The sequence below is a fragment of the Malus sylvestris genome, chromosome 3 (genome assembly GCF_916048215.2).
Source record: "Malus sylvestris chromosome 3, drMalSylv7.2, whole genome shotgun sequence".
Taxonomy (NCBI): Eukaryota; Viridiplantae; Streptophyta; class Magnoliopsida; order Rosales; family Rosaceae; genus Malus; species Malus sylvestris.
Window position 1 is genome coordinate 4,814,917 of NC_062262.1, and position 128,438 is coordinate 4,943,354.

At 36.6% G+C, this 128,438-nt stretch overlaps 13 protein-coding genes and 2 pseudogenes across 18 annotated transcripts; 6 read left to right on the plus strand and 9 right to left on the minus strand.

Annotated features, from left to right (window-relative positions):
• Nucleotides 1-7,042: 7,042 nt before the first annotated feature.
• LOC126615471 (putative tRNA pseudouridine synthase) lies at nt 7,043-9,604 on the minus strand (annotated as a pseudogene).
• A 3,671-nt stretch (nt 9,605-13,275) lies between these two features.
• LOC126615448 (protein TIC110, chloroplastic-like) lies at nt 13,276-19,918 on the plus strand. Its single transcript, XM_050283272.1, has 14 exons — nt 13,276-13,900; nt 13,992-14,175; nt 14,266-14,331; nt 14,429-14,527; nt 14,726-14,792; nt 15,201-15,265; nt 15,349-15,443; nt 15,698-15,825; nt 15,914-16,014; nt 16,132-16,348; nt 16,564-16,718; nt 18,023-18,148; nt 18,250-19,221; nt 19,358-19,918. Exons 1-14 carry the CDS (start codon nt 13,404-13,406, stop codon nt 19,598-19,600), a joined length of 3,015 nt encoding a protein of 1,004 aa, XP_050139229.1. The 5' UTR covers nt 13,276-13,403; the 3' UTR covers nt 19,601-19,918.
• On the minus strand, nt 16,784-17,387 carry LOC126615450 (uncharacterized). The gene is made up of 2 exons (XM_050283275.1): nt 17,171-17,387; nt 16,784-17,067 (listed from the first exon to the last, which is right to left on the minus strand). The coding sequence occupies exons 1-2, from the start codon at nt 17,385-17,387 to the stop codon at nt 16,952-16,954; spliced, it is 333 nt and encodes a 110-aa protein (XP_050139232.1). The 3' UTR covers nt 16,784-16,951.
• Nucleotides 19,919-21,500: 1,582 nt separating the features above from the next.
• Nucleotides 21,501-23,292, plus strand: LOC126615449 (cationic peroxidase 1-like). Its single transcript, XM_050283274.1, has 4 exons — nt 21,501-21,823; nt 22,048-22,239; nt 22,313-22,478; nt 22,595-23,292. The coding sequence occupies exons 1-4, from the start codon at nt 21,611-21,613 to the stop codon at nt 22,981-22,983; spliced, it is 960 nt and encodes a 319-aa protein (XP_050139231.1). The 5' UTR covers nt 21,501-21,610; the 3' UTR covers nt 22,984-23,292.
• A 1,353-nt stretch (nt 23,293-24,645) lies between these two features.
• On the minus strand, nt 24,646-26,207 carry LOC126616425 (cationic peroxidase 1-like). Its single transcript, XM_050284475.1, has 3 exons — nt 25,963-26,207; nt 25,606-25,800; nt 24,646-25,366 (listed from the first exon to the last, which is right to left on the minus strand). The coding sequence occupies exons 1-3, from the start codon at nt 26,197-26,199 to the stop codon at nt 24,806-24,808; spliced, it is 993 nt and encodes a 330-aa protein (XP_050140432.1). The 5' UTR covers nt 26,200-26,207; the 3' UTR covers nt 24,646-24,805.
• An 8,538-nt stretch (nt 26,208-34,745) lies between these two features.
• On the minus strand, nt 34,746-35,644 carry LOC126614595 (biogenesis of lysosome-related organelles complex 1 subunit 1-like; annotated as a pseudogene).
• Nucleotides 35,645-49,117: 13,473 nt separating this feature from the next.
• On the plus strand, nt 49,118-51,583 carry LOC126617355 (peroxidase 4-like). Its single transcript, XM_050285403.1, has 4 exons — nt 49,118-49,429; nt 49,987-50,178; nt 50,281-50,449; nt 51,013-51,583. Exons 1-4 carry the CDS (start codon nt 49,133-49,135, stop codon nt 51,402-51,404), a joined length of 1,050 nt encoding a protein of 349 aa, XP_050141360.1. The 5' UTR covers nt 49,118-49,132; the 3' UTR covers nt 51,405-51,583.
• A 4,222-nt stretch (nt 51,584-55,805) lies between these two features.
• LOC126614653 (LOB domain-containing protein 15-like) lies at nt 55,806-57,121 on the minus strand. The gene is made up of 3 exons (XM_050282301.1): nt 56,949-57,121; nt 56,535-56,853; nt 55,806-56,346 (listed from the first exon to the last, which is right to left on the minus strand). Exons 1-3 carry the CDS (start codon nt 56,960-56,962, stop codon nt 55,897-55,899), a joined length of 783 nt encoding a protein of 260 aa, XP_050138258.1. The 5' UTR covers nt 56,963-57,121; the 3' UTR covers nt 55,806-55,896.
• An 11,026-nt stretch (nt 57,122-68,147) lies between these two features.
• On the plus strand, nt 68,148-71,865 carry LOC126617340 (uncharacterized). Of its 3 annotated transcripts, none has more exons than XM_050285375.1 (2): nt 68,148-69,956; nt 70,175-71,865. In XM_050285375.1, the coding sequence occupies exon 2, from the start codon at nt 70,899-70,901 to the stop codon at nt 71,571-71,573; it is 675 nt and encodes a 224-aa protein (XP_050141332.1). In that variant the 5' UTR covers nt 68,148-69,956; nt 70,175-70,898; the 3' UTR covers nt 71,574-71,865. The 3 variants fall into 3 exon arrangements, with proteins under 3 accessions (XP_050141332.1, XP_050141334.1, XP_050141333.1); XM_050285377.1 differs by having other exon boundaries at nt 68,148-69,780; nt 70,217-71,865; XM_050285376.1 differs by having other exon boundaries at nt 68,148-69,738.
• Nucleotides 71,866-72,517: 652 nt separating this feature from the next.
• LOC126617342 (uncharacterized) lies at nt 72,518-75,165 on the minus strand. Of its 3 annotated transcripts, none has more exons than XM_050285378.1 (2): nt 74,765-74,996; nt 72,518-73,624 (listed from the first exon to the last, which is right to left on the minus strand). In XM_050285378.1, the coding sequence occupies exons 1-2, from the start codon at nt 74,784-74,786 to the stop codon at nt 73,200-73,202; spliced, it is 447 nt and encodes a 148-aa protein (XP_050141335.1). In that variant the 5' UTR covers nt 74,787-74,996; the 3' UTR covers nt 72,518-73,199. The 3 variants fall into 3 exon arrangements, 2 of the variants coding, with proteins under 2 accessions (XP_050141335.1, XP_050141336.1); XR_007621336.1 differs by having other exon boundaries at nt 73,390-74,596; nt 74,765-75,165; XM_050285379.1 differs by having other exon boundaries at nt 73,390-73,850; nt 74,765-75,026.
• Nucleotides 75,166-84,243: 9,078 nt separating this feature from the next.
• On the plus strand, nt 84,244-86,861 carry LOC126615679 (CBL-interacting serine/threonine-protein kinase 10-like). Its single transcript, XM_050283548.1, has 2 exons — nt 84,244-84,405; nt 84,813-86,861. The coding sequence occupies exon 2, from the start codon at nt 85,242-85,244 to the stop codon at nt 86,646-86,648; it is 1,407 nt and encodes a 468-aa protein (XP_050139505.1). The 5' UTR covers nt 84,244-84,405; nt 84,813-85,241; the 3' UTR covers nt 86,649-86,861.
• A 3,669-nt stretch (nt 86,862-90,530) lies between these two features.
• Nucleotides 90,531-99,431, minus strand: LOC126617290 (UDP-glycosyltransferase 87A1-like). The gene is made up of 2 exons (XM_050285317.1): nt 98,785-99,431; nt 90,531-91,496 (listed from the first exon to the last, which is right to left on the minus strand). The coding sequence occupies exons 1-2, from the start codon at nt 99,278-99,280 to the stop codon at nt 90,619-90,621; spliced, it is 1,374 nt and encodes a 457-aa protein (XP_050141274.1). The 5' UTR covers nt 99,281-99,431; the 3' UTR covers nt 90,531-90,618.
• On the plus strand, nt 92,332-98,362 carry LOC126617291 (uncharacterized). The gene is made up of 3 exons (XM_050285318.1): nt 92,332-92,505; nt 93,366-94,049; nt 98,010-98,362. Exons 1-3 carry the CDS (start codon nt 92,478-92,480, stop codon nt 98,018-98,020), a joined length of 723 nt encoding a protein of 240 aa, XP_050141275.1. The 5' UTR covers nt 92,332-92,477; the 3' UTR covers nt 98,021-98,362.
• An 8,526-nt stretch (nt 99,432-107,957) lies between the features above and the next one.
• On the minus strand, nt 107,958-109,805 carry LOC126614387 (zinc finger protein CONSTANS-LIKE 7-like). Of its 2 annotated transcripts, none has more exons than XM_050282044.1 (3): nt 109,185-109,805; nt 108,509-108,612; nt 107,958-108,352 (listed from the first exon to the last, which is right to left on the minus strand). In XM_050282044.1, the coding sequence occupies exons 1-3, from the start codon at nt 109,713-109,715 to the stop codon at nt 108,340-108,342; spliced, it is 648 nt and encodes a 215-aa protein (XP_050138001.1). In that variant the 5' UTR covers nt 109,716-109,805; the 3' UTR covers nt 107,958-108,339. The 2 variants fall into 2 exon arrangements, with proteins under 2 accessions (XP_050138001.1, XP_050138000.1); XM_050282043.1 differs by having other exon boundaries at nt 108,463-108,612; nt 109,185-109,802.
• Nucleotides 109,806-117,900: 8,095 nt separating this feature from the next.
• LOC126614388 (LOB domain-containing protein 12-like) lies at nt 117,901-119,332 on the minus strand. Its single transcript, XM_050282045.1, has 2 exons — nt 119,049-119,332; nt 117,901-118,641 (listed from the first exon to the last, which is right to left on the minus strand). Exons 1-2 carry the CDS (start codon nt 119,205-119,207, stop codon nt 118,276-118,278), a joined length of 525 nt encoding a protein of 174 aa, XP_050138002.1. The 5' UTR covers nt 119,208-119,332; the 3' UTR covers nt 117,901-118,275.
• Nucleotides 119,333-128,438: the final 9,106 nt, after the last annotated feature.

Consider the following 128,438-nt stretch of genomic DNA (forward strand, 5'->3'; position numbering starts at 1 on the left):
GGAAATTTACCCTTTTGCGGTTAGAGTTATAATTGAAAATTTTGTTAAACGTACGATAAGCATTGCAATTTTGGTCGATCATCAAAGCAAAGAGATGTCTACTTGGTGAATTCTAATGTTTAGAGATGGGACTGTATTGCAGTGGTGGAAAGCAATAATGCCTATGCACCTTGACGCGGGTTCAATCTTCACCGATGTCCCTCCCCCTAACGACCATAAATTTAACCTACTAACGCTATCGTTTGTCAAAAAAACAAAAAAAAGAAGAATTATGATAAAAGTATGAACAAATCCTCTGAATTTACAGAAATGAAAAGCAAGAAACTATGAAGAGAGAGAGAGAGAGAGAGAGAGAGAGAGAGAGAGAGAGAGAGAGAGAGAGAGAGAGAGAGAGAGAGAAGAGCTCATAAATCCGGGTTGTTTGTTATATCTTTTCTTATACATATTTGGTAATTACCTTGCTTAACAACTAAGCTACCTTACACCTTCTAATCTATTGACACTTCTCAATCTAAGATCTTTACATTTGTCATTACAGTAATACTGTTATTACCCCCCTCTTAATCTTAACTCGGGGTTCCAAGGTTAAGATTGTAACAATGATGAACAAAGGAAGGACCATGAAGACTTTTTTTGTCAAGATATTTACAACCTGCTCCTTTGTAGAGATATGTTGAACCAAGAAATCACCCTTTTGCACATTTTCCAGACAAAATAAAAGTGTGTGTCAAGATGCTTGATATGTGAGTGGAACACAAGATTGTAACTAAGAGTAATGGTGGATAAGTTGTCATAGTGAAGCACTGGAGGAAAGGGTAGGAATACATGAAGATCTTTAAGCAGGGACCTGAGCCAACAAACATCTACAGTATTATGAGCCAAGGCTTTGTATTCTACTTTAGTGGAGCTACGAGACACTGAAGACTGTTTCTTGGACTATCAAGAGACTAGATTACAACCAAAGAAAACTACATATCATGTCATAGATCTTCGAGTATTAATATATCAGTAACCCAATTAGAATCAGAATAAGTTGTAATAGTTGTTTCTGGTGAAGACTTGTAAGTTAAACCACAATTCAAAGTACCCTGAAGACATCGTAATATCCGTTTAACCAAAAAGAAATGAGCTTCAGTTGGATGCTGCATATATTGACAAACAACACTTACAGAATGAGCTATATCAGAGCGAGTGAATGTCAGGTATTCAAGAGCTCCAACAAGACTACGATATAAAGTTGGATTTGAAATAGGTGTGCCTTCCTCAACAAGCAATTAAATGTGTGGCTTGGTTGGAGTTGGTAAGGGCTTACAATGTTCCATACCAGCTTTAACTAGAAGCTCATTGGCATATTTTGTTTGATTAACAAACAAATCCTTATTAGGCTTATACTGAACTTGTAATCCAAGGAAATAAGTGAGAGAACCCATATCCTTAACATCAAAAAATTATGCAAGTCCATTGATAACTTCTTGAATAAGAGAATCAATGGATCCTGTGAGAATAATGTCATCAACATACAAGAGCATAATAACCACAACACCTTTATGTTGTTTCACAAATAAACTAATATCAGATTGTGAGGCAACAAATCCTAATAATGGAAGTACTTCAGTGAACTTAGAATTAATGCCATGCCTTTGGTGCTTGCTTAAGCCCATATAAGGATTTAACAAGTCTACAAACATAAGAAGGATTGGTAGAATCAACAAAGCCCTGAGGTTGATGCATATAAACCCCTTCATGCAAATCCCATGAAGGAAAGCATTTTTTTTATGTCCAATTTCCTTAATTTCCAATAACAATTAGTAGCTAGAGCAAGTATAAGCCTTACTGTGGAATGCCGTACAACTAGACTAAAAGTTTTAGAGTAATCAATCCCATGTTCTTGAGTAAACCCTTGAGCGACTAAACGAGCCTTATACCTAGCAATGCTACCATTAGGGTTCTTTTTAACTTTGTAAACCCTTTTACAACCAACAATAGACCGATATGTGGGAAGAGGAACCAAAACCCAAGTACCCTGAGTTTGTAAGGCATCATACTCCTTTTGCATAGCTTTCTACCAATGAGAAATAGATGAAGCTTTTAAAAAACTTTTAGGTTCAGCCCCATCAGTTATATCAACAACATAAATATAACTAGAAACATCATAATCATGTTCATCAAGTTGAAGAGATTGTAACTGAGGTAAAAAGGCAATGTATGCAGAATAATCATGTCTGGTAATAGCACTAGTTTGTAGCCCTTGAATAGTAGAATTAGGAGGACAAAGAAGACATGCCTGAATTTGTGTAGGATTATGGACAGTTAACAAACTTGAGTGATCCTGAGAGATAGAGCTAAAATGAGTATTTGATGAAGAAGTTGTAGATTCTAGTGTTGAAGTTGAACTGTGAACATTATCTGATAACGATGTGAACTGGAGAAATATAACTCATGTTGAGAATTAACTGTGGAAGATACTGAAATACTAAAACCAATGTTGGAAAGAGGTACTGGTAAAGTGACAACAATTGGTGATCTCAGAGTAGAATCATACTTGGAATCAGTCTTGACAGAGGAAGTACTATGTGTTAACTTGGTAGGAAAACTTGCCTCATTATGTATCACATGCCTACATAAAAATTGCTTATTTGATGGCAAATGATAACATATTGTCCCTTTATAACCAACATCATAACCCAGAAAAATGTTGAAGCTTATGCTGATTATAAGGTCTAATGTAGGGAAAAATAGATGATCCAAATACCTTCACATGAGTAATATCTGGATGTTTGTGATAGAGACTAAAAAATGGAAAATCCATTCCCAGAGATTGAGAAGACATTCTATTAATAAGAAATACTGTATGTGCACATGCATGAAACCAAAAAGACTAAGATAATCCTGCAGTGTGTAACAAAGTGATAGTTGTCTCTACTATGTGCCGATATCTTCTTTTACCAAATCCGTTTTGTTGAGGTATATGTGGACAAGAGATCTTATGCACCATTCCTTTAGAAACCAAGAAATTCTCAAATTGCTTATCACCACCACCATCAAATTGAAAACATTTCATACTAATGCCAAATTGCATTGAAACAAAAGTATGAAATCTCATAAAGATTTGAAACACATCTGATTTATTGCAAAGTGGAAAGATCTCTACAAACTTAGTACAATCACTACAAATGTAACATAATACTTGTAGCCTTCAATAGATCTAATTGAAGAATGACCCCATATATCGAATGTATCTTATCAAAAGGAAACAAACTTCCACAAGTTTTCTCGAAAAAAAAAGCCTTAACATTTTTCCATGTATACAAGTAAAACACATTGTACAAGACTCATCGACTGCAGAAGAAACATTAGACTTGTGTAACATAGAAGATAAAACTGCATTGGTAGGATGCCCCAACCTCTGGTGCCAAATAGTTAACTTGATCACTTGTCCAAGATGTGCTGAAAAAATGAGGCTGCACTGATGAAGAAATACCCTTGTATACTGGAATCCGAAACAACTCATTAGCCCTACTCTTTCCTTAATATATGATCGTCTTTGTTAGTTTGTCCTGCGCAAAAAACCAGATATCGTCACAAATAAACTAGCATCGATTGTCCTTACATAACTGTTTTATAGATAATAGGTCTTCTGTAATCTGACGAACATGTAAAACTTTGTTCATTTTCAAAGAAGGTGAATGTGTAATAAATGTTGTGGAACCAATATGCTCAATGGGCAAACCTTGACCATTGCCCACTTTAATCTTATCTGAACATTCGAAAGAAGATTCTTGAGTGAGATTCTGCACATCTAAGGTCATGTGATGACTTGAATCCATTGTCTATAACCCCCAAGTGTCACCGGTTGGATAATGAGAGATATATTGTGCAGCTAAAACATCTTAAAAAGTACTGGGATGTGAAGATGATGGTTGGAATAATGGAGAAATAGGTTGTTGATATGCAAAGTCTGGCTGCACTTGAAAAGATGCTGGAAGATGAGCACCTTGATAGGCAACATTACCTTTATGGTAACACTCAAGTGCTATATGTCCACGTTTACCACATATTTGGCATTCTGAAAGATTATGAGTGGAATTTGGATGTTTATAGAAACAATTAAGTGCAGTGTGTCCCCTTCGTTGGCAAATCTGACATTTAGGTTGTATAGTAAAACGAGTATCAGTGTTGCCAGACCATGGTTGCCATCCTCTTTGCCTTTGATTAGAATTGGAACCCCTACCCCTATTATAAAACTTCTTAAAACCACATTTCTGAGACCTTTCATATGAGTTTTTGTAAGTTGAAGACCTTGGACCATTTGTATTGAAATTAGATGATGCACTGCCAGTGAAACCAAAACCAGACCCCTAAGGCATAGTTTGAGAATAAGGGAATTGCTAAGGCATATAAGGAGGCATAAACTGTGATGAAGGAAACTACTGATGCATCTGGGGAGCAAATATGACATTAGAATGAGACAAAGATGATTTGCCTAAGTTAAGATAAAATGACCCTGGTGATATAGTACCAACTACAGCAAAAGACACATCTTCTTGTGAACTAGATTGAGATGATGATGACTTTGATCCAGTAGGGTTAGAGGAAAAAGGGCATTGCATATACATGGCTGCCATAGAGTGACAAAGAGTATTTTCCATTCCCTCAATGTCTCTTTCTATGTTTAACAATTGGGCTTGAAACTCTTTAAGAGAAATTGATGATTCTCTAGCCAAAATAATGGTTCTGATAATAGCATATTCATGAGGAAGCCCAGTAAGAGCAGCAATGATTAAGTCATTTTCAGAGATGCTTTCCCCTGCAACAATCAATTGATCTCGAATAAATTTGAGTCGAGACAAATACTTATCAATAGAATCAGCACCTTTTTGGAAAGTGTGAAATTCGGTCTTAAGCATGTTAATCTTAGACTTTGAAACAAACATATCGATCCTCAAGAATAAACCAGGCCTCATTCGCAGTTCGACATCCTAGAACATGTTCAATTGCATCATCAGATAAAGTGGCAAGAAGAAGACTAAGTAATGCCAAATCAACAATTTCCTATTCTTGAAATGCAGAAGTAACCTCTTTAGTAACACTAGTTTTAGTACTGATAACAAATTTAGGAGAACATACAGAGGTGCCATCAAAGTGATCAAGTAACTTGTAACACTTTAGAACCGAAAAAGCCCATTTGGTTGTACGAATTGTTAACATCCCTACAACACTTTCAATCTTAACAGATGAAGAAGCCATAATGTAATACTCAATCGACAAAGAACTTTCAAGAAATCAGAAATAATCTTCGACCAACAAATTATGATATCAACTAATCACTAGCATTGGCCTTAAAAAATTTGTTTGTACCATACTTGACCAATCCCGAAACTACCGAGCACCGGTTAACGTTGTACCGTCAAGGACCTAGAAGAGTTTCCCTCAAACCAGGAGGCCAATCACAGCGCGACCCATGTAGACATCAGAAGCCAATCATAGCGCGACACATGTCAACATCGGAAGCCAATCACAACACGACACGTTTCAATGTCAGAACAAAGCTAAAAACTCTCTTCTATAAAAGGATATAATTCTCCCATAATATTTCCTAATGCTATTTGTACTAAATCGTTCACTAGTACTCACAAAAGGAGAGCTTGAGCCTATGTACTTGTGTAAACCTTTCACAATTAATGAGAACTCCTCTACTCCGTAGACGTAGCCAATCTGGGTGAACCACGTATATCTTGTATTTGCTTCCTTGTCTCTATCTATTTACATACTTATCTACACTAGTGACCGGAGCAATCTAGCGAAGGTCACAAACTTAACACTTTCTGTTGTACCAAAGTCCCCACTGATTTTGTGCATCAACAAAATTAATCATCTGAAATTGCTTATTCAACAACAATTCTATGGCATCGGTCTTCAATTATCAAGAAATTGTCTACTACTTTCATTATTTTATGGCATTAGCCTTCAATTCAAGAAACACAATTCAATAAACGCAATTAACAAGTAAAATCTCATAAAGAAACGATCTGATAGTCGACAATCTGAATCATCGCAATTGAACAAACTCTTCAAGATCTCAGAAAATAGAAGCAAAATTGAAGAAATCTAGAAATCTGAATAACATACATGCTTTCAACTCAAGATTCCAATGATATGAAATGAAATCTTGAAAAAAAACCCCAAATTCTTAATGCACCAACACTAAGAATCTTGACACACCAACACCAAATCGTCGCAGCAACTCGAACGCTAGGTTTCGTTATCTTAAATCAAGCAACTAGCAACGCCACAAGAGAATCGCCAGCTCTGGATACCATGATAAAAGTAAGAACAAATCCTCTGAATTTGCAAAGATGAAAAACAAGAAACTAAGAAAAAGATAGAGAGAGAGAGAGAGAGAGAGAGAGAGAGAGAGAGAGAGAGAGAAGAAGAAGAAGAGAAAGCTCAGAAATCTGGGTTGTTTGTTATATCTTTTCTTAACCTCTAACCAATCCACTTTTGGCTATTTATAGCTTTACATATTTGGTAACTACCTTGCTTAACAACTAAACTACCTTACACCTTTTAATCTATTGACACTTGGCAATCTAAGATCTTTACATTTGTCATTACAGTAATACTATTATTAAATTCTAATATTTGTGAAGTCGAGGCAAACTTGAAAAAGAAAATATCGATAAAGAACTAGTTGATCTCCACCGAGTCAGCATCGTCAATGAATAACCAGTGCTGTTTTGGATGAAATCCACAGTCTGTTACACTTGCATACAACACCAAAGTCCTTGTAAATATTAACTTTATGAAATATTCCTGCAACTTTGCATAGATAAAGCATCTTATCAAGCCCTTATTCTAAAGAGAAGAAAGCTCCCCATATTATGCTTTCAAAGACATTCAAGCCTACGAAAGCACGTTATTTTGTTAATATAAAGAAAGTTGTATCACCTTTTGCATTTGAGCTTGTATGATCTCGAAGTATTTCAAAGGGAACATAAAACAGTGATCTGGTTAGATCCCAATCAACCATGCATGAGAAACTTTATCTAGTGCAATCATCGGCATCTACCTTGTCTCTTTGGTTTGAGACTGATGTAAAACCGGCAAACTTTTCCTTCCATAATTTCCAAGCATTCATGACTTCATCCAAACTCTATATCTGGAATGCCTGTGTTTATATCTAATTTCTCAACCCATTTAGTCCAAGGAGATCCTGAAGGATCTAAGAACTTTGTGACTTGAGGCAACATAATAGATATAAAGAACTCAATCGTCAACCGCCTTATTTATTTCTTCTGATTCAACCATTGTCGTCATTTCAGGCCTTGTTACTTTTTTTTTACTCTAATTGAAAACCTGTTCCCTCTTAAAAACAAAACTTCAGATGGGGCAAGTGGTAGGACTACCCGGGAAAACTTGGCCACGACAATGTCAAAATATTTATAGGGAGTAACTTATACTTTAGGGCCACAACAATTCCAACCATTTTGCAGATTTGGTGAGCATACAAAGATTATTGTTAGTGGACTAATTCTCCCAGTAAGAAGTAGACAAACGGCAGTAAGAAAATATCTTAGTTATTAGGGTGAAATCTAAAATATAGATGTGATGAACTAAAGTACTATTATGTGTGTGTGTGTGTGTGTCAAAGAACTTTCAAGGTCATCCAAAAATGACTTACTTTGATGTAAAATGAAAGACTCTCCCCATATGGAAACTTCAACATAATTATGTCCGAGTGATTTCTCTACATTCCCACAAGAAAGTTGAAAAATCTTTCTGAAATGAGAATCACCTATTCGATCTCTTTCATCAGGTTCATATAACCATCTTACATGGAGCACCGAACCAGCACTTTGATCCTTTAGAACATCTCACTGCTTCTTACAAGCATTGAGTAAGCTGTCATTAGTATTGCTAGAAAATGAAGAATTTTGGTTCAGTACCTCGGCATTTGATCTTGACGCATTTCTTCAATCAAAGTATTCTTCCCCATCACTTTCCTCAGACACAGAGTCGGAGGCTATTGCCTTTCTAGTTGATCGGCTTGGTATCGACACTTTTCCATGTTTAGGTGATTGTTTTTTGGAAAGCTTCGACGTGTATTTAGATCGTATAGTATAATTATGAAAAGGATGTTCTCTCTGCAGAATGAATTCACAGATAAACTAATCAATTCAAGATCTCAAAGCATCAACTAGATTAGGCGCTAAAATGATCGTAACGGCATTAAAGAAATGAATGAAAACAAAAACACCACACCAAGGAACATATTAACTACCGTAAGATAAACTTGTATAGTAAGAATATGCATGCCATCCCAAGGAACATATCAAGAAAATCTAGATTTGATTAATATCTACAAATTGGCACAATTACATTAAATGGGAAATGCATGTCAAAATGCTGAAAACTTTGATAGGAAATCATACCTCTGCGCAGGCAAAATGTTGAAAACTTTGATATTACCATGCAGTTAAGAGTTAATGTGATTCACAAGATCCATGCCAAAAGGGTCTCCGACCCATGCATTCTTCAGGATTTCCATTTTCAATGATATCATCATAGCAATTGTGTGAACCTACAATATCAATTCCACCATTCTCCGACTCACGCGTTCACAAGATCTATGCCAAAACTATCAGTTTGCCCACGTGTTCCATGTGGTCGGGCAACTCTTCTTTTGTCTCGGTTGGCTTGAATGCTCGAGGACAACACTCTCTAAACCCCTTGGGTCTTGGGCTCCTTGGTTATTCCTTGGCTTACACCATTGGGTGGGCCTAAAAGCAACCAGCTTAATAAGCATGATGGCCCTATTGTTAAATGGAGAGAACAATCTTTTCCAGAAATTTCAAAACAAACAATTTCAATGAAATCTTTCCAACTCTGTATTCTTGGGTCTCCGATATGAATATGGACCGTATGAGTTTGATTCAATTTTTTTTTACCATAAGGGATCATATTAGAACAATGAGTAACTAGTAAATGAAATATGTATGAAGGGTCAAAACATTTCAACCCAATTTCATAAAGATTGATGCCCAACAATTGGTGTTAAATGAAGATGCAGATTATTAGCTCAATGATCATTAATTAGCTCCGTGATATTCTAATCTAGTAGATTAGGAAGTTTGTATTCTGTAGGCATATTCCAACAACTTGTAACAAAGCTGCACTTATTTAGGGGTGCCCTATGTTTGTCATCAAACCGGTGTTTTCCCTCGAGGATGTTTCCATATTTCCATTTCCATTTCGATGACAACTGAGAAAAAATAGAAGAATAGTGGAAAAGCGTAAACATATTCAATGAAAAATAGTTAATAAATGAGCTTTATTGATTGCCATTTTTACCCAAACCCAATTGGATCAGACCAATCAAACCCAACCTGACCAGATTTAGCCGACTAGAAAGGCAGTCTGGGCTAGGTCAAAACTAGGGCGGACCGGACCAAAATAATCAACCCATGAGTAGAATCTTAATTAGCCATCATATAGTGTCGGATTGAACTGAAATTAATCAGCCATATAAACTGGATCGGGTCAGTTGAACCAGATCGAAACTGATCAGGCGCTTGAACCTGGTTAGTCCGATTGAACCAGACATGATTTAATCAAGCGCCTAAATCGGATAGGGTTGCTCAAATCGGACCAAAATTATCAGCGTTTGAACCAGGTCGGCTCGCCTGAACCAGGTCGGAATGTCAAATCGGGTTAGACAGGAATATGCATTCGAAAAAAAGTCTATGGAGAGTGTAAAATCGAATCTAGAAGGGCACCAATAACTTTGTAATACCAAAATACATTCTTCGGACAAATAACATTGTAAGATTCATAAACAGAAAAGGACAGAAGAATTCCACTTTGACGCATTGCAAAGAAACGGTTGCCAAAGTTGAACGATCGTTCAAAGTTTGCAAAAAAAATAAAAACAAAGGGAAGCAAACATTAGTTTCAAAATCATCAAGTCGTCGTATTTATGCAACAAAACAACAAGATGAGCTCATCGTGTTTGCAATATTGTTGGAGAGCCAGTTGAGACCCTCATAGACCCCTTACTATGGATGTACCTGAAAGAACATAACATAATGTGCCCAAATTGATCGACAATTCCATTACTACGGTTTGTGTAAAGAGCAGGGTTTATTGCATTTGGATTTGAAATCAAATTACATGAATTTTACTAAAGATCTAAAATTTCATCCAAACCCAAATGTATCAAAACTCAAATCCTTGGACTGACCTAAAACTCTCATAAATATCTGAAATTTCACGATCTCTTTGAAATTTCATCATTTTTGTCTACCCTAATTTGCGGATCCATGGCCCCTAATACAGATAACAACATGCACAAGACAAATTCCACCAATTTGTCCCTAACCTTAATGTTGCAGACAAAGTGAAAAAGAAAGGGAGGACTGGAATTTACCTTTATGCGTTGGAGGCTCGAGATGGTTGAGAGGCAATGGCGGAGGAGTGTCGAACTGATGCACGACGGTTATGTGGTTTTGTTTTGGGGAAGGTTGCAGTAGAGAGAAATGAATAAAGGAAGAGAGATGAGGCGTGACTCTGGGTTGTATTTGGAAGATGAGCAGTTAGGGTTTCAGAGAAATAAGAGAGAGGTTGAAGAAATGTAACGATTATTCCCCAAATATTACAGTTTTTATAATTTTAAAATGTGAAACTACAAAAATTCCCTTCGAGGTAAAAACGTTGACTTTTGTTGACCACCTTGTCGTGTCACATAAGATCCATTTTCTTGGTGTATTCTTATAGTACTCGTCGCTAAGAACGTGTGAGCGTGAGTGGAATTGAATTTGGAGTTATAACGAAAGAGTTATTAACGAACGAAGTTAAGGGCAAAATGGTCATTCAGCTTCAAATTTTGTTGAAGCATTAATCTAATGTCACATGTGTGGCTATGATGGAAAGAACATGAGAGAAAGGAGATGGGTGCTGCCCAATTGAAAAAGAGGGAATCCAGACCCCATTTTTAACCCGTAACCTGACCTGACGGCCTCCATGGTTTCCAACTCCTTTCACCATGGATTTCCAGCGATTTGTAGCCATTCACCACCTGAGAAACACTCCATGACTTTCCCTCTACCAATTCCACCCCAAAATCGAAGAAGTTTGACCCTAGTTTCATGAAGAATGGAACCTGTCGGTGTTAATGGGTGCACAGTGACGATCCACCTTTATGGAAACCCTTACCGTTGAATACCACCACCAATCTACTCATCCTAACCTCAAGAACGAAGCCCATGCATTTCTTGGGGCGTCGAAGTTCGTTTTGGCGTCGAATCAAGAACACCCATTTCAAGGGTTTGCGATGGATCGAGGGTGATTTGAGATGTTTTCCGGCCGAATTGGACTTCGACCCAGGTAAGAAAGTTGTTTATCTCATTGAGATATTCATTCTTGTAAAATTTGGAAATTTTTGGAGTTGTTGAATTTTTTGGCCAGTCGGGGCTGCCGACCGCCGCGTGCGGCAGCGGGTGGCCTTCCAGGCTGCCGCCTCGTGGCGGCTTGTGTGGTGGTGTGTGGGGGGAAACCGAAGGTCCCTCCTTAGGTTTTTCGACGTGCTGAATTCGAATTCGCCGTCCGTTTTTCCATATTCTATCGTTTGGGTATAGTTTTACTAAATGGTCCATAATTGTGTTTTTAAGGGGAAGTGACACCATTCTCGCTAGTTCGAGCGGCTCCCGGGCAATGAAAAACTTTTGAGTGGACCAAACTTACATGGTTTTATAAAAATATTAGGTTTACATGCATTGCATATTTCATGAACGGAGCATGTTTTGTAATAAGTTTTTATAGATTCTATATTTAGGATCTACGGAGAGATTATGATTTATTTAAATTGCTTTCACAAGATATTTATGATTTATCGAATTTACGTTTTACGAAAGGTTATAAATTATTTGACTTTCGTATAGGAATTTCTATGGATTATGAATACGATTTATTTGATGGATTTATGAATATGTGGTATCATGGATTTACGAGATGAGGCTTTGAGTTTTTGAGCTTCGGATTTGAGATGAGATATGTTTAGCGGGTTATCATACAACACATCCACACAACATGGGTATGTACACGTATATGGCCATATGACACATTTGAGGGTATTTATGTATATACCTCTTATCCAGCGTAACCCGGAGTCGTACAACTTCACCTTCGAGTGATGGACCATGGCTTCTTCACTGGTGTAACCCAGTGTCGTACAGCTTCACCTTCGGGTGATGGACAGGTACTGCCTTCGGGCGAATGAGGAATTGATGATATTGATGACATAACCCCAGCTTCACTGGCAAAACCAATGTCGGACAACTTCACTAGCCACGACTAGTGTTGGTTTGTGATGTTCTATATCCTCTTTTCCGGCGTAACCCGGAGTCGTATAGCTTCATGTTCGGGTGATGGACCATGGTTTCTTCACTGGCGTAACCCAGTGTCATACAACTTCACTTTTGGATGATGGATAGGTACTGCCTTTGGGCAACTAAGATACCCCTAGATAGTACAATATTGATGAGATTTACTGATTTACCTTCGGGCGGCGATATATTCAGTATTGAGCATGGTTTTACATTATGCATGTTTTACGAACGTTTTCATGGCATGCTAGAGTTTTCAGAAAACTTACTATATAGTATATATGTGTTTTCAAAATAGGAGGTTAGTATGTTCAGAAAGAAATCAGTTTCCGTATTATTAGTACTATTATAAACTTTGGTCCACTCACATTTTTTGTTTTTGCGCCCCCTCAGGAGAGGAGTTAGAATCGAGGCACACAATTATGGCGTCAAGACATTTCTGCGTAGGGATATTTGAGTCTCCTTTGTTTATGACTCATTCCTTAGTTCATTCCTTTCTATCGTAATTCTTTCACTTTATTCTTGATTAGTTGTATGCTCTGAACACGATTCTACATTAGTGTGTCCCTTTCTAATTACATATTTTATCAGCATGCATGTTTTTAATGGCTTCATCATCCTCGGATATCGGCCAGCACGTGTCTACCTTGATATTTGAAGATATCGGGATTGAGACGTGTCAAGAAAGATTCTAGAGAGAGGAGAACCAAACGGCTCCTTAAGCTTGGTTTAAATAGGAAGCTGCTAGGGTTTCATCGCAAGTGGGGACTCACACGGGTAAAGAAAAATAAATATTTAGGCCCAATAGCATTTGTGACCATGCCCATATCCTTTAGGCCCAAGTAGCCTAACGTTGTAGTTCACTTTCACTCGGTTATCTTCTCCAATCCTCAGTGTTCTTTTCCGTCAAACCTTATAAAAGTGTCCGATTCCAAACCGTGCAAAATCCCTTTTACTCCCTCCACCCTTCCCCCCCCCTCCCCTAACGACGTCGTCTCCCCTTATCCCGCTACAGTGGGACCCATGAATCCCTCCACTCTCACTCCCCACCGCTCCGCTCTCCGCTCGCCCTTCCTCAACCCCATCTCTCTCCCCGCCGCAACCTCCGTACACTCCCGACGACGCCGTTTCAGGGTCTCATTTCCCCGGAATTCTGCCGCCTCCTCGGAACAACCAACAGATGCGTCACCGCCGCCTCCCGATGTCTTCGGCGGCAAGAGAGAGCTCACCGGTATCCAGCCCGTTGTGGAGAAGCTTTCGCCGCCGCTCCGGATAGTGACGTCGGCAATTGTGTTCGCTGGAGCTGTGGCTGCGGGTTATGGGTTGGGTCTCCGATTGGGGAAGTCCCAAAATGCAGCTTATGGCGGTGCAGCGGTGCTCGGAGCCGCCGGTGGGGCCGCCTTATACGCTATGAACTCTTGTGCTCCCGAGGTCGCCGCGGTTGACTTGCACAATTACGTTGCCGGGTTCGACGACCCGAAAGCTGTTAAGAAGGAGGACATTGAAGGCATTGCGAGAAAGTGAGAATTAAGTAACAAAATTCTCAGCTGGGTCGTGCAAATTACAGTGAATTTGATTGAATTTGCATTTAAAGTTTGTTAATTTTTGCAGATATGGTGTGAGCAAGCAAGACGAGGCGTTTAATGCCGAGCTCTGTGATTTGTACTGTCGTTTTGTCACTTCTGTTCTTCCTCCTGGAGCTCAAGAACTCAAAGGCGACGAAGTCGACACAATCGTCAGCTTCAAGAATTCTCTGGGAATCGATGACCCCGAAGCAGCTTCAATGCATATGGAGGTGGGTTTTTATTTGCTTCTCGGTTTGTGAAAGCAAATGAATTTACTCTTTGTTTCACCTTTAAATATGTTGGTGGTTTTTGGGTTTCAGATTGGAAGGCGAATTTTCAGACAGCGACTTGAGACTGACCGTGAGGGTGATCTAGAGCAGCGTCGGGTAGGTCTTTGCTGCCAGAAACTTTGAGATTGTTGTTACCCTATTTGAATAGTTGAGGTACAGGGCTTTGACCATTGTTAGTGAGTCTCCAGTGCAGGCGTTTCAGAAGCTGATTTATGTTTCGACTCTTGTGTTTGGGGATGCTTCATCTTTCCTCTTACCTTGGAAGCGTGTTTTTAAAGTTACTGATTCCCAGGTATCATAACTAGTATATTATTTGACCCATGAAATTGTTGTTCTTTGTGCTGTATGCCCGGAGTCAATGTTCTTGCCATCTTTCTAGTTGTTTTATGGTCGTAGAAACTTAATTGGGTCAGACTCATATGATTTTGTAATTTGCTATTCATTTTTTTTTTTCTCTTGCTGCATGATTCATCATTCCTTTTTCTGACAGGTTGAGCTGGCTATCCGTGATAATGCCCAGCGTTTATACGCTTCCAAGTTAAAATCCGTTGGCAGAGGTAACCGCATCATTCATTAAGGCTTTTATCATTCACTACCGATTTAGAAGTAGAATATACACACTGAGTAATTGAAATTTGTTTTTAAATTTGACCTCTTGTAGAGAATGGTTCATAGGATACAAGGAACAATTTGTTTGATTTTTTGTTACATTTATATTTGATGGTACAATTTCATTACTTTGATGGTCCAATTTGAGACACCATATGAGGTAAAAATTGTTAGTTATCTCAAAGAGACTGCCAGTGTTAGACATATGATCTTACTTTCTCCAAATCCCTTTTTAAGTAACTTTTTTTTATAAAGATTTTTATTAGACGAGTTCAACATTTTGTTTATGCAAGCTTGTAATGCTCTTACACCTTTTATGCGCCAAATCCTGACAAATTTAACTATCTTGTTCTCAGATATTGGAGTAGAGCAGCTTGTTAAGCTTAAAGAAGCACAACGCATGTATCGGCTCTCTGACGAGGTATCTTCTTTGCAATGTATTTGCTAGACCTGCACTATCTTGTCTTTAGTTGTTTCTTAATGTGGATAATTCTGTTGATGCAGCACGCAGAGGACTTGTTCAAGGAACATGCAAGAAAACTAGTTGAGGCAAATATTTCAGCAGCACTTCGTATACTCAAGTCCAGAACCAGATCAGCGTAAGTTCACTACTTCCATACATAAGTGCAGCTTAGTCCTATGTTATTTGTATAAATACTTAAGTCCACTACCATCCAAGTTTAGCCCAGGGATTGGTTATTATTTTTTATTTTTGTATGAAAGAGTCCGAGATCAAAATATGAATCTAGAAAGATGTTATTTTGTTTAATTTCTGTTAAGAACTTTTGCTTCCGATGACATTAATGATTTTCAAACTTAACACTAGTAGGTCCTAATAGACTTAGTTTTTCAGTGCTGGAATCACAGAAGTTGTGGAAGAGCTCGATAAAATGCTAGAACTCAATAGTTTGCTCATCTCACTAAAGAACCAGCCAGATGCAGCTTGCTTTGCACCTGGGGTTGGGCCAGTTTCTTTACTTGGTAAGAATCTGTGCTGGTCTCTTGGTTGTTCTTCTCTAAGGCTGAATTTTGGACACCCCAGCTCTACTTACTTGTGTCTCTGACTTAGGTGGCGACTACGATGCTGATAGAAAGATGGACGACTTGAAGCTCCTCTTCAGAGCATATGTTACGGATTCTTTATCCACAGGTCGCTTGGAAGAGAGTAAGGTAAACAAAGGCTGGCATGCATATTTTTTTTGCTTATAAACTGCTTTAAAAACTGCTACCATTGCTGCTTCTGCCGTTTCTACTATTCTTATTTATGATTGATTTTTGCCTGTGTAGCTTTCGGCCTTGAATCAGTTAAGGAATATATTTGGTTTGGGCAAACGAGAGGCAGAATCCATTGTGCTTGATGTTACTTCGAAGGTATACCGTAAATGTCTTTCACAATCTGTTGCATCGGGTGAGTTAGAAGCTGCAGACAGCAAAGCAGCCTTCCTTCAAAATATCTGTGAGGAGCTGCATTTTGATCCACAAAGAGCCAGCCAGATTCATGAAGGTAATGGAAGTTGCAATGCTTGTCCTTTGCACAAATTTTTTTAATACATTAATTTTCAACACTCACCGAGGACATTCCTTTTTTATTTCGTGGATCAAACAGTTAATGTGCATTTAGGAATATCTGTTCCCTTGGTTCATAACCAAACACTACCTTGGTGTTATAATTAATATTCTGTTTTGTCCCTCTCAGAATCTGACTTGTTCTTCTTTTAGAAATTTACCGGCAAAAGCTTCAGCAGTGTGTTGCTGATGGAGAGCTGAATGAGGATGATGTTGCTGCATTGTTAAGGCTACGGGTCATGCTTTGTATACCTCAGCAGACGGTTGAGGCTGCCCATTCAGATATCTGTGGCAGTTTGTTTGAAAAGGTAACTACGATTTTTCTTTTAAGCTCCTTTGTTTGGTATCTGAGATATTTGGTTGGCATGGACCGTTAGGGGGCGTTTGTTTCACCTCCTTAGGAGGGACTGGACTGGACTGGACTACAGTCCCATGTTTGATAGGTGATGGGACTAAGTTAAGTGGGACTAAAGGGGACTCGTGTGGACTAGAGGCCTCCTTAAAGGTTCTTAGCGAGGCACTCCCCAAACCATGGGACTTGCTAAGACCGGCTTCTTCCTCCTCCCTGAGAGCCCTTCTGTGAGTTCTGGGCATCTTCCTCCTCCCTGCGAGGGTTCTTCCACCACCAAAAAATGGCCAAATTTGTTCTATCGCAAACTACAGCAAGCACATAACAAACGCAAAAATTCAATCTTTTCTCAATTTTCCTACCAACCAAACAAAATTAAACCCAAAACCACATGAAATGAAAGAAATTAACCTCCAGAACTCCTCGACAGTAATGAAGGTGTAGATCGGGCCGATGGAGCTGCCCCAATCCTCCTGCTTGGACTTGGCGGACTTTGCGGCAGGGCTATTGAACCAGAAGGTCCAGGAGTGCTCCAGGGCGTGAGACTGCGGCGCAATTCCCTTCGAAGGCTTCGACGACGCCGAGTCTTGGTTGCCGACGATCTCTCCTTCTTCGGGCTCGTTGTCATCCTCCCTCGGCTTAGCGTTCTCCTCGGTCTTTAGAGGAATCACAACAGCAAAGAAAAGGAAAGGGAAAAAAAAAAGAGAACAAAAGGGGGTGATGAATGACGCTGTTTTGAGGGAGGAGAGAGTGGAAAGGAAAAGAAAAAGACGAAGAGAGGGAGAGGGTCGGAGCAAAATTAGGAAGAAATGGAGATGGGTGGTTTCAGAATGAAAAAGCAAATAGACAGTGGAAGTAATAAAATATTACTAAATATGTATTAAATAATATAAAATATTAATAAAATATAAATGAAAAAATATAATATTAGAATTTGTTGTTATCCTGTTGTTTAGTCCGACACTGCATCAAACGCTTCACTAAGACAGTCCAGCTTAGTCTAGTCTAACCCAGTCCAACTTAGTCCCTAAAGCTAGTCCAGTCCGAGATAGTCCGGTGCAACAAACGCACCCTTATAGTGGTTTTCCATAAGACCCATCATCTGCATGTGCACATGTACCATAATTTTTTTCTTAGTTTAAGTTGCTCCTTAATTTAGCTTTCCTATTAGAGCCTCCACTATAAACATGCGTAAATATGTTAAGAAAAGTCTGCTATTTTGGAATAGGCTTTATACTGATTCTTGCGGTGGTTTCTGTCCAGGTTGTGAAGGACGCAATTGCATCTGGTGTTGATGGTTACGACGCTGATGTAAAACAAGCCGTGAGAAAGGCAGCTCATGGTCTGCGATTGTCTAGGGAGGCTGCCATGTCTATTGCTGGCAAGGCAGTGAGTATCCATTTGATCGCTTTATTTATTTATATTTTAATGTAGAGTTTGTGAATTCAAATTTAACATGCTCTCTTCTTTGTTTACTTCAATCTATGCAGGTAAGAAAGATTTTTATTAACTATGTAAAACGAGCACGGTCAGTTGGTAGCCGTACTGAGTCTGCAAAAGAACTTAAAAAGATGATAGCTTTCAACACATTGGTTGTGACTGAATTGGTGGCAGACATAAAAGGGGAATCATCTGATTCCGCCACAGAAGAGCCAATAAAGGAGCCAGAGACAGAAGTCCTGGAGGATGAGGAATGGGAATCTATTCAGACACTTCGAAAGATTAGACCCGACAAGGAGCTTGCTGCAAAGTTGGGGAAGCCTGGCCAGACTGAGATAACTCTTAAAGATGATCTGGAAGAAAGAGAGAGGACTGACCTATACAAAACATACTTGCTGTTTTGTATAACTGGGGAAGTGAAGAAGATTCCCTTTGGTGCTCAGATCACTACAAAGAAGGATGATTCAGAATATGTGCTACTAAATCAGCTTGGGGCGATATTGGGTTTAAGCACTACGGAGATAGTTGAAGTACACAGGAGCCTGGCCGAGCAAGCTTTCAGGCAACAGGCAGAGGTGATTTTAGCTGATGGACAATTGACAAAAGCCAGGGTAGAGCAACTTAATGAATTGCAGAAGCAAGTTGGCTTGCCTCCACAGTACGTGGAAAAGATAATAAAGAATATAACTACTACAAAAATGGCAGCTGCGATTGAAACCGCTATTGGTCAGGGGAGGCTCAATATTAAGCAGATAAGAGAACTTAAAGAATCAAGTGTTAATTTAGACAGCATGATATCTGAGAGCTTGCGAGAAAGTCTGTTCAAAAAGACCGTGGATGAGATATTCTCATCAGGCACCGGAGAGTTTGATGAGGAAGAAGTCTATGAGAAAATCCCAGCAGATCTCAATATTAATGCTGAGAAGACCAAGAATGTTGTTCGAGAGCTTGCACAGACCAGATTATCAAACTCACTGATTCAGGCTGTGTCACTTCTGAGGCAGAGAAATCGTCAAGGAGTGGTATGGATTTGTTGTATCTTTTATTATTTTAGTCCTGTAACTACTACGTGCTAATTTTGATTAGTGAATCAGTGGAGATAGGCCGTTAAATGTGATTGAATGGCAGAGTTTGATGATTTGTTTGTGCTTTTTGCAGGTTTCCTCTCTTAATGACTTGCTAGCTTGCGACAAAGCTGTGCCTGCCAAGCCACTTTCATGGGAAGTTCCAGAGGAGCTGGCCGATCTCTTTGGCATATACATGAAAAGCGACGCGGCACCAGAGAAATTATCGCGCTTGCAGTATCTCTTGGGCATTAGTGACAGCATGGCCACTGCTCTCCTGGAGATGGGAGATAGATTACAAACCATCGGTGCGGAGGAGGAAAAGTTTGTATTCTGATCGTCTCTGAGGCTTAGAAGGCGCACCGGGGAGTAGGCCTCTGCCTGCTTGGCTGATTTTTGTTCATCATCCATGTTTCCTTGACAAAGAGAGCTAGTGAGAGAGAATTTATAATGTGATTATTATAGACAAGTTGTCAATGCAATTGTGAAAATTCTGGATAGCCGTAGAATAAGTTTGTTGCATCGTTTAATTTTTGTTATACGACGAGATTTTCGACTTCTGGTTTAGAATGTTTTAAATCAAATGTATCAGGGAAGACCACTTCTGGTTTGGAATTTGATAGTTGCTCCTGCTCTGCCTGGGCTTCAGACAAAATGTTGAACTATGCTTGTTTCAGTCATTAACATGCACAACTGTTGGAATTACAGTTAATTTTCAGGTCAATTTATGGTTTAGCTCACGCGGCGAGTCAAATTTTGGAGAAGTTGTTCTTTTGTGATCAAAAGGTCACGGGTTCGAGTCGTGAAAACAACCTCCTTGCTTTGCAAGGATAACAGATGTTCCTCTCCCGGACCTCGCAAAGCGGGGAGTCTTGTTGGCTTGGGGTCATTCTTTTTATGTCATTTCAGTGTCCACTCATTAATTGGTAATATCGTGTCCGCTTGATGTTGGCATCCAAGAAATTCCTACCCTCTTTGTTGATGTTTGGAATGGTCAGTTGTTCATGACGATACGCGGCTCATTTGCGTCTGTGCTGGAATCACCATCCCTGGATATTGTGGCAGTGGCAGTTAACAATATCCTTCTGTCAAATAGAAAACCCAAGCTAACGACCGTCGTCAATACTCTGAAGAATTACATAGCCCGTGTCAATAATTGGCAAAACATTCTTCTGACATTGATGACCCTATCAACTTGGGGGAGTAAGGGTAATCATGAGCTAAGAAAAATGGATTATAAAAGGCATTTATCATAGGTGCACTAAGTCCATATTATCTCATTCGTAATCTTTCCCTTCATGATTTTACTTTGGCTGATCATATGGATTTGTCAAATACAAACCAGCCATATTCAAAGGAAACCGAAAACTTTTGAATTTAATCCTCTAGAGACCACTAACACCGGTAAAACAAGACTTCTATGAAGCATGCTTTGCCACATTCGGAGGAGAACAACTTGAGCGTAATCGAAGATACATGATAGAGTAATCTGTATATCCGCGTTCAAAGTAAGAATATCTACTTATGAAGTTTGTGCCTATACCTACAAGGTGTTGGAAGATTCTGAAGTTTGGGGAAATCGCAAAAACTTTTATTCAACCATGTGAAAAACATGTGAGTGGCATCAACCCTTTGTTCGATTAACAAATTAGATACCTTCATGAAAAAAATGTTGTCAAATTAACCAGTATTTTGTTTCCTCCCTCTTTGATCAATTGAAAACTATTTGGAAAAGTAGAGTGACCACAGGCTAACAAGGCTCCTCGTGCGGCCCGACGGGGGATGTCTATCATACGTAGCCTTACCCTTGCTTTGCAAAGAGGCTATTTCCACGACCCGAACCCTTAAACAAAGGAGTAACATTTCCGTTGCATCACAATAATTTGTAGGCCATTAGACACTTTTCCTATGAAGTGGAGTTTGGGTTGAAGGGTTAGATACTAATTAAAGAATAATAAAATTGATGAAATTTCTAATGTTTGATGTTTGCGTAGTGACTTCGGAACTCCCAATTTCTCCTTCTAATTTAACTCATTTCTTTGCTTTTGTCCCTTATTTTTTCTTTGATTTATTCAATCTTGACGCTAGAAAAAAATCGTGTGAGACTAAAAGCGAAGTGCAAAAATCAATTTCCTCAATGTTTTACTGGTTCAGATAATAATTGAAATCAGACAACTTTGGTCGTTTGGCTAAACCTTAGGACCTTTGACCTAGAACAACTAGTAGTAAATCGGCAAACAGTTAATAGTCCACTAAAGTAATCCTCTATTTATACAATTTTAAGCTCCATTCTACTGGAGAAAGTAAAGAGGAAAAGAAGTACAGTGTCCCCTCTCTTTTTCCGGCTATGGCTTTTATCTCATACACTATCAGATTCTGCTTCTTTGTGCTTTTATTCCTGTTTAGAATATCGTCTGCTCAATTGTCCTCCAATCACTACGCGACAACGTGCCCTCGAGCCCTTTCCATTGTTCGGAATGCAGTTATTAATGCAGTGGTGAAGGAGCAGCGCATGGGGGCATCCTTGCTCCGACTCCATTTCCACGATTGCTTTGTCAATGTATGCCCCTTTATACCCTTCGTCCTCTCTCACATTCGCGAGCACACACATCCATAAAATAGTTCTTGTTGTAGAATTAAAGAAAATAGGAACCTTGCATCCATGTGTGTGCTTTACAGGAATAATTTTCTTGTGCAATATCCGAGTTCAGTCAAAGACAACTATATAATCCTTCTCCATGGCCATTATTAGTATTAACGAATTTTTCGTGTGATTTCAAACAGGGATGTGACGCATCTGTTCTATTAGATGACACTGCAAATTTTACTGGGGAAAAGACGGCGTTACCAAATACAAACTCATTGAGGGGATTTGAAGTGATTGATACTATAAAATCTGAGCTAGAAAGTGCCTGCCCTGGGGTTGTTTCCTGTGCAGATATCCTTGCCATTGCATCTCGCGATTCAGTTCTTTCGGTAAGTAACATTTAATGCATAAGTTAGAGTAAAATTATGAAAATTGATTTTTAATGTATAAATAGTCATGCAGTTGGGAGGGCCTTCATGGACAGTTCAATTGGGCAGAAGAGACTCCACCACAGCAAGTTTAAGTGCTGCAAATGCTGAAATCCCATCTCCAAGTCTAGATCTTAATAACCTCATCTCTTTTTTCTCAACTAAAGGATTTACTACCAAAGAATTGGTAGCTCTCTCTGGTAAGTACAAATATAACGAAAAAAGCAACAATATGTTTGGGAAATTCTTGAATTTCAGTTACTTGACTTCCAAGCAATAATATTTGATTTACGTATTATCAAAATTTTGTGACTAGGATCTCATACAATGGGTCAAGCAAGGTGTCTAGTGTTTCGAACTCGGATACATAATGAGACCAACATCGATTCATCGTTTGCTACATCTTTGAAATCAAACTGTACTGCGAGCTCCGGGACTGATGACAACCTTTCTTCACTAGATGTTACAAGCCCTTTCATATTCGACAACGCTTATTTTAAGAACCTGGTGAATAGAAAGGGTCTATTGCATTCTGATCAGCAGCTTTTCAGTGGTGGATCAACAGATTCTCTGGTTACAACTTATAGCACCACTGCCGGAACTTTTTATACAGATTTTGCAAATGCCATGGTGAAAATGGGGAGCCTTAGCCCGCTTACTGGAACGACTGGTCAAGTTCGTACCAACTGCCGCAAAATAAACTGATCCGAGCCATTTAAAATGATCTAGTTCCGTAAAACCAAGTAATGTCAGATTCTCTGTTCTAATAACAAAATGATCAAAAAAGAAAAAAGAAAAAAAAAAGAAAGAGGCAGGCCAATTTAATTAAAATATCAAAGTCAAATCCTTTTTATATAATACATAGTTGAATAATTTATCCTTTGCAATGGTTGTCAGTTCTATTGTTAAGTAATATTCCTCTTCGATACTCTTGGAAATAGCGAGTTTGATACTAATTATAAAAGATGGCCAATGGCTTAGTCAGTCCATTCTTTAGTATAAACATATATCGTTGTATTAATATATATATATATATATACACACACACACATATATATAATATGTATTTAATGGTTCAACATCAATAATATGTAATTTTTTTTTTGTCGAATCAATAATATGTAATTTTTTTTTTATCAAATCAATAATATGTAATTAGTTGTTGAATAAGATCGGTTCATAAGGTTAGAATATTTACTCGGAAAATTTCAAACTCTGTAGAACAATCATGTCATAGTCTCTAGACAAATCGGAAATATAGTCATTATTATACTCATAGGGATGTAGCCTAGAAATTGAGATATTATACGTGCAATAAGATTAAAAAATAAAAGGGCGATCCATTAAGAAAAATGATCTATATTATGTGATAATGGTTGAACATCAACAGTTAATTGGAAAATTTTAAACTTTTGAGAACAATCATTTCATAGTTTTTATAAAAGTCTGAAATAAAGCCATTTGCTCATGTGAAGTGTTGTAGCCTTTACATGCAAATGCAATAAAATTAAAAGAAATGACAATCAATTAAGAAAAATAATTGGAGAATTGGCAATTCACAAATATTCTGGACTTCTCAGAGGTTGTTGAAATTAACGTAACTTTGGTAATTGGCATGTTAGTTTAAACCCAAAATATATGAATTCGAAGGGGACGATAAGATATGCAAGACTCGTTGCTTTTAAACGAGCCTAGTGGAAATTCGTTTAAATTCTATTGTTTACTAGCGCAGAATGAGATTTTTATATTCTTGGGTTATGAGGCACTATATAAGCAACCTTTAGGATGCAACAGTTTCTAATCTTTGATTATATTAATAAAATGTTAGAGAATTCTCTGGTTTTTCTGGGCTCCAAATGATTTAGGATTTGAAAATAATCGATCTTATATATCTTGTTTCTCGCTAGGTCATGAAGGTACTCTATAGTCTTACAAATTATGTTCCGTTTCTTTTATGGGTTTATTTTTGTGCAAAACTGGAACCACATAACTTGTTCCGACATTAGCATCTATTTGAAGAAATTTGACATTTCACCATAAAACTCATTTGTAAATATGACGAGTAACTCAACTTATTTATAAACACATGTAAGATTCATCTTCTAATCAATATGAGATTCATTCTTAATAATATTTTGGTCAATCTTTATTTGTTCAAATGTAGGCTTACAAACATAAGTTCTTTATTAGAGAATAGACAGAAAATACAACGTTGACATTGGTAGATACCATGTGCACTGAAAAATATTTATGTGATATTGATACAGTTTTGACATTATGATAGTGACATCATTCGTAAAAAACCCGTCCTTTTTAACAAAGAATTTCGAATACCATGTATACCATTTACCAACTCAATAACCAAGATTAGATTACTAGTAGGGAGGAGAAAAAAAATTAATAACTAATACAAGACACATTTAATAAAAGAGTTCAGCAATTATTCAAAATAAACTTCTAATGCAGTGGATATTTGAACTGTCCAATGAGCTTCACTCTGTTGCTTTTAGCATACACCTATTAAGTCCTAGTTGATTTTCCTGCAATTGAGTCTTATCTCACCATCAGAACCAGTGAGAGGCTTAATGTTACCCATCTTGATCAAGGAAGCCCCGAAATCTGTTTTGAAATCCTGGGGGTTGTTAGCGTAAAACTGCACCAGATTATCACTGTCACTACCATCACCTTTAAAGAGCTCCTGATCAGAATGGAAGAGACCCTTTTTCTGCAGTAAGGCCTTGAAGTACACGGTATCAAAGTTTGCTGCAGTCGAATCGATCGGTGCTAAGTTGTTGTCACCACCATTTGAAGGACAGCCCTTTTGCAACGAGGCTGCAAAGTCGGGGTCTATGTTGGTCTCATTGTAAATTCTGGTCCTGAAGGTGGTGCACCTAGCCTGGCCAATGGTGTGCCCCCCTGAGAGGAGAATCAGATCTTTCAGGTCTAGTCCTTGAAATTGAAAATTGGAGAGAAGCTGAGAGAAGTTGAAAATAGGAGGCGGAAGATCTCTGTTTGCATCATTCAAGACTGCAGTTTTTGCATCTCTTCTACCCAATTGTACTTCATAGGAACAGGAAGGACCTCCCAACTAAAAACAAGCACAAGACTTTGCATTAATTTATCTTCTAATTAAGATAATTTGGTATATGTTATGTTAGTAGACTATGAATCTGGACCAGATGGTTACGATGATAAGTTAATTATTAATTAAACGTATAGTCCAAACTCCAGATTATTCTAACAACATTACTTGCCAAAATTAACTGGTGAGAAAACATTACTGAATGAAACCTTACTCATTAAGGCTGAAGACTTTTTAACACTTACAATCTCAACGGAGTCACGAGCTGCCACGGCTAAGATGTCTGCGCATGAGACCACATTTCCCTTGCAATCTCTGTTGAGAGTCGCCTTAATGTCATCGACCACGTCAAAACCTCTAATTGAGTTCAGATTTGGGTTCGCAGTCTTCTCACCGCTGAAGTTAGCTGTGTCATCCAGCAAAACTGATCCATCACACCCCTGCCATTGCATCAACCTCCAAGATGAAAATTTACATGCTATAATAAACGGGGCACTAAATGCTTAAACTATTAGAGAATGAGCAACGGCATGTATCAAGCTAAAATCAATAACGAGAAAGAGAAAAAAGAGATCAATGAGATATAACAACTTGAAACCTACATTGACAAAGCAGTCATGGAAGTGCAAACGTAGTAGCGATGCTCCCATGCGCTTTTCACGATTAATCGCTTGCTTGACAACTGATCTGATAATTTGCAGCGCCTGAGGGCAGGATTGCTTATAGAAATTAGAAGTGAGTTGTGCAGTGCATGAAGTAGGGATCATCACAATAGCAGCTGCAAGTAAAATAGTAGTGACAAAAACGAAGACAGATGGATGACAACTAGCTGAAGCCATTGTATATATTTTAGTTTAGATAACTTCAGAAATTGCATGCAACAAGTTGAAGAGGTAAAGTGTTCTTATATAGAGGTGGTGGAATGTTGTTAGCTTCATATGATGCCATCATTATTCTCATATTATATTAGTGCATCTGATCTCATTGGCAGCTAATGCAGAACTAAATGTTAATCTTTCATTTCATGCATAGACTAATTAATCAAGAGGTTAATTAGTTCAATAACTTAGCAATAAAACATTATTAATGATTTTGCACCATGTACACGCTATTGATCGTGGACTCGGTCTAACCTCCAATGGTCCAATATGCAGAATAAAATAATTGGGATTGTATACTTCGTACATTTTGGTTAAATTTGTTTGTTTACCACGATTTCTAAAGGATAATCCTTGTGTTTCCACTTATGATTAACGTATTTTCATCGTATAAATATATTATAATTGGAACCTTTTATCATTATCTAAATATCATCTCTGCAAAAGATCATTCAATCTGGAGATCCTTGAACCATTTATATGTATCAAACAAATGTACGGTGCATCATGAGAATGCTACTTTACATTAAAACCGTCGATTTGGTTGACACGCATAGATGACTAAACAAGTCTAATCTAATCCTAAAAGGCGGTAGCCCAACACTTCCCTCCTCTTCCATCGCACCTATTGCTGCCCGCCATCAAACTTCTCTACTAGTCACACATAAAGAAAGTTGAGGTTCTACTCTATAGAACTAATTGCTAATATGAGAAGTAGTTCAACCTCTTATAAGCTCCTACAAAGTTTCTCCTTTCACCGATGTGAGACTCTTATACCTTCACATGCTCACACTCACTTGTGGAAAAATTTCAAGCCTAACACATGTGGGAGATACCATGAAGAAAATTGAGACTTTACCATAAAACTAATTGATAATATGAGGAGTAGCCCAACATCTTTAAACCCTTGCAAGATTTATCCTTTCAACACATGCATGCACTTTTTGTTTTTAATCTTTGATTCAATGTATTCTATAGATTTTGAGCTTGTGAAGTATGTTAGTTCATTCGTTGGTTATGCCACTACATTTCCAATATGATCGAATTGAGCTATAAGCCTGTAACACAATCACAACACTTGGTCTGAGTCTTCCAACATACAATTGAATAAGCTTATATAAGATATTCGTTACAAAATCATCCACAAAACTTTGATATTTTTCTTGATTAATCCAATGTTATTGTTTTTTTCTTATGAAATTATACATATAATAGCATGCGGCTCATAAGCTAAACCACAGGGAAGTGTCCACACAAATGTAATCCAACAACTCTAGTAGTTATTATGCAATTTATGCTCCTAGCCTCCTAAATTAGGTTAATTAACCTCTAAAAGCTCATAAAAATGAGATAGAAAGAAGTTCTAGACTAATGTCTAAAGGATTGTATTTTACAACCAGAGTCCAGACCTTTATCTTTTGAATTTATTAATAGTCATAAAAAATTTATAAGTAGTTTAGGGTTCGTTGGTAGACAAAAACTGTTTTAGAGTCACAAATCTTGAATTCTGGTTTGGTAGACCATTTCTAAAAATTGGACTTAATACTATGTTTGGATGAGAGAAATAAATTTGGAATTTGGATAAAAGTCAGAATTTATAAATTAACATGCACAAATTCTTTTGTTTGGATTCATAAACATAGAAATTTAGAATTTTCGTGTGAAAAAAAAACTTGGAATTTGTGACCTCCAATTCCCAAGTTTAAATTCCATGTAAATAGGTGTCATTTCTCAATTTCTATGAATGAGAGTTTAAAAATAATAAATTTTGTATTTAATTCCATTGTTCTTTTAGGTTAATCAAACAAGAAAATTCACAAATTTTAGAAAATAAAATCCCGTCATTTCAATTACTATCATTTTAAAATTCTTTAGTAATCTTAAATTTTTTCATCCAAACATAGGGTAAGAGTAAAGAAAAACTCAAAAACCATGCCTAAGTCCTGAAAACACAAAAGTACGTTTTAAATTTTTTTTTTTTCTGTCTCGATCTCTTCTTTGCGAGTCGAGTTAGTCACGTTGAGTCCAGCAGTAGAAGAAGAGTAAAGAACCACTGATCGCCGACTGTGAGATTTCCGTCTACTAAGAAATATCACCTCCCAGTGGTGGCCGGCGCTAGCACCACCACTTCACACCCAGCGACCCATCGGGCCATCCTTCACTGGGCTCTCTTCCTCCCTCCTTCCCTAATAATGTCGTCGTCATCGGCCACCAAAACAATACAATTTAATTCAAAGTTTATTTGACGCTAGTGATGCACAAATTACTAAAATCATGTGTGTTGGCTGTTAAGCTTGGTTCTATCTAAATTCCTTTTTTCTCTAAAAAATTGTTTTTAAAAATTTAATGGAAAATTCTATTCTAATCCTTGTCTAAAAGCAAGATTAAAAACTAATTCTAATCCTTGGCATTTAATTGTAATTTTTAATATTAAATAGGTTGTAATAATTATTGAGTTTTTTGTTTGTAGGTTATATATTGATTCCCATAAATAATAAAAATGTTATTTATCATTGATAGTTATTATTAAGTTCCCATAATAAGAAAAGTCATATATTATCATATATTTTTCATTGTGCGTGAATGGAGTAATATATATGTATATGCATATTACGTACATATGTATGTTTAGATACTATAGTTACGTACCGATACATTTGTACTGATATATTCGTACCAATATATTCGTACCGAAAGTTATGTACCGATATATTCTTACCGAAACTTACAAACCGATACTTCTGTACCTATAAGTAATATAAGGTACCTAAAGTTACGTACCGATACTTCCGTACCTATGAATAAAATAAGGTACCGAATGTTATGTATAAATTGATTTTGTTTTGTTGTTGAATTTTTTTAATAATGAGAATTTGAATTTTGAATAAATTTTTATTTATTAATATGATTAGAGCACAATTAAAAACATAATTATGGATGGGTAAAGAATTTTGAATGGTAAGAAAAATTACAATTAAATGCCAAGGATTAGAATTGCCAAACAAGTTCTTGAATTCTAAAATATAAATTCAAAACCCTTGTTTTTAAGAAAAATTAATTATTTTTAGTCGAATCCTTAAGTAAAATACGGATCGGGCCTTTATTGTTTTAGCTGTGCTGCTTTGCTCTGCTCTAGTTTTTTATTTTTGGTTGATAAAATGGTTAATTGTGCAGAAACCAAACTTGTTCCTCCAACGCACAATCTGCAGAAAAATTAGGGTTATGACCATATCCAAGTTGCAGAACTAATTTAAAAACAAATGAATGGAATTTGGTGATCAACTATACTCTTAATATTAAGTTTTTAATGAAATCAAGGTTAACATCACCGTCTAGATCGACCAAGTCGTACCGATTAGTAAATCGTTAAATAGAGAATTAGCACTATATTACTATCCTAATCCCCTATGATTAAATCCTTATTTTCAGAATTAGCTGATGTAGGCAGCTTCTGCCAGTGGTTGGTCTTTTTAGCATAAAAACTAATTCACATTTGACATTTCCTTAGGTTTAGGTTTCAAGATGTTGACATTCAAATTTCAATCAGAAGCAGCGAAAAGTCAAGAGTCCAATGATATACCTGATAGAGTTTCTGATACAATTTTATAGGATTTTTTACATTTGACATTTTCCCTCCTTCTCTTCATGCGACCTCTTCAAAACCAATTCACATTTGATCTCTAGTTCAATTTTGGAAAAGACCATTCCAATTCCAACTTAAAAAATAATAATAAAATAATAATAATATTATTATTATTATTATTATTATTATTATTTTATTATTATTATTATTAAGGGGAGATATGACATTCATGCTGTGCTTTTCGTACCATGTCATTTTCGTGGCATACTCGATACATTAACGAGTCGTGTCGTGTAACACCGTTCGGTAATATGACCCAACCTGAAATCGACTCATTAATATTAGTAAGTAATATAATCCAATCTATTACTCGTTAAAGAAAATAGATTTCAGATTAAAAATAATCAAATGAAAAACATAGTAGTGTGAAAAAGAAAATATACAAACGCTCGTAATGACAAGCTTAGGGCCGGTCCTAAGGGTAGTCGAGGTAGGCGGTAGCCTAGGGCCCCCAAGTTCGGGGGGGGGGCCCAAATTTTTTTATACATCCTATATATAAAAATAAATAAATAAAACGTAAGAAACATCACAATTATTTCGTTGGTGCAGTGGAAACGGTTCCACTTCATTTTCATTGGGGTGGGCAGTTCGAAACACCTTGTAGGCATTAGTTTTTGCTTTTTTCAAATCTATGAAATTAAAGATTAAAATTAAAGATAAATTGCTCTTTAAAAATTTTAAAATTACAAGAATCAAAAGGAGTTAAAATAATTCAACAAATATTAATTTTGAATGAATTTAAAATTTTCAACTTTAGAAAAAAATAACAAAACCTCATGTTAGTGGGTGGTTTATGTTTAAATTCTTATTTATTTTCAAAAATATTTTAAATAAAAATTGTATAAATAGAAAAAACTTGAGTTTCTTAAATAAAAAACATACAAATGCCAATTATCATACGCCTACACGTGTGACAAGAAGCTAGTGAAATTAATGGCCTCAATTTGTCCAAATGCATTTTTTTTCTTTTGCTTTTGAAAATAACCTAAAAAAATAACAAAAACCAGAATAATCATAACTTTGTAATCCTTTTTCTTTCAACTTCCCAGTCTTTCTATTTCTATTGAATGTTTAAGCAACTATCACTTGGCCCTAAAAATTGTAATTTGAGGTAACCAAAACTTTGAATTAAATTTTTTTTTTCAGTAATTTATTGTTAAACTAGGTTATTCTAAAATTTGATTTGCTAGTGTGTGTTGATTTTAGAAAGAACACAAGAGAACCACTTGGCGTTGTTGAATTATTATATTCGTCAATCAAGTTTTATTATTTTTTACTCTCTTGATCATCAAGTTTTATTGCTCTTCACTCTCAATCTTAGTGCATTTGCATCTAAAGACATGTGACATGGAATATTAAGTAATGTTAGTATATCTTTTTTCTTTTGATATTAATTTTTAATGATATTCGATGAAGAAATATATTTTTTATATAATTAGCGAGTTCTTCTTACTACATACAAAAAGTCGGAGGTCCAAGAACTTTAGGGCCCCACTTTGAAGATTCGCCTAGGGCCCCCAAATTCTCAGGGCCGGCCCTGGACAAGCTTAACAACTTTTGCAAAGAGGACAACTCCAAAATTCACCCCCATAATCCCATAAATTTAAATTTAACAGTTGATTGTCATTTACGTTTATACTCTATTTTTCTCAATGAATTTCGTTTTTTCAGATTTTCTTTTTTGAAAACATGATCTTTTAGCTGATGCAAAAAGATGAACGATTCGGATCATTGATATCACGTTATATTTGTATGGTTAGGGAAAATATTGCTCGGAGTATATAAAGTCTCTAGAAACTGTTGGACCCGTTTTTCAACTGTCAAGTATGAACCTGCACAGGCCAAAAACGAGCGAAAGCACCAGGGGTGGTTCTCGGCATGGAGGCTTCGATGCTTAATCTAGCAAGACAGAGGATGAAATAGGTATGATGAATTTCTGCGATTCTGAGTGTCTAACCTTTGATGAGGAGTCACCGTATGTATTTATAGGCCTTACGGAGTTTGTTTATGTCATCCGACATTCTCTGAGTCGTCTAGGACATTGGAGGCCGACAAGGGGACCATTTTGACATACATATGCCACATCAGGGAAAGACAATTTGTCTCTTCCTCATCGTGGGCGTAAGGTGCAACCACACCAGTAGGAGTAGTCTGACACTTCATTTGGGCGCCAAGGTATTGGGCAGTCTAGGCAGGAAGGCCTAGTACCCGAGTAGTGAGCTGGCTAAGTCCGTACTTCGAACTGGATCAACCCGCCTAAAGTGAAGATTGGTTGCTTCGATCACACCGGGAACCACCTGATTAGATCAATTCCCCATGGGGGAGGCTTGGCCTTCGCTTCACTCCGAGTCTAGTCCTAGGGAGTGAGTGTGCACTATCATTATTCCGAGGATCCGAGGTGATATTTTGGGCCTTACAGGAACTATATCACATCGAAAATATTTCAATTAACCATAAACATCGGAACGTGATATCAACGAGCCGAACCATTCATTTTTTGTATCCACTAAAAGATCTTGGGTTTCAAAAAATAAAATTTGAAAAACAAAATCCTGTAAGAAGAATAGAGCATAAACAACAATCGACGGTTAAATATACATCTAGGGTTTATAAACTATGATGTCAAATTTCAGATGACCTCTTCAAGAAAGTTGTAAAGCTTGCCATTAGGAGTGAGTATATTTTTTTTTTTATATATATACGTTTTTCACACTTCTACATTAATTATTATGAATTTGTATTAATTTGCACTCAAACTAAAAACATTATTTGTGAGGATTTGGAAGGTTTTAAAAATCTAAACAACGATGTAACCATGGTCTAAGCGTAGAGGATGCAATCACAAGCGTTTGTATGTTCTTTCACATTTTTCACTTGTACATTAATTACGAATTTTTATTAATTTTAAACTCCCCTAATATACTATTCATGAGGGTTTGTAGGGTTTTAAAAACCCAAACATCAATGTGCCTATCGTCAAAGCATAGAGGATGCAATCATGGGTGTTTGCATATTTTTTTTCATATTTTTCACACTTGTAAATTAATTATTATGACTTTTTAATGTGCTTTAGTATATTTAATGTGTTTTGGATTTTTTTTTTATTGTAGTAAAAAAAAATTAGGAGTTTAAAAGTATCAAACTAACTTTTTCATTAACAGATTGAAATGGATTATCTGTAGGTAAACCTATTAAAAACCCATTGTTAACAGATTCTTAACTTGTGACCCAATAATGACTCAATTAATTAACGTGTTGACCCGAAACCCGTTATTTTCATATTGTTTTGGGTTGGATTAACTGGTTGTGTAAGGAATTGTCAGGATAAGGAATGAGAGAGTTCGAAACTATTATAATAAATTAAGGGAGGAGGAGAGTTTCGAACCAAAGACGCATAGGTGGAGACGCACTACCCTATCAACTAGGATATTGGACCACATGCAAAATTCCAATGCAACTACTACAAAACACTTTGTCATGTGTGCATATTATAGAGAAAATTATAAAAGTAGTCCCTCAACTTTAATGCAATTGGAGTAATAGTCCCTCAATAAAAGTTTGTGGCCATTGGTTTTTTAACTCATCAAAACATGTATCTACGGTCATTTTCGTCAATTCATTCAAAACTTCAGTCAAAATAAGTCACGTGTCACGCATGTGAGACTGAATTAAGGGGCAAATATAGAAAACCGAATGAGATAATTGTAGCAATTGTCCCTTAATTTTAACCCGATTATAGCAATGACCCTCAACTTTAACCCAATTGAAGGAATGGTATTTCCACCATGACTCTTTTTTATGGAAGTTATGACAGAGTTGACGAAAAAGATCATAGCTACACGTTGAAAAAATCTTATTTAAACCCATGTAACATCTTTCTACACCAACTTAAATTTTAAATGTTAATTGTTTAATTGATCGTTTAAATGGCTGAAGAAGTTAATTGTAAATTCTGATGAGAAGCTGCAACCATTAGAAGCTGCAAAACCAAGTGCTTAAAGATGCAAGTTTAATAAGAGCCATAAGACCAACCAAACCAGCACGACAACAAATTGACAAACAAGCATGGGAACAAATCGAGTCATACCTTAGTTAGAGAAATCATAACTTCAAAAGCACCATCCATTGATAAAAAAAAAACTTATTTTTCTCTATAAGAGCTATTAGGACTTTAGTCATAATGAACGTAGGATAAACAAAGAGTGATGTACGATTTAATTATAGTGGGTGGGTTTATTGATAAATTTTATTTTTATTTTTAATTCATCTTGTACTTGATGGTAATTATGCAATAGGGTAAAAATGACAATTAACATTTAAAATTTAAGTTGGTGTAGAAAGATGTTACATGGATTTAAATAAAATTTCCCCAACATGTTTTGATAAGTTAAGGACCAATTGTCGCTGATTTTTAATTGTGGGATCATTGCTCTAATTTGGTCAAAGTTGAGAAACCACTTCTAAATTATTTTTTTTCTATCGTTCATGCAATTTGAATACAAAATTGAGGAACAATTACTACAGTTTTCTTTTGTTTTCTGATTCATGAAATTTGAACTCAGAACATATGTTCCATCTGAGACTAATTGTCGCGTTGTTCATATGTATATACTTGAATATGCAAGTAATCTTTGCACATCTCAATATTTTCTTCTCCAAAAACTAAGATTGGAGCCAAATGCATACAATGAGTGGCTCCCTCAAACCAAATTTGCGTATGGGACAACCCAAAGAAAAAAAAAAGTTTTAATGAAATCCTCGGTACTATTCACTTTTATCGAAAAATCATATTTTTACCTTTCTCTGATATTTTTCACTACACTTTTATTTGTTATTTTTCATTAAAACTAAAAAAAAAATTAGGTTTTACGTTAGTTTTCCTAAGAAAAAAAAATTATCATCCCACAATTCAGAGGTTTACAAATTACAGAGAAGAAAGTAAACAGATATTATATGGAAATTGGTGAAACAAATAATCTGTTGCTGAGCTTGGTCATGCTTGGTGAATATTGTGGATGGCTGCAGTGATGCTTTTACAATCAAATTCCATGATCTTCATCCAGTTCTCAAAATCTCCAATTTCCTACCTCACCAAAAACCAAAAATTTGAAATTTAAAATAACCCATGTTTAAAAATTCAACATTTATTAATTAATTTACTGGATTGACAAAAAAAAAAAATTACTGGAAAATTGAGGAACACAAAATAAAAATGGAACCTTGATGGCAGTGTTCATAGAGTGAGTGACAGAAAGCGACTGATCGGTCTGTTTGCTGAATCGTGCAATGGTGGCAGCCAAAGCCCTAATTTCATACTCGATTCGCTTCTCGTTTACGAACGCCTCTTGCACGCGCCGCCGTTCACCGCCTCCACCATCAGGTCCGCCGCACGCGCTGCCTTCTTGATCGCGTCCTTCTTCGCCTTCTCTGCCAAAATCAATCACGACTAATCACTCAAGTAATCCGCAACTAATTCAATTTCAATAATCCAGCGTCTTTTCTTCAAACCCTAAAATCGGATTCGAAATTGGATTTGGGGGAACCGAGTCAACTCACCGGTGGCGTCGCGGAGTCTGAGGGAGGCGTGGTGGTGATCCTGGACGAGCTGGAGCAGAGCTTCTTCTACACCTCCCGGCTCTGGCTCCGACGAGAACGAGAAGGTTGACGGCGATGCGACGGCGCCATGGGCCAGTGGAAGAGACGTTTGTGAGTGCATGCTGTGGTCGTTTGAAATGTACAAATAAAACGGTAACTCGCATAAATTAAGACAACCCAATCTTTTGTGTTGGCCCTAAATTTTCATGGGCTCACCTCTGTATGGAAGCCCATTTGTTTGGGTTGGGTTCAGCGCAATAGGCACTAATATTGTTATACGCCACTGCCATCACTAAAGTTCAGTTGTCTCTTCACTTCTAAGTAAAAAGATTCGAATTTAACTCTTATGAGTGACAAGTTTAATACGTAATTATGGTTAGTTATGACCTAAATTACACCTCTCCAAAATCGTTGTATCAAAAAATAAAATTGCAAGACTGTCACAATTTTATAAAGTCCAACTTTTTAATTGGTTACCACTTTTAGTCATCTTTTATTTTCAATCAATCCCCTGATTTTACATATCCGCTTATTTTCTCTACGATTTAACTTCTAATACATGCATAAAATGTTGAATATTTCTAATACTAATAAATAAAACTGAAAATTTAACTTTCCCCCTCCAAACTCATTTTTTCTAGCCTCTAGCCCATCATATAATATTTATCCGAATAAAACCCAATGATTAGGATCCAACTAAGCAACTTACCAAATTAAGTTTGTGTGTCTGTTTTTATAATTTTTGGATCCCTAATATACCCCATCTAAGCAAGTATGGAAAGTTCTTGTAATTTTGTTTTAATTGATCACGTGCATTGAATTTGGCGAGGTCTTGTAGCCATGAAATATGGTTCTAGATGGAGGAATTAATTTGGAAATTTTTTTAGTTTTGACAATAAATTTCAATTTGAATATACCTAATTTAGTGTTTATTTTCAACAATATCTATTGTTTAATTTTATGAAAATAATCGCCTACTATGAAAATTAATTTTATGAAAACAATATCTATTGTTTAATTTTATACCTACAGTATAATTACATGAAAATAGTTTACCTACTATGAAAATTAATTTTTTGAAAACAATATCTATTGTTTAATTTTATGAAAATAATTTACCTATTGTATAATTACATGAAAATTAATGTGCCTACTTTTTAAATTTGTAACAAAATTAATTTACCTACTTCTTATCATGGTATTAGTATACATAAATGTAGAATATATGTCCGTATATATTTGATCTAATTAGGTTTTGGATTGGAGGAGTTCACACAAAATTAAAAATATATTAAACAAATTAAATGTCTAAAAGAAACGTATAAGAGATTTGGTGGCATGATTTTGTAAATAAACACAAATTTATGGACATCTTTTATCCAACATGACATCATATTTAAAATTTGGGTTTTATTTAGAAGTTATAATATATGTGGGTTTTTGTCTAGAGTTTAAGAGTTGCAAGGATTTAAATCTAAAGAACCCTAAATAAAACACGTATTATATTTGATGGCACACAAATTGGCCAAGTTGGTCTTAGTTTCTAATTTTAATTTTTGTTAGTTTTGAAAAGCTTCCAGATTTAATCTTGAATGCTCTCTTTGAAGATTGCATGCTTTCTTAAAGTATTCGAATAATATTAACTTTGAACGCATGCATGCATAACATGTTGCTATAAGAATAATTTGACCTAATATAGAATCCGGTGAAAAAGCCATAAAGCCATAATCTACAAAGATTACCTTCTCCTCTTTATAAGATTCTCAATGCTCAACTAACAATAGGTTTCAGCTCAATAATGTGCATATTTTAGTTTGGGTGGTGCTATCCACACACCTATTTTTACTTTCCACACACCATCTCAATTTCAGTTGTCGAATGGAATGAATTGAAGATCAAAGGATAAAAATCAACAATGAGTGTGTAGAAAGTAAAATGGGTGTTGTGGATAGAACCAACCTTTAGTTTAGTGGATAAAACACGCACTATAATTTGAGTAAATAGTAACACTAAGTGACAATATGATAGTTACCGACAGATTTCTTGTTATGACCAGGGTTCAATAAAGAAGTTAGAACTTTGACTTGTTTATTAGTGTTTGATAAATAATTGAAGCTAGCTTTTGATTGTAAGAAACTGAATATGAAGGGCTTGTCTGCTAGGCTTAGGAAAGGAGGCTGCACATAAAAGTCAAGCTCACTATGCTTTGCTTTTTAAGTAGGTTGATTAGATAGAGTTTAGCCCCACCCAAACAGTCTTATAGTTCAATCATATTTTGGATTCACTCTAGTTGATGTATATATGAAAAATCCTATTCTATCAACTAGGATACTCTTATGGTTCTCTTTTTTGATTGCTTTTTATGGGGTGGTGACTTTTGTGTAACCATTATTTTAAGGGAAATAAATATGCAGGTTAACTTCACTAAGACAAGAAAACTCACTAGACGAAATTAGTCTTTTATAGCGCACGATGCATGTAGTAATAATTAAAATGTATTCCCATTGTGGAATAAATTGCCAGCTCAAGAAAACAAGTCACATTTATCCATGGCTCCCTGTCTAATCATGGTTTATGGTTATGTGATTTAAAATTGTTTATTTTTCAGAGCTTTTGAAGGTCTATATATGATATAATATAGGGGTGAACAATTGTTATTTTGAGGTACGGAATTGGGTTTGTGAATTATCAACCATTTATGGTTTCCGGGCAGTTGCGACGAGTCATCTCTCACCTAGGCTTCTAGGGTTTTCTCTACTAGTACTAGCATGAGTGACTTCATCTTTCTGTATGTTGTTCCTTCTTAGGGCTACGCACTTTGTACGTTTAAGACTTTCTTTTATGAATGTTTCACAGCCTTTAACCAAAAAAAGGTTTAACACCAAACATTTGCAAAACTTTCATACTTTGTAGGTTTAAGACTTTCTTTTATGAATGTTTCGCTGCCCTTGACCAAAAAAAAAGTTAACACCAAACATCGTAGCAAAACTTTACTTTAGAACCACTCCATGTTTTGCAACACATTTTTCCAAAAGAGAGAGAGGTATCCTCTTCATATAATAAAAGTTTGAGCAGCAGCATGCTTAACACATTACATTTACTGAAAGTAAAAATTAAAAAAATAAGAGAGAATATATGGTGTCCGGAGGGTAAGTGCTCAAGGTTGCATCGCCATTTGTCATGGGTTCAGATTCTCTTTGGCTCTTACTGCTTAAGAGTCTAATAACTAAGAAATCTAGATTGTTTAAAAGGGAGGATTCTAAGTTTTTAGTTTGTGTGAAGCGAACCAATAAAATAAGTTAGTATGGATGGTCAAATTCCATTTGAGTGAATTGAACTCTTTGATCCTCAAACTCCAAACAATGAAAGAGGATCTCAACTCATTTGCCCATGGGCCATGAGTGAAGAGACAGCATATAATGATATAATACGTTTAGGGTAGTTTGAGATCTGTTTTACAGTTTTACCACTTTTACTCTTTACTACTATGTATATACATATATAGACACACAATTTTCAAATCGCCGTATCATAAAACAATGACATGGTAGAACAACTATGTATTACATTCATAAGACTGTATCTGCATGAAAGAAAATCCATCAACCAGTATTTTTTTATATGTAATCTTTAAATTTTTTAGGTCTGCATGCTGCCTAACTTTGAAAATTTGGTCCCTTAAATTTTGTTAAAATTGAAATAAAATTCGGAAGTGAAGAAAATATACCTTGAAGGCATGAGTCCACATGCCAATTATCTTGTCTAATCGAACCTAATGCTAACGGGTTTTTTAAAATGACATCTAATCGAACCTAATACCATCTGGTATTGTCCAGAATACTACCAGATAAGAAAAATAAAGGTTGGGGTATGGCCCAATATTCCTCTTAAATAATTCAAGAGTCGTATTAGCTACAATGGTGTCTGCTTAATTAGCTATACATACAACTGGCATTGTCACTGTCACACTCAAAATTCAAATGTCACTTCCAAACCCTACCTATGATAGCTCTCTACCAACGGATAAGATTTATTTCCAATGAATTTGCCACTGTAGCAGTATTCAAAACAATAACACGATGTTATCATATGAAATAGGCTTATTTTCAAACATCGTTGTGGGTCATACTGAAGAACTATAGTTTCCTACACACATTGGCAATAGAGGTAGATCCATTACTCTAGCTTCGTGGTGTCCCAATGTAAGACATTCAGACGTGTCCAACGCGCAAAATTTTTTCTCATACATTTAGTCGAGCACATGTGGATATGTCATCTACCTATACTTGTTGAAAGCTTCCCAAGCATGCTACTTGGATATGTCGAAAACTTTCAGGGGGCGTTTGTTGCGCCGGACTATCTCGGACTGGACTAGCTTCAAGGACTAAGTTGGACTGACTTAGACTAGACTAAGCTGGATTAACTTAGTGAAGCGTTTGATGCAATGTTGGACTAAGAAGTTGGATAATAACAAATTCTAATATTATATTATTTAATATATAAATTATTAATATTTTATTATGATCTAGGTGACCGGAGATGACGAGGAGTCTATCGGGAGTGGTTGTTGAGCATGACGAGGACGAGAGATGATAGTCTTAGCTAGTCCCATGGTTATTGGGGGGTCTCGCTAAGACCTCTTAGTAAAGGGTTTTGTCCATGCTAGTCCCCTTTAGTCTCATTAATGTTAGTCCCAGCATGGAACAAACACAATATTGGACTAACAGCTAGTCCAGTCCAGTCCAGTTCTACTTAGTGAGGCCAAACAAACGCCCCATCAACATCTGATGTGGAGCATCACTTGCCAAGGCCCAATAGTTTATAAGCATTCTCAGTTTGCATCTGCAAACCCACCCCGGCGCGCGGGGGCGGGCGCGCACACACTCAAAACACAAATTTCCCGACTTTCCTAGTGTCTTGAAGTTGAGACCGATAGAACCCATCAATCCATAGAGTCATTTCGCGACCTTGCCCTCTTTTACCCCTAATTTTTGACTTTCGTAGGATCCCAATATTAAGGATAGTTTTGTAAGAGACAAGAGTTAACAGTGTCAATTTTGTAACTACTTGATTTTTCTGATATAGGTGGTTATAGGATAGTTAGATTTGTTATGGTAAGCTGTCAAGTGCACATCTATTGTTTAAATACCAACTGATGTAATTTTATCATTTCATTCAATGGAATACATTTCCTAATATGGTATCCTTCGCCTCTGTCTTACAACCGACTTCAATCCTTTTCTTCTTTGCGACTTCTCTATCACGCTTCCTTCTTTCTCCTCTCTGAAACCCTAACTTGCAGCAATGGTGATTGCTGCTTCTCTTTCCTATAAATCCGCGTCACCAGTTCATCCTACTCTGAAGGTCAATTAGTGCCCTAATTCCTCTGAAACCTCTTTAATTGCTTCGATTACGATTCAGAATATCAGTTCAATGGTTTCGATCAAGCTCACTACCACTAACGACCTCACATTGAGTGCATTGTTTGCTCCAATTTTTCGAATATACAATCTCACCGAGATTGTTGACGGCTCGATTGAAGCTCCGCCTAAAGTTCATCGGGATTCATCTGGTAACCTAATCTTGAATCCTGAGTACATCGCTTGGTTTGAGAATGATCAGAATATTCTTATCTGGATCAACTCAACTCTCTCTAAATCTTTGATTCCATATACTATTGGTGTAAATTCATCTTGAGAGCTATAGTCCAAGCTTGAATCATGCCTTGCAGCGGCCTCACAATCTCACATTTATAAACTCAAATCTGGACTTCGTAACATCTCCAAAGGCAAATCCGCTACTGCTGCCTATCTTCAACAAATTGAGAAGATCGTTAATGCTCTTGCCAGCACTGAAGCTCTGGTTGAGGACTCTGAACTTATCTCTATCACACTTCATGGCTTGCCATCTGAATATGATTCCTTTGTTGATACGATTCAGTTCCGTCTAGGATTTACAACCATTGATGAACTTCATGGCTTGCTTCTTAACAAATAGATTCAACTTGCAAATCGCAAGAATGCTACTACTTCTTCTAACGTTTTTCAAGCTTTCAATTCAAATCTTGGATCATCTACTGGAATTCTACCTACACCGACCTCAAATTCTAGTTCCCAAGTCTTTCTTGCTCAGAATTCATCCCACTTCAAGCAATATCAAGGTCGTAACCAAGACCGAAATCAATCAAACCCTAGGTCTTTTTAGAATAAGGGAAATTTCTCTGGTTATCGTGGCAATAATCAGCGTCAAAATTACAATCGCTATAATCAAAGGAATAATCGTGGAGGTCATTCAGGCTACAATTTTTCTGGAATAATCGTGGAATTACTACTTGGAAAAAAAATTACTTGACAAAAGTTAACAGTGTCAATTTTGTAATTACTTTGATTTTCTGATATAAGTGGTTATAGGACAGTTAGATTCATTATGGTAAGTTGTCAAGTGCACATCTATTGTATAAATACGATGTAATCTTATCATTTCATTCAATGGAATACATTTCCTAATACCCAAGACTCATAGAACCCAGTGAATCCACCTCTGACTATCAATGTATATCAAAACGTAGCATATTTACTCTTATTAATGAAAATAAAAGGTGAGGAAGAGGTAGCACGTACTGTTCTTTTTGTCAAATTTTTAAATATAAAATTGTAAAGAAGCAAAACGAAATGTCTCACATTATAGATTAAAAAAATAGGAAGTCTTAATGAAACACTCATGGTACTATTCACTTTTAACGTTAAAATATTTTTAGTATGAAAAGTCACTCCTTGTACTATTAACTTACAACACTATTTTATCATTTTGATTAAAACTAAAGTTTTTGAGAACTTTTGGTTAGTTTTCCTTAAAAAATAATGCAAGACTTATAAGTAGCTAGGCCCTCCTCCCATTAATTACCAATTAATTAATTCGAAAATGAAGCCTCAACTAATACTCCATTATATCATATATAGCAGATTTTGCTCACGTGGGGTCATTGCATATGTTAAGTCTGGCAAACGAGTTGTGTTTGTCGTGTTCGTGTCCTTTTCGTGTAACACATGTTATCTTAATGGGTCCTTAACAGGTTCGGTAAAGTGACCCGACCCATTATGACCCGTTAAGAAATATATATATATTTTTATTAAATTTGCACATACCACACATTGCCACATAAATATTACTTCAAAACATTAAAACACATTTGTCGTTTATGTACTACATCTACACTCGAAAATAAGAGCCTAATAAACAAACATCCATACACTACTAGTCTATTACAAAATATTAAATGTGTAAGGATATGCAAAATGAAAGAGTTTTTGTTTTCAAGGTTGTGAAGCCTTTCTCAAAAGCTTAAACCTTGCCAATGGAACACAAAGCTTGCATGTTATTCTTTTTACAAAATCCTCAATTTTCATCGATCATCATGACATAAGATTTTGTGGTATCCACTAGTGTAAATATTTTAAATCGAAGATCGAATTCATTCATTGTATTCATATAGGGTTAAGGAGTGTAGCTGTAAAAAATTATCAAAATTGAAGTTCAAATAATCATTAAATCGTGATTTTTCGTTGACAACTATCGAAAAGTTTTGTCCCGTTACTTGATCTCTGAATTTTTTTTTGCCATTTTTGGCATATGCGATCTTGAAGTATATACAAACAAGTTTGACGGTTGGATTGTTGAAATTAGTTTCGTAGAATGCGTATCCCATCAAAACGATAAATTCACTAACACGAGTTTATTTATACTTTCATTAAGTATAACGTAAGATTTTGTGGTATCCACTAGTGTAAATATTTTAAATTGAAGATCGAATTCATTCATTGTATTCATATAGGGTCAAGGAGTATAGCTGTAAAAAATCATCAAAATCGGAATTAAAATAACCATTAAATCGTGATTTTTCGTTTATAACCGTCGAAAAGTTTTGTTTTGTTACTTGATCTATGAATGTTTGTTTTTTGCAATTTTTGGCGTATGCGATCTCGAAGTATATACAGACATGTTTGATGGTTGGATCGTTGAAACTAGTTTTGTAGAATGTGTATCCCATCAAAACAATAGATTCACTAACATTTAGAGTTTATTTATATTTTCATTAAGTATAACATAAGATTTGGTGGTATCCACTAGTGTAACTATTTTAAATTGAAGATCGAATTCATTCATTGTATTCATATAGGGTCAAGGAGTGTAGCTGTAAAAAATCATCAAAATCGAAGTTAAAATAACTGTTAAATCATGATTTTTCATTTATAACTGTCGAAAAGTTTTGTCTCGTTACTTATCTCTGAATGTTTATTTTTTGCAATTTTTGGCGTATGCAATCTCGAAGTATATACAAACATGTTTGACGGTTGGATCATTGAAACTAGTTTTGTAGAATGTGTATCCCATCAAAACAATATATTTACTAATACTTAAGAGTTTATTCATACTTTCATTAAATATAACATAAGATTTTGTGGTATCCACTAGTGTAAATATTTTAAATTGAAGATCGAGTTCATTCATTGTATTCATATAGGGTCAAGGAGTGTAGCTGTAAAAAATCATAAAAAACGGAGTTAAAATAACCGTTGAATCGTGATTTTTCATTGATTACCGTCGAAAAGTTTTGTCCCGTTACTTGATTTTTGAATGTTTGTTTTTTGCAATTTTTGGCGTATGCGATATCGAAGTATATAGAAACATGTTTGACGGTTGGATCGTTGAAACTAGTTTCGTAAAATGCTTATCCTATCAAAACAATAGATTCACTAACACTTAAGAGTTTATTCATACTTTTTCATTAAGTATAACATAAGATTTTGTGGTATTCACTAGTGTAAAGAAGGAGTGTAGCTGTAAAAAATCATTAAAATCGGAGTTAAAATAACCGTTAAATCGTGATTTTCTGTTGATAACCGTCGAAAAGTTTTGTCCTGTTACTTAATCTCTGAATGTTTGTTTTTTTTTTTTTGATTTTTGGCGTATGCGATCTTGAAGCATATACAAACAAGTTTGATGGTTGGATCGTTGAAATTAGCTTCGTAGAATGCGTATCTCATCAAAACAATAGATTCACTAACACATCGAGTTTATTCATACTTTCATTAAGTATAACATAAGATTTTGTGGTATCCACTAGTGTAATTATTTTAAATTGAAGATTGAGTTCATTCATGGTATTCATATAGGGTCAATGAGTGTAGTTGTAAAAAAATCATCAAAAGCGAAGTTAACATAACCATTAAATCGTGATTTTTAGTTTATAACCGTCAAAAAGTTTTGTCCTGTTACTTGATCTCTGAATGTTTGTTTTTTGCAATTTTTGGCGTATGCAATCTCGAAGTATATACAAATATGTTTGACGGTTGGATCGTTGAAACTAGTTTCGTAGAATGCGTATCCCATCAAAACAATAGATTCACTAGCACTTAAGAGTTTATTCATACTTTCATTAATTATAACATAAGATTTTGTGATATCCAGTATTGTAAATATTTTAAATTGAGGATCAAATTCATTCATTATATTCATATAGAGTCAAGGAGTGTAGCTGTAAAAAATCATCAAAATTGGAGTTATAATAGCCGTTAAATCTTGATTTTTCGTTGATAACTGTCGAAAAGTTTTGTCCTGTTACTTGATCTTTGACAGTTGGATCATTGAAATTAATTTTGTAGAATTCGTATCCCATCAAGTTCAATGGTAAATATATATTTATTAAGTAGATTTATATTTATTTATTTTGTGCATATAACACTTAAGAAATTGAATGGTATGTATATTTAAACCGATCCAATGGTCACCAATTTTTAATATTTAATTTAATATATATATAATTATAGTTTTTAGGGGTATAAAATTGTTAAATTAATATATATAATTATTATAGTATTTTTTTAGGGTTATAAAATTATAAAATTAATATTTTGCTTATCATGTATCGTGTTACCCACGTGTATAACCGAGCCAACCCATTATCTTAATAAGTGCTTATTGGGTTACCCAATAAAGACCCATTTCATTATCGTGTCGACCCAAACACCTGTTAATTTTGTATCAGGTCGTGTCGGGTTATTGGGTCATGTCAGGAATTGCCAGGCCTAGTATATGTAACATATACAAAATAGGGTAAATATTAGTTTACTACCCACCAGTTTTGTGGTTTTCAACATTTAGTACATGAAGTTTTTTTTGTCCCAGAGTTATACTTAAAGTGTTAATTTTGAGACAATTTCATGCATCTGTTAGTCAAACGGTTAATTCTCCTGGTAAGTGATGACGTGGTGCCCATGTGGACAATGACTGGGCACCACGTGTCATTAAAAATATTAAAAAAATTAATTAAATAAAAGTAAAAAAACAAAAAAAACCCAGAACCCTATCGTCTTCCCCACTCTGACCCCTCATTCCGTCTTCCCTGATCCCCCTCTTTTGATCCCTCCCACTCCTCCCTCTTCACCTCTCTCTCTCTCCAAGCACAGTCGATTAAACCCTAATTTCTCATTTTCACCAAAGCTCACCGCGATTCCTTAACCTTTCTGGTTCTCCATGTCCTCCGAATTGGGAGCTTCGACCTCCGGCAGCGAAGCCTTCAAGCCAAACCCTAACTATGACCATACTCCCAAACCCCAGAAGACCAATTGGTCGCCCTCGCATTGTCGGAGGTTGATAGCCACGGGAATGGTGTCGCATATGGATCGGTCGTGGAGAACAATCACCAGGATTCCAACTTGATCCCGAGTGAAGAACACTCACTGTCAACACATCTAGTATGGTCGCAAAGAGAGAAAGTAGAAGAGAAGAAAGAGAGCTCTGAGCGTCGAACTCGACAAAATGCAAGATCCGGCCAACCTGAAATCGGATCCGAGCTCCAGCTTTTAGGACTCTCACCACCCACGCATGGCGTCGCCGTTTCCAAACATGACTTCAAGCGCCCCATTCCGAGGCTCCTACCACTGTTGAACCCATTCCGAGGCTCCTACCACTGTTGAACCCAATCCGAGGTCCATTTCCTGATCCCGACGACCTGGATTTGCTCCAGGACTTGTTTGAAGCCCGTCTCGCAGCTTCGAGAAGCTGGGTGGCTCTGAGGACATCATCTTCGGCACCTACTGGACATGGAGAAGCTCAAATCCAAACTTGATGACGAACCCTCCAATCGACTGTGCTTGGAGAGAGAGAAAGAGATAGGTGAAGAAGGAGGAATGAGAGGGATTGGGGAAGAGGGACAGGGGGTAGGGTTGGGTTGGGGTGCATGATAAGGAGGAGGAAGACGGGGTGGGGTTAGGAGAGGAATGGTGGAGGAGGAGGTGGTTGTGGAGAAGGGAGGATAAAAATGGAGGAGAAAAAAAGCGGATCCGAAGAAGGTGTTGCAGAAGGAAGAAGGAAGGGAGCTGGAAGACGGGTGAGTGGGCAAGGGTGGGGATTTGGTTTTTATTTTTATTTATTATTTTTTACTTTTATTTAATTAATTATTTTAATATTTTAGCGCCCAATCATTGTCCACATGGGCACCACGTCATCACTTAACGGGATAATTAACAGTTTGACTAACGGATGTATGAGACTGTCCCAAAATTAACACATTAGGTATAACTCTGGGACGAAAAAAAACTTCATGTACTAAATGTTGAAAACCACGAAATTTAAGGGTAGTAAACTGATATTTACCCTACAAAATAATATCAAAATGTTGATTTGTCTGATTTCTAGAACTGGCATTTTTTAATTAGCTAGAAAAAATCATACAGGTTTCTTCTTATCAAAGTAGCAGGATACCTTTTGGTTTTGATATTGCTTTGTTAATTATTCAAGTTTCTACTAGAAACCTGTTTGATATACTGTTCCACAGTTTTAGTCGATTCTAGGTAGTGATCTGTACTCTCTTGTAGTGTTGTATCTGGTCAAAATGGGCAGAGAATCTTATAAAAGCAACGCGGAGTTCTCCAGTACTGTTTTAATTAGGATTATGGTTTATTGTATAAGAATTAGGATTGGAATTGGACACGAATTCTTCCATGGAATATGGTATCTTTTTTTTTTTTGTTCGAAATCTTGCATTGTACCTTCACCAAATCCCAAAAGGTTTAATGACAAAATGTATAGTGTGTTGAGAGTTGTCCCACATTAGTGAGAGACAAGGTTTATTATGTGCTTATGTGATCTTGGGCTACTTTCTATATTGTCAATTGGTTTTATGGTGAAACCTCAATTTCATCATGGTATCATAGTAAGGTTGTCCATGTGTGAAGCCCAATGGCCACACGCACTCCACGTCACCCAGTTGTTGTCCACGTCTAGGCTTAAAAATCCACCACACGTGCATGGGTGTGTTGAGAGCTGTCCCACATTGGTGAGGGACAATGTTTGCTATGTGCTTATATGAAAAAGGGATATCACACATGCGTGGGAGCATTTACATCGTTGTCCTGGTCAGTGGTGAGTACATAAATCCTCGTAAATTGTAGTTTCAATTTAGACGCATGTACTGTTTTTGAACAGATATCGGTTTCGTTGGATTTATGATATGAAAAATCACTGTTTGTTTATATGTAGGAGTTTGGTTTCGTTGGACTTATGATATGAAAAATCACTGTTTGTTTATATGTAGGAGTTTGAATTTGTTTCTAAGCGACAATTTGAAGAGGATGTTGAAAGTCACCGTCAAAGTCACGGATCTCTAGAATGGTAAAGCTTCGCCATGCTACCATGGCTATTCCAATGGGCAAAGACCCAGGTTTCTCTTGCTAGGGTCGAGAGCAGCCGACTGAGGGTGGTGGAGAGAGCCGGAGAGAACTTGGAAAATGAGATACCTGAAGATAGTAGATGAACAACATGTCGTTTAAGAACAAAAAAATAAAGGAAAAATGAAAAATGGAGATGCAAGTTATAGATCGAACCCCATACTTGCTTATGTTCCAATGGGTGTCAAACACTCGCATATTTATTTTTATTAATGCAAAAAAAATAGTCCAATTGGACTCCAAATAGAAAAATTGAGTAGTGTAAGTATACACAACCAACACATCAAATTTAAAATTCAGTTAGAAGTTAGGACCACATCCATCAATTTAAATTGCTTCCCTCCAACGGAGACGCGTGATTTTTCCTAAAGTTTATCCACATTGTTGCCCTCCCTGTTCAGTACTACCTTCTTAACAGCAACTGTATGACCCGTCCTTAACAGCAACTGTATGACCCGTCGGCAAGAGTGCTTTGTACACGGTCCCACAAGCTTCTCTTCCAATTGCAAAGCTCTTATCAATATTTTCAGCTAAGGTTTGCTATGTGTTTATATGATCTTGAACTACTTTTTATATTGTCAATTGGTTTTATGGTAGAATTTTAATTTCATCATAGTGGACCCCCAAAAGTTATGAAGAATTGATCCATTCCCCCATCGACTCTCTCTGGTTCATTTCACGTAACGTGCATTTGGAGGTTTAGTACCTTTCTCCATCCAAATCATTCAATCAATCGCATTCTTTGCTGTTGTGGTTGTACTAGTTGATCCCTTTAACTAAAAGCAAACACCTTTTAATTAAATTATGGACGTAGAAATTACCATGCCATGCACTGCTCAAGTGCTTAATTAGTCTTTCAGATTAGGTAACCTGTCATCCCCAAAATCTCCCTCGTTCTTCCTCTATATATATATCTCTAATATTTTCCATGCAACAGCATATTCTCAAACCCTTGTTCATTCAAATATTCAATTACCTTTTGAAATTTGAAACAATGGCTTCCAATAATACTTTTTCTTTGTGTTCCATGTTGGTGATTGTCACACTCGGTGTTCTTGTGGGTTTCACGGGGAACTCTTCTGCTCAACTTTCTACGAATTTTTATTCTAAGAGTTGTCCTCAAGTCTTTGATGCAGTCAAGTCTGTTGTCAAGTCTGCTGTGTCTAAAGAAAAGCGCATGGGCGCTTCTCTTCTTCGCCTCCACTTTCATGACTGTTTCGTCAACGTAATTTCTTCTTAATCATTTAATTATTCAAAAACCTAAAAGTATAATTAGTTTCCGTATGTGCACGTCCTCACTTTCCTTATAATTACTTAATGTAGTTTTGTTTTTATTTTTTATACAACAATATTAGAGAGAGGAGTTGAATTAAGTCTTACAATGAACTACCAATAATTTAGTATCAAATTCGGGAAGTTGAACTTAAAATCTCACAATTTCGTAACAATAATTCATATAGAATAATGCTTACATTCTCTCACTTCATTCCTTGACTTGCAAATAACATATCTAGCTTGAAGACATGCATATATCGAAAGGATCAAGGGGCCACTCAAAATTGTGACCGTCATGTGGGCATGAACTTACCTGGCTAATGTCAAAATCTAAAGTACTCAATTATACTCAAATTATCTTAGTGCAGGGTTTTTTTTTTACTAAAAGTTATTACCTTTCAAAACAAATGGTAAAAGTCAATATATAATGACCTGTTGGTGGTTATTGTTAATTACTACTACTACTACTAATCCGATGTTGTTGAATTTATGCATCGTACGTACTAGGGTTGTGATGGATCGCTATTACTGGACGACACTTCTTCCTTCACCGGTGAGAAGACTGCACTCCCGAATAACAACTCCGTAAGAGGATTTGAGGTTGTGGACAAGATCAAGTCCCAAGTGGAAAAAGCATGCCCCGGCGTCGTTTCCTGTGCTGATATCTTAGCCATTGCTTCTCGAGACTCCGTCCAAATTGTGAGTAACAAAAACACATGATTTTTGTATCAAATAAGGAAAACACATGATTTTAGTAAGTAGGGTTTATAATAAACACTATAAATTTAATTATTTCTGCAGCTTGGAGGACCAAGTTGGGAGGTTAAACTTGGAAGAAGGGATTCAAAGACAGCAAGCCTATCGGCTGCCAATAGTGGAGTCCTCCCTCCGCCCACTGCTACCCTCAACGAGCTCACCACTAGATTCCGAGCCGTAGGTCTCTCTCAAAGGGACTTGGTAGCCTTATCTGGTAACTATCAGCTTCCTTTTAACTATGCACATCTTTGGATGGCTATTTTTATTTGATAAACAGGGGGGCAAATTCGAACGTAAATTCATTCCAACATTATTAAGAAGAGAATACCTCTCGAATATATAAGAGCTACTTGGTAGGCTGACTCTTAATTGTACGAAATAAAAGTGGACAAGAAAACCTCATACCAAAGCCTTCTGGTTTTGGCCGGTTAATTTCGATTGTGGATTTGAAGCCCCTGGCTAGTTTAACGGGGATTTTGGTTTTGAAATGAGAAAAGAGCCTTAAAAAACTGAATGGTCTTCGTTTTGATTCATATGCAAGCTAGGTAAAAACAAAGGGAACAACGACTTAATGAAATGTTATCTCGCTTATGTTGTCATATGACTTGATGACACGTTAGATACTCACTTTTGAGATATTGAGGGAATGAACTCTTATTTGAATGTGCGGTACTAGATTGAGAACACAATTAACAGCATGTAAACCCAACAATATTGGTTATAGATGAATTCCCTTGATTTCTCAACTAAATGTGTTTGTTTGACATGATATGGCAGGAGCTCACACAATTGGGCAAGCAAGGTGTACAACTTTCAGAGCTCGCATATATAACGAGACGAACATTGATGCTTCATTTGCCAGGACCAGGCAAAACACATGTCCAAGAACAGCTGGCTCCGGAGACGACAACCTTGCACCTTTTGACATCACTACTCCTAACACTTTCGACACTGCCTACTTCAAGAACCTTGTCAACCAAAAGGGTCTCCTCCACAGTGACCAAATTTTGTTTAATGGTGGACCAACCGATTCATTGGTTAAATCGTACAGTGGCAGTGCTAACACCTTCAATGCTGACTTTGCCAAGGCAATGATCAAGATGGGAGATAACAAGCCACTCACTGGATCCAAGGGTGAGATTAGATTGAACTGCAGGAAGCCTAATTAGTCGACAAAAGTAGGTCCTTCCTCTATGATAGAATAAACCAAAAACCCCAGAAGTTGGGAGAATTTACTTGGGAACATTTTGTTTGTTGAGTGACAGTTTATTAGGTATTGTTTGTTATTATATCAACGAATAAAGTATGTTTTAGTCTCAAAGAATTCAAATTATAGGCATTTACCTGATATTAATTGTTGATGGATTGTTTACTTCAATTAAACAAAGTGAATGGTGATGAACAATCCAATTTCCCGGTGCTTTGTAATAATGTGAAATTCTTAATCGAACATCTTAAATATAACAAGCATCGTTGCACTAACTTTTTAATGATATTTTTCTTCACTTATAAATAGTAAGTTTCAAGTTTCACTCCCATAAGTCAAGTTTGATGTGAGTTAGCTCAAATTTCGAGCCCTAATAATATGTACTTAATTAGTTATTAAATACATTCAAATAAAATTACGCTAATTTGGCCCAACTCCGTTCGGCCTCGTTTCATTATTGCTTTGATTTGTCAAAGCCCACTACAGAAGTCGTGATCTGGTTTGTTAGCAATGTCGTACCTACCATTAAAAATTTTCAGCTACACGAAACAAGGAATTTTCAGAATTACACATCTACATAAGAGCGGTTAGATCATGTGCAATAGAAAAAGTCTCAAAAATATTGTCACGTAGTATTATTATTTCATTTAAATTATATTAATATGTAGCTTAACCTTTGAAGAGAAGTGTTGGAATCTAAAGGTCTTCGCCTAAGCCGATCAAAGACAGAATATATGGAATGCAAGTTCAATGCAAATGGAGACCAAAATGAGTTAGGGGTGAGGATCCAAAATCAGGAAGTACCAAAGAACGACCGCTTTCGCTACCCAGGATCTATCTTGCAAAAGAACAGAAAATTAGATGGAGACCTTAACCATAGAATACAAGTTGGATGGATGAAGTGGAAGAGTACATCCGGCGTGTTGTGTGACCGCCGTATGCCACTAAAGCTCTAGGGAAAATTTTATAGGACGGCAATAAGGCCGGCAATGCTATATGGCACGAAATGTTGGGCGACGAAGCATCAACATGTACATAAAATGGGTGTAGCGGAGATGAGGATGCTTCGTTGGATTGGATGTGTGGGTACACGAGAAAGGATAAGATTAGAAATGAGGATATCCAAGATAAAGTAGGAGTAGCTGAAATTGAAGGAAATATGAGAGAAAATCGGTTACGGTGGTTTGGATATGTGCAAAGAAGGCCTACTGACGTTCTGGTTAAAAGATACGACTACGAGATAGAGGTCCAGGGCCGAAGGGGTAGATGAAGATCTAGGAAAACTTTGGAAGAGACTCTAAGAAAAGACTTAGAGTACTTGGATCTAACGGAGGACATGACACAGAACCGAGCGCAATGACGTTCTAGGATTCATATAACCGACCACACTTAATGGGAAAATGCTTTGTTGTTGTTGTTGTTGATGTGTATATATATACACTTTTTACTAATATATTATAAAAGTGGGACACGTAATTTCAATACAATACATATGTATGTTTATTAAATATTTTAGAATTTGAGTTTATTTTGAAGGCTGCTATTTAAGCTCCAACAAAAAGTTTCCACAATGTCTTATGTGATTCACATACTTGATCACTGGAGCTATTTCTTTTCATGTTCGTTGTCATGCAAACAGTGTAGTTCATCGCGTTACTAGACTGGCTGTTGACTCTCGTGGAGTTCATACTTGGAACCTGCTAATTAATGTCATTAGTAAGATTTGATGTTGGAGAAGTTTCTTTGTTGTAATTTGTTTCCTTTTTTGGCTTTGAAATGAAATTATGCCACATTTGATCTAAAATAAAAAAATAAAATAAGGATATTTCTGATTTTTTTTTAAAATTTTGTTTTGTATTTATTTGTTGATTATATTAGTAGAATAGCCCATGTGAAAGCTTTGTTAGCATAAACTGCATGTTTCAAATTGCTCACATGTCTTGAGAAATAAATTGGGAATGCATGTGAGCTGAATAAATTTTGCAACATGGTTTCTTATCAAATCTTGTGTGATTAAAGTATTTAGTAGCTCCTGATCTCATGTTCAATTTATTGTATGTAGGAACCTCATAAAAGATTGACGTTCGCATCCAACTAATTAGAAGTAGTCAAAGCTATAATGCAGCATGTTAATCAGCACAATTATTTATTCTGTCACTGTTGAAGGAAATGTGAATGTGATTATACTATTAATTAAATTTGTGATGGTACTGTAGTAGCTTAAATTAATTAGCTTGAATATATCTAGTTGCCCTCTTGTTGGAACAAAAAGAAGTAAATTGGAGTCATATGGTGAACACTTTTTCTGTGGAGAGACAATTTGGTCATGACCATAATTTCATTTTGATCATATAACTCTGTTTAAATTTGGTTTGTTTAATTTTATTTTGAGCTTAAGCTATTTTTGAATTGCTTTTTAATTATATGAGTCGAGCTTGAGTGAGCTTAAAATGTATAAGCTTGATAGAGAACTCGAGTCGTTTTGAGCATACAATAAATTATGTCAGCCGCTCTTAAAACAAAACTTTGCAAGTAGATTTCATACCAGAATATATTCAACATAAAGTATATAACTCAAAATCTTCAAACATAATACTTTAAGACAGGCACATAAACGTCTCTTTTATGATTGGAACGCTATGGGAGTTTATGCATCACGCATGAAGGTTATTTAGAACAAAAGAAAATAGGGAACATAATATCATTCTCCATATGTAGTAAAAAAACATTAAATGTGAAGATAGTCACTCTAAATTTAGGAAAAAAAGTAAACATGATTCTTTAAAAGCAAAATCTCAAGCATAATGATCTGCCTAAGAAAAAAGATGAGCTGCTATATACCAAACTTTACGAGCCGAATATACCAATGTTTAAACTTGACTTGTTACTTATCGGGATTGAACATCAACTTGACTTATTCACAAACCAAGTTTAGACAAATCAAATTAACACGACCCAAATTGCTACAAACTCAATCTATTTTGGGCCGATTTACTGTCCTAGCAATGCAACCTATAAATTAATGAGGATCCAATTCCATCAAAACGCTCTTGATTTCTGCCAATTTTGTTGATCTCTAATGTGTCTTTTCCAATATTTAATTTTTAATTTGTTTGCATATTATAATACATATACTGACGCCTCTCCCAGATCAGTTTGAGTAACACACGCCAAGGAAACTCTAATTCAATATATGTACTAGGCGTCATTATCACAATTTTATCGGCATGGATCACCCAAATCTTATTTAAGGGAAAGGGACATTAAATACCCCTCTTCTGTTTTCGTATTTTATGAGGCTGACCAGAACACTCCAAGGCATGTCAATACATCGATATAACGTCACAAAATTGGTCTGCAGCACGCCACCAATGGGTCAAAAATATAAGAGTCCCATATAACACCTGTGTAATTGTTCACTATATTAATTGCCCTCCACCATCAAACATACAGTTATCTGTAGAAGAGAAATGTGAAAGAATTCCTGCTCTAATTAAAAATAAAAGAATGCTCGATAAAAGTAATATCGTTAAATGAGTTTAAATTTGTGTAGTAAAGAGCAATCGAAAGCTATACCAATATAAAGGAAGAAAAGATAAGGGTATACTATAACATGTTAGAGTTTTGGTCGATCAAGTATAAAAACCCTAACACCTTTTGTCTCCCTCGAATAACATGTGGTACTCTTTAATGAGGTTTCAGGTTCATCTTTCACTGGCACAGACTAACATGCATGTGTACTGTGAAGACATAGCTAGCTAATTAAAGTTAAAGTCAGAGCCCGCTTATTCCCACACGTGCAATTAACAACTTTTTCCAGATTGTCTGCACCTGTGGCAACCCTACTGGAAAATGCATACCTACCAAAACCCATTAGGTTGCACATGCAGTACGATTCTAAGACTTCTCTTTGTCTAGTTTCAGATCACTACTGCATTTTAGATTTCAAAATCTGGTGTGCTTTTAACTTCTTCCAAAAGATCATGAGAAAGCATATTGGTCAAGTCTGGCAGGGAGCCTTTCCAAAAACCCTAATGCATCTTTGGTCAAAAACCCTTTTGTAAATTGGCCAGCTTCAGACGGAGTAAAAATTACAACAGAATATATATATATATATATATATATATATGAGAGATTGAAATGTGGTTAATATTTAGAGGCCAAAAAACCATGTGAAAAACAAACCTTGTTAATTAAGGCATAGAGGTAACTTGAAAAACTTGGAGTACTACTCACAACAGGTTGGGGATTGGAGTAATTGTTGTAATTAGTCTCCAAGTTTATGTTTTTAACTTCTTATGTAATCTTAATGTGTGACTTCTCAATCATAAGTAAAGGGAAACTATATCAACCCCCATACATATAGATAAAACTAATTCTGTTGATCTATCAAACATGATAAGCAATAGAAATCAAACAAAGAAAAAGGGTCTAATAAAACACTATATATCATTTTAATCAAAATACGGAACATTTTTGCTTGAGATGGAGCTATAGCCTGTCGTGTTTGTGGACGGATTGTATAAAGAAGAAGCTGAAGAGGAAGACGATGAAGAAAAAACAACTGAAGACGGAGCTGATGCTGGTGGTAGTGGCGGTGGCGGTGGCGGTGGTGGAGAAATCGCTTGTGGTTGCGCAGCAATGGACACCATCCCAGAATTAGAAACCAAAGCAGCATGGTGAATAATACCCCTAGGAGAAACGATACTGGGACTAGTGGCCTCTTTGAATTTGTATCTCAATATCTGAGTCCTTACTGCATTGAGTTCAGCTTGTAGAGATTGAATTTGTTGCTGCAAGGCTGAAATTACACCCATGCACCCATACACTGGGTCTCTCAGCCTCAGATTTGCTTCATAAACTAGACTATTGGCTGCATCAGCTCTTTGATTCTCAGCCACTTCCTATTAAAAAAAAATAGGGGTATTTTAATATGGGTCCAAAATAACTAAAAATTGGATCTATTTCAAAAGTAGACCTAGAAAATTGGACCTATTTCAAATTTTCCCAAAAAAAATAAAACAGAAATTAAGTAGTGCATATAAAATTAGAGTGCTTATTCCTAAAAGATTAATTATTTAATATTTAGTACCAGTAGCATCTTGGAAACATTGCTTGCACCAAAGACTTTGTGAACAGCTGAAAATTTCTGGGGTTCATGTGGAGAGAAGTAGGGAGAGAAAGGGCACTCTTCAGCACATCTTCTTCTCAAGAGCTTACACGCAGCACAAGGTGTGATTGTGTTCAAAGTTGTTGTACTCATCATCGTCATCCCTTGATGAGGAACACCAAACGACGATGACGATGATGACGAAATTCGAGTAGTGCTCATGATTCCCATTTGATCAACAACAGATGCATCACTTTCTCTCCTGATCTTCTTTCCTATCTCATCGAAGGTTGTGATCTCCCTATAAAACAACAAGAACTTAGTTAGGTGAAATCTATTTAAGGCTTTGAAAAGAAAAAGCAAACCAACCAAAATAAAAAGAATATTGATAAGGACCTTCCTTTGGACATATATTCAGTTATATATTGTCTGAATGAAGTTGGGAGCAAAGAGAGGAAAGGAGAGAAGGAGAAAGAAAAGAAAGTTTGAGAATGGGGAAGAGAGTGCTTATAAGGCAAGGCAAGTTGGGAAGCACAGTGTTAGAATTCATTTATCCCACATTGGTCAGAAGGCTTGAAAACAAACTCTTTAAATAGAATTATGTTTGTCTAACTAATACCAAGGCCTTTTGCATTAAAACCCCACATCTGACGAATTGAGCAGGTGGCCAAGTAGGGACAATATCGGTATTTTTGGAGTGGGCCCATGGCCGGCCCATCTACCTGAAATTTAAGATGATATTAAAGCCAATGACGGGCCCGTACCACCACGTGAACAGGTGGGTTCCCTTTGACCCCGCGCAAATGGGTGGGTCCCCGTTGGCCACACGCGAACACTTCACGTGTGACCCATAAAATGGGGTCTCACATGCAGGGGAGTGTTAAAATTCCTCTATCCGACATCGGTCAGAAGGCTTGAGAATAAGCATTTTAAATAGAATTACCCTATTCTAACTAACACCGAGACTTTTTGTATTAAAATCTCACATCTGACGGATAGAGCAGGTGGCTAAATGAGGACAGTATTGGTGTTGTTAGAGTGAACACATGGCCCATATACCTGAAATTTAAGACATAGTAGCCAGTAGGTCAATGTTTATGAAAAGAAACAAACAAAAGGGCATGAGAAAATGGTTGAAGAATCTGATATTATATTCTCAAGGTCGGTGAGATGTTGATAGCATCCAAAGGATTTGGTAATGATTTTTATTTTTCCTCTATTGTCATGAGAGTAAAATCTCTCATTTGCAATAGGCTGCCACTATAGCATTTGTGTACGATGTGCTATAATTATTCATATTCTAATAAACCCAAATTATCATAACCCATCACATAACTTGAATTTTTAGGATGCTAATAATATTCCTTGTGTTATGGTTAAAAAAAAAAAAATTCATTTCTATATAGTTATAGCTCGCTGCCTCAACTTAGAACTTGTTTCTACAAATCATTTTTCATGTTAGAAAAAAAAAATCACTTCTATATAGTTATAGCTAGGTGCCTCAACTTAGAACTTGTTTCTCCAAATCATCTTTCATGCATGTGTTAGAAGAGTTCAGTGATTCTCATATAAGGTTCTCATTTTGAGAAACTGTGAGGACCTCTTTCATATAAACCTAAGGGTAAATAAACTTATAAGTCTACCATATTCCCATTATACCTAAACAGAATATAGCCCGGGATTTGATGTCCCACACACACGAGTCGGTATCGCCAATATTTTCTCATTTTGAGAAACCGTGAGGACCTCTTTCATATAGACCTAAGGGTAAAGTCTAACATATTCCCATTATACCTAAACACAATATAGCCTAGGATTTGATGTCCCACACACAATTGTCGGTATTGCCAATATTATCCCCCACTTTAGCCACCCGGGAGAAATGGGTATGAGGTTTTACTAAAAAGCCTTAACAATATGTGTGTGTGGTACCATTGCTTATAAAGCACTGGATAGCTCTCCCTCTAGTCGATGTGGGACACAAATATGGTTCTCAACAACCGAACTCCGAAAATCTCCACCTTGGTGAGATTCGAGCCATCACAAAGTTGACATCTCGCAATCCAAATACAAATAGAGCTCGACTTTGACCACATGCAACCAAATTCCAAATGAACTCTTCAACTTCAACGATCATGAGAGTCACCAATCTCAAGCGCTGCGTGGGCTCTGATACGAATTGTTGTGCAGAAGCACACCAACAGGTCCCACACATACGAGTCAATATTACGATATCCATCACACTTTAACCACCCAGGAGAAACGAGTATGGAGTTTTACCTAAAGGCCTCAACAATATATGTGTGGTACCATTACTTATAAAGCACTAGATAGCTCTCTCTCTAGCTGATGTGGGATACAAATGTGTATCTAATCTCACCCACCAAACTCCAACAAATCTTAGATCTACGGGTCCATTTTTTGTTTGTTTCCTACAGTTGTCTACTGGATTGTTGGCTTGTAGCTAGATTCATATCAAGTTTGCTTTTGAATTTTAATCCGGGTTCGATCAACTTACAAAACAGGAAGTATCAATTCGGATTGTTGGCTCGTATTCATATATTAGATTTAGTGGTAACCCATCTCGTGTTCCTTCACCCCAAATAGAAAAATCAATTCGGTTCATTTGTTCTCGACGATGACGACGACGCATCGGGAAGATATACGCGGCGTTACATAGCCTGATAGGTTATATGGATGAGAAAGAGGGAAGCAATTTTTAAAAGTCAACAATTAATCCCAACATTTTCTTGGTGTGCTGGGTTTTGAATTTTATTGAATTTGTGGGATTGAGATTGTGTGGATTTCAATCTTGTTGAATTTGTATAATTGGGTTGTCTAGGTCTTGAAACAAGATTGGGTTGAATTGAGTTTGTAAAGTTATTGAGTTTTATGGAATTGGGATTGTTGGGATTTTACGCTCTGTTTCATTAGTTCAAGTTTGTTAGATATGCAAACAAGAATGATGGGTTTTGCAGTTTGAAATCTTCTTCCCTCATTTTATTTATTTTATTTTTATTTTGTCAAATGATAAATTTTGTTAGATTAGATGTTAGGTTAATTACCAACGGGATTCGAACCCATAACGTCATACAAGAACTCAACTCATTTTCACAGATGTGGTAAAGGACCACTTACCTTTTTATTTTTTTATTGATCCGAATTTTGTTTAGGTGTAATAAGAAGAATTTAAGCTAATAAGCCTAGCTACCTTTAGATTCAAGGGGTTATACGATAGAGATCCGATAGGGATTTTTATACCTGGAAAAGTAGGGATAAAACACTTAAAAATACTTGTAAGAGTACAAGGTTATCGTAGTATAGTAACTCAAGCAAGGTCGTTCTCCACATGGATTGAATGAATAATTTATATAAATACGAAATCTTAATTAATTGTTTGAAAACAAAGTTTGGAAGAGGTTGATTTTATGACCTAAAATATTAAAAACGAATTTAATTAAAAACAATTAAATAAATTGGGAAAGTAAAAAAAACAAAAGAAAACAGTTTAAAAATCTATTTAAGCACTAGGGTTCCGCCGTTACCTTAACAATTATACGTAGTTCTTCCAATTACTTATGACTTACACATGCATATTTTGAAGGTTAGGTTTTCCTAAAGTATGCCCTACTTGGAACCTCCAACATAGAACCTATATCTAACATGCAACCCGTCTGTGGCGTCCAGATTGAATGTGAACATGCAAGACTCATTAAGTTTTATGAAAACCTTTTAAAAAACCATATAACCCTTAAGACATGCACATATTAACCACAAGAAGCCTTAGTCAATTTCAGGGGTAGCCCTCAGCCAAAATTGCATCAAATGACTTTTCTAAATATCAGGTGGCCAATCATCAGGACAATTAGATAGTTTCAAATACGATGATTAACAATTCAAAACTTGCATGCATAATATCATAAGTAAATTGAAATGAAACTACATATTATTGCTAAGGCTCGTGGCCTTGCCCTAGCAAACGAAACTAGTTACAAACAACCATAAAACAAAAAGAATTTTATTGAAATAGAAAAAAGATAGAAAACACCTTGAAATACAAATAGTCAAAAGCTCCAAAGTAGTGCATCCCTAAATTTTATGCGTTCTCCTCCCCCTTCTTAATGGCTAAAAAGCCTTATTTATACTACTACAAAATAAAATCCTATTTAGAAAAGATCTTCTAAAAATTAGGAAACATAATAGAATAATATAACCAGGAAATAAAAGGTTTCCTAATTGAACTAAAATTCGGACTTCTCATAAAATCATATTTTTGACCAACCAAATCAACTCTGATTTGGTCTCAAATATCTCTTTTGAAAGTTGAAGACGTTCCCTACAAATCCTCATAAGGAATCTTCTTCAAAATATGCCATATTGATCTTCAAAATGCCCAAAACATCCAGAAACGTCAATTTGGGAAAATCTGGAATTTTGATACGAACATCTTGAAAGACTCATGAACATCCTCCAATTAGAATCACTCCAAAATTCATCTGTTTGATCATTTTTTTTCTCTAGAAGAAGTCGAATGTCCTACATTAAGAATATAAATCAAAGTATCAATATTCTACAAAAATAACGAATAAATTAATACTAAGATAATGGTAAAATATATAGTATAATATGGACCCATCAAGATCCTCACAAGTCCTTTTTTGAGGACCTTAGGTAAGCATTTCTCTAGAAGAGTTTAAGGTCTTTGGTTAATTAAAGAAGCCCCAAAGGAAAGATACATGTATTAACAGTAAGCTATGAATTGCAGTAAAAGGAGAAGAATGAAAAGAAGAACAATCACATAATGTTTAGAGAGGAAATGAATCACCAAAGATTGCATTACTCAAATGAATTACAAAGAACAGGAAGTCAGTATTTATACATTTATCATTTGCTTCAGAGATAAGCAACTGACTAACTAACTTCCTTATATTTTTGCAATCTTAACAAACACCCTAACTGCCTTGTTCATGTGTCACCTAATTGCCTTGCTGATGTGTAAACATTCATGCTAACATGTATCCAAAACAATGATGATGTGTATATATCAGTTAACATCCCCCCTCAATCTCAACTGGGTTCCCAAGTTTGAGATTGTAGGAATGCTTCAAGAAAGAATGACTATGTAATCCATTATTTGTTAATATATTTACAGTTTGTTCATCCATAGGCAAATATTAGACTTGAAGATCGCCTTTTTGAACCCTTTCTCGAACAAAGTGATAGTCCGTGTCGAAGTGCTTAATCCTGGAGTGAAAAATTGGATTTGCACTCAGAACAATGGCAGACTTATTATCACAATATATCATAGGTGGAAAGGGTATCACAACAGCCATGTCTTTCAAAATGTTTCTTATCCATGCTACATCAGTTGTAGTGTGGGCTAATGTTTTATACTCAACTTCTGTACAGCTTCTCAAAACTGAATTCTGCTTCTTCGATTGCCACAAGACTGGATGTTGCCAATGTAAACTACACAACCTATGACTAACCAGTATTCAAATCTGTAGCCCAATCGGAATCACTGAATGCAGTAATTCCCACTTCTGTATCAGTTGAGAATGTTACACCATTTTGCATAGTTCATTTTAAAAACCTCAAAATCCTTTTAACTACCCCAAAATGTACTTCTGTGGGAGCAGCCATGAATTGACACACAAAATTGATTGCATATGCAATATTTGGCCTTGTAAAGGTTAAATATTGCAATGAGCCAATAATGATGTGGTACAAGCTTGGATCAGTCAACAAAGTGCCTTCATTGACCAATAAATGATCATGAGGCTTGCATGGTGTAGATGTTGGTTTGCATGACTCCATACCAACTTTATGCAACAAGTCCTTTATGTACTTGGATTGATTGACACATATATCCCTATTTGATTTGTAGTTTACTTGCAGACTAAGAAAGTAAGTGAGTTTTCCCATATCTTTAAGCTCAAAAACTTCAAATAACTCTGTGATAACACTTTGTACTTTGCAAGAATTAGATCTAGTAAGTATAATATCATCTACATACAATAATAAAATGACAACATCCCCATCACTGTGCTGAACAAATAAACTTGAATCAGAAGCAGATGCTTTAAACCCCATTACAAGTAAGTAACTTGTGAACTTAGAGTTCCAAGCTCTTGGAGCTTGCTTAAGACCATACAATGACTTTATTAACTTGCATACATAAGATGGCTTAGCCATATCCACAAATCCCTGAGGTTGTTTCATGTAAATCTCCTTTTGTAATTCACCATGCAAGAAAGCATTTTTTATGTCTAACTGCCCTAACTCCCAATGATTAATTGCAACCAATGATAGTAATAGTTTCACTGTTGTGTGTCTTACAACATGACTGAAAGTTTATGAGTAATCCACACCTTGTTCTTGTGAAAAACCCTGTGCAACCAACCTAGCTTTATACCTTGATATAGACCCATCAGGGTTCTTTTTGAGTTTGTATACCCATTTGTTGCCAATAATGGATCTATCATCTAGAGGTGGTACTAGTTCCCAAGTCCTTTGAGCCCGAAGAGAGTCATACTCATCTTGCATTGCACTTTTCCATTATGGTATAGTAGCAGCCTTCCTGAAGGTTGTTGGTTCTGCAGTATCACTATTACTCATAAGGAAAGAAAATCCCCCACCAAAGAATGTATCTTCAGTTAGTTGAAGTGACTGTAGTTTAGGTAATGTAGCTAAATACCCTTTGTAACTCTTTTGTGTGATTACCCCACTCTTCAATCTAGTAAGCATTGGATGTGTAGATGCAATTCCAGAAGCATCAAAATTAGATAGTATAGGAGAAGATATTGGAAGAATTACCTCAAATTGTGTATCATTATGGACATGCAACATGTGTGATCTACCAGAAAATGTAGGAGTGATAGGATGAGGACCTTGAGTTGATGATGTATTATGTGACAGTGATAAGTCTTCTATACCGGATGTTGATACAACTGAACTTGACTTCTTTCCAGAATTAACACTGGTATAAAAAATAGACACACCATGAATCACATCATACTCATATTTGCTAGTATTATCCCTCTGCGAAACATGAGGTACTGCAACAGTTGGTATATGAACATGAATGACAATAGGCATGTGAATAGAATATTGCATTTGTTGATCTTCATTGGTACTTGTTTGGACTCGATTTTACACCATCAGCCCGAGCAACCGAGGCTGTTGGATGAGCAAAATTTTAGACCGTTGAACAACAAAATGGTTGAAATGATTTTCAATTATTCTTAAGAAATAATATTGTGATTTTAATTACGATACTATCTCTTAGTAATATATTAAATTATTTAAACCTAACATTCGTCGATCCAATTGATTTGGGATAAAAGAGGATAAGGATTGAATTCGTATCCCATAGCTGGAAACCATGAATGCATGTTGTATTTTGGATAATAAAGGGATTTGTTATCATCATCAGAATGGGATAAAACTGCAAGTGAGATTTGATAAACAAGATTGGTGATGATTATGACCAAGTAGTAATCCTGATGTTGCACACATTCCAAGTGGTGCACGTGGGTTTGGAGATAAAAGGATTGGATTCATGCATGTACGTAGGGAATTGAGAGACCATTTTCCATGCAATTTGTGAATGGGTGATAAGATATGGTGCATGGTGCCTAGGAAGTTGAAGTTGGCTACAATTCTAAGAACGAGTCTTATCAGGAGACTAGTGTATCTAGTCTCAATACAAGGAAAATTGCAGTCGCCAACTATTCTAAGATATCAAGATGATGACAAAGGCTTTTATGATAATTATCTCGGAGTATTTTGCTTTGGGCCGAAATTGCACGGGTTGGCTAGTAAATACATCACTGCTATAAATACAAAGCGTTGTGCAACGTGGAAGAGATCTCGAATTCAACATACAAAACTGCCTTGCGCAAACCCTCTCAACAACTTTGAGATTTTTTTATTTTCTTTTTCACCAACACATCTTCAGTTTGGATAAACAACACTGTGAAGGCAACCGGCGAACATCTTCAGTTTGGATAAACAGCACTGCGTCGAGGCTGACTGGTTATCTATCCAAGTCTCGGTCGAGAAGGATTTTTGAATCCTTATTGGCAGAGGTCATCTCATTAGCCTTTTCGGCGAAGTGAATTGTTACAAGTTATTACATTCGGCACATTGAAAGCCGAATTTAATATTGAACTTCGCAGAACTAGCAGCCTTGTCTTCAGGTTCTAGAACCCGAAGGCCGAGAGTGTTCCTTCCTCGGCCGCAGTCGCGAGATTTAGAAGTCAGCAGCGCACCCAACTCAACATTAGCATATTTTACTCCTCAGCCGAGCTCGGCCGACGAGTTGGCATGCCCCACATTCAACCGAAGGACGTAGTTAGCTCATAGATTACTCGGCCTGCGCGCCACGCAGGCTTGGTAATTTTTAAGGTCAACAGTACTGCATTTGTTCATCATGAATCATATGTCTTGATAGAATCATTTTCCTAGTTGCAACATATAACTCCCTTGTACCCCATATCATACCTAAGAAAAACACATTGCACATATCTTGCATGCAACTTATTTGAATTGTAAGTCCTCAGAAAGGGATATACTGCAGTTCCAAAAAATTTTAAATTTTATAACTTAGGAACTTTGTCAAACAACACTTGATATGGTGACTTCATTTCCAGCACCTTACTTGGCATTCTATTAATTAAGAAAATTGCATAAGAACAAGCATGAAACCAGAATGATACAGACAAATTTGCTCCAGAAATTAGAGTAAGTGCTGTCTCTATTAAGTGTCTATACTTTATCTCAGAAATACAATTTTGTTGAGGGGTATGTGGAAATGAAATTATATGAACAATCCCCTTCGACTCTAGAAAATTAGTAAAGACTTTACTCATGCACTCTAGACCCGGCAGTTTCTGACACGACACGAAAACGACACGAAAATAACGGGTTTCGGGCCAACACGATAACTTATCGGGTCATTATCAGGTGACTCGTTAATAACGGGTTCTTAACGGGTATACACGTGGGTAACACGTGGGTAACTTGTTTCGACCCGTTAAGAAAAAATTTATTTTGATAATTTTAAAGTTTAATTACTAAAAGATTTCTTATAAAATACAATAGTCATATTAATATATACAATATATTCTATATTAAATATATAGTTTTGTATTATTATTCTATATAAGTTTAAAAAAAAAGTTTTAGTCATTATTTATTTTTATTATGAGAGTTCCTTATTATCATTACTAGGATAAATTTTACTTAACATGTTGTTGTCCAAAATTAAAATAAACTAATATAGTATTTGTATAGGCAAGAACTAAGAAGACATACATACAAGTATGAAAAATGTGAAAGAATATATAAACACTCGTGATTTACACTTACATTATCGTTCAGATTTTTAAAAATCCTCCAAACCTTCATGAATAATGTTTTTTATTTGAGGGAAAAATTAATAAAATTAATAATAATTATTGTAAAAGTGTAAAAAATGTAAAAAAAATATACAATCACTCATAGTGACAAACTTTACAACTTTCATGAAGGGGTCAACTTCGAAATCCAAGAGTATAATTCATAAACCTTAAATTTATATAGTTTGTAGAAACTTTATAAACATCAAGCAATATTTTCACTAACCGTAAAACTCTGAATATAATATCAACGATCCAAACCGTTCATCTTCCTGCATCCTCTAATAGATCAAGTTTTCAAAAAAGAAAATCTGAAAACAACAAAATTTGATGAGAACAATGAAGCGTAAATGTAAACAACAATCAACGGTTAAATTTTGATTTATGATTTATATGATTATAGTGGCGAATTTCGAAGTTAAGCTCTTCATGAAAGTTGTAAAACTTGTCATTACGAGCGTTTATATATTTTTTCTATATTTTTTTACACTTCTACATTAATTAAAAAACTATTAAAGACTTTAGGTAAGTGAAAATATACTTAAAAGAAAAATGTGTTTTATGTTTTGGATGTGACAATATGATATGTATATACTTATTTAGTATTATGTTTTTCATTTGATTATTTATTGGTTTAAAATATATTTTCCTTAATGGGTAATGGGTCGGGTCATATTACCTGTTAATGGGTCGGGTCATTTTACCCGTTTATTTTAACGGGTGTTACACGACACGATCCATTAAGATATCGAGTATGACACGAAAACGACACGAACACAGACAACACGACACAAATGCCAGGTCTAATGTACTCTCCTCCTCCATCAGTTTGCGAATATTTAATGGAAGTATGGAACTGATTAAGCACAAAGGCATGAAATTTCACAAATGCATTCACTGCTTCAGATCTATTAATCAGAGGAAAAATCCACAGAAACCTTAAATATTCATCAATGAAACTAATGTAATATTTATATCCTTCAATTGACATTTTTTGGAGAAAGCCCCCATACATCTGAATGTACTCTTTCAAACATAAAACTTGCACTACTATGTTTTACAGGAAATGATTGCCTACACATTTTGCTTGAAATACATGATGAACATACTGACTATGAAGAATCTATGGTAACTGGTACTTAGGGCTGGTTTGGTATTGCTGTACTTAGAAAAAAAGATGCTGTGAGAATAAGCGGTTGTGCTGTGAGAATAAGCGGCTGTGAAATAAATCAGCAGAGTGTTTGGTAAACTTTTTTGTAAAAGTGCTTTTGGGAAAAAAAAGCAGTCTGATAGTGGGTCTTTTCATTAAAGGAGCAATGTAGCTCTGTGTGCTTTGAAAAAAAGCCAGTTTTCCAAAGCTGCAAATAACAGCTTTGGCTTTTTCCTTTGATTTCAGCTTATTCTCACAGCAGCTTCCAAAATAAGCCATTTTTTTCAGTTTACCACAACAACAACAACAACAACAAAGCCTTTTCCCACTAAGTGGGGTCGGCTATATGAATCCTAAAATGCCATTGCGCTCGGTTTTGTGTCATGTCCTCCGTTAGATCCAAGTACTCAAGTCTTTTCTTAGGGTCTCTTCCAAAGTTTTCCTAGGTTTTCCTCTACCCCTTCGGCCCTGAACCTCTGTCCCGTAGTCACATTTTCGAACCGGAGCGTCAGTAGGCTTTCTTTGCACATGTCCAAACCACCAGAACCGATTTTCTCTCATATTTCCTTCAATTTTGGCTACTCCTACTTTACCTCGGATATCCTCATTCTCAATCTTATCCTTTATCGTGTGCCCATACATCCCACGAAGCATCCTCATCTCCGCTACACCCATTTTGTGTACGTGTTGATGTTTCACCGCCCAACATTTTGTGCCATACAACATCGCTGGCCTTATTGCCGTCCTATAAAATTTTCCCTTGAGCTTCAGTGGCCTACGACGGTCACACAACACGCCGGATGCACTCTTACACTTCATCTATCCAGCTTGTATTCTATGGTTGAGATCTCCATCTAATTCTCCGTTCTCTTGCAAGATAGATCCTAGGTAGCGAAAACGGTCACTTTTTGTGATCTTCGCTAGATTGCTCCGGTCATTAGTGTGGATAAGTATATAAATGGATAGAGATAGGAAAGCAAACACAAGATGTACGTGGTTCACCCAGATTGGCTACATCCACGGAATAGAGGAGTTCTCATTAATGTGAAGGGTTTACACAAGTACATAGGTTCAAGCTCTCCTTTAGTGAGTACAAGTGAATGATTTAGTACAAATGACATTAGGAAATATTGTGGGAGAATGATCTCGTAACCACAAAACTTCTAAGTACCGGAGTGTGGTATCGTCTTGACTTGCCTTATCTGTCTCATAGGTAGATGTGGCATCTTCTCTGGAAGTACTCTTCCTCCATCCAGGGGTGGTATCTGTAACTGGTGGAGATGCACAAGGTAATGTATCAATTTCACTTGAAGCTTACTTGTAGTTTCAGGCTTGGTCAAGCGCGATACAAACCATGTAGTAGGAGTCCCCCAAGTCGCCGGGCTAGGGGATCTGCTGAAAGAGGTGACAGACAAGGTAAGCAATCAGAGCTCCGGCTGATTGTTCACATTCTCCCTATCTTGCAGGCAGCATGAAGGATAAAGAGAAGAAAAATGAGAAGAGATGATATGGGATACTTTTGCTTTTGAAGAAATAACTTTCCACAGGCTTATTCTTGAACCGGGCTGGAGGGTTTTCTGGTTTCCTCCAGAGTATAAGGCCGACTGAAGAATTTAAGGGTCAAAACAAGTCCATCAAATCTAGAGTACGTTCGACCCTGCTGATATGTGATACTTTTGCTTTTGACAGAGTAGTGGATGTATCGGCAAGTGTGCTGTTACGCTTGTCTCCACATGCTTCCTTGTATCCTTCTCACTTGCCCTATCTGTTCCTCAGGCAGATGCGGTATCTTCCCTGGAAGCATAAGATGTTGAAGATGAGTACTCAAGAGCAATGTCAGGTAAGTAATCAGGTAAGGGTTCCAGGCAGTCAGTTCCTGGCTGGAAGCTTGATTCCAAGTGCTGACTGATTGCTCTCTTTCTCCTTGTCTTGCAGGTAAGAACAAGGCCAAAGGAAAAGACAGGGAAAAAGCATGATATGGGATACTCTTGCTTTTAACCCTGATGATATGAGATATTCTTGCTCTAGTATAGCTTGTTTACAGAGGTATTATCGGGGGGAAAGAAAGCTGAATATTTCGAAAGGCTTCGTTGGGAGTGCCCTCTCAGATAAGAGAAAGGGTTGAGCATTTTTGCAGGTCTGCCTGTCCGTTAGGGATGAAGGTCGACATATATAGGAGTCTCCCTAACATCAAGTAATAATGCTATTCCTTTACCCTGCTTGGTCATAGCACGGTAGTGGGAGCTGCCAGCTTCACATGTTTTAACTCTGTCAGAGCACTTTGAAAAAGTGGTCTGTGGTATCTGGAAAGCTGATGTTACGTGTGAAGATTACAGACAAGCTTTATCCAAGGAGATCCAGCTCTTGAAGTTGGGAAAGTTGTGCCTCTTCGGTTTTCGAACAAGCAATCATGTCGGGGATCTGGCTCTCGAGATTCGGAGAACGATGCCTCTTCGATTTTTGAGAAAGCAATCCTGCTGGGGGTCTGGCTCTCGAGATTCGGAGAGCAGTGTCTCTTCGATTTTTGAGAAAGTAATCATGTTGGGAGTCTGGCTCTCGAGATTCGAAGGGCGGTGCCTCTTCGATTTTGGAGCAAGCAATCTTGTTGGGAGTGTTTTCTCGAATGTGAGTAAAGGTTGGGCATGTTTGCTAGTCTACCATGCCACGAAGCACAGAGGTTGACACACAGGGACTTTCCAATTATTCAGCAGTGGTACTGTTCCTTTACCCTCTCTTCGATTTTTGAGAAAGTAATCATGTTGGGAGTCTGGCTCTCGAGATTCGGAGGGCGGTGCCTCTTCGATTTTGGAGCAAGCAATCTTGTTGGGAGTGTTTTCTCGAATGTGAGTAAAGGTTGGGCATGTTTGATAGTCTACCTTGCCACGAAGCACAAAGGTTGACACACAGGGACTTTCCAATTATCCAGCAGTGGTACTGTTCCTTTACCCTCTCTTCGATTTTTAAGAAAGTAATCATGTTGGGAGTCTGGCTCTCGAGATTCAGAGGGCGGTGCCTCTTCGATTTTGGAGCCTGCAATCCTGTTGGGAGTGTTTTCTCGAATGTGAGTAAAGGTTGGGCATGTTTGCTAGTCTACCTTGCCACGAAGCACAGAGGTTGACACACCGGGACTTTCCAATTATCCAGCAGTGGTACTGTTCCTTTACCCTTGTGGGTAATAATATGGTAGCTAGACCTTCAAAATTTATGTGTCTAAACTTTGTTAGTGTTGTTTCTTTGCAATTCTTTTACCCTTCTTGGTCAGAGCGATGTAGCGGGAGCTGCAAGCTTCACGTGTCACAACTTTGTCAGAGAACTTTGGCAAAGTTATCTGTGGTACCCATGAGTTACTGTTGCGTGTGGGAAGTGGGTGATTGAACAGTACGATTCATGTGCTTTCTACTTCGCCAGAAATCTTCGACAGAATGCCCATAATTTCCGCAAAGCTGAGTGTGCATGTGACAGGTGCTGACAAGGCTGGAAAAGTAGGTGCCTCTTCGATTTCTGAGATCGGCCCTCATGGTCTCTTAGCAGCCCAGCTTTTGAGAAAGCAAGCTTCTTCAATTTCTGAGATCAACCTTCGTGGTCTTTGAGCAGCCCAGCTTTTGAGAAAGCAAACGCCTCTTCGATTTCTAAGCAGGCGCCTCTTCGATTTCTGAAGCTTCGTCGAGTGCAGATTTTTATAGGGGCTGACATTAAGTTCCAAAGCACACTTGAATATCCACCAGTAGAAGCTCCATTCTTGCACTTCTAAGATCTTGATTTGTCCGACCTCTTCTCTCTTCAACACCTTTGAAAATGTCTGGCCCCTTCGACCGTCGTTTTGACTTGAACCTTGTTGAAGAGGCAGCCCCGCCTTCTCCAGACAACATATGGCGCCCATCCTTCGTCTCCCCTACTAGTCCTCTTACCGTTGGGGATTCCGTGATGAAGAATGATATGACCGCTGCGGTAGTGGCCAGGAACCTTCTCACTCCCAAAGATAACAGACTACTTTCCAAACGGTCTGATGAGTTGGTTGTTAAGGATTCTCTGGCTCTCAGTGTTCAGTGTGCAGGTTCTGTGTCTAATATGGCCCAACGCCTATTTGCTCGAACCCGCCAAGTTGAATCATTGACGGCTGAAGTGATGAGTCTCAAACAGGAGATTAGAGGGCTCAAGCATGAGAATAAACAGTTGCACCAGCTCGCACATGACTATGCTACAAACATGAAGAGGAAGCTTGACCAGATTAAGGAATCTGATGGTCAGGTTTTACTTGATCATCAGAGATTTGTGGGTTTGTTCCAAAGGCATTTATTGCCTTCGTCTTCTGGGGCTGTACCGCGTAATGAAGCTCCAAATGATCAACCTCTGATGCCTCATCCTTCTAGGGTTTTGTCCAGTACTGAGGCTCCGAATGATCCCCCTCCGGTGCCTTCTCTTTCTAGGGCTCTACCGACTGCTGAGACTTCTCCTAAGCAACCTTTGTGAAGGCTCCCTCTTGTTTGTTTATTTTGACTCAAGTATATGTACATATTTGTAACTTATCGGGGATATCAATAAATAAGCTTTCCTTCATTTCAACGTATTGTGTTAAATACACCAAAGCCTTCTTCGCTAAGTTCTTTGAATTTTTTTTGTTGAAGCTTGTATGTTGAAGCTTTGTGAGTGGAGCATGTAGGTTGAGGTAGTGTTCCCTTAATTTCCCGAGTGAGGAAAACTTCTCGGTTGGAGACTTGGAAAATCCAAGTCACTGAGTGGGATCGGCTATATGAATCTTAGAACGCCATTGTGTTCTGTCCTGTGTCATGTCCTCCGTTAGATCCAAGTACTCTAAGTCTTTTTTTAGGGTCTCTTCCAAAGTTTTCCTAGGTCTTCCTCTACCCCTTCGGCCCTGAACCTCTGTCCTATAGTCGTATCTTCTAATCGGAGCGTCAGTATGCCTTCTTTGCACATGTCCAAACCACCGTAACCGATTTTCTCTCATCTTTCCTTCAATTTCGGCTACTCCTACTTTACCCCGGATATCCTCATTCCTAATCTGATCCTTTCTTGTGTGCCCACACATCCAACAAAGCATCCTCATCTCCGCTACACCCATTTTGTGTACGTGTTGATGCTTCACCGCCCAACATTCTGTGCCATACAGCATCGCCGGCCTTATTGCCGTCCTATAAAATTTTCCCTTAAGCTTCAGTGGCATACGGCGGTCACACAACACGCCGGATGCACTCTTCCACTTCATCCATCCAGCTTGTATTCTATGGTTGAGATCTCCATCTAATTCTCCGTTCTTTTGCAAGATAGATCCTAGGTAACGAAAACAGTCGCTCTTTGGTATTTCTTTGGTTTTTCAGTTTACCAAACACCTAAAATCCTCACAGCTTTTTTTCATGGGTGCTTTTTTTTTAATCACCTCACTCCCAAACCACCCATTAAGCTGACTTTAACATAGTTGGTAATATCTCTTCAGATGGATGAAATCCCCATCACTCAACTTCGATCTTGAAAACATTGTCATATGTATGGTAAAGAGATCCCCATCACTCATTCCTTGTTAGAAAATCACATTGGTTACCTTGTCCTATATGAAAAACACACAATCATCACAAATAAACCAGCATCCATTATCATGACACAATTTCTTCACTGATAAAAGATTGACAGCAATATTGGGAACACATAAAACATTTTTCAAGTATAAGAAAGTTGTTGGAGTAAGTAATGTTGTTGAACCAATATGTTTCACATCCAAACCTTGATCATTGCCTATGATTATCTTTTCTTCTCCATTATAAGCAGCGACTTGATTAAGAGTATTGACATTGGCTGTCATGTGATGTGTGGCACCAGTGTCCAACACCCATGTATCAACAGCAGAAAACCCATGTGGTTATGAATCATCTCTTTGTTGAGTAAAGCCCTATGAACCTTGAGTAGACATTGCAGTGATTGTTGATGGTGGTGGTGGTGCTCCCTGATAAGTATAGTTATTCCTATGATAGCAGTCCAAAGCGGCATGGCCTTTCTTTCCACATATCTGGCATACCAAGAGTTGATATTGAATGACATTTGAACCATATGAACTTCTAAAATGACAATTAAGAGTAGTATGTCCTATTCGAAAGCGAATCTGGCATTTAGGTGTAATAGAGGATCTAAAATTTGTATTGCCATTCCAACTCTGCCAAGTAGATCCATTTTTAGAACCACTATTTGAAGACTGACCACTAAAACCAGATTGTGATCCCTTGCCCTGATAAGAAGAAAAGCCACTATTGCCCTTGTATTTGTTACCAAAGTATGGTTTAGGGTTCCTATTTGAATTGAATGTCCCACGATTATTCTGAGAATTGAAAGGTCTTTGATTGTTCCCAATGAATCCATAGCCTCCCTGATAGTTGTTTGCTGCACCCATAGCAGAGCTTTCACCTTGATAAGTGCCATTCCCTTGATATGTACCAGTGCCAAAACCTCATTGATAGCTATTTTATCCCATGTTAGAACTCTTACCCTGATACATCCCATTGAAGCCATTGGACCTGTCACCATTAGATTTGTCACCATTTATATACATTGCAGACATTGTATTTGTGAGAGATGTAATACTGAACTCAATAGTCAATTCAACACTAAGAAGTTGAGCCCTGAAATCCTTTAGAGACATAGGATTTTCCCTTGCCCATATCACTGTCATAATCATGTGAAACTCCTGTGACAAACCAGTTAATGCAGCAATAATAAGATCATTTTCTGACACCCTTTCACCTGCAGAAATTAATTGATCTCTTATAGTCTTCAATCTCAGCAAAAACTTGTCAACATAATCACCTTCTTTTTGTGCAGTATGAAATTCAGTTTTTAGCTGATTAATTCGTGAGATTGAAACAGTTGCAAACCGATCTCGCAATGCACTCCATGCTTCCTGTGATGTTTTACACCCAATAACATGCTCCATGGCATCATCAGATAACATAGCAATTAACAGGCTAAGTAAAGCCATATCCTTTTTCACCTAGTTCTTGTATGCAGTAGTGAACTCCTTGGTAACTCCAGTTTCAGAACGAATTACAAATTTTGGTGGACATGGATTATCACCAGTAAAGAAATCGAACAAATCATATCCACACAGAACTGATTGAAACTGAAAACTCCATTTAACAAAGTTATCATCTTGTAATTTCACAATTAGCATTCCTAGAAGTCCTTCAATCTTCACAGATTCCACTGTACACTTAGACATCATGCTTACTACTACCAAATTCTTATATGGCCACAATCAAGAAAGTTCAATAGAGAACTCCACCATCACAGATATCAAGATTACACACCAACAAGACTCTTTCAAGTTTACAATTAAGAACAAGACTTCGTCGACAAACAGCCTTCAACACACCAAGATTCAATCAAGAAAGCAGAACCCTCTTCGACAATCGGCCTTCAAAGAAGAGAGATGACTAAACAACAATATGGCAATCGGCCTTCAATCAAGATTTCATACTCCGGCAATCGGCCTTTAATGGAGTAATAAGCAAATACAAATCAACAAGAAATGACTATCACCTTATAATTCTTCACAATTTTGAACAAATAATGGCAATTGGCCTTATAAGCAAACAATTCATCAATCCAAAAATAGATACTCACTAACACACATTATCAAACAGTTGGAGTGCACATACCTTTTCTCTGTTGAAACCCCATGATTCAATCACCTAGAAACTGCACCGAGAACAACAAATCATCTAAACCAACAGAAGAACGACAAATCGCGAGGCGGAAAAACGGAAAATCACCACGGATCGACCCCCGGCGATGATACCATATTAACAATAAGCTATGAATGGCAGTAAAAGGAGAAGAATGAAAAGAAGAACAATCACAGAATGTTTAGAGAGGGAATGAATGACCAAAGATTGCATTACTCGAATGAATTACAGAGAAAAGGAAGTCAGTATTTATACATCTATCATTTGCTTCAGAGATAAGCAACTGACTAACTAGAGCAACTAACTAACTAACTTCCTTATATTTCTACAATCTTAACAAACACCCTAACTGCCTTGTTCATATGTCACCTAACTGCCTTGCTGATGTGTAAACATCCATGCTGACATGTATCCAAAACAATGCTGATGTGTATATATCAGTTAACAACATGAAGGCCTCCTTGGACTCTCTAGCAAGTGTTAGACCTAAATTACTTGTAATTAACAAGGCAAACGAGTATCACAGTTATTAGTGCTTGGTTAAGGGAAAGAGAGAACATAACTTTTTCTTGTTTGACCCGTAGTTCAAGTCTCAGATAAATGAGAGTGCTAACTGCTAAGGAGACCCACCCATCCAACAACGACGAAAGTTGGCATTAGTGATTTGACCGTGTCTTCGCTCTTTCTCAAAAATAAATTTTTTCATGCATTTTTTTATCATTTTATAGTTTAACGTTAATTTTCATGTTAATATTATTACACATTGTGTCAAAAGTGTGAAGTGTCAAAGAGTTCATGAAGAATTTAATTTTTGAGAGAGTCCCCTTAACATTTCTCCAAATATATTCTTAACAACAAACAAAATTAATCAGAAACTTGATCTCACTTTGCCATTCAAAACCCTAGGAAATTATTAACAATAATACTTGCCGCACAAATCTCACCTTATTCATTACCAACATTAATATCAAAACTGGGGTATCATAGACTGCATAAATTACTCACAGGTTCTTTTTGGATTAATATATATCGGGAGTAAATCCGTCACACCATTTGAAATTAAAACACCAAATATTTTTCTTATTGTTGTTCTTTAAAAAGTATGCGGATCAACTCAGGCAATAACTCTAATAGCAAAGATTTACCTCCATGCGTACATAAGAGTTTGACTCAAACTCTCCTAATTCTCCTCCTATAGTGAAATTAGGTCAATTTTGGTTACTAGGGCTTGTTATTGTTAAGATGAATAAAGAAAGCGAATTGAAAGAGAGGAAATTGAGCAAAATCAAAGATAATTGCAATTGTATTTCACTATAATCGCAGTAGCTTTATTGCCATCTTATATCTCTTTACAATATTTACAACTGCCCTTCTAAGTTCTAACAATACTACCCATACACTTAAAAGAAACACAACCTTTCATGCTCTAATTGTTTCAAATTTCAAATAAACAAATTTGGTTGCCGGATGCACGAGTGGCACAAATGTTATTTGTGTAAGGCTTATTAATTGAAATGCTCTTTGAAATTGTCATTTAGTCTCAGTTTATTCTCTGAAACTGGTTTTGTCTCATTTTGCCTACTGAAATTGACATTGTTAACTCTTTTAGTCTCACTTCACCCCATGCCCTTAAATAAAAATTAAATTTAAGGGTATTTTAGACATTTTAGTTTTTACACATTTATTTACCTCTAGCCTACACATTAAACCAATTTCAATTCCATTTTTAACAATTCTAATTCAAATTCATGAGTTTTGGGTCTTTTTAAAAATAAATTATTTAATAAATAGAAAAGTTCCAAGAAATAAAATCATTATATCAATAAAAATAAGGGTTATATTTTTGTTCGTAGAGTTATTTCACTTGCAAGACATACATGTATTGGCTCGAAACTTTGCACTTGAAACACATTGCAACAGAAAAGAAACATGATAAGTTTCACCCTTAAAAGATTATTTCAAATCAGTTGCACAAAATATAATCTAAAAAAAAAATCATTAAGCTATCATGTCCAAAATACTCGCCCCCCCCCCCCCAAAACAAAAAATCATCTAAAGCAACTGTGCATTGTTTGTAACCAAAAGTTTCACATTGTTACTCGGAATTTTTCTATTGACTAAATAATTTATTTTAAAAAGGCCCTAACTCATGAGGTTTGAATTAGAGTTGTCAAAAATGGAAATGAGATTAGTTTAGTGTGTAACCTACAGATAAATAGATGTGTAAAATGTAAAAAGTCTAAAATACCCTTTAATTTAATAGTTCTTAAACAAAATGGGGTGAAGTGAGACAAAAGGAGTTGAAAATGTTAGTTTCAGAGGGTAAAGTAAGACAAAACCAGTTTCAAGCGTTAAACTGAGACTAAACGGCAGTTTTCAGGAGGCATTTTAATTAATAAGCCTTTGTAGACACACCCCTTTTTATCTTTCACAATCTTTTCAATTTTCGGTAATCAGATCGAATGAATTAAAGGTATGTTGATAGCATCACCCTGTCTAATTTCCAAATAATTTTAGTATTTTTCTGGTTGGCCATGGAAGCACTTGATTTGGGCCGACATTAATGGCGAAGTATAGGGCCATAAATGGGCCTCATAAAATAAGATCAGACAGTGTCATGCAGCAAGAAGATGGGAGTTGACAAAATCATATAACAATTGCAAATGCTTTTTAACTAATAAGCATGATGCATGCCCAAAAGTTTGAGCTGATATGTCACACATGCATTTGATTCAACAATAAGCTATCACACGAAGTTGAGTAAGATTATGTCGCATCATTTATTCTTCATTTAACAGAGGAAAAATAATAATTGATTAATTATGTTAAGAAATTGATATGCACACATTTTCAGTATTGACACATTCTCCGCATTGACAAATTAACTTCACCTAGTTGATTTGGTTCCAGTGTTCAGAACAAGGTGCACTTGTTCCTCTTCCTTAAACTTCAGACAAGTACACTACACACTTATCTTCCTATATTCTTTTGCGATTCACGAGAGATTGATAGAGAAAGAGGAACAATGAACCCGGGATAGGGAAGTTCCTCTCCAATCGTGGCTAATTATATATGTTTATTCAGGTAAGCATGCATGACAAGGAAAAGCTAATTGAGATGTAATTAACAGCTTAATATATAACGTGCATTAATTTCACTATATCCAAGTAACAATCTGATCACAATTAAGCAAATTGGTGATCATACATTTGTTTACAATGCATAAGCAAACCAAAACTTAATGAAATTCCCTACGAAACAACTTAATGAAGGGTGCATAGCAACCTCTAGTTGAAAATTTTGACCCATCATAGTCCTCGTACTGATGATGATGATGAATCCTTGAATCAGCAAAACCCTTCGGGCTTGACATCGATCTACCTCGTGCCAGAAATTTCGTCGGTGTTACTGGAGAAGATGGCACTGAATAGTACGTTGTTGAATACACTGATGACGACGAAGACGAAGAAGATGAAGGAGATGCTGATGAAAAGGCTGGTGCTGATGATGGGGTTGATGCTTTTCTTGAAGTAGTACTAGTACTACGCATTTTGGGGAAAATAGTGTGTAAAAGAAGAGAGCTTTTTGAGTTCTTTTTCCTTGGGTGTATTTTCGGGGAATCGTAAAAATATGAAGGTGGGGGTGTAAGAGGAGGTAGACGACTAGGGTTTCGGAGGAACTTGGCTTTAGGAGTACCTGGTTGTGATTCCCAAGTGAATGGAACTGAAACAAAGGCAGAGGCTCCTCCATGGTATTGATCTTCAAGTGCTAATGAGAAGTTATCCATAAATTCTTGTTTGGGTGCTTAGAGAGCTTGTCGTGCTTGGGGTTGAAGCAATTGTTTGCTTCAGTATTAATTATAAGTGTCTTACTAATATCCTAGATATATGTATGCAAGGGGCAGAGTGGAATAATCTCATGCCTCTTTTGCTAATTTAAAGGATCGATTTGTGCCTTAAAATTGTCTGCATGTGTTTGTCTAACATGCTGATGTATGACTTAGATTAGTTTTTCTTATATAAAAATAGGAGGGGGTTGAAAAATTTGTTAGTGAAACATAAAAATATAATTTTATGGATTGAGAGTTATATAATTGATCATGACCGGCCAACTAATACATATTACATAAAGGTCGTACCCAGTGCACAAGGCTCCCGCTTTATGCAGGGTCTGGAAGAGGTGAATGTCGGCTAGCCTTACCCCCATTTATGGAGAGGCTGCTTCCAAGTCTCGAACCCGAGACCTACCGCTCATGGGCGAAGGCACTTGCCATCGCATCAAGTGCAACCTCCAAACATAAAAAAATAAAATAAAAGATTAATTCCATGTTTAGTTTTCATCATTAGTTATAATCTAGATTTAGAGCTCATTTGGATGTACTTTTAAAATGACTAAAAACGCTTTTGTTGAAAATATTTTTGGAACTAATTCTTAGTAAAAATGCAAGTATATTCTGGAAAAGCACTTAAAGTGCTTCCTGGAAGAAGCACATAACTGGTGCTTCTTGCAGAAAGCACTTTAAGTGCTTTTGGAACAAAAAAAAAATCTCTAAAAGCGCTTTCAGTCATTTTAAAAGCACATTCAAATAAACCCTTAGATAGCTACCACATGCACATTAATTAAAAACCCAGTAAACCGTCTAGGTTTGCTAAATCAACTGCTAATTAATTTTGTTAGCCTTTTTTTTCATATATATATACATATACCAAATTAATCAAATGTTCATTTTTAATGGTTTATACTAATAATAGACGACATTTTACCGCATTGATAGAAAGTAATAATACTTATGCACCTTAGTGAGGATACGATTTCTATTGACGCACTAACTCTATGGTTGGTAAAAAAAAATGGTTTATACTAATGTAAGTGTGTAAAAAAGTCAGCTGAAACATACGTATTGTATACAGCAACTTGCTTACTCCTTTTCGCTTTCATCTCATCAAAAGAGGTATGACCATCATTTTGCTGCATTCTTAATGCCTTTGTTTTGGCTTGCCCTCAGCCGTTTTGGCTGTTTTGTTTCTCGACTCTTGCCTTTGTGCCCTTTTATGAAAACATTTGTACTTTTATGAAAACATTTTTCGATACAAACAACTTGGAGCATGCGATATCGAACATAAGACCTCATATGCAAAAAGTGTACTAATTGCTTAAGTTACAAGCCCTTCGTATATTTGCAATTAGTTTAAGCTTGATAATCATGTGCTTAACCGTTAAAAAAATGCATTTATATAACTTCAACCGATCCACTGCAGAATTTATGCAGATGCAGTAGAGGCTTGAACCTTAAAGCCAGGTACGTCCAGGTGCCATCCATTTGCCTCACTCACTGACTTGCTCATTTGCTTTAATTCTGAATAGATTAATATATAGACCCTAGAAATTTAATCATCGTTTAAGTATCGTAGTGGCCTTTTGCGAACCTTTTGAGACATTTTCCTACTATTATTGCCCTATGAGCGGCGACTTCGGCGATCTGTTGATCAATCTTAGTCTGCTAAAATCTACTATTATTTAAGATTGCCCACATAATTAAAAAATATAAGGCATATTGATTTCAATTATTTAGTCAATCTATTGGAATTGACAAACATTTAAACAATTTCAAGTTCTTATTTTCAAACAGTTTAAAATTATTCGAGAAATTTTTAGATCTTGGAATTTGTAAGATGCATGGGTTGAGTTAATTAGCCTCTATTGACAAGTTGGATTGATAAGCACCTAAGGAAGCTTTGTCCTAAACAAGTTTGATCTTGTGTTTAATTATGTAGTAATTAATCTTCCTCAATTAAATCAAACTACTACGATTGATAATTGTCATGTTTACAAGAACCAATGGAGAAGTCGGTGTCTAAATAAGAGGGCACCGACCGGTCTAATGTTTTTTTATCATAAGATATTATCTACATTAAGTTGGATGAGGGTGGGTTTAGCCTCACAATGGGCTAGTAATATTGTGGTTCAAATTTGTCTTTAACGAAAATCGAACTTAAAACCTTTTATTTACAAATGAAGAGGAATTCCACTCAACCATAGTACTAATTGACCTAAACGGTCTAATGTTTACCAAACAGTTTTCGATGCTTTATTGACTCAGCACACCAAAAAAAAAAAAGTTACCTTGTGTGGCGAATGATCAAACGACTTAGATCAACGAAAAAATTACGGAGACTATTCAATGCCGCAGCTGACCATTCACGGCTTGTTCTATGTGCCTGCAACTGGTCCCTGACCTTTTCACTTCCTCATTGAACAACCATGCAAAAAATTTGGAAGGGTTTTGAGTTTTAGATGGTAATTATAATTGAATTTAGAGCGCATATAAGTCTATTTAGTTGAGTTTTCTGCTATGGTTGAATTTTTTTTATAAAAACTGTAATTTTTTAATTGGGTAGCCAAATTTTGGCTATAACGATAAAAATCCCTAATTAACAAGGAAAGACAAGTAGAATCCTAAATTGACTAATTTGTGAGAGGGACGTCATTCTCTTCTTGAAAAATATGAGCAACGAGAAACCACCATGTGCTGTAAAAGGGAATGACAATTTTTTCAACGAGTCTAGAGCGTCCACGGAGGGGAAAATGAGCTAGAAGAGACGTAAGATATCACACTGGAAGAGTCACTAGTTTCAAGCAACATAGTTTGCCAACCACACGGATGCCCTCCACAGTAAGGATGGACATCATGAAGCTCCATGTAGAAAGAAGTATGATGCCTCCAAACTTTGAGAGAAATCACCACGAAAATAACTTGCAAAGTTTTGAAAGCCCTCACCACAAGTCGCAAAATCTAGGTTACCCTCAACGAGCCCATCTGTATTCACTTTGACCCAAGCATACATAGAAGAATGCCAAAGAAAGGAAACAATAGAAGGAGAGCTAAACAACTCAGCTAAAATCCCCGACATGACCGAAAGAATGCTCCAAAACCTCTAATCCAAGCCAAAGTAGAACAACATATGTGTAAAAGGGAAAGAGGGTCGTTTTCAAACTTCATTTTATTACGCATTTTCCAAATATCCATTAGCAAGAGAAACCTCGAAGCAACCCATATATTTCAAATCTGTGGAGAAAAGTGTTTTGATATAAAAGAGAGTCAGAGATTTGAAATAGAGCTAGTAAGTACAAAACAGTGCCAAATTTAGCAGCAAATAAAAACCAAGCATGTTATGCAAACTCACAACTTATAAATATGTGATCAATGGATTCTGAGTTGCAGTAACATAATTGGTAGATTGGTACCAAAGGAGGACATTTACGTTGTAGTTGATCCTATGTTGGAAGCTTATCGAAAAGTATCTTAAAAAAAAAAAAGGTTTTTAAATCAACAAATGATGTTCCTTATCAATATAGGAAGCAGTACTCATTTTCTCATACTAATAATGTTTGAGACCTTGGTGCGAAATAGAGAAGCATTGAACTCGAGAACACTACCAATCTTTGAAATAGGTGTACCCAATCACTTATCAATCCAAAAGAGAGTTACTAGAACGAGAATTTTGAAACAAAAATAGGGAGAATTGATTAAGTTTTGATGCATTGAACAACCCTAATAAGCTTGAACAAAATTGAAATTAATTAGTTGCTAACATGCTTGGATGCCTCACTAACCAAGTAAATTAGTATTTCAGTTAAGGAACCCTTCCACATGGAATCTCACATGTAGATTGATGCAATACATAGTTGGAAACAAATTATTTTAGTCTCTCAAGAACTTGAATTGCTTTGATGTATTGGACTATTTTCTATCTGATAAAACACTGTGCTTGCAGTTCTATTAGACAATTAAAAACTGCAATTGGAATTGTTTGCATTGCATATGTGATGTGAGCTTCAAGTGCCAAAATTGGTTTTTGACACCTATTTTCCACCGCCAACCAAATCTCTCCATGCTTTTACGATGTCAACCATTATCCTTAAAAACCTTTCTTTCTGCATGTAATTATATAATAATAAGGATTCGATCTAAAAATCAAATTATAATATGATAATTCCCAATATAAGGTTGTCGAATGAGAACGTTCTGGATTAGCATGACACTGAAGTCCATTTATATTCAATTAACATATACACAGTCACATTGATGCTCAATTTATTTTAAATTAATGCAAGTTAAATTACTTTCGAGTTGTCCCACTTTCAATAACGGATCTAAAGATTTTTTTCTTAAAAGAACAAAGATTGAGAAGAATTTGTGCTCGACCCAATCTGAATCTCTCAACATTCATATCCATAAAAAACATCGAAGAAAGATGCTAGGATACTTTGATGAGAGACATGAATTTTCAGAGGGAGCGATAACTTTCATTAGCACTTATCTGATTCCGTCATTGCTCATTCTTTAGATATTTTCTTTCAAATCATTTTCTCTTTACCGTCAAATTAAAATTGAATTGTGTGTAGCAATTTTTCATTGTTTTGACAAAGATACTTTTGTATATGGGTGATATTGTAAGTATCCTATCAATCCTTTTTAGTAGCTATTTGCTCTAGATACGACTCATTTGGAAATATTTTTAAAATAATTGAAAGTGTTTTTCTTGAAATTAATTTTGTGTTTCAAAAGCATTTAAAATATTTTTTCAGAATACCAAACATTCAAAACACAAATTTTACCAACTTAAAAAGTAAATTAAATGAAAAACCTACAAATCCTAGCGTGTATAGGTCGGCACACACGCACACAACAAACCTACTTCGCATGGGCTCAGACGTAGGCCCGCGCGTTCTGGGTCACCGGGTTTCTGGCAGAGGTAATATTATTATTATTATTATTTGTTTGGTCAAGTCGTCTAAGTAATCTTTATTAATTAATAAAATTTTCTTTACCAATGAAAGGAGGATGAAAAGATAAATTAATTTTTTATTATAAAAAAATGATGAGAAATAATATAATTTTATAGATCTAAATTTTACTATTTTTTTATTAAACTTCATCTACAAGTAATGTTAAAATACCTTTAATATTTATATAAAAAAAAAAAAAAAAAAACCTCTCACTCTCCCATGTTCTCTCTCTCCCTTTCTCATTCTTATATAAAAAAAAATGTGTTCTTACACATAAAATATATAAGCAAATGTTAATATTAATTAATTATATGGCCTACGTCTGAGCCCATGCGAAGTAGGTTGGTTGGGTGTGCGTGCCTACCTATACACGCTAGGATTTGTAGGTTTTTCATTTATTTTATTTTACTTTATGTGCATGAACATATTTTTTTAGAAAATAAAAGGAAAAGAGAGAGGGAGAGAGAAAATAGGGGAGTGAGAGGTTTTTGTTTATGTTTTTTTTATTATTATTAATATAAATAATGAAAATATTTTAACATTATTTATAGATGAGATTTTAATAAAAAATAATAAAATTTAGACATATAAAATTATATTATTATTTATCATTTTTTTATGTTATAGGAGAATAATTTATCTTTTTACTGACAAATTTTTTTATATTAATTAGTAGATTAGTAGAAATAAAAACCGAAGGGTTTACGTCATTATTTTTTTTCAAGTAAAGTTTGATGTTAATATTTTGAATTCGAGCACAGCCTCCTGCTCTTCTCTCTCTCCTTTTCTTGGTTCGCAGGATCTTCTCCTTCGTCAACAAAAAGGTATGATTTCCAATTTTCCTTTTATGTTATATATTGTTTTTCATAGTTTTTTAGCTTTGAGAATTGATCGAAACATCTAGAGGGAATTGGAATTTTCCGTTGAGAATTAAGCCGGATTAGTTTTGATCAAAAGAATATCGAAGAATTAATTGCTAGTTATTTCATGGAGATTTGTTGTTTTATAACATTTTTCTGATTCCTCTGCTTAATCGGCGGGTTACTAATTTTGTTGTTGAATAAAAGTTTGAACTTTGAATCAGGGTGTGTTATCAATCTTTCGTCAAATTAGAGCTTTTTTGATGTATTATGTGTAATTGTTTCAAGGGGTTAGTTTCAATTCATGGAAAATTAACAAAGATTGTAGCTTTTTCGTGTTTTAATCGCTGTCCTGTTTCCGACTTTTTTAGGTTTGGCTTTACAAATTTGAGCTAAATTTTGGGTAATTGTGTGGAAGATCGTTGCGTTACGGGTTTTTCTTGCATAATTCATCATTACATTGGAAGCAAAAACCCGGGGAATGCTGAAAGATGTGCCATAGCGTGCCGGACTCTGCCTCACAACTCCATGAGGTTGTGCCTAGAATCGAACTGTCCTTCTTGATTCTTGCTGGTGAGGGACCTGTAAATCAAAGCTGGTTTGCTCTCGGATTCCAGAAGCAAGTTGGGCCTTCTATTATGCACACAGCGCCAGTTGTGTTAATGCATGACCATTGTGAAGATGGTTGACGGTTGAGCTTCTTGTGGTATTATAAACTCCTGCACTGTATATTGTGGATCATATAGATCGTAACCGCGGGAGGAAATTGTGTATTTATTGTTTATTAGGTTTTGATTGGGATGGAGAATAAATCGCATGTGCTGATGCAAAGATATGAGTTGGGGAGATTGTTGGGTCAAGGGACTTTTGCCAGGGTTCACTATGCAAGGAGCTTGATAACGAATCAGGGTGTGGCCATTAAGGTTATTGACAAAGAAAAGATTATGAAGGTCGGGTTGATGGATCAGATCAAGCGAGAAATATCTGTTATGAGACTGGTTAGACACCCTAATATTATACACCTCTATGAAGTCATGGCAACCAAAACTAAGATATACTTTGTCATTGAATATGCTAAAGGCGGTGAGCTATTTAACAAGGTTGCTAAAGGAAAGCTGAAGGAGGACGTTGCAAGGAAATATTTTTCGCAGCTAATCGATGCTCTTGATTTCTGTCATAGTAGGGGTGTTTATCATCGGGATATAAAACCGGAGAACTTGTTGCTCGATGAGAATGATAATTTGAAGATCTCTGATTTTGGGTTAAGTGCCCTCGCTGAAAGCAAGCGCCAAGATGGGCTACTCCACACCACCTGTGGTACTCCTGCCTATGTTGCTCCGGAAGTTATTAACAGGAGAGGCTACGATGGTGTGAAAGCTGATATTTGGTCTTGTGGAGTTGTCTTGTATGTCTTATTGGCAGGCTGTCTACCATTTCAAGATTCAAATTTGATGGAGATGTACCGGAAGATTGGGAAAGCAGAATTTAAATGCCCAAATTTTTTCTCACCGGAAGCACGTAGGCTACTGTACAGGATGTTGGATCCAAATCCCAATTCTAGGATTTCCATAGCCAAAGTTGGGGAAAGTTCTTGGTACAGAAAGGGACCATACTCCAAAAATATGAAATCTGAAATAGGAAACAAGGATGCGGCTCGTATGAGTGCAGAAGCTTCCGGTTCCAGTGAGAATAGTATGGCTTCTGAGGAAAAGCAAGAACCAGGGAGACCTCCAAACATGAATGCTTTTGATATTATCTCCCTTTCTGCCGGATTTGATCTGTCTGGCTTGTTCGAAAAAGATCCTTTTCACAGAGTAGTAAGATTCACTTCCAGACAACCTGCTACCGTCATCATCTCCAAGTTAGAAGAAATGGCTAAGCAACTGGAGCTGAAAGTGAAGAAAAAGGATGATGGATTGTTGAAAATTGATGGATTAAAGGAAGGTAGAAAGGGGATTTTGTCCATAGATGCAGAGATATTTGAAATCACTCCAACTTTTCATCTGGTCGAGGTGAAGAAATCAAGTGGGGATACATTGGAATTCCAGAAGATGTTGGACGACATAAGACCTGCTCTTCGAGACATAGTCTGGGTTTGGCAAGGTGAGGAAGAGCAACAGCTGCAGGAAGAGCAGCAACAGCAACAACAACCAGAAATCCCGCCGCAGCAACAAGAACAGCTGCCTCAGCATCCTCCACGACAGTAACAAGTTGCCGGCATTCCCATGGTATCTTATTTTTGTTTGTACATTTTACAGTCTGCTAAGTTTTCAACTTTGTATTGTCCTTGCAATTGTCATGACCGTCTTAATAAACTTGTTCTTCTTTGTATATGTACATGACTACAATGATTATGATTGTATGAAACTCTGATTATTGTTTTCGACATGGTTCTGCATTTTTCGTGCAACCATGTTCCATCCATGAATTTCGTTACCCGTTCGACATCGATTTTCAGCTGGGTATATGCCGCTACTGCGTTCTCTTCTTTCTGAGACTACTAGTTGGTTTACCAAAACCAAATTTCTGGTTGAAAGTTAAGTACAAGAGGGATGGTTTTCCTTTGTGTGCCCCTATGGGAACATTTTCTCCTGACCTGCTAGTCCAACTGCTTATTGGATACTTCCAACTCCAAGCGTATTGATTGCAATTGGCAAAAAATATTAGGTGAAAGCGTGGAATATCTAGCCATTAGGATACACCACGTGTGGGATCAGATGTATATACTCAATGCTGATGTGTAGACTTACTAGTCTCGTAGACACGTGTCACAGTTTCAACGGGGAAGAGAGGAGGAGATATCACTAGATCAGGGGGCTTTTTTGCTTACTATTATAATATAGTGTATGGTCGCTATACACTTTATCATTTACCATGTGTCTTTTCACTTAACATTAGTTTTTTTTTTTTTTTCAAAATTGAAAAATGAACATTCAGTAGCATATGGTCTAATTTCTTAGTAGATAGAATGTTGGTTTCTACTCATGCGTTCTAGGTTCAAAATTGTCCCATCTCCTAAATTATTGTAATAGCTTTGAACATTTTCTCTCCCATTAATAATAATAATTTTCTTAAAAAAAAAAAAAAGAAAATGAAATTTAATAATAAAATTAACCATAGTTAGGTGAAAGGACACGTAACAAATGATGAAATGTATGATGAGCATATACTATAGTTTATAGTGGTAGTTTATAGTGGTGAGAAAAAATTCACTCCTACATCAGGGTGAAGTAGGATTCTCTTCCCTTCTATTTTCATCTCCATTCCTCCCCTCCTCTCACATATTGCTTTTTGTCTTATTGTTTCTATAAAAATATCAATATAAGATGTTGACGTGGTTAAACCGTAACCGTTCAAATAGGAGGGGAGATAATCCTCCTCCCATCAGGGTTTAGGGGGACGAACAAAAACAGACCACTTGTATCTTGAGAAAGCACATTGGAGGAAATATGGATAAGAGGGGTTATTAGATCATATATTTATACCTTATTCGTGTATAATCACATTTGTAAGTGATGCATAGAGTCAACATTCAATGAGATAAATTTATTAATTGAATTAGCATGTACACATCATTTGCTATGATCCCCCTCCCTTTTTTTTGGCTTCAAATAAATACCACTCTTTATTTTTTTTCACCAAAAATAATTTAATTTAACTAATCTAAATTGTGGAGAGAGGAATACGAACTCGGGTGCCTAAGGTGAGCACATCATCTCTAGCTAACGTTGATGTCCTCGCATCCATCATACCCAAGTAACCCCACTCACAATCACTCAACCAAAACAACAACAGAAAGAAGAAACAAAGTCCACTTGTTCCTGTACGATCGAAAACACAAGAAAACACACAACATTAATCACTTAACTCCGGGCTGGTTTGGTATTGCTGTGCTTTGAAAAAAAGCTGCTGTGAGAATAAGCGGCTGTGAAATAAAGCCAGTAGTGTGTTTGGTAAACTTTTTTGTGAAAGTGCTTTTGGAAAAAAAATCAGGATGATAGTGTGTCTTTTCATTAAAGGAGCACTGTAGCTCCGTGTGCTTTGAAAAAACTGGCTTTTTTTCAAAGCAGCAAATAGCAGCTTCAGCTTTTCCTTTGATTTTCAGCTTATTCTCACAGCAACTTCCAAAATAAGCCCTTTTTTTTCAGTTTACCAAACACAAAAATGACCCTCAGCTTTTTTTCACAGTGGCTTTTTTTAAAATCACCTCAATCCCAAACGGGGCCTCCATCTCTTCTTCTGGAGTTACTGTTACCTATGGAGAATCATTCCCTTGTGCCGTTGGGTTTTCGCCTCATACCCACCGATCAAGAGCTCGTTGGCCACTTTCTCTACAACTTTTTGGAGAACATACCGCTATTGCCGCCACACAACACCCTTATACATGAGTGCAACATCTTCGGCAACAAATCAAAACCCTCGGAGATTTGGGAAGCCTATGGAGGAACTCAACTTGCTGATGATCAATCGGCCTTGTATTTCTTCTCTGAGCTCAAGAGGCTAAACACCAAGGGTACCGCAAGAAGTTAAAGAATGAGCAGGTTTTGGAGAAAGAAAATAAAACTAACTCAAAATGTAAGGCAGCTAAAACCAGTTTGCAGTACTCGCAGTTATCAAAGCAGGGCAGTACAAGTAGAAAGATTGTTATTCCAATAAAAACTCAAAAGGTTGAACAAAGATTAATTTGGATCTAATTTGATCCCAATCAGTCACATGATTAAAGAATATCTAACTTTAGGCGGAAAGAAAAGAAATGAAGAAACCTGGAGAGCAACGAGTCAGTTGTCAAACCATAGATTTCCCATGGACGCTTTGCCATTGTGCTCTCGCATTTAATGCCTTGGATTCACATTGAATCTGCATGAAATGGCATATAGGAGTCATGAAAGGTACAATTACAAAGCAGCATATCAGGAGATTAGTCCTAGCACTAATCTAAGAGGAAACTAATCCCTAGCACAAGAGAAGATACGATTGCAATGAGAATGTTGGAACACGGAGAAAGGGACGCCGGCATTGGCCAAAACGACGCCGTCGCGATACTCCTCCTGTTCCCGGCATCGGACGAAGTTGATCTTTAAATTATAACAGAAGAAATCAACAATTTCAATTATGATGTGCATATTACGAAAGATGTTAAATAATAACATACGAAATCAACAATTTCAATTATGATGTTCATATTATGAAGGATGTTATGTTAATGAGGAGAACTTTCCTTTTACAAAGAACGAAGAAATCTAGTGGTATTCCTTTTCATTTGTAAGTAAGAGGTCTTAGGTTCATTTCTCGCCAAAAACCAATTTGAACCATATTATTATGACTAACCCTGTTGCCTATCCCACTCCCCCACCCTAGTATAGATAAAATATCGTTTATCAAAAAAAAAAAAAAAGGATAAGAAGAAATATTATCCTTCCTAATATTAAAAGAACTTAAAAAAGTTTCATGTTCAATAATCTATAGCATGTCAAGTTCATTTTTTTGTTAGATAGTGTAACAAACTTTTCAAGCTCGTTTATCTAAAAAATAAAAAAATAAAAAAAAACTTTTCAAGTTCAATAGTGTATTTGACGAACGATATTGTGTATGTGTTCACAGAGGATTGGACTATTCAAATGCCAAGCCAGATATCAACACTTAGAACTAAGTGCATGGGCGGCGGATCCACATAGGTACCTAGTGGTTCCGGGACGCTCTTGAGGTCGTAAAAAAAGGCTGATGAAGGTCCTCCATGGACTCTTCAGATTTGAGTCCACTAAATGTCCAATGAAATGCATGTTTAGCATATTTTGGTTTTATTCAGTAAGATGGCTCAACATTTCTCAACAAGATGCATCACTCGGTAGAGAGTTTCTCGACAGCACTTGGTAGATGTCAACATCTATGTAGCATGGCTCGACAAAGGACGATATGCATTCCAAGTGTCAGACTAATCTCCAATTGAAAAAAAAAAAAAAAAAACTTGCATGTTGCGTGCTATATTTGTTAAATAAGAAAGATCATTACACTAAGACCCCTCGAATTTTGAATTTTAAATCTGCCACCGAACAAGTTACTACAAGTTTTGAACACTTTCACCACAAACATCAACAAAAATGTTCAGTTTTATTTGATAGAAAACGAGAACGAAACAACGAAATAAAGGCAAACAACAAAACAAGAAATGCTCAACCCTCACGCCCTATGAGAAATATCTCTAATGAAGGCCTTGATGTTGGTATGGGATGATCCACCTTCTGCAATGGCATCATGACATAACTGCTTAAGTTCTCTAGCTCTCCTCCTCATTTCCTTCCCTTCATCATCCTCCAAATCCATAAACTTCTTCATTAAGCCTGCAATCTCCTCTTTTGTCACCAAATGGTCAATTTTGTCCTCAATCTTCCTCACCCTCCACCCAACCTTCCATTCCTCCACAATCTGGTTACTATTCATTCCTTGATTGTAAAGTATAGGTAAGGTAAGAAAAATAACACCAGCAGAAACACCTTCCATAACCGAGTTCCAACCACAGTGACTCAAAAACCCCCCAATACTAGAATGGCGCAAAACCCTCAATTGGTCACACCAAGGCACTACCAACCCCATGTCCCCACAAGCCTCTTTTAACCTTTTGGATTCTCCGCGAGCCGCCCAAATGAACCGAACGCCGCTGTTGCGCAAACCGGCAGCGATCTCATCAATTTGGGCGCTAGAAAATGAAAGGAAACTTCCCATGCCGATGTACAAAACTGAGCTACAAGGTTGAGAGTCTAACCATTGGAAGTAGCTATCGTCACTAGGAACTGGGGTAGGGAGGTCATTTTCCTTGGAGTAGGGTATTGGTGGGCCCATAGTGTAAATGGGTAGTGATAATTCTGATCGTAAAACGTCGATGGTTAGGGTTTCAAGTTCATGGAAGGTGGCAGGGAATAACATGTATTGTGCTTTAGGTACCCAAGATAAGGAGTTTAACAAAAGGCCTAGAATCTTTTGGTTGCTTTCATAAGGGAGGTCCGCTAGTCGTGTCGGAGAAACTCCTGGAATGTAGTCCACACGTTCGTTTCCTTTCTCTGTTAACAATGTAAAGTGGTTATCGTAAGTAGCAAGGCTACACAATAAATAGAAAATTTTAAAAAATAAGTGTTAAACAACAGCAAAATTATGTTACTGCTGTCACATACGTAAAATTCTTTGTACTCACTTAATAAGATCTTAAAAGCAATGTTCTCTTAATAGACTCTCACACAAGGCGGAGGCAGCTATATATACTGCCATGGTTTACACTCCAACCCTTGTTTTAAATGAAGAAAAAAGAAAAATAAGAATGGTACTAATAGTCCAACCCTCTTGTTATCATGAATAATGTAAACCCTATATCGGAAACGTCGAAATAAGGACTTGCATATTGAAAGATTTTATTTGTAATTGCACAGTGAAACCTTTTATATTAAAGCTCAACACTCATTGGATTGCATAAGTGGTTCAGTTATGACAATTTTAATGTGATTAGTGAAACACATGACCAACTCTGAAATCTTGATACTTAATATTTACTTTGTGCCACAACAAAAGAAAAACATTTAGAAGGTTTTTGAAACGTTTAGCCCAAATGTTGATGGTGGGTGAAAAATGAGTCATGATTAAGATCAGGTGCAGTGTTTAGGTCATAATATCAATATGTAGTGCCAGTGTGCCATTATGCAATTCGCTGATGTGCATAGATTGGCTTGATTCATTTTTGTAAGAATGTAAGCATGAGTATGAATTTGTGAACTTAGTTACAGGATTAAAGACTGAATAGGAAGTCTTGTTGAGATTGGATTTGTGAATCCATATCGGTGCTGAATTGCTATTTCATAAGAATTGTTTTTCTATATGGATTTTAATAGGGAAATCCTTATGGAATAAGGTTAGGATTATATAGTATATATATGGTGGCATCTGCTCTCACAGTGTGTGCTTAATTCTAGACTAAGACCTATTATTAGTTGAAAGCCTTTGAACACTCAAGAGAGGAGAAGGTGCGCTGTGATTTTCTGCAGAGATCAGACATGGCAGCCGGTTCAAGTTCATCTGCAGGTATGGTTTTCTTCATGTATTGTTTGCTGAGTTATGGTCATATGTTTTGATCACTGTGATTCTTGTTGCTAGATCTTGGTTTTATGTTTATTCTAACATGTGGTATCAGAGCAAGGTTTATAAGTTTATGAATTCTGTAATCAAAACCGATAGGTTCAGATAGCATGAATGATATTTAAAAAAAAATAAATTGTTGCGGGTTAGGGGACTCAAACCCTAGGTCTTTTGTCATAAGGGTTTTCGAGACAAAAACCTTAAATAAATTACTGTTAAATTTAAAGAAAAGTCCATGCGTAAGGGTTTCTTCTCCATTTGGGGCTTTTCGATTAAGATCACCATTCATCAAAACATGCTTCTTGGTAAAGATTACTTCAACCAATATGATCGATTTGGATGACTATTCTGCTGCGCTATCTTCTAAAATAGGATCTATGAGAGGTATGTTTGATGAATTGCAAATTTTGTCATTGTCTGCTTGATGTTTCGATACAAGGATTGAGTCTATAGATTCTGTTAAATCTTAAAACTATATGAATTAAATCCGTTTGAAACTTCTGATTAGTGATCTTAGACCATGAGTTACTCAAACTTGTATTCATCTGTAGTTATTTTGTCATTTGCAAATACTAATGCCCCTCTGTGTTTTCTGTTAAACAATGGAAAATGATTACCATGCATGAGACATCTATTGGATGTCTGTTGTTGCATACTTTGTTATTGATGAGTCAATTTTTCTATGTATGCTTATCAACGATACGTTGCTAAGTCTATATGTATGAATCATTGATGCGAATTATGATGTGCAAACTGCAAAGGAAATCAAGAACCTAACTGGTTCATGTTTGTGATTTCATTTGCAGCATCTGCAATATCTCTCAAGACCTTGAACTTAGCAAATATTCCAATTCTCGCTAGAGGGAGTAATTACAAGAAATGGAGGAGAGAAATAGGGCTATTATTGACCATCAATGAGTATGATATAGCCATTGATACTCCAAGACCAGTGATCACAGATCAAAGCACTAGAGCAGAAAAGGTTGATTATGAAAAATGGACAAGAGCCAACAAAGTTGCACTTTCAATCCTTGAAAGTGGGATGACTGACATAGTTCGAGGAGGGATTAAAAGACATGAGTTGGCTGCAGAATACCTGAGTGCAATTGAGAAGAAATTCAAGGAATCTGAGAAGGCTGAGATCAGTCAACACATGTCACTCTTAACAACCTACAAAATTGACAATGCTGGTTCAATTAGAGACCACATAATGAAGATGACTGATGCTGCTGAAAAGTTAAATTCTATGGAAGTTAACATTGGTGAAAAGCAGTTGATCTTCATGATCCTTCAAGCCCTCCCAAACAAGTATTCTCAATTAAAGGTGTCATACAACACTCAAGACAAGAGTTGGGATGTAGATGAGCTAATTGCACAGTGTGTTCAAGAAGAAACTCGACAGAGGCGAGAAAAAGGCAAGGATGCTGAAATTGTGAATTTCGTGCAAGGAGGGAAAGGCAGGAAGTTCAACAATGCTGGATTTAATCCAGGTAAGAACTTTAAACACCATAAGCCTTCTGATAAGACTGCTATATCTGCTAAGGTATTTGAAACTTCTAGAGGATCTAACAATCTTAAACCAAAAGTGAAAAATGTTGCTAAACTCAAATGTTTTTTCTGCAAAACTAGAGGTCATTTAAGAAAAGATTGTGAACTGTTTAAAGACTACTTAAAGGCTAATGCAAAGGAGATAGTTAATGTATATGTAGAGTCAAACTTAATTGAGGTTCCATTCAATTCTTGGTGGTTCGATACTGGCTGCACAGTTCACATAACTAATTCAATGCATGGCTTTCAAAAACAAAAGGATGCCAGTTTTAACTGTTTTAATGTCTTTGTGGGGGAAGGGACAAAGTTGCAGTCAAAGCTATTGGATCAGTGAGATTAGAATTAAATTCTGGTTTCATTTTACAACTAAGTAATGTCCTATATGTGCTAAAGATGAGAAGAAACGTAATTTCAGCCTCTAAACTTGTCAAAAATGGTTTTTCTTTCTTAGGGGATGATGAATGTTTGAAACCTTTTATGAAAAACAGTTTTGATTCTATTTTGGGGACTGCTCGGTTAGTTGAACGCTTATGGCAGTTAGAGTGTAGTGTTGTTCTTAATGAGTATCATGCACTGCACACAAGTACAAAGAGAATGTTAAACACTGACACTTTTTACACCTTTTGGCAGATTAGGTCACATATCAAATGAAAGAATCACTAAACTATCAAAATCCAACTTAATTCCTCCATTAAATTTTGAAACTGCAACTGATTGTGTGGATTGCTTCAAAGGAAAATTAACAAGTTTTCGAAATTTTGAAGCCAAAAGAAGCAAAGATTTACTTGAGATTATTTACACTGATATTTGTGGTCCTTTCCCAACTAAAACCATTTGTGGAAACAGTTACTTTGTTAATTTCATTGATGACTTTTCAAGATTTAGTTATACCTACTTAATAAGTGAAAAGTCAGATGCTCTTAAATGTTTCATAATCTTTAAGACTGAGGTAGAAAAACAGTTAAACAAATCCATTAAGATTGTTAGATCGGATAGGGGTGGAGAATATTTTGGCAGGTACACAGAGTCTGGACAACAGAAGGGCCATTTTGCCCTCTATCTTGAAAAACAAGGAATCGTGGCTCAATACACAACTCCTGGTACACCACAACAAAATGGAGTATCAGAAAGAAGGAACAGAACACTGATTGGCATGGTGAAGAGCATGATGTCAAGGTCCAGGTTGCCTAGTTTCATCTAGGGTGAGGCTTTAAAGACTGCCAATTACATATTAAATCGAGTCCCGAGCAAATCAGTGTCAACCACCCATTTTGAAGCATGGTATGGAAGATTACCGAGTTTTGGCCATTTTCACATTTGGGGTTGCAAGGCAGAAGCTTGGTTCTACAACCCAGAGGAAAGAAAACTAGATCGGATAACTGAGTCATGCTATTTCATAGGCTACTCAAAGAAATCAAAGGGGTTCAAGTTCTATTGTGCACAATCTCATACAAGAATCAAAGAAACACACAATGCAAGGTTTTTTGAAGATCAAGATGTATCATATTTTACTATTGAAAATTTCATATTTGAAGAATTAGAGCAGTCATCGAATGAAACATCCTCAATTGATCACTGCCCTGTGTTAGTATACTCTCAAGCCACGGATCAAGATGTTGAGGCTGACTACAATGAGGATCCCGATCAAGTAATGGAACAACCAGAAGTAACTGAAATGGAGCATGAACCAAGTTAACATGGCACGAAACTGATTGACAGTACAATGCAAAATGATTGTATTCAAGTGCAACCCCAAATCAGAAAATCCACAAGAATAAGAAAACCTGCAATTACAAGCAATTTCCTATGCTATCTCCAAGAAACTGACTATAATATTGGAGATATTGATGATCCTATGACTTATTCACAAGCAATGAAGAGCTCATAATCAAATTTGTGGAACAATGCGATGAAAGAGGAACTGGAATCAATGTACAAGAATCAGGTTTGGTTATTGGTGGAACCTAAATCTGATAAAAGGCCTATAAGATGCAAATGGGTTTATAAAACTAAGAGGGATGCACAGGGACAAATTGAAAGGTATAAAGCTCGATTGGTTGCTAAAGGGTTCACTCAAAGAGAAGGAATTGACTACAATGATACCTTCTCACCCGTGTCCTCAAAAGATTCATTGAGACTCATTATGGCTATAACTGCATACTATGATCTAGAGTTACATCAAATGGATGTAAAAACAGCTTTTCTCAATGGGGATCTTCAAGACGACATTTATATGGTTCAACCCCTTGGATTTATTGAAAGGGGGAAGGAGAATATGGTTTGTAAATTAAAGAAGTCGATCTATGGTCTCAAACAAGCATCCAGACAATGGTACTTAAAGTTTGATCAAGTAATCACATCTGATGGTTTTGTTGAGAATAAACTCGATGATTGCATCTACCTAAAGTTTAGAGGGTCGGAGTTCGTAATCTTAGTTCTATATGTTGATGACATATTACTTGCAAGTTCGAGCATTCAATTGTTAAAAGAGACAAAAGCATTGCTCAGTGCAAATTTCGAAATGAAGGACCTTGGTGAGGCACATTTTGTCCTAGGCATTGAAATTGCTAGAGACAGAAACAGAAAGTTATTGGGACTTTCTCAGAAAGCCTACATTGAAATGTTTTTTTTACTAGGTTCAACATGGAAAGCTGCAATGGTTGCCATGTTCCAGTGAACAAAGGGGATCGTTTATCAAATGAATAATGTCCTAGAACCGATTTCGAAGTCAAGAAGATGTCTGAGAAACTATATGCTTCATTAGTTGGAAGCTTAATGTATGCAAATGTTTGTACAAAACCTAACATTGCATATATAGTAGGAATTTTGGGCAGATTTCAATCTAATCCAGGAGAAGCTGACTGGAGTGCTGCCAAGAAAGTTCTGAGGTATCTGCAACAAACCAAGGGCTATATGCTTGTGTATGGTAGAAAAGAAGAACTTGAATTGAAAGGGTACACAGATTCTGACTTGGCAGGAGATTTAGATGACAGAAAATCAATTGGTGCATATGTATTTATGTTTGGTGGAGGTGCAGTGTCTTGGAAGAAAGCCAAGCAAACTATCATTGCGACTTCTACTATGGAGGCAGAGTTTGTGGCATGCTTTGAAGGAATGAAGCAAGGAGTATGGTTAAGAATTTTGTGGCAGAATTAAGGATTGTAAAATCAATACAGAAGCCTTTGACAATGTATTGTGACAATAATTCTGCAGTTTTCTTTGCTAAGAACAACAAAAGAACTTCTGCTTCGAGGTTGATGGATGTCAAGTTTATAAAAGTAAGGGAGAAGGTCAAGCAAGGAACCATTGATGTGCATCGTATCAGTACGAGTTTAATGGTTGCTGATCCTTTGACCAAGGCCTTGGCTGTTGATATTTTTAAGGTGCAAATCTCCAGAATGGGCGTGCTTGAGTCCCTTGATTGGTGGGAGTAGTGTTTTATCAAAGACTTTTGTGTCAATAAAATTGAGAAGTGCTGCTATTATGAAGTTCAAAGAGCTGGTATAGTAATGATACTCTTCTCATCAAGTTAGTTTTCTGGTTCAGTTTGCTTTATTTACAGTTAGTATAATTGTAAGCTAGTTGTATTCAGAGATTCAATTTTTGTAATTGTTTGATCTGATATATATATATATATATATATATATATATATATATATATGTGTGTGTGTGTGTGTGTGTGTGTGTGTGTGTGTGTGTGTGTGTGTGATTTTGGATTCAGTTGATGCCTTAAGGAATCTTTGTGATTTGACTTAGGTAGTTGTTTTGAATTCATAAGACTTGCATACAGACAGTTTATTGACTGTAATGAACTTGATTGTTTTGAATTGAGTTAAGAAATAGTGGGAGTGGATATTTAGGTCCACTGAGTTTCAGTTTGATCATAATGTTATGATGTGCAGATTGGACATAAGTGATCTAAGAGCGCCGGTTGCATAATGGTTGTGACTGTGAGTTTTCAGATTCTGTGTTTTGAGATGCATAGGTAGATTGTTTATGATGTTGCTCAAAAGGCTTAGTGATCACCCTATTGTAGTCTTAATCGAACTGGTTTCTTGGTTCATACTTGCTTAAGTGGGAGAATGTAAGAATGTAAGCATGAGTATGAATCTATGAACTTAGTTACAAGATTAAAGACTGAATAGGAAGTCTTGTTGAGATTGGATTTGTGAATCCATATTGGTGCTGAATTGCTATTTCATAAGAATTGTTTTTCTATATGGATTTTAATAGGGAAATCCTTATGGAATAAGGTTAGGATTATATAGTATATATATGGTGGCCTCTGCTCTCACAGTGTGTGCTTAATTCTAGACTAAGACCTATTATTAGTTGAAAGCCTTTGAACACTCAAGAGAGGAGAAGGTGCGCTGTGATTTTCTGCAGAGATCAGACATGGCAGCCGGTTCAAGTTCATCTGCAGGTATGGTTTTCTTCATGTATTGTTTGCTGAGTTATGGTCATGCGTTTTGATCACTGTGATTCATGTTGCTAGATCTTGGTTCTATGTTTATTCTAACAATTTTTGCATGTGTTGTCCAATGTCATAGCGGGAAAACATACATATTTGTAGTTAGAGACAATTATTTTAGCTGACTGTCGGTACACACAATAATTTCTAGTTACAGACTCTTACCTAACAGTTGCACACAATAATTTGCAGTTACAGACACTCACCCAAGAGGTTAGCTGGGAAGTGCTCATTCTGCGAGAGAAGGCGAAAATGCTGAAAAAGAGAAAAAAATGAAGCGGACATTGGCCAAAACGACGCCGATGGGATATTCCTTCGGTTTCCGACAGCGACTGTCCAATGCAGTACAGTGTCAGCTACTATCAAACTAGGTGTCTGCTCCAGCTGATCCAGAAGGAGCTCGAAAGGCTCTTCCATTTTGGTCCTGACGGCGTCCAAGAAGGCATCCATGTCGGCGACACGGACATGCTCAGATGGGATTACGTTGGGAATGGCAGCGAACCGAATGCTGTCGGGTTTGGAGTCGGAGCCGATGAGGCCAAGCCACTCTTGTGTGAGGACGAAGGTGACGAGAATGTCTCTCTCTTGTGAAGCAAGCAACTTGCAGAAGTTCATCAGTGAGTTGATGTGGCTTCGGCTTGGGTGAGGCACTGCCACCACGTGGTAGACACTGGTTCGTTGTTGTTCTCTGGAGGAATCCATGTCCGAGTTCTTTGTCAAAGCAATGTAGTTATGGAAGCATCTGCGCAGGGGAGGGGATTGTAACTGGCTTTAAATAACCAAAGTATCCCTTATGGTGGTCCCAATTCACTAGCCTGAAAGGAAAGGAACTTGTATGGCGCTGGTATGGTGATATCCTATGCCACTAATATATACTAGATATTTCTTAGTTTCTATCCACATATTCTTATGATATTACTGGTCCTCTCGGAACATGCAATGCTCTCAAAAGTATTGCGCTTTAAACTGCTTGCAATAATTCGTTGAATTTACGATGGGGGGGAATCCAACTTATAATGTATATGTCCAGTCTCATTCACTTTCACCAATAGTGAAACTTTTTAAGTAGAGCACAATGCACATCATGTTTGTCTACAAACGATGAGTGGGAATCCAACTTATAATGTATATGTCAAGTACCATTCACTTTCACCAATAATGAAACTTTTTAAGTAGAGCACAATGCACATCATGTTTGTCTACAAACGATGAGTGGGAATCCAACTTATAATGTATATGTCAAGTACCATTCACTTTCACCAATAATGAAACTTTTTAAGTATCACAATGCACTATCATGTTTGTCTACAATTTTTTATATTTTAATTAAGCAAATATTTCACCAAAAGAGAAAGATTTAAGTACGTAGTGATGCACACGTTGTTTATCTACAAGTCTTTGCTTTTTTAGACGAATATTATAATCTAAATCGCATAAAAGAGATATGAACTCAGATCAAAGAAGAAAAATTGAAACACATCATTTAACCAATTTTTAACACGCACATATTTGCTGTACTCCTGATTGTTTTGTTCAATAATCAAAAGTTAATTCACTTTTTTCTAAAAATTGTCAAAAGAACCCAAAAAGTTAAAAAAGTATTGCAGCATAGTTGGCGTTTGCTAACTGCTACCTTATTCTGTTGCCGACTTGGCATTTGTTAATTTACATTGCATCAATTTGACGTAAAGCATATATTACACACTCCTGGTGTCACGTCAAAAATATTACATTGAATTTAATAGTCAAAGGGACTGGGGGGACTAATAGTGCAACAATTTGCCTGCTGTTCAGAAATTGATCAAGAAACAGAGGAAAAGTAAGTATTGGAGCACCAGCAAATACAACTTCTAAAGTCGAATTCCATCCACAATGCAAAGACCACCCACAAAAGAATGGCACAACAATTTCAGTTGCTCACAGCATGGCACCACCAACCCCATATCATCACTACCATTACAGCTCTCACTCAACCGAGCCGCCTCTCCTCGCGCAACCCACAAAACCCCACCACGCCTCAGACCCGCTGCATTTCGTCCATTTGGGTGTTCGAAACCGAAATAAAACTCCCCAAGGATAGATCATTATGATTTTAAGGCATTAACTTTGTAGTTTATGTTAAGATGCTATGACAGGTGTCATAATTCTATAGGCAACACGTATGCAGAAGTTAGTTAGTTAGTTAGTTACAAGGTTGTTAGTTTTGGTATCTGGCATTCTATCTTTCTGTGCAACCATTGAAGACGTGGAGCAAGGTTCTAACATTGGTATTGAGCCAGTCGTTCGTTCCTCTCAATCCTTTGTTGTTGTATGATGTGTCATGCTTCACACAAAACTATAGAGTAAGAGTTTCCAATTTGGAAGCTAAATTTGATGAATTCAAGAGCTCACAGTAAGAATTCAAGAATTTGCAGGAGAAATTCCAATCAACCCAATATTTGATTTTACTTCAATTGCAGTCTCTCTTGAAACGCAGCAATGGCGAATCATTTGGGGAATCTTCTGAAGCTACTCCTGGCGATCCCCATCTCCAGACCCACATGAACCCTAATTTTGCTCGTCCAGACAATGGTCAAAATTGCAATCAGCAACCTCCTTAACCTTTCTTGAAGATGGATTTTCCAAGGTTCAACGAGGGTGATGATCCGATGGGGTGTATTTATAGTGCAGAGCATTATTTTCAGTTTTTCAGCAATACCAAAAAGGTAAAAATGGCATCTTTCCATATGGAAGGAGAGGCTCTTCAATGGTTTCAACGGGCACAGTGTCTCATCAATTATCCAAATTAGGAGGAATTTACAAGGGTTTTTTGCCAAGAATTTGGTCCGTCAAAATTGGAAGATTCTACCGAGAATTTGGTGAAGTTGAGGCAAACAGGCACACTTCGAGATTATGTTCTTGAATTCCAAAGATTGGCAAATCGTACAAGGGATATTAGTCCTGGTCTTCTCTGATTCTATTTCATTGGTAGTCTGAAACCTGAGTTGTGGCATGATGTTAAACTCTTTAAGCCTAAGGATGTGCTTAAAGCTACTGCATACGCTCAACAAGTAGATGCCAAGATCATAGAACTTAAGGTGAAATCTTTATATAAACCTTCTGCCATTCATCCTAATTTTTTATCACTACTGTCTCAAAATGTTAATATTACTGCCATGCCTGAGAATCGTATGAAAACCAATAATGTTAGGAAACTAACACCTGAAGAAGTTGATTATTGTAGACGAAATGACTTATGTTTTCATTGCAAAGATAAACATGTCTGGGGACATACTTGTGAGAAGAAATGATCGCTTTTAATTGATGTTCAAGATCCTATAATTTATGATGTTGTTGAGTTAGAAAATGAGGAACATGAGATAACTGCATGTGCTCTGTTTGGTACACCTGCCCCTTCATCCATCAATACTATGAAAATTCCTGGATTTATCAAGAATTCTCCCATAACTATAGTGGTGGATTCAGGTAGTTCTCATAATTTTGTGGATCTAGGATTAGCGAAACAACTGAGAAGCTATTTGGATACTAAGCATGTGTTTAATGTCAAAATTGCTAATGTGGGTAAAGTGGCTACCAAAGGTACCTTAGCTCAAGCTTCTGTGAAAATTCAAGACTTCCACCTTGTGACAGATTTGTATGCTATTCCATTGGGAGGGTGTGACATTGTATTAGGTATTCAATGGTTAAGGAATCTTGGTCCTATACTGTGGGATTTCGACAAATTATATATGCAGTTTTCTAAAGATTTAAGAACCTACTGTATCACTAGTCCAGGAACTTCTAGTCATGATATTGAGGATATTTCAGCTCTACAAATGCAGAAATTATTGCAGCAAGACAGTACCATGGGTGCAGTGCTTTACCACACTAAGCCCGAGTTAGTTTCTATGCATAACATTGATGGTGATTTAGCAATTTCTTTTTCTTCAAATCTCACAACTCAACAACTAATAGAGTTAAATTTGTTATTGGCAGAATATGAGATGGATTTTGTTACTCCAAATGCCCTGCTTCCCCATAGAATTCAAAACCACATGATTCCATTACTAGAGGGAAGCAAACCTCCTAATAGCAGACCATATAGATACGGTCCTATGCTAAAAAAACAAAGATAGAAAAATGTGTTCAAGATCTTTTGAATTCTGGATTCATCAGGGTAAGTAACAACCCCTATTCTTTTCCAGTTATACTAGTAAGGAAGAAAAAAGGAATTTGGAGAATGTTCATGGATTATAGAGGCCTTAGGGATCACAATCAAGGATAAATTTCCTATCCCTTATATTGATGTGATACTTGATGAGCTATTTGGTGCATAATATTTTTCTAAGTTGGATTTGAAGGCTGGATACCACCAAATTAGAATGCACCCGGATGATGTTGAAAAAACAGCCTTTAGGATGCATGATGGGCATTATGAATTCTTGGTGATGCCCTTTGGATTAACAAATTTTCCAGCTACATTTCAGTGTCTCATGAATGAAATATTTAGGCCACATCTCATAAAATTCATTTTGGTTTTTTTTTTTATATGGTATTTTGGTGCGATGGCAAGTGCCTTCGCCCATGAGCGGTAGGTCTCGGGTTCAAGACTTGGGAGCAGCCTCTCCATAAATAGGGGTAAGGCTAGCCGACATTCACCTCTCCCAGACCCTGCTTAAAGCGGGAGCCTTGTGCACTGGGTACGACCTTTTATGGTATTTTGGTTTATAGTGCATCTTGGGCTTTACATTTGCAGCATTTGAGGGTGGTTTTTGATACACTAAAAGAACATACTTTGTTTGTAAAACAGTCTAAATGTGTATTTGGTCAGGATCAGGTAGAGTACTTAGGCCATATAGTCTCTAAAAATGGTGTTTATGTAGATTCTTCAAAGTTGGAAGCCATTGCTAATTGGCGTATGCCCACATCTGTTAAAGCATTGAGGGTTTCTTTGGGTTAACAGGGTATTATAGGAAGTTTATACCCCAATTTGGCAAGATTATTAAACCTATCACTGCACTTACCAGAAAAGACAATTTCAAGTGGAATGAGGAAGCTACTACAACATTTCACAGTCTCAAACATGCCATGATTTCTCCTCAAGTATTGCCACTGCCTGATTTCAATAAACCTTTTGTGATTGAAAGTTATGCATCAGGATTAGGCATTGGTGCAGTATTACAACAACAAGGCACTTTGTCCAAGGAATCAAGCATTTATTCGCTTATGAAAGGGAAATATTGGCTATTATCCATGTTATTCAAAAATGGCAGTCATACTTGGTAGGAAACCATTTTTTTATTCAAACTGACCATCACAGTTTGAAGTATTTCTTAGAAGGTAGAGCTCATAGACCCTTCCAACAAAAGTGGGTCATTAAACTCCTTGGCTTTGATTACGAAATTCAGTATGAGCAAGGTGGTGACAACGAAGTTGCTGATGCATTGGCTAGAATGCCTTATACTTCAAAAGATCTTTCTTGCCATCTATTGAGTGCTAGTGAAATCAATGCCATTTCATATCCTTACTCTTCTTGGTTGGATGAATTAAGGAGATACATGGAGAAAGACACTTGGGTGGTTGCTAAGACTCAGCAAATTCTTAATACTCCTGATGATGCACCTATTGGTACTTTTAGATTTCATTTTGACAATGGTTTTTTAAAGTACAACAATAGAATTGTGCTAAGCCCTTGTAGTGCTTGGAAGGATAAGGTCTTTATTGAACATCACTCAAGCCATGTTGCTGGACATGAGAGGTTTCTAAAAACCTACAAGAGAATATCGAGATCATTCTATTGGGAAGGCATGAAGAAGGATATCAAGGACAGAGTTACTACTTGTGCCATTTGCCAATAGAACAAGTATGAAACCTTGTCACCACCTGGACTTTTGCAGCCCTTAGCAATTCCTGCAAAGGTATGGTCTGAAATATCAATGGATTTTATAATTGGTCTTCCACCTTGTAGAGGAAAAACTGTAATTTGGGTCGTAGTTGATTGTTTGTCTAAGTATGCTTATTTCACTGCATTAGCACATCCATATTCGGCCTCAATAGTTGCTCAACTCTTTGTTGACCACATCTTCAGGTTACATGGAATGCCACACTCTATAGTGAGTGATAGGGATCTAGTTTTCATGAGCAAATTTTGGAAAGAAATCTTTCTTCGCAAGGGTTTGAACTCTGCTTCAATTCTGGTTACCACCCTCAGACAAATTGTCAAACTGAGGTTCTTAATAGGTGTTTAGAAACCTACTTATAATATTTTTGCAGTTTACAACCAAAGAAGTGGGCTTTCTAGCTTTCTTGGGCAGAATGGAACTATAACACTAGTTACCATTCATCTATTAAAATGGCTCCATTTGAAACAGTTTATGAGTATGTTCCTCATCTCCTTCCTACTTATGAAAGTGGTAACTAAAGTGGAGTCTATGGAACAATGCTTACAAGAGAAAAATCGAATTTTGCCCTTGCTTAAGAACAACTTAGAGGCTGCCCAATGTTGAATGAAGGTTCAAGTTGACAAAAAGAGAACATAAAGGGTGTTTGAAGTGGGCGATTGGTTCTATTTATGATTGGTTCCTTACCATCACAAATCCTTAGCAGCTCATCCATTTCATAAACTCCAACCTCGATTTTATGGACCCTTCCAGGTTATGAACAAAGTTGGGGATGTAGCATACAAGATCAAATTACCAGAACAATCAAAATTGCATCATGTGTTTCATGTTTCCTGCTTGAAGAAACATTTGGGGCCTAATGTTCAAACCATAGTTCCTTTACCAGTTATCACTAACTCTGGTATTTATAGAAGGATGGTTAAGTAGGGTAACTCTGCTATTACTGAGGTGTTGGTCCATTTGCAAAATCATTCTGCTGAAGATGCTACTTGGGAGCTACCATGATTTGAAGCTGAAGTTTCCATAAGTGTTAACCTCTGAGCTGTCAGTTAGTAATTATGTTGTGTTGTTGTACCGTTGTTTCATACTCTATTGTATTGTTCAATTTCTGTTGTAAGTTCAATTTTAAGGGGGAGATATTGGTAGGATGCTATGACATGTGTCATAATCCCATAGGCAACACATATGCAGAAGTTAGTTAGTTAGTTAGTTACTGGGTTGTTAGTTTTGGTTGTCGTTACATATAATAGCTTGTAAGAGAAGATAAAGGGTTAATGAATTGATATTTGGTATCTGGTATTCTATCTTTCTGTGCAACCATTGAAGATGTAGAGCAAGGTTCTGACAGTTTAACTTGATAGTGGAATACGCATATCAAGTGATAAGTGGGGAAGACAGACAGGGAAACGCAAGAAGGAATAATGCAGAACGACAAAGAGATAGAGGAGATGTCAAAAAGCACACAAGGCTTGACAGAAAAATGATAGAAGAGCAATGCTCAATTCTTCATTACCATAAAATTATAATTCCAAATTGTCTCCTTTAGCATATCAAACTCCCTCCCTAATATACTAGTGTGCCAAAACATCTTCATCAATGCAAATACAACTCCCTAAGCCACCGAAACATATTAAATGACAATTGTTCCACCTATCCACTTAATTTAAAACAAAACTTACAATGCATCAAAATCACTACAAAACGTTACATCACAACCTAAGATACATGAATTTCAAATTAATAATTAATGGAATGGATGAACACCAAAATACCAAAAGCCCCGTTGAATAAACTCCTTATTCACTGCATCAAGGAAATGTACCTAGTATCTTGCTTGAGAAATGATTTAGATGTGGTTTACAAAATGTGATCTTCCTAACATTTTTTTAAGAGAGTTGTTAACATTTGTACAAGTTTTATCAAGATAATACAACGTGCTTCCATTTTCCTTTCTTCTCTGTCTTCATTTGTGAGGTTCTTCTTTCTTTCTAGTATGTTATGATTACTAATATAAGTAGTAAAAATATTGTTGTACAAAATGCAGCTCTTTGTATATTGTGTTTTTGGCTATTATATAGCTAAACAGAAGGGACAATGTCGAAATTGGAAATATCATGGCTCGTTTATATAGAAAGTTTTAGACGTTGAAAAGACAAAAGGATCTATTCTATATATCTCACTTGCAGCTTCTCTCTCTCTCTCTCTCTCTCTCTCTCTCTCTCATCTAGATCTTTCTCATTCCAAATTCCTCTGTCTTTCTCACTCTCTCATTGTTGTATGCAAGTTCATGGCAAAGGCTACAATGATGCCTTTTGTAAACGGTGGAGCGGCTGGGTTAGGTTTGTTACACGTTGTTCTTCATCTTCAACTCCATTTCTGCAATTGTTTCTCTCTAGTAAAGTATTCACCCTAAAGCTTCTTTCTTTGGACTATATTTGAAAGGCTTTTTGTGAATTGGGCTGTTGGAAGGGTGTTTGATTTGGTTGAGCAGATGAAGGGGCAAGTTTGTGCAAGAAATAATTTGATTATTCTTGATTAATATAGGTCAATCTGTGCTAGGTTCATTAATTCTTGAGGTTGGGCCATTCGTTATTGGTAAGCGTGCGGATGATAGTAAAAGTTGCGAGGTGTTCGAAAAATTCTTGAGGATAAAGAGGAAAAAAAGATTTACAAACTGAAGGGAAACATATTAGCAACATAACAATCCTGTATTGACAACTATTTATAAATATTATCAACAATATTGTGTGCGTCATATTCAAAATATATCAACGCTATCATTCATTATGGACATCATTTCAACAATTTCTATGTGTCTATATTTATACCTGAATACTTTAGACATTTCCATTATTTCGTCCTATTGTTTATGTTGTTCATATTGTTTGTATCGTACTTCACCAATCCCAAAACTACCGAGTACCAGTCAACTTCATACATTCAGGGACTCACTTAAGGATTCATGTTGAGGCACTCATGCCAAAGCACATGAGTTGCTCTAACCATGAAGCCAATCACAAGCAATACGTGTCAACATCAGAATAAAATTCCTAGAGTCCCACATCAACTGCGGATGAAAGCATGTGACTCTCCTAAACTATAAAATGAGACATTTCTCCTACAATTAATTCCTAATATCATTATTTCATTTAGTTCATTATTATAACTTACTAATGATGATCATGCTTGGACCTGTGTACCTTATAAAATCTACATTATTAATGAGAACTCCTCTACCCTTATGGGTGTAGCCCAAATTAGAATGACCCACATACATCCTGTATTTGTTCATCTATCTCTATCTCTTTACATATTATTCTTACTAAGTGACCAGAACAACATTGCAAAAGGTCACACCTCGAACGTTACGCTGTTCCAAAATCCATCCAATTTTATGTGTCAACACATATCATTCTTTCTATTTCAACAACAAAAATTTAAAAATTTTAAATTACAGCATTTGCTCTCTTGGCATTGGCAGCAGCGTATTATAAAGAAAATGACACAACGTAAACAAAATCCCATAAAGAGCAAAAGAAAATGGTAGTTGACATGGACCACCACTACATATATGAACAATATTAATCCTACCATGACCAATAATTACAGACTTGACAATCCACTGAAATTAACCCCTTCAATGAAAATATTGCTCGTCAAAGTCCATAGTAGACCCCGCAAACAGAGAGTTTTTAGAATTAATCAACTCCCTAAAAGTTAGATATTTTCATCTTTTTTCATGTAGTTAAATTAGAGATATTTTCAGTCGACAAACACATTCAAAAGTTAAAGTCCACGGATATTGGAGTGGGATATTTGTTGAGATATTCCATGCTTTTTGTTGAGTTGATAAGTATTTTCACGTGGCAAATCAAACCCTCTTCACAAATCGACCCTGCAACACCAAAAAAATGCAACAAAAAAACATAATTTCAAATTTTCAGGATATATTAATTAGGGGGAGAGAGAGAGAGAGAGAGAGAGAGAGAGAAAGAAGACAAAAACCTTGAGTCTAGGTCTTTTATCTGCATTAAGCTTACGGACTTGGTACCTTATCTTTTTGGAAAAGAGTCTAGACTGGCGTTTCTCCTTGTACCTTAGAACTCTTGCCTCTCTTCTTGCCTTCTCTTCTTCCATTACTGGCACCTCCCCTATCTGATGATCATACACAATTAATTAACATAATTAAAATTAACATAACATTCTGGTTAATTAAAAGGCTCATGATATATATATATATATATATATATATATATATGCAAACCCACTTGATTTATTACAGTATGTGTAGAGTTTAACATTTAAAACCAATCTCAATTGATAATGGGATCATGTGGGAAAATAAATTAATTAATACAATAATTTACATACTACAAACAAAATTATTTCATTCATCTTAAAAATAAAAAAATAAAAAAAAACCAAACTAAAATATTGTACACCATTTAAAGGGTTTTCCATACCTCGAGCATTTTGAAAAGGGAAACGCTATTCTCTCATGTTTATGACGAGTATTATTTCGCTTCTTTACAAAAGTGAAGACAACACAACAAAGAGTGCGAATAACGTTTCTCTTTTGGAACAAAGAAGAAAGAGTGCAGAAGATCAAATGCATGTTATATCAATGAGATCCGTTTTCTTTACAATTGGGGAAACAAGAACTATGAAACAAGGTCAGAAAATAGTAAAAGGATGGTAATAGATAATAAAGTTAATCAAGCACTAACATAATTGCCATTGCTAGCCATGGAAGAAAGTGAACAATCATCTGCCCAAAGAGTACCGCGATCAGACCAAGCATCCATAACCTCTTGATAATTCAAATTCAAATTCAGCTGCACCTTCTTCTCATCATCATCATCCCAAAACCCTATACTCTCACACTTTACAATATTTTTTTTGTAGTAGCTCTCCTCTTCAAAGAAGCACTTATCAGTGCCATGATAAACTTTTTGATCTATCTCCTCCCCTTCTTCTTCTATATTGGGAAACTCGTCCCAATCCATAAAATCCCAATTGAGCTCGTGACCGCTGTACATGTTATCGCTCGGTAATTTTCCATCTTCTTCCTCTTTGATTCCCAAAATTTGTTCCCAATCATCCATGATATCAACCTCATGATCATTGTCTCCATTGGTGTAAGCATCATCTAATTTTGTAGTATTAGTGTCAGAGAATTCTTCACCAGAATTATGGGTACTGTCCGGAACTTGTTGCTCTTCCTTCTTTAGGCTTCTTAAGAAAGAATGGTACCTCATCTTATCCTTGTTCGATCACTCCCTTTTCTACTACCCAAATTTGATTGTAACAGATGATAAGAGATATGAGAATAAGATGTAAGTGGGAATTTGTATATATGGTATGTTTATCCTATGTGGCACCTTATCTTCTAACCATTGGCTGATTCAAGGCCTCATTATATATCAGTTGAAAGACTCCAGCTCGGAAAAAGGACAAAGGGTAAGGATGACCCTACAATTACATGCCTTTTCTCCATAAAAAAGAGGAGTTGGGGACCAATTCAAAGACTTGTTGAACTGTTGCATTAAGAAGAACGTGCCCTAAAAGGCTGATAAAAGCAATAATTTAGATATTTATAGTAGGATTTTGTTCTGTGCGTGCCGCTGTACGTAGGTGCAGTAGATTCGAGAAGGAAGGAGAAAACGTATAAAGAAGCCCCATATAGTGTTGTTGGTATTCGGCAGTTTGTGGGGCGTCGTTGGTCGTGCTGATATTATATCCAATGCCCATCGTGTGCAGCAGTCTAGCAGTAGCAGTTTGCAAAGCATATAATTAACCCTAAAAAATATACGACATTTTACTTTAAATGGGGCTTTTTCAGAGAAGTTACTGTTCGGAACTCACATATAACCCATCTAATCTTACTACCTAGTGTGACATTGAAAAGTCTCGGTGTTATTTGAGGAGATATATTCTAATCTTAATATCATTACGAGTAGGAAGCTTAATGGATATATGTCATGTTTCTTGTAGAGGATCATCGTGCTGCAATAGTGCTTCAAGTGCCTTTTCGGGTCTCCATCTCCCTTAAATGGGGTGAAATGTGGTGTATTGTACTTATGCGGGGTTCCGTCTGCTCAATTTCGTCTGTGAAAAGTGATATACCCATGTGTGCCATGTCTTTGCAAAGGGCTTCGTGTGTGGTCTCGATGCACTAGAATTCGTGCAATCGCTCGGTCAGGAGCCTCTCAACTTCTTCTTGAATTTGCCTCTGTCAGGGCAGTGGGGCTTCCAACTGCCCCCAATCATGACCTGCTGGTCTCGACTGTTCTTCCATATGCTCAGCTCGTCTATGTCGCAACTGATGTGCATGTAGTATATTCTTGGCAAGCGAGCGGATTACTCGTAGGCTGTCGGTTGAACTTGAGCCGGAATGTGCGACTGCTTCTCACTGTCCACAATGTTGCTTACTCTAATGTGAGGTGGAAGATATTTCTTGCAAGCCTAGCCACGTATGAACACTTCGCCTAGAAGGTTCTCCATGTTGATTGTCGAAATGTGGCCCCAACTATGAATATATGCTTGTTCAAGGGCTTAAGTGAAAGTGCACGCTCCTCTGCTAGCTAAGACAAGAGTCTATGCTATCTCGAGGGCCCAAGCAAGAGTGTACATTGCCAAAACACTCGATTTGTGGCTGGTTGAGAGGCTGCTTGTTGGGACACTATTTGAGAGAAACGTCATCACATGTCTTTGTCCTACTTCTGGACACCTCATCTAGGGTATGCTGTATCTCGATGCACTGCAGGAGCTGACTCACCAAGGTAATCTGATGCACGAGGGCGCTTGTCAGTTCGGTGATTTGTCAGGATATGTGTTGTTCGCCATTTGGAGTGGAAGAGCTGGGACGATAGACGTGTGCTTGAGTTATGGAAGTGTAATGGACTCCAGGTCCAAATTTAAGCCATAATATGTTAGATCTGCAGTAACGTAGGGTGAAAATACCTTTGGTTCAACCGTCAGCCTTGGGATCTGGATCTGGGCTGGTTGAACTGGTCTAAGACTATGTTGGATTGTCTAGAGGGCTACAGGAGTAGGTTAAGCTCATAGGTACTGGACCACCTCGATTGGCATGGCCTGGGTAGTTCATGTCCAAGTGAAGGTGGCAGGTGCTAAAGACTCCTGTCAAGGGCAAGCAGCTGTTTGTGTATGCGTCTACTAGCTACTTACGACGTGGATCTCCTACCCTAGGGTTTCCTCGCTTTGAGTGGAGGCTACCTCGTTGGCCACTACAACGTCGATTACCGCTGCTGGCATGGCCAGGGTACCTTGTGGTGGCAAAGGTGCAGTCTTTGCAGTGGTAAGCCTCAAGAAGGGACGGCATAGAGCCACGTCGAGATCTCCATTAGTTTGTCCATGTCCTTCTATGTAGGGGGTCTCATTAGTTGTAGTTTCTGAATTTTCTGCCATCGTAGTCGTGGATCTGTGAACGATTGAAGTTGAAAGTGAGAGTCTTCTTCGAGTCTTCGGACTAGAGCTCTCAATGAAAGCACCAATTTGTGGATGCAAATTTCTGCCTTCCTTTGATTGACGAATCTAAACCTGCAAAATAATAACACCTAAGATTAAGGCCAAAAGCCTTATGCGTCCATGATGAATGGAGAGGCTTTGGCCAAATAATCTCCGAAGCCAAAGTTAGAATTCTAAAAAGAATGTGTTTGAGTGTTTGTGGGAAGCAAAAAGCCTTTTTAGGGGTAGTTAAAGCTTACTGAATTTTGGAGATAAATGGTGTATTTATAGGAGAGGATAGGAGTATGGGTCGGCCCTCTAAGGTTTAGGGGTGGCCGGCCTAGGTGATATTTGTGTAAATAAATATCTTAGAATAATTAGGTAAATATCATAAATAAATAAATAAATAAGATTATGATTGCTTACTTGAAAGAGGTCTTCTCTGATTAAGAATGTATTTATGATAAGAATAAAGGATTATTCTATCATAAACACCTTTGAGATTTCCTACGGGCAAGGGTGCCTTGAGCAGTCGTTGATCTCTGCATGCGCTACCTCAGCTGCGCGTGGTAAATTAGACTGCTCCCTACTCATTTAATAGGGGTAGTTTTGTCTTTCTTGGAAAATAATCCACGTGTCAGCTCCATGGTTTTTGGGATTATTTTTTACTCCACAATGTTAGTTTAGAGTAATGAGCTAATTTGGTTCTTGAATTATCATTCGGTGAAAATTAAGTACCAAATTAATTTTTTAGATAATACTTGTATTCTCCCTTTGGGGATTTGAGCTCATTCCTCCTTGCGAATAATGTATCTTGACCCTATAAATTCAACTATCGAAATTGTTCAATTTATTAATCCTCATTTGAAGTTCACTACTACAAAAAATCATTTGAATCGGTGATCATTTAGTCATTCAAATGTATAGAACAAACCGACGATGTAGGTACAATGTAATTAACGTATTTATGATCAACCATCCATTTAATTGATACGTGCGGATGATTGAACGCTCTCTCATTCAAATAATTTTTTGTAAGAGTGATATTCAAATGAAGATTTATAAATTGAATGGTTCAGATCATTAAATTTATACGGTCGAGATTTGCAAATAGAGAGATATGTTCATTCCCCATATATGTACACATGTGTTATCCTTTTTTTTTTTTTTTTTTGAAAAATTAGTCCTTAGACTCATTAAAAACTGGAAACTTCATCTCTACTACAACATCGAAATTATTGGGATTTAAACTGAAGTTGGTCTATGTTACTTAAGTAACATCCCCACTGCCTATAGTAGTTTGATCTTTTCAATTAAGGCTTTTGACATTTAAGCCCATAATGTGCATTTGTAGCACCGGACTATTTCGAACTGGATTAACTTCAGGGACTAAATTGGATTAGCTTGAGATGGACTAAGTAGTATAAAGATAATAAAGCGTTTGATATAGTATTAGACTAAATCATAGACTAAATTATTTCTGCACATCAAATGTTTTTTGTCATTTTTAATTCATTTTATTAATAGTTATTATTAGTATACACACTTTTTTTTAAGGGTAAATCGCCAAAATGATCCCTGAGATTTAGATAACTCATCCCTTTGGTCCCTGAGATTCCAAATCGATAAAAGTGGTCCCTGAGATTGTCCACCATCCATTATTTTGGTCATTCCGTTAAAAACTCCGTTAAGTGTCTCGGAGCTCTTGGCCGGAAGTTTGGGCAATTTTCAAAGCTTCGTAACTCAATCGTTTCTTAACCAAATTCGACCTATAATATATCAAAATGAAGATAGGAAAATGTAGAATAAGATTATACCTATTTCCCGGAGATTGCCGGAGATTGCCGAAAAATAGCCTCAAAGTTGACTGGTCCGAGTGAAAACTTGAAAACTCACCGGAAATTGGGTAAACTTTAAACGTTCATAACTTCTTCAATACTCAACGAAATCAAGTGATTCAAAAATGAAAATCATACTTCTCGATGAGAAAAAGAGAATGGTACCTTTGTTGACAGCTAACTCGCCGTGGTTTGGCCGAAAATCGGCTCAAACGTGGCTATCTTGATCTCGAGTTAGCCATTTTTGAGCCACTTTCCGGAAGAATCACGGCGAGTTAACCATCAAAAAAGGTACAATTCTCTTTGTCTCGTCGAGAAGTATGATTTTCGTTTTTGAATCACTTGATTTCGCTGAGTATTGAAGAAGTTATGAACGTTTAAAGTTTACCAGTTTCCGGCGATTTTTCAAGTTTTCACTCTGATCAGTCAATTTTGAGGCTATTTTCTGGCCATCTCCAGCAACCATTGAGTTTTTAAATAGGTATAATCTTATTCTACACTTTCCTATCTTCATTTTAATATATTATGGGTCGAATTTCGTTAAGAAACGATTGAGTTACAAAGCTTTGAAAATTGCCCAAATTTCCGGCCAAGAGCTTCGGGACACTTAACAGAGTTTTTAACAGAATGACCAAAATGATGGATGGTGGACAATCTCAAAGACCACTTTTATCGATTTGGAATCTCAGGGACCAAAGTGATGAGTTATGCAAATTTCAGGGACCATTTTGACGATTTACCCTTTTTTTAATTTGACACTCTCTCTCCCCTGTCTCTCTACTTCTCTTCTTTCATATGCTTCTTCTTCGCATGCCCAGATTGCTCCGATTAAAAATCAAACTCAGAAAAATCAAACCCATACTTTCTCTTGATTTCATTTTCTTTCTCTTCAATTCAAACCTTCTCTTCTTTTAATTTCTTTCTCTTCAAATCAAACATAGAAAAATCCCAAATTGTTTTTTTTTTCAATTAACAGAGGCTTCGTCGAATCTACAAATTCATTTCATTCAATTTCTGCAAATCGCCGTCAATCGATCTTGCAGAAGAAAACGACAAACTTGCAAGCGCATCTTCCTGGCGGAGCGCTTGCGGCCTCGAGGAGGACGCCACAGTCAGTGCTCAAAATTAAACCCACACCGCCAAATCAATCGAAGTTTTTTTTTTCTGCAGCATCAGTTGTCGTCCTCCCTAGGCTTACTGTAACGGCTTAGCTATGGTGACGGCGCCGGAGAAGAAGAAGGTGGAGTGCGGAGGGACTGGGTATCTAGGTTTAGCAAGCAAAAATTGGGAATTGGACGTAGGCCTCATTTCCTTTCTAGTCCCTGTTAATACCAAAAAATAATATTGTTATGTATTAAATATTTGAAGAGAACAACATACTTCTTAATTTGTAAATCGTAGCTGTTACATCTCAAATCGCCCAGGGGAGTGGATCTTGTAAGCCTTATATGTATATTCTCATCTCTGTTTAACACGAGGCTTTTTGGGAGCTCACTGGCTTCGGAGTTCATTGGAACTCCGAAGTTAAGCGAGTTCGCGCGAGAGCAATCCCATGATGGGTGATCCATTGGGAAGTTCTCGTGTGAGTTTCCAAAAACAAAACCGCGAAGGCGTGGTCATGCAAGCTGTATTAATTTGGAGGTTTCGACACATGCTGGTTTGAGTTGCCATGCACTTTGATCAGTCGAGATTTGGAACGCAACAACAGAATGTATCACTTTGTCAACAAATATTTGCTTAGTCAAGACGCCACCACGACGTAGAAATTTAGGAGCTATGGATCACATATATAATTCTGATGAATATTTTGGTTAAGTTAACTAGTATAAACATATGCATGGCTTCAACTTTCTTCAACCAATAAAAGATTCATCTAAATAATTAAATTTATTGTGAAACTGCACTTATCACTCGCGGTAATAGAATTAAGATTTGAAAGCCAGTTGGGGTAAACTTACATGGTAAACTTAGAAACAAAATCTGATGAAATTTCTATTGTTTCTTTACAATTTTTTAAATTTTAGAAATCCTATTAAAATGATATACAATTGGCTATGCTCCAAAAAGAAAAACTCTTTGATACGAGTGAAATTAAATATTTTGGTTGAAGTTATACTTGAAATTATTTTTTATACGTACCATTTAAAGTTCCGTAAAAGATCTTCTCTGTAAACCATTAACATGGGCTCCTCAATTCCAATTCGAAAAAGCAAAAAAAAAAAAGATCGTCCCAAAAAAAAAAAAAGGAATAAGAAGTAATCAATGTTAGATCAAATATTTAGTACAATCGAATCGATATTAAAAGATTAGATAAAATCTAACCTTATAACAAATGCATTCTATTTTTAAAGAGAAATAGAGAATCAAACTTAGGACCTCATGTGAGGAAAGTGATGCTTTTAAATAACTGATCAGCTACAATCTTTGCAAACCTTCATTAAGATAGAAAATGACCAAAGAAGATAAAGTGAAAGCTGGACACCAACAAAAAAAAATGAAATTGAACATAGTAGTAGAAACACATGAATTTGAGTACTAATGGGGGCGAGGAAACGGAAGACCAAAAGGCATTTGAATAAGAGACGGTGCACCGTTCGGTCTCTTTGATTGTACCCATATGTGAAGAAGTTGAGGCTCCACCATAAAATGAATTGGCAATATGGAGGGTAGCTCAACTAACTTATATGCCCTTACAAGGTCCTTTCTCTCATCAATGGGGAATTCATTCTCAACATGCCCCTTCATGTATGGCGAATTTTTAAGCCTAACACAAATGGAGACATATAGAGCACGTGTGGCTATTTGGTTTACACAAGTAACAAACTGATCTAACACTATGAAGAAGTTGAGGTTGTTGAATATAAGTTCCACACATTGGGGAATTAAGAAAATAAAATACAATATATAAGTGTATGGTTCTACTCCTAATAACATCAAGGCCTTTTGTGATGATTAAGCTAACCGTATTAGTGTGGTTAGGAGTGGGTTAGTGGTCCGTCTCTCTGAATATATAACATGGTATGAGAGCGGGTTTAATTGGGATCATGTGGGTCCGTGTCGTGCCCCAGTTACCAAGTTTAATATAAGTCCCCACATCAGGGAATAAAGAAAATAAAATATAATATGTAAGTGTATGATTTCACTTCTAACAACACCGATATCTTTTTTTGTTAAACTTGGCACATAGCAATAGGTGACTAAGTTGAGACAATATCAATGTGGTTAGGAGTGGGCAAGTGACCCGTCTCTTTGAATATCTAACAGATATTTCACCATAAGACAAATTAAAATTATAGAGAGTAGCCCAACATACTTATATGTCATCAATGAAGTCGGAAATAGAAGCCAAAGATCATGAGTTGAAAAATAAACATACATTACTGTGGGATTCATTCTCAATAATATGACCTTGGTTTCTCTAATTAATATGCATAAACCATCCCCAAAACCCCCATAGTTCAAACAAATCTAATCTCCTAAGATAAATCTGGTGATCTCTGTAACCACTGGTTTCATCTCTGGCTTTCTTGGTTCATTTGTAGGTTTTTTTTTCTTTTTTTTTTATAGAAAAAATTGGGCTTGTGCTTGTCACACAAATTTATTATATGGAGAAACATTATACACACTTGTTGTATGCAACACTTAATTAGGTTTTTTTTTTCTTTAATACAAGTGATCTTATCTTACTATTTTAATTTACACTAGCAATTGTACACATGATATGCATGTGCATATTAAAATTTTGAAAATAAAAATTATAAAGAGAATGGTCGCTAAAATTTTTTTGTGACGACCTTTTAACAATTTTTTGTCGTTGAAGAGGTTGTTCGTATTCTTAATAACTGTGTATGGATAATGATTTCATCACTAAATTTATTTTATTTGAGAGAAAAACGTGGAAGATTAAAAGCGGACAACTAATGTGAGGCTTTGAAAGAAAACAGTAAAATTATTTTATATTAATTTACTATATTGCTCATAAGTTTTATCTTGGTTTAATTTTGTTGACAAGGTTAATTTGGTCTTTTCGTCCATATTTAGTTGACAAATATAATTTTGCTAATAGGTAGTTTAGATTATAAAAAAAAATGATGGATTGAACTCTAGATGCGATAAATTAGAGAAAAAAAGTCATAACTATTATAACAATCCATCACTTCTCTGATTAGTAATTTAGCGATTCCACGAATATTACGGTGAAAAACTGAAAGAAAAAGGAAATATTGGTCAAAGACCGCTGCTAGCTTTACAATGACGTCTATAGCAAGAAAAAGAAACCTTGTAAACCCTACTTTACTCCATCTCCCACATGCATGGGTTGACCCAGAATTCCATATATCACTTCTCTCTCACACACACACATATACGTGCACGAAATGAAACACATGCCTGCGTGCACATGCGGATCACACACAAATAGAGTAGTACTGATTAAATGATCATACAAAGATAAAGGAAATTGTATTGGAAAGATGAATTGACAGCACTTTGATTAATGATGTTATGCAAATGATCAAGTCCAAAGAGACTCTCTTTTAAGAGGGTCTTGGATAACATTGCTAGGAGAAGCGAAGCTGCTGAAGTATTGATGTGGAATGCTATTGAAGTCACTGTTGGATAAAAGAAGGGACTTCTGGTCATGATCTTGATGTTGATGATGGTGTTGATCAATCTGGGTTGGTAAGGCTACAGGATCCTGTTGCATCTGGAAGCAAAGTGTCTCTGCCTGAGCCACTGCAAGCTGCATTTGCAGCTCAGAAACTTGATTCTGCAGGAAAGAAATTGCCCCAACACACCCGTAAACCGGGTCTCTCACTCTTGCATTTGCTTCATAAACCAAACTGCTCACAGCATCTCCTCTTTGATGAATGGGAAGCTCCTGAATGAACGAGGAAACCATAAATTATACACGCATAAAAAACCTAATTTCACAATTGTTCTTTGTTTGAGCTCATCTCTTTCATTATTTTAACAAAATCAGAAAAATACAAAAATAAGAAGAATATAACTTAGGTATTGATCAAGGGGATGCTTGCACTTCTATTGATGAGTGCAAATAACATGCCATCAATTGTACTGGTCTTGATTGCAGTACCCTTCCATAAAAGTGCATGAAGCGAGTGCAAAATAGCGTTTTCCCACACCCTTTTTCATTTATGGGCACTCAAAGTTTATTTATGTCCACTAATTCTCATTTAACTTATTCAATTAAAAAACCATAAGTGAATAGGTGTAGGGAGAGAAAAAGGGTGTGCCGAAATTCAAGTCTAGAGAAAAGAAAGAAACCTGCAACATTTTGCTGACATTGCTAGCACCAAAGACCTTGTGAACAATGGCAAACTTATAAGGGTCATCAGAAGGGAAGTATGGGGCAAAGATGCAGTCCTTGGCACACCGGCGCCTCAACAACCTGCAAGAAGCACACGGCGAAGAGCCCGGTCCCATATTTTACCCTAACAACCCAAAAGAAAAAAGTTTCCCTCTGAAGAACTACTTGATTAAGAAAAGCTAGAAAGCACTTTCTTACTACTGAAAAGTTGTAACAAAAGGGTGCTTAGTAGTGTTGAAGCCAAAGAACTGAAATTGCATATTTATATTGGTTCAAGGATGGTAGCCTTAGGGTAGAATGGTCCCACATGCTTCGCAATTAATAATAATAAAACAAATTCAGACTTCAAAACTGGAATCTGGATATTCCCAACTAGACAAATTAGCAAATTCACACGTTAAAAATACGATTATAGCCCTGAAGTGCGACAGATTTGAGTGTGATTATCAAGGGCACCTTGGTCAATATTGCAGGGAATAGATTCTTCTCTAGTTGACCACCGCGTAGGCGCGTGAATTGTATGATATATACGTATATATAAGTTGGCAAAAGCCACGCAGCTGTGTTGTTCTCACGTTCTGGTTTGACTCTTCTGTTTCTTTCTTCAGCTGCACTGTGTTAAATTTCAGGTCGACGGGCCGAGGGTCCACTCCAACAATACTGATACTGTCTCCACTTGGTCACCTGCTCAATCCGTCAGATGTGGGGGGTTTTAATACAAAAGACCTCGGTGTAAGTCAGAGTGGGGTAATTCTATTTAAAGAGAATGTTCTCAAGCCTTCTAGCCGATGTGGGACAGAAGAATTCTAACACTCCCTCGCACGTGAGACCCCATTTTATGGGTCACACGTGAAGTTCCACACATCTGCAACGACGTGGAGCCAAGCTGAGGCTCACCTGTTCGTACGGGGCCAATAGGGACCCACCCATTCACATGGCATCTCTTGGCCTACATGGAGCCAAGTCGAAGCTCACTCGTTTGCGAGGGGTCAAAGGGGACCCACCCATTTCACGTGGCAGTATGGGCCCGTCCCTTGTCTCTGATACCATGTTAAATTTCAGGTTGACGGGCCAAGGGCCCACTCTAACAACACCGATACTGTCTCCACTTGGCCACCTGCTCAATCCGTCAAGTGTGAGGTTTTAATACAAAAGGCCTTGGTATAAGTTAGAGTGAGGTAATTCTATTTAAAAGGATTGTTCTCAAGCCTTCTGGCCGATGTGGGATAGAAGAATTCTAACACTGTGTGTGTATTGGTATAGGAGAAATTTTTAATTATAACGGGAATACAAGTGGTACACCATGTGTTTTAATAGAATTTGTGAGAAATTTTATTTTTTAAGTTATTAAGTTTTTAGCACACATATCCCACCATTTGTATAGTGACATGTAATGTACCACTTTGTATATCGGTCACACTAAAAAATCTCTCTTGGTACAGGAGCAAAAACGAGTAAGAGAAGAAGAAAAAAAGGGGTTAACTATTGAAAACGAATATTAAATTAGAGATTAATTTGAAAGCAATCAATTGGGGAGAGAGATTACTTAAGGTTAGGGTTTTCGTAAGAGATAAAAATTGAAAGGCATGTGAAACCCTAACCACGACCAAAACACCGAGAGAGATGGACTCATCGTCGTGAATGTTTGTTGGCGGACATCCACATGGAAACATACATTTTCACAACATATTTCTATCCCACAGCCCCCCAACGCCGCCTAACTTTATAACTTTTCAATATTTTTTTTTTTTTAATAAATTATAACTTTTGAATCTTTGATCAATGCTCTCACTCGCCCAAAATCACTGCCCCAACAGCCCCCAACGCCGCCTGACTTTATAATTAACTTTTGAGTCTTTGATCAATGCTCTCACTAACCCAAAATATATTAATTTCTATTAAGTTTATGTTTACCAAATATTATGAATTTTGTTTTTCTTGTTTTTTTTCATGCAGCTATCTTGACTAACTACAAATATTCTTTGCATACCAAAAGCAAAAAACCTAGCATTCTTTAAATATCAAATTAATATATTTGCCCCTTTTCCCGGAAATAGAAAAAGAAAATGATTAATTAGATCTCATCAGTCATGATAAGACTCATCATAACGATAATCAAACACGTACAATTTACAAAATGATTGGATCCTCAATAGTTCCTCTACACAGATATTGAATAAAATTCATACGACGTTATCTAAAATCAAGCACATCAATTTTGCCCAAACAAATACATGACACGGAGTTTCAGGAAAAATGTAGAGCATGCTCAAAATTTGCATGTTTTTCTCAACTATAGTGTGACAGCTGTTTCTGCACATGCTTTTGTTTGGGGTAACGCTCATGTCACATCGTCTCTGATGGATGCACGTTTAGGCTAGCACATGTAGTCATTGAGCTAACAAAACCAGACTAATATCACAAAACCAATTGGCAGCTAGTAGAAAACTTATGTTGGCAACTGGTTGACCTTGCTTTCATGGTGGAATAACCCCTCTTGATTATTTGTAGCCAGAAATTGAGAAGAAAACTGGGGTTTCATCGTAAAACCAATTGATAACATGAGAAATAATCTAACCTCTTATAAGCCCATGCAAGGTCTCTCTCATTCTCAACACGCCCCTTCACGTGTGGCGAATTTACGAGCCTAACACATGAACAATACAACAGGATGACGTTAAGCAATGTGGCCGTTTGGCTTCACATGTGGAAGAACCCTACTCTGATACCATAAAAAATGTTTGAATTCCATCATAAAATCAATTGACAATAAATTGTACAACTTAGCTTGTAAACTAGTAAGTTCTTAAGGCACATGCACCGTTCATCCATCACTGCAGTCATGCAAGTCATGAAACGTTTTATTATAATTCAAATCTCCTGTCACTAGGCCCACCAACCAACCTGGACTTTTATTTTTATTATTCCTACCGGATAAGGATTGTTTCCAACTTTTAATCCAACGGTCTTATGGTTTTAGATTTTGGTAAATTTTTTGTTGACATGAACTATTGAAAATAAGCCTAAAAGATAAAAATTCGGATCGTTAAAAAACATTACAAAATGAACACCAAAAAATACGTGTAAAAAATAATGTCACAAATCCATACCATGTATTTGTATCGAATTCAAATCTTTCATCGTCTCAATTTTATTGGGAGAATACAAGTGGTAAACTTTTTTTGGCACATGCACGTACAAACATTGAATGGCCTCAAGCCATCCATTAATTAACACGTCACACGAGTGACCAGTGTTAGACTAAGTTGATTCGGTTACAGCCAAAACTAATTGAAGTGTTTAAGTTAATCTGTAACTCTTATCTCATAAGAAGTTGGATAAGTCTAGGACTTATTTCAAATGTTTGTAGGGTCAAACAGTCTATGCTATCTTTGCTTTTCTGTTTGTATTGTTGAATTTCAAAACTCCATGTAAATAGGGTTTTCAAACTCTGAATGTAATCTTCACCGTATTATAAATACATGCACCCTAATGTTCGAATGAGTATGCAATTAAAGTGAAACACTCAGTCCCTTAAGTTTTAAATAGTTTCTAGAGCCCCTATCGTCTAACGACAAAGATCATTTTTTTATGCCCATCATCGTATCGTATTCAAAGGCTAAGAATAACAACAACATCAATACTACCCAACCCACCAACTCTACCCTCCCCCCTCCCTTTTTCCAACCTTTATAAGATAAGAGTTACAGATTAACGTAAACACTTCAAGTAGTTTTGATTGTAACCGAATGACGATTTGGTCTAACAACCAGTACTACTAAGTTTTTTCTAATTTTAAAAAGAGAAACTAAGGGATCCACGAACTTTTGTCATTCGTATTTTTTGCACAATGTTTTATATTTGCACAATATTTTATAATGTTGGTACATAAATATGACAGAGAGTATATGAAGAATGATCACTTTTGAAAGAATCCCTTAGCATTTCTCGTAAAAATTCTTAGTCACATGTATACATTGTATTAAAAATCAATAAGCATATAAGATAATACTAAACCTCCACAGAGAAAATTAATGTGACCCAATTAATGAGATCCGACATGAAGCAAAGGCTTAAGAGTTTATTAAAAAGGAAACCCGTTTCGAGAGAGATTGAAACTAAAACAAATAGTGGTTCTGAAACCCTAAGACCTCTTCTCGCTCCCTTGCATTTAATGATCTCCACGATTCCAAGCTTCTAATCTTTTGTCCCGAGAAAAAAAAGCTCTCTTCCCCTAGTTGTCATGGCATTTGCATATACTTTTCTACTTAAGGAGAAGGTTTTAGATTCGACTACTGAGGGTGATGAGTTCAATACTAAATTAATACGACTAGTTTATTATATGGAGTGATTTTTTAGTGTGTAGGAAACACAGTATGGTATATCAGGTGTTATAATACAAGTCATTGGATACTTGAAAAAAAAAAATTTCCAACCATTTGTATTATGACACTTAACGTACCTAGTTGTGTACTTTGGTACATTGAAAAATTTCTCGACTATGTGGGGCTGTAACGTTAGATTCTAATAGTATTCTTCTCTACTTATAAGCAAAAGATTTTAGATTCGAACCTAAATCCCACATCCCTCGGTATAAATATTGAAGAAGTTAAGGTTTCACCTCAAAATCAATTGACAAAATAGTGACTAGCCAACTATGAATAAGCACATGCAAAGTCTTTTTATTTTTTTTGGCGATATGCAATTAATACTCTGAACAAATATATCATTATAAGAAGGAAAAATGTTGAATTTGTTTTACTGCATTACCTCAGAAAACGCGCATATTTTTAATTAATCTTATACAAGTTTCAGTTTTCTGTTTCAAGTTTCAAACCCTAAGCGCTCTAGGAAGAAGAAAAACTTCTACGCTCTAGACGGCGAGATCTATGTTAAACCTTTTGTTTTACTGTATACTTAAAGCAAATGAATAAGGTGGAGGAAAAACAGACATCTTTCACCAACTTAGAGGAAATTAAAACATGCAACCTCCGATGCATACATTGAATGCACTTGCCTTGGTCATATGGAGGATTCGACTCTTGAGATACATGCATGCATATGGTTTTCTTAAATGGTGGGATAACAATAGAAGCCATATAATAAGTTTGACGATGGCAGCCTCAACTTCGATCATATATATGTGGCGCTACACTCACCTCAATTTCAATTTCAAGTTGCTTGAACAAAGTCGTTTGCTTGAACCATTTTTCCACTATCAACTCAATACAACGAAAAACGAATATATAGGCTTGGTTTGCATTTTTTTAAACGTGTCATTCTTTTTTTTTTTACACATGCCAAACGGTGGTTATAACATGTAAACAGATAGAAATAAATACTTTCAGAATAAAAACAATAAGATAAATATAGCTATAGCATTTTTGTACATGACTTTTTTACAAGCGAAAAATAAAGAAATTAAACCTAAGACCTCTAAAACATGAGTAAGTGCTCTCAAACACTTAAACTATGAATGCGTTGTGAGCACATAAATTTTGATTTCAAGATTCTAAGTAGCACCCAAAGGGATCGTTGCCAACACATAGTGGTGTATAGAAATGGAAATTGCTAACGCACTTTGTTGTCTTACCGCACATCTCATTTTTTTCTAAATCTAAATTAAATAAATCGAAAAACAATGAAGAGAGGAAAATAATTAAAGAGTGCTTAAACCATTTCACGAACAGAACGTAAACAAAACATATGGAAAGGAAACATTTTTACTCATCATCATAAACTACGATGTATGCTTATCATCTTATTTTTCACCGTTAGATGAGTTTGAATTTTGAGATTTGTGTAGTAAATAGACACAAATCTCAAAATTCAAACTCATCTAACGGTGATAAATATGATAGTGAACATTACCACCACTTGAAGGTGAGAAGAGAAATGACAAATAAGCCTAAGAATGCCACGTGGGTAAACACATCTAACGGTGATAAATAGGATAGTGAACATTACCACCATTTGAAGGTAAGGAGATAAATGATAAGATAAGCCTAAGAATGCCACGTGGGTACATGCGATCGGGCTGCAACTGATGCATAACACTCCAAACCCAGGAGAAAACCAATGTGATTATCCAAATAAAATAATTTAAGAAAATGATCGCCCTTTCGGTTTGGTATTCTTAATTTGAGAAATCCTTTGTCCTTTTTTTGGTGAAAAAAAAAATCCTTTGTCGTTTGTGTAGATACAAGTACAATGTTCTTGTAATGGAGGACCCCACAAGTGGTAACTATTTAGTTTCTCTAGTATACAGTCGTTAACGTCATTGTCTTTGAAGAATCAACGTAGTGCTTATATAGTTATAATCTCGGCATGCTTACTTTCTGAGGTATTTGTTGACTTTTTCAGGTGCCGTTAATTTTTCTTTTAAATTTTAATTTTAGTCGGTTATTTTCTTAAATTTTTATAAAATGCCAATTTTTCATTGAACTTTAATTTTAGCCGATTATCTTTCTGAACTTTTATAATTGGTCAGTTTATAGTAATGAACTTGTTGAGATTAATAATTATTATTTTGATTTGAATTTGGGTCTTGAATTGAAATAGGTGAATCGAGACGGTGGTGTGAATCAAGTTACAAGGAAGACTAATGAAGTGGCATCACAACCCAAATTGTTGCTAAAAAGCAAAACCATGGAGAAGATTCATAGTTATCCATATTAGGGATAAGTTCAAACAAAAAGTGTACAAAGTGAATTAGTGGAAGAGAAGAAGGAAAAAAATATATGTTGTCTATATTAGAGATAAAATTACCTTTTTGCTCTCTGACAATTGTCATGTGCCGAGATGGATAGAAAATTGGATGAAAAAATTTAAAATCTAATGTTAGGAGGGAAGTGGCCAATTATAAAAGTTTAGGGGCAACGACTAAAATTAAAGTTTAGAAGGAAATTGGTAAATAATAAAAGCTCAAAGAGGTAATTGGCAAAAATTAAAGTTTGGAGGAGAAATTTGTCAATTCCTTACAAGGTTGTGGGAGGTTAGGGGCCACAAATACTTTTACTTTTTTTTAATCTCCTTTTGAGTTTTTAAACAAGTGACACACACTTATTAGATAGTGGTGCCACTATAATTATGTCTTGTAAGCTTCGCAAAATTTACTAACCATGGGGTTATAGAAGCTGTATTTTGTTTATGTTTCTTTCTTATTGTTTGGACCCAAATTTACACTATTGGTCTGTGCAATCAAGGCCGTTGAGTGAGCATAGCTTCTAACCGTCAGATAGAAAAGTGAAGATAATTTTATTATTGTTAAAGGATAATATTATGATTTTTATCATAATCATTATCTTTTAATGTGAATTATCTTGGCTTCTTCTTAAACCAGATAAACGTGATGCAAATAATATCTCTAACCTACAATTCAAATTAATTGGAGATATTCGGCATATGGCAGTGCATCTACTACTGGATTAATTTCAAGCAATTAATCTTTGCATGGGATAAAGGTGAAATTGTGAGATGGTGGTGTGATGTGATTGGGATGATTATATATAGATAAAATAAAGAGTAGGCTTCAGCCTATGGACATGATGGGAAGAACAAATTAGCAGAAGATAGTGACGTGGTAATTTTTTAACCATTGATCATGTGATAATGGGATAAAGCCATTATTCGATCAGATGCGGTGTATTTAAATATTAAAGATTTGTGGCGTAATGAGACTCAGGGATTACTTCTTGCTAGTCGTGATGCATCAAAAGACTAAGAGATTATTTTCTAGTAGTCGTGACACATCAGGAGATTCAGAAATTTACTGCTTAGCCATTAACAAGAGCAGCGTTATAAATACAGAAGCAGTGGCAACGGGAAAAGCTCTCTCCAATTCAACACACACACTACCATGTGCAAATTCTCGCTCTACGCAAAACCTCTCAAACACCTAGAGATTGTTTATTTTCTTTTTCCGCCAACACATCTTTAGTTTGGATAAACAATACTATGAAGGCAACTGATGACATCTTCAATTTGGATAAACAACACCGGAGCTGTATAATCAGCCAATCAAGGAGCACCTTCAGTTTGGATAAACAGCACTGCTTCTCGGCCGACTGATTACCTATCCAAGTCTCGGTCGACAAGGATTTTCGAGTCCTTGTTGATAGAGGTTATCTCATCAGCCTTCTCGACGAAATGAGGTGTTACCAAGTTACTACATTGGGCACATTGAAAGCCGAATTTGATATTGAACTTCGCAGAACTAGCAGCCTTGTTTTCAGGCTCTAGAACCCGAAGGCCAAGACGTGTTCCTTCCTCGACTGCAGTCGCAAGTTAAAGAAGTCAGTAGCGCGCCCAACACACACTAATATATTTTACTTCCCGGCCAAGGTCGACCGACGTAGTTAGCTTATTAATTACTTGGCATGCGCGCCATATAGGCTTGGTAGTTTTTAGGGTCAACATTTTGGCACGCTCGGTGGGACCCATGCTAAAGCTACGAAGTTCATATGATATATCAAGATGTCAATCCGGCTCTGTTTAGCCGACATGACCGGATCCTTGAAGCATGTGAAGAAAGGAAAAAATCATTCTCTTAAATGATAAAGGTGAAGGTTCATCGCAACTTACAAGATCAATTGTTAAAAGAAAATAGAGCTCGATTTAATGTCTGGCTAGATGGAGAACATTTTCCTTATGTTTTCAACTACAAATCAATTCCATTTGAAGAATGGTTGGTTGAAAAGACTGGGGTCAATTTTACGCTCCGACCACAATCAAAATTAGGCCTAAGAAAATTGTCAAGACGGCCGAAGAAAAACCTAGGCCACCTATTTTTCTGTCGAGATTGAAAATGTGGTAGGCCTAGAAGAAAAGGTTCAAGTTTCTAAGTCAAAAATCGACTCAAAAAATGATTCGTCAGATGAGTGTTCCAATGTAAACATGACCGATACACGGCTTCAGACCATAAAACCACATCAATTGATATGGTAATTGGAGACATGGTCTTAGACACCAAAACTACGTCAATCGATATGATTATTGGCCATAAAGCCAATATGAAGAAATCCCGTTCATCTAAGTTGTTAGAGTTAAAAATCGAAATTGGCCAAATTATTATGCTCGGGGGGCTAAATAATTATTCAACGCATTCGACGATTGAAAATAAAAAATATTTCGCCAAGTCAAAAGTTTTGGAAGTGATTCTTTATTCGGCCTAAAGTGAGATCAAAGTGAGAATTTTGATACAAAAAGATCCCACCTTGGACTAAAGCATCGTTAGCCTCCTCCTCTTTATAGTTCAACCATTTTCATTTTCTTTTGCTAAAAAAAAATAGATGAATAAATTCTTTTCTTAACCATTCGGTCTTTCAGACCAATATTTAAGAAAATAT

Bases quoted from the DNA above. Each gene is read 5' to 3' on its own strand.
- LOC126617340 (XM_050285375.1), top strand. From the start codon at position 70,899: ATGTCTGGCCCCTTCGACCGTCGTTTTGACTTGAACCTTGTTGAAGAG.
- LOC126615449 (XM_050283274.1), top strand. From the start codon at position 21,611: ATGGCTTTTATCTCATACACTATCAGATTCTGCTTCTTTGTGCTTTTA. The intron at 22,240-22,312 runs GTAAGTAACATT...ATAGTCATGCAG, and splicing joins CTCGCGATTCAGTTCTTTCG to TTGGGAGGGCCTTCATGGAC. The intron at 22,479-22,594 runs GTAAGTACAAAT...TTTTGTGACTAG, and splicing joins AGAATTGGTAGCTCTCTCTG to GATCTCATACAATGGGTCAA.
- LOC126615448 (XM_050283272.1), top strand. From the start codon at position 13,404: ATGAATCCCTCCACTCTCACTCCCCACCGCTCCGCTCTCCGCTCGCCC. The intron at 15,826-15,913 runs GTAAGAATCTGT...TCTCTGACTTAG, and splicing joins TGGGCCAGTTTCTTTACTTG to GTGGCGACTACGATGCTGAT. The intron at 16,719-18,022 runs GTAACTACGATT...GTTTCTGTCCAG, and splicing joins GTGGCAGTTTGTTTGAAAAG to GTTGTGAAGGACGCAATTGC.
- LOC126614388 (XM_050282045.1), bottom strand. From the start codon at position 119,207: ATGGGACCGGGCTCTTCGCCGTGTGCTTCTTGCAGGTTGTTGAGGCGC. The intron at 118,642-119,048 runs GTTTCTTTCTTT...TCGTTCATTCAG, and splicing joins ATGTCAGCAAAATGTTGCAG to GAGCTTCCCATTCATCAAAG.
- LOC126614387 (XM_050282043.1), bottom strand. From the start codon at position 109,715: ATGAGGTACCATTCTTTCTTAAGAAGCCTAAAGAAGGAAGAGCAACAA. The intron at 108,613-109,184 runs GTTAGTGCTTGA...TATGATCATCAG, and splicing joins TGGCTAGCAATGGCAATTAT to ATAGGGGAGGTGCCAGTAAT. The intron at 108,353-108,462 runs GTTTTTGTCTTC...TTGGTGTTGCAG, and splicing joins ATAAAAGACCTAGACTCAAG to GGTCGATTTGTGAAGAGGGT.
- LOC126617290 (XM_050285317.1), bottom strand. From the start codon at position 99,280: ATGGATTCCTCCAGAGAACAACAACGAACCAGTGTCTACCACGTGGTG. The intron at 91,497-98,784 runs GTGAGTGTCTGT...CATTGTTAACAG, and splicing joins CTTCCCAGCTAACCTCTTGG to AGAAAGGAAACGAACGTGTG.
- LOC126615679 (XM_050283548.1), top strand. From the start codon at position 85,242: ATGGAGAATAAATCGCATGTGCTGATGCAAAGATATGAGTTGGGGAGA.
- LOC126614653 (XM_050282301.1), bottom strand. The intron at 56,347-56,534 runs GTACTAAATATT...TTTTTTTAATAG, and splicing joins ATGTTTCCAAGATGCTACTG to GAAGTGGCTGAGAATCAAAG.
- LOC126617355 (XM_050285403.1), top strand. From the start codon at position 49,133: ATGCAACAGCATATTCTCAAACCCTTGTTCATTCAAATATTCAATTAC. The intron at 50,179-50,280 runs GTGAGTAACAAA...TTATTTCTGCAG, and splicing joins CTCGAGACTCCGTCCAAATT to CTTGGAGGACCAAGTTGGGA. The intron at 50,450-51,012 runs GTAACTATCAGC...ATGATATGGCAG, and splicing joins GGACTTGGTAGCCTTATCTG to GAGCTCACACAATTGGGCAA.
- LOC126617342 (XM_050285378.1), bottom strand. From the start codon at position 74,786: ATGGGGTTTCAACAGAGAAAAG. The intron at 73,625-74,764 runs GTATGTGCACTC...TAATGGTGACAG, and splicing joins GGGGTTTCAACAGAGAAAAG to GTCCAATGGCTTCAATGGGA.
- LOC126615450 (XM_050283275.1), bottom strand. From the start codon at position 17,387: ATGACAACGAGCCCGAAGAAGGAGAGATCGTCGGCAACCAAGACTCGG. The intron at 17,068-17,170 runs GTTAATTTCTTT...TGCTTGCTGTAG, and splicing joins ACTGTCGAGGAGTTCTGGAG to TTTGCGATAGAACAAATTTG.
- LOC126616425 (XM_050284475.1), bottom strand. From the start codon at position 26,199: ATGGCTTCAGCTAGTTGTCATCCATCTGTCTTCGTTTTTGTCACTACT. The intron at 25,801-25,962 runs GTAGGTTTCAAG...ATGCAATGGCAG, and splicing joins TCCATGACTGCTTTGTCAAT to GGGTGTGATGGATCAGTTTT. The intron at 25,367-25,605 runs GTAAGTGTTAAA...GCTTGTTTTTAG, and splicing joins CTCGTGACTCCGTTGAGATT to TTGGGAGGTCCTTCCTGTTC.
- LOC126617291 (XM_050285318.1), top strand. From the start codon at position 92,478: ATGGCAGCCGGTTCAAGTTCATCTGCAG. The intron at 92,506-93,365 runs GTATGGTTTTCT...TTTCATTTGCAG, and splicing joins CGGTTCAAGTTCATCTGCAG to CATCTGCAATATCTCTCAAG.